At 40.0% G+C, this 142130-nt stretch overlaps 2 protein-coding genes and 1 pseudogene across 3 annotated transcripts; 1 reads left to right on the top strand and 2 right to left on the bottom strand.

Annotated features, from left to right (window-relative positions):
- The first annotated feature begins 27677 nt into the window (after window positions 1–27677).
- LOC120861160 (protein AMN1 homolog) lies at window positions 27678–103842 on the top strand. Of its 2 annotated transcripts, none has more exons than XM_040236808.1 (7): window positions 27678–28747; window positions 65787–65919; window positions 67400–67544; window positions 69979–70196; window positions 70508–70564; window positions 80996–81107; window positions 102512–103842. In XM_040236808.1, the coding sequence occupies exons 2-7, from the start codon at window positions 65803–65805 to the stop codon at window positions 102583–102585; spliced, it is 723 nt and encodes a 240-aa protein (XP_040092742.1). In that variant the 5' UTR covers window positions 27678–28747; window positions 65787–65802; the 3' UTR covers window positions 102586–103842. The 2 variants fall into 2 exon arrangements, with proteins under 2 accessions (XP_040092742.1, XP_040092741.1); XM_040236807.1 differs by having other exon boundaries at window positions 28630–28767.
- A 10490-nt stretch (window positions 103843–114332) lies between these two features.
- Window positions 114333–123770, bottom strand: LOC120861159 (electron transfer flavoprotein beta subunit lysine methyltransferase-like). Its single transcript, XM_040236806.1, has 4 exons — window positions 123594–123770; window positions 121112–121546; window positions 118786–118916; window positions 114333–114864 (listed from the first exon to the last, which is right to left on the bottom strand). Exons 2-4 carry the CDS (start codon window positions 121435–121437, stop codon window positions 114521–114523), a joined length of 801 nt encoding a protein of 266 aa, XP_040092740.1. The 5' UTR covers window positions 121438–121546; window positions 123594–123770; the 3' UTR covers window positions 114333–114520.
- Window positions 123771–140298: 16528 nt separating this feature from the next.
- LOC120861153 lies at window positions 140299–141146 on the bottom strand (annotated as a pseudogene).
- Window positions 141147–142130: the final 984 nt, after the last annotated feature.

Here is a 142130-nt window from a genome sequence, read left to right as displayed (position 1 = left end):
AATTCCATCACCTCCACTAGCTTTGTTCATAGTGATGCTTTCTAAGGTCCACTTGACTCCACATTCCAGGATGTCTGGCTCTAGATGAGTGATCACACCATCGTGATTATCCGGGTTGTGAAGATCTTTTTTGTACAGTTCTTCTGTGTATTCTTGCCACCTCTTCTTAATATCTTCTGCTTCTGTTAGGTCCAGACCATTTCTGTCCTTTATTGAGCCCATCTTTGCATGAAATGTTCCCTTGGTATCTCTAATTGTCTTGAAGAGACCTCTAGTCTTTCTCATTCTGTTCTTTTCCTCTATTTCTTTGCATTGATCGCTGAAGAAGGCTTTTTTTATCTCTTCTTGCTATTCATTGGAACTCTGCAAATTCAGATGCTTATATCTTTCCTTTCTCCTTTGCTTTTCCCCTCTCTTCTTTTCACAGCTATTTGTAAGGCCTCCCCAGACAGCCATTTTGCTTTTTTGCATTTCTTTTCCATAGGGATGGTCTTGATCTCTGTCTCCTGTACAATGTCACGAACCTTATTCCATAGTTCATCAGGCACTCTATCTATCAGATATAGTCCCTTAAATCTATTTCTCACTTCCACTGTATAATCATAAGGGGTTTGATTTAGGTCATACCTGAGTGGTCTAGTGGTTTTCCCTACTTTCTTCAATTTGAGTCTGAATTTGGTAATAAGGAATTCATGATCTGAAGCACAGTCAGCTCCTGGTCTGGTTTTTGTTGACTATATAGAGCTTCTCCATCTTTGGCTGCAAAGAATATAATCAATCTGATTTTGGTGTTGACCATCTGGTGATGTCCATGTGTAGAGTCTTCTCTTGTGTTGTTGGAAGAGGGTGTTTGCTATGACCAGTGTGTTTTCTTGGCAAAACTCTATTGGTCTTTGCCCTGCTTCATTCCGCATTCCAAGGCCAAATTTGCCTGTTACTCCAGGGGTTTATTGACTTTCTACTTTTGCATTCCAGTCCCCTATAATGAAAAGGACATCTTTCTTGGGTGTTAGTTCTAAAAGGTCTTGTAAGTCTTCATAGAACAGTTCACCTTCAACTTCTTCAGCATTACTGGTTGGGGTATAGACTTGGATAACTGTGATATTGAATCGTTTGCCTTGGAGACGAACAGAGATCATTCTGTCATTTTTGAGATTGCATCCAAGTACTGCATTTCGGACTCTTTTGTTGACCATGATGGCTACTCCATTTCTTCTATGAGATTCCTGCCCGCAGTAGTAAATACAATGGTCATCTGAGTTAAATTCACCCATTCCAGTCCATTTTAGTTCGCTGATTCCTAGAATGTTGACATTCACTCTTGCCATCTCTTGTCTGACCACTTCCAATTTACCTTGATTCATGGACCTGACATTCCAGGTTCCTATGCAGTATTGCTCTTTACAGCATCGGACCTTGCTTCTATCACCAGTCACATCCACAGCTGGGTATTGTTTTTGCTTTGGCTTCATCCCTTCATTCTTTCTAGAATTATTTCTCCACTGATTTCCAGTAGCATATTGGGCACCTACTGACCTGGGGAGTTCCTCTTTCAGTATCCTATCATTTTGCCTTTTGATACTGTTCATGGGGTTCTCAAGGCAAGAATACTGAAGTGGTTTGCCATTCCCTTCTCCAGTGGACCACATTCGGTCAGACCTCTCCACCATGACCCGCCCGCCCTGGGTTGCCCCACGGGCATTGCTTAGTTTCATTGAGTTAGACAAAGCTGTAGTCCTAGTGTGATTGGATTGATTAGTTTTCTGTGAATATGGTTTCAGTGTGTCTGGCCTCTGATGCCCTCTTGCAACACCTGCCATCTTACTTTAGTTTCTCTTACCTTAGACGTGGGGTATCTCTTCACAGCTGCTCCAGCAAAGCGCAGCCACTGCTCCTTACCTTGGACGAGGGGTATCTCCTCACCGCTGCCCTTCCTGACCTTCAAGGTGGAATGGCTCCTCCAGGCCCTCCTACGCCCACGCAGCCACCACTCCTTGGACATGGGGTTGCTCCTCCCGGCCTCTGCCCCTAGCCTCAGGCGTGAGTTTGCTCCTCCCAGCCGCCACCCCTGACCTCGGACGCAGTGTAGCTCCTCTCGGCTGTTCCTGCACCATCACAGCCTGGCACTCTAGGCCTTTGCCCTTGACATTGGACGTGGGGTAACTCCTCTTGGCCACAGCCCTTCAGGCATGGGGTCCTCCCGGCTTCTGCCCCTGACCTCAGACGTGGGGTAGCTCCTCTTGGCCGCACTTAGTGCGCTGACGGCAGCTCCCTGCCGCAGCTAAATGTTAGTGATATTAGTTACTTTATCTAAAAATCAGTGGTTTATTTATGAATTGGATATTTTCCACTCTGTCCTGTGGGAACTTCCTTGGTAGTCTAGTGAGGTGATAATCAAAACCATACTCAAGAAAAAGAAATGCAAAAAGCAAAATGTTTGTCTGAAGAGGCCTTACAAATAGCTAAGAAAAGAAGAGGAGCTAAAGGGAAAAAAGGAAAGGAAAGATATACCCATCTGAATGCAGAGTCCCAAAGAATATCAAGGAGAGATAAGAAAGCCTTCCTCAGTGATCAATGCAGAGAAATAGAGGAAAACAATAGAATGGGAAGAACTAGAGGTCTCTTCAAGAAAATTAAAGATACCAAGGGAAAATTTCAAGCAAAGATGAGCAGAATAAAGGACAGATACAGTATGGACCTAACAGTAAAAGAAGATATTAAGAAAAGGTGGCAAAAATACACAGAAGAACTATACAATAAAAATCTTCCTGACCCAGAAAACCATGATGGTATGATCGCTCACCTACAGAGCCAGACATCCAGGAGTGTGAAGTCAAGTGGGCCTTAGGAAACATCACTACAAACAAAGTTAGAGGGGGTGATAGAATTCCAGCTGAGCTGTTTCAAATCCTAAAAGATGATGCTGTGAACTTGCTGTACTCAATATGCCAGCAAATTTGGAAAACAGCAGGGTCCACAAGCCTGGAAAAAGTCAGTTTTCATTCAAATCCTAAAAATGGCAATAACCAAAGAATGTTCAAACTACTACAGATTGCACTCATTTCACATGAGAGCAAAATAATGCTCAAAATTCTCCAAGCTAGGCTTCAACAGTATGTAAACTGAGAATTTCCAGATGTTCAAGCTGGATTTAGAAAAGACTTTTCAGTAGAGATCAAATTGCCAACATCTGTTGGATCATAGAAAAAGCAAGAGAATTATAGAAAAACATGTACTTCTGCTTCATTGACTACACTAAAGCCTTTGTGGATCACAACAAACTGGAAAATTCTTTAAGAGATGGGAATACCAGACCACCTTTCTTGCCTCTTGAGAAATGGGAATACCAGACCATATTACCTACCTCCTAAGAAACATGTATGCAGGTCAAGAAGCAACAGGTAGAACCAAAGGTAGAGAAACGACTAGATCAAAACTGGGAAAGAAGTACATTGAGGCTGTATATTGTCGCCCTGCTTATTTAACTTATATGCAGAGTACATCATGCAAAATGCTGGGCTGAATGGAGCACAAGGTGGAATTAAGATTGCTGGGAGAAATATCAATAACCTCAGATATGCAGATGATTTCACCCTAATGGCAGAAAGCAAAGAGGAACTAAAGAGCCTCTTGATGAAAGTGAAAGAGGAGAGTGAAAAAGCTGGCTTAAAACTCAGTATTCAAAAAACTAAGATCATAGCATCTGGTCTCATCACCTTATGGCAAATAGATGGGGAAACAATGGAAACAGTGACAGACTTTATTGTCTTGGACTCCAAAATCATGAAGATGGTGACTGCAGCTGTGAAACTAAAAGATGCTTGCTTTTTGGAAGAAAAGCTATGAGAAACCTAGACTCCTTATTAAAAAGCAGAGACATTACTTTGTCAACAAATGTTCAAATAATCAAAGCTATGGTTTTTCCAGTAGTCATGTATGGATGAGAGAGTTGAACCATAAAGAAGGCTGAGCACTGAAGAACTGATGCTTTTGAACTGTGGTGTTGGAGAAGACTCTTGAGAATCCCTTGGACTGCAAGGAGATCAAACCAATCAATTCTAAAGGAAATCAGTCCTGAATATTCATTGGAAGGACTGATGCTGAAGCTCCAATATTTGGCCATCTGATTCAAAGAGCTGACTCGTTTGAAAAGACCCTGACTGGGAAAGATTGAAGACAGAAGGAGAAGGGGATGACAGAAGATGAGATGCTTGGATGATATCACCAACTCAATGGACATGAGTTTGAGCAAACTCAGTTCAGTCACTCAGTCGTGTCCGACTCTTTTCAACCCCATGGGCCGCAGCACACCAGGCCTCCCTGGCCATCACCAAATCCAGAAGTCCACCCAAACCCATGTTTGCTCAGGAGATGGTGAAAGACAGGGAAGCCTGGCGTGCTGCAGTCCATGGGGTTGCAGAGTTGGACATGACTGAGTGACTGACAACAATCCTTCTGTACTCTGGGCTCTAACAAGCTGACCTTTATAGATTGTGTAAACTGGGATCCCTTGACCTCTAACCCCTGGTTGGGTTGAAGGCATGATGGCACCAGCAGATCAAAAGAGAAGATAGAGAATGAGTTAGACTGTTTATTCTTCCAGTTCCCTCCTGTCTGGGTTGCACTTGTTGACTGTGTTCCCTTACTGACCCAAAGGCCATAGCTCCTTTTTGGTGGCCTCACCTACGTGAGGTGACTTCCCTGGTAACTCAGATGGTAAAGCGTCTGCCTGCAATGCGGAAGACCCAGGTTCCATCCCTAGGTTGGGAAGATTCTCTGGAGAAGGAAATGACAACCCACTCCAGTACTCTTCCCTGGAAAATCCCATGGATGGAGGAGCATGGTAGGCTACAGTCCATGGGGTCGCAAAGAGTTGGACATGACTGAGTGACGTCACTCACACCTATGTTAATTCTCTCCAGATTTTGGTAATTGCTCCCTCCCTATCCGTTCAGGGCTAGGAGAGGTAAGGGCTTCCTGCTATTGCTAGTCCTAAGGTATTGAAACATTATTACTCCTGTACCCAAAACTTTGTAAACAGTCTCTTTATTAAGGTTTTGCTTTTCTTGTTTGAGTTTGCCCAGCTGTTTCCTGGCTTAGATCCAGAATCATACACTGTATGCCTCAAATCCATGAGAATTAGACATGGATCTATAGTCTAGAAACAAGTTAAATCAAGAATCAAGCTAATGGAAAATTTTAACAATGCAGAACTTATGATCATGAGCACTATTGTTTCCAACTTGGAGTAAGACATGAGTGAAATAAAGTGAAAGTCACTCAGTTGTGTCCAACTCTTTGGGATCCCATGGACTATACAGTCCATGGAATTCTCGAGGCCAGAATACTGGAGTGGGTAGACTTGCCCTTCTCTAGAAGATCTTCCCAACCCAGGGATTGAATCCAGGTCTCCCACATTGAAGGCAGATTCTTTACCAGCTGAGCCACCAGGGAAGCCCTCTTTCCCAGAAATCCCCAGAAAATTTTCCTGCTTCTTATTGGCCATGAATGAATCTTATGCCCATGTGACCATTCTTGAATCTATTTGAAAGGCTGAGGGAATATTGTAATTTCTTGATTACTCTAAGCCTGTTAATCCTTGAATCAATAATTACAGTAATCACTGATTAGCCTTAATCTAGACCCATCTCTGAATATAGGGTCAGTCCACAAACCACATTGCTGGTATAAAATAAGGAAGGAATGGGATGAGTATGTTAAGGCAATTATAATAGACATCAGGTCTATCTTAATCAGGAGCAAGAGATTCATATTCTTGGTATAGATGTGGTAAGTATCTGAGAGGCTAGTTTGTAAATTGTAGGCCCTAAAATCTATAGGAAATCATTGTAAAATACATTCTAGTTCTAAGAATTGTGATATCATGAGGATTTATACATCTTTGACATTTAAAATAATTGGCTAGAAATAATTAGAACTTTGTTATCCCATCTTTTTATATAATTCACATTTCCTTAAAAAAAAAGTTGTGACATCTTGTTTGACTATTCAGAAGATTATAGATAATCTTGAAGATTAACTATAGTCAATATAATCTTGAAGAATGCAGGCATCAACCGTTGAATACCTCATAAGACTGGAGCAGTGACTTGCATTTTTCTCATATTGAAGAACGAAGTAATCAATGGAAAGACCTAGATGGACTGCTGTGTAGCACTCAACTGGGGATCTCTCAACAGGCAGACAGGAAGGACCATGAAGTCTGCTCTTATCTGATCTGTCAAGGTCTTCTGAGGTCTAAAGGATCAGAGCAGCAGAGGATTCTTTCCCCAGATTACTGAATTCTTAAGTAAATACATGTACTATTGCTAGTATTCAATATTTCCGCTAAAAGCAAACCAGCATAATTTCCAGATCTATAGCTGCAAGCCTATATTTTCCTTAGCCTTACAAAATTCAGAAATGGAATGGACCTAACAGAAGCAGAACATATTAAGAAAAGATGGCAAGAATAAAGAGAACTGTACAAAGAAGATCTTAATGACCCAGATAACCATGATAGTGTGATCACTCACCCTGAGTCAGACACCATGGAGTGCAAAGTCAAGCAGGCCTTAGAAAGCATGACTACAAACAAAGCTAGTGGAAGTGATGGAATTCCAGCTGAGCTATTTCAAATCCTAAAAGATGATGGTGTGAAAGTGCTACACTCAATATGCCAACAAATTTGGACAACTCATCAGTGGTCATGAGGCTGGAAAAAGTCAGTTTTCATTCCAGTCCCAAAGAAAGAATGTCCAAAGAATGTCTGTACTACTGCACCATTGCACTCATTTCATGTGCTAGCAAGGTCATGCTCAAAATCCTTCAACAGTACATGAACTGAGAACTTCCAGATCTTTAAGCTGGGTTTAGAAAAGGCAGAGGAACCAGAGATCAAACTGCCAACACCCACTGGATCATAGAAAAAGCAAGAGAATTTAAGAAAAACATCTACATCTGCTTCATTGACTACACCAAAGTCTTTGACTGTGTGGATCATAACAAACCATGGAAAATTCTTAAAGAGGTGGGAATACCAGACCACCTTAGCTGTCTCCTGAGAAATCTGTATGTGGTCAAGAAGCAACAGTTAAAACCAGATATGGAACAACAGACTGGTTCCAAATTGGGAAAGGAGTACATCAAGGCTGTATATTGTCACCCTGCTTAGTTAACTTCTATGCAGAGTATATCATGCAAAATGCTGGGTTGGATGAAGCACAAGCTGGAATCAAGATTGCCGGGAGAAATATCAATAACCTCTCACATGCAGATGACACCACCCTTACGGCAGAAAGGGAAGAGGAATTAAAGAGTCTCTTGATTAATGTGAAAGAGAAGAGTGAAAAAGCTGGCTTAAAACTCGACGTTCAAAAAATGAAGATCATGGCTCTGGTCCCATCAGTTCATGGCAAATAGATAGGGAAGCAATAGAAACAGTGACAGTCTTTATTTTCTTGGGCTCCAAAATCACTGTGGATGGTGACTGCAGCCATGAAATTAAAAGATGGTCGCTCCTTGGAAGAAAAGCTATGACCAGCCTAGACAGCATATTAAAAACCAGAGACATTACTTTTCTGACAAAGGTCCATCTTGTCAAAGCTGTGGTTTTTCCAGCACTCATGTACAGATGTGAGATTTGGACCATAAAGAAAGCTGAGTGCCAAAGAATTGATGCTTTCAAACTGTGGTGTTCAAGAAGACTCTTTAGAGTCTGTTGGACTGCATGGATATCAAACCAGTCCATCCTAAAGGAAATCAACCCTGAAGATTTATTTGAAGGACTAATGCTGAAGTTTAAGCTCCAATACTTTGGCCACCAGATGGGAAGAGCTGACTCATTAGGAAAAACCCTGAACTGGGAAAGATTGAAGACAGGAAGAGAAGGGGACAGCAGAGGATGAGATGTTTGGATGGCATCACCAACTCGATGGACATAAGTTTAAGCCAACTCCAAGAGATGGCAAAGGACATGAAAACCTGGCGTGCTGCAGTCCATGGGGTTGCAAAGAGCTGGACATGACCGAGCGACTGAACAACAAAATTCACATGTCCAAAATTTAACATCACTGTCTTTTCAAAAAACCTCTCTAATCCTCTCAGCTCATTAAATGCACCACCATATGTCACTCAGTTCTCCAAACCTAAATTCAGAAATTAGCCTTGACTCAAATCTTTCCTCTCCACTCCAACCAATTGCTCCTGCTGCTGCTAAGTCACTTCAGTCGTGTCCGACTCTGTGTGACCCCATAGACGGCAGCCCACCAGGCTCCCCTGTCCCTGGGATTCTCCAGGCAAGAACATTGGAGTGGGTTGCCATTTCCTTCTCCAAAGCATGAAAGTGAAAAGTGAAAGGGAAGTCGCTCAGTTGTGTCCGACTCTTCGCGACTCCATGGACCGCAGCCTACCAGGCTCCTCTGTCCATGGGATTTTCCAGGCAAGAGTACTGGAGTTGGGTGCCATCACCTTCTCCACAACCAATTGCTAGTGAAATTCAAAAAGAAGAAGTATTGTTCAGCTTTCAGAAGCAGAAGGGCAGGCCTCTGACCTGTCTGGACACTGCCCACATACTACGCCTGTTTACAATCGCAGCAAGTCAGGTAGTTCTTTAGATAAAAAAGGGAGTGTGTCTTGGAATTCTTCATACTCTGGAGGCCTGGCCAACCTCCTGGGATCTAAGAAGTCTATGACTCACAAGTGAAACAAACAGCATTGTAAAAGTTTGAGTAAAACCATAGCTGCATGTTTTTATGTAAACTGATGATAACATCAGTTTGTAATCTGGGATTATAAATGGGAGCCCCCAAACTGCAATTTGACATCTCACCCATGGAGTAGATACACTATTTGGACCCTTTCTCAATTAAGACTCCAGATTGCTCTTAATGTGGAACTTCCCAGTGCTGTTCAGGTCTGGATGTAGGTGTTGACTCAATTTGGTGATGAATATGCTGTTCAGTTCAGTTCAGTCGCTCAGTCGTGTCCAACTCTTTGTGACCTCATGAACTGCAGCACACCAGGCCTCCCTGTCCATCACCAGCTCCCGGAGTTTACCCAAACTCATGTCCATTGAGTCGGTGATGCTTTCTAACCAATCATCCTCTGTTTTCCCCTTCTCCTGCCCTCAATCTTTCCCAGCATCAGAGTCTTTTCAAATGAGTCAGCTCTTCGCATCAGGTGGCCAAAATACTGGAGTTTTAGCTTCAACATCAGTCCTTCCAATGAACATCCAGACTGATCTCTGTTAGGATGGATTGGTTGGATCTCCTTGCACTCCAAGGCACTCTCAAGAGTCTTCTCCAACACCACAGTTCAAAAATATCAATTCTTTGGCGCTCAGCTTTCTTTATAGTCCAACTCTCACATCTATACATGACTACTGGAAAAACCATAGCCTTGACTAGATGGACCTTTGTTGACAAAGTAATGTCTCTGTTTTTTAATATGCTCTCTAGGTTGGTGATAACTTTCCTTCCAAGCAGTAACCATCTTTTAATTTCATGGCTGCAGTCACCATCTGCAGTGATTTTGGAGCCCCCCAGAATAAAGCCAGCCACTGTTTCCACTGTTTCCCCATCTATTTGCCATGAAGTCATAGGACTAGATGCCATGATCTTCGTTTTCTGAATGTTGACCTTTAAGCCAACTTTTTCACTGTCCTCTTTCACTTTCATCAAGAGGCTCTTTAGTTCTTCTTCATTTTCTGCCATAAGGGTGATATCATCTGCATATCTGAGGTTATTGATATTTCTCCTGGTAAATTGATTCCAGCTTGTGCTTCTTCCAGCCCAGTGTTGCTCATGATATACTCTGCATAAAAGTTAAATAAGCAGGGTGACAATATACAGCCTTGCTGCTGCTGCTAAGTCATTTCAGTCATGTCCGACTCTGCGACCCCATAGACGTCAGCCCACCAGGCTCCCCCATCCCTGGGATTCTCTAGGCAAGAACATGGGAACAGGTTGTCATTTCCTTCTCTAATGCAAGAAAGTGAAAAGTGAAAGTGAAGTTGCTCAGTCGTATCCAACTCTTAGCAACCCCATGGACCGCAGCCTACCAGGCTCCTCTGTCCATGGGATTTTCCAGGCAAGAGTACTGGAGTGGGGTGCCATTGCCTTCTCTGAATATACTGCCTTAACGTACTCCTTTTCCTATTTGGAAGCAGTCTGTTCTATATCCAGTTCTAACTGTTGCTTACTGACCTGCATACAAGTTTCTCAAGAGGCAGGTCAGGTGGTCTGGTATTCCCATCTCTTTCAGAATTTTCCACAGTTTATTGTGATCCACATAGTCAAAGGATTTGGCATAGTCAATAAAGCAGAAATAGATGTTTTTCTGGAACTCTCTTGCTTTTTCAATGATCCAGCGGATGTTGGCAATTTGATCTCTGGTTCCTCTGCCTTTTCTAAAACCAGCTTGAACATCTGGAAATTCACAGTTCACATATTGCTGAAGCCTGGCTTGGAGAATCTTGAGCATTACTTTACTAGCATGTGAGATGAGTGCAACTGTGTGGTAGTTTGAGCATTCTTTGGCATTGCCTTTCTTTGGGATTGGAATGAAAACTGACCTCTTCCAGTCCTGTGACCACTGCTGAGTTTTCCAAATTTGCTGGCATATTGAGTGCAGCATGTTCACAGCTGTTCAAATCTTTCAGGATTTGAAATAGCTCAACTGGAATTCCATCACCTCCATTAGCTTTGTGCATACTGATGCTTCCTAAGGCCCACTTGCCTTCACATTCCAGGATGTCTGGCTCTAGGTGAGTGATCACACCATCATGATTATCTGGGTCATGAAGATACTTTTTTGTACAGTTCTTCTGTGTATTCTTGCCACCTCTTCTTAATATCTTCTGCTTCTGTTAGGTCCAGATCATTTCTGTCCTTTATCGAGCCCATCTTTGCATGAAATGTTCCCTTGGTATCTCTAATTTTCTTGAAGAGATCTCTAGTCTTTCCCTTTCTGTTGTTTTCCTCTATTTCTTTGCACTGATCACTGAGGAAGACTTTCTTATCTCTCCTTGCTATTCTTTGGAACTTGGCATTCAAATGGGTATATCTTTCCTTTTCTCCTTTGCTTTTTGCTTCTCTTTTTTTCACAGCTATTTTTAAGGCCTACTCAGACAGCCATTTTGCTTTTTTGCATTTCTTTTTCTTGAGGATGGTCTTGCTCCCTGTCTCCTGAACAATGTCATGAACCTCTGTCCATCGTTCATCAGGCACTCTATCAGATCTAGTCCATTAAATCTATTTCTCACTTCTACTGTATAATCATAAGGGGTTTGATTTAGGTCATACCTGAATGGTCTAGTGGTTTTCCCTACTTTCTTCAATTTAAGTCTGAATTTGGCAATAAGGAGTTCATGATCTGAGCCACAGTCAGCTCCCAGTCTTGTTTTTCCTGACTGTATAGAGTTTCTCCATCTTTGGCTGCAAAGAATATAATCAATCTAATTTAGGTATTGACCATCTGGTGATGTCCATGTGTAGAGTCTTCTCTTGTGTTGTTGGAAGAGCGTGTTTGCTATGACCAGTGCATTTTCTCTGCAAAACTCTATTAGCCTTTGCCCTGGTTCATTCTGTACTCCAAGGCCAAATTTGCCTGTTACCCCAGGTGTTTCTTGACTTCCCACTTATGCATTCCAGTCCTCTATAATGAAAAGGACATCTTTTTTGGGTGTTAGTTCTAAAAGGTCTTGTAGGTCTTCATAAAACAGTTCAACTTCAGCTTCTTCAGCATTACTGGCCGGGGCATAGATTTGGGTTACCATGATATAAAGGTTTGCCTTGGAAACAAACAGAGATCATGCTGTCATTTTTGAGATTGCATCCAAGTACTGCATTTCAGACTCTTTTGTTGACCATGATGGCTACTCCATTTCTTCTAAGGGATTCCTGTGCACATTAGTAGACGTAATGGTCATTTGAGTTAAATTCACCCATTCCTGTCCATTTTAGTCACTGATTCCTAGAATGTTGACGTTTACTCTTGCCATCTCCTATTTGAGCTCTTCCAATTTGCCTTGATTCATGGACCTAACATTCCAAGTTTCTATGCAATATTGGTCTTTATAGCATCAGACTTTGCTTCTATCACCAGTCACATCCACAGCTGGGTGTTGTTTCTGCTTTGACTCCATCTCTTCATTCTTTCTGGAGTTATTTCTCCACTAATTTCCAGTAGCATATTGGGCACCTACCGACCTGGGGAGTTCATCTTTCAGTGTCCTATCTTTTTGCTTTTTGATACTGTTCATGGGGTTCTCAAGGTAAGAATACTGAAGTGGTTTGCCATTCCCTTCTCCAGTGGACCACATTCTGTCAGACCTTTCCACCATGACCTGTTACTTCTCTCTATTGTTTCTATTTCTTTTTTTCTTCTAAGGACCATGTATTGAAATTAAGTTAAATAATCTTTTATTGAAAGTTGAAATCATTTATTTTTGTGTAATGAGTGGTTTCCTTTGTTAAGGAACCCTTTAAACCTAAAATAAAGTAAAACTTTTGGCAAAATTAAATTGTTTTGAGCAGGATTCATGAAACCAAATGCTACTCTTTAAAAAAAGGAAAAAATAAATAAGAGGTTAAGTTTTTACTCCCAGATGGGATGATTTGCTTACTGCTTAGGACCCCAAATTAAAGCAGGCTAAATCTTTGGAAGTTTTTGAATGTTTGCAGCTTGTGCCAATTGAGAAAGGAAAAAAATGTAGCATTCTGGGTTGGAGAGGCCCGATCCTCCTCCCTGCCTGCCATGAGGTACATGATTAAAATTGGTTGAGGAAAAATTAAAATTGGAGAAAGAGTCATCTGATTTGCAGGTATGATTGTTTATCTTAGAATGTCAAAATTACATTTTAGCTGACCAAATCTCCACTTTCCAGTGTGTAACTGAAAAAAGTTGCTGTAAAGTTTGCACAAGGTAAGTGGTCGAAAGTAGTGTGGTAAGGTTAACAAAAGAAAGTTCATTCTTGGAAAATGATGGGAGAAAAAGCAAAGAGACTAAGAGATATTTTAAATCTCAAACAGAAACTATGAAATCTCTGTTTGTCTGGATATATGTATATGTGTATGTCTCAGTATGTAGTTTTATCTTTGGAAATATTGCTAAGGGTAATTTGTAAATAAACTATTTAATTCCTTAAATAAAAGTAAGTGCTTACAAATCAAACAATTATAAATACAAAAGAACTAAGCTAAATGAATGTCAGTTTCACTGGGAAATATTTAGTCTTAAATTAACAGCTGATATTATGATTGTTAATCTAATTAACGTAGACATGCTGTGAACGTGCTGTACTCATTATGCCATCAAATTTGGAAAACTCAGCAGCGGCCACAGGACTGGAAAGGTCAGTTTTCATCACAATCCCAAAGAAAGGCAATGCCAAAGAATGTTCGAACTACCACACAATTGCACTCATCTCACACACCAGAAAAATAATGCTCAAAATTCTCTATGCTAGGCTTCAACAGTACATGAACTGAGAACTTCCAGATGTTCAAGCTAGATTTAGAAAAGGCAAAGGAATCAGAGATCAAATTGCCAACATCTGTTGGGTCATAGAAAAAGCAAGAGAGTTCCAGAAAAACACCTATTTCTGTTTTATTGACTATGCCAAAACCTTTGACTGTGTGGATCAAAACAAACTGGAAAATTCTTCAAGAGATGGGAAGACCAGACCACCTTACTTGCCTCCTGAGATATTTGTATGCAGGTCAAGAAGCAATAGTTGGGACCACAGATGGAATAATGGACTGGTTCCAAACTGGGAAAGGAGTACGTCAAGGCTGTACCTTGTCACCTTGCTTATTTAAATTCTATGCAGAGTACATCATGTGAAATGCCAGGCTAGATGAATCACAAGCTGGAATCAAGATTGTTGGGAGAAAGATCAATAACCTCAGATATGTAGATGACATCCTCCTTATGGCAGAAAGTAAAGAGGAACTAAAGAATCTCTTGATGAGGTGAACAGGAGAGTGAAAAAGTTGGCTTAAAAGTCAATATTCAAAAAATTAAGATCAAGGCATCCAGTCTCATCACTGCATGGTGAATAGATGGAGAAACTATGAAGACAGTGACAGACTTTATTTTCTTGGGCTCCAAAATCACTGTGGATGGTGACGGCAGCCATGAAATTAAAAGATGCTTGGTCCTTTGAAGAAAAGCTATGACCAACCTAGACAGGAAATTAAAAAGCAGAGACATTACTTTTGACAAAAGTCCATGTAGTCAAAGCTATGGTTTTTCCAGTAGTCATGTATGGATGTGAGAGTTGGACCATAAAGAAAGCTGAGTGCCAAAGAATTGATGTTTTTGAAATGTGGTATGGAAGAAGACTCTTGAGAATCTTTAGGACAGCAAGGAGATCAAACCAGTCAATCCTAAAGGAGATCAGTCCTGAGTATTCATTGGAGGGACTGACACTGTAGCTGCAGCTCCAACACTTTGCCCACCTGACGTGAAGAACTGATTCATTATAAAAGACCCTGATGATGGGAAAGATTGAAGGCAGGAGGAGAAGAGGACAAGAGAGGATGAGATGGTTGGATGGCATCACTGACTCAATGGACATGAGTTTGAGTAAGCTCCGAGAGTTGGTGATGAACAGGGAAGCCTGGTGTGCTGCAGTTCATGGGGTCAAAGAGTCGGACAGGACTGAGTGACTGAACTGAACTGAGACATGTCTTCGTTCAGTTCAGTTCAGTCGCTCAGTTGTGTCCGACTCTTTGCGACCCCATGAATCGCAGCACGCCAGGCCTCCCTGTCACAGAGTCAGATGTGACTGAGCCGCTGAACTGAACTGAACTGTTTCCATTTTTTCCCCATCTATTTGCCATGAAGTGATGGGGCTAGATGCCATGATCTTAGTTTTTTGAATGCTGAGTTTAAGTTAGCTTTTTCACTCTCCACTTTCACCTTCATCAAGAGTCTCTTTAGTTCCTCTTCCTTTTCTTCCATAAGGGTGGTGTCATTTCCATATCTGAGATTATTGATATTTCTCCATGCAATTTTGATTCCAGCTTGTGGTTCATCCAGCCGGGCATTTTGCATGGTGTACTCTGCGTATAAGTTAAATAAGCAGGATGACAATATACAGCCTTGACGTACTTCTTTCCCAATTTTGAACCAGTTGTTGTTCCATGTCCAGTTCTAACTGTTGCTTCTTGACCTGCATACAGATTTCTCAGGAAACAGGTAAGGTGGTCTGGTATTCCCATCTCTTTAAGAGTTTTCTACAGTTTGTTGTGATCCACAGAGTTAAAGGCTTTAGCATAGTCAGTGAAGCAGAAGGGGATGTTTTCCTGGAATTCTCTTGCTTTTTCTATGATCCAACAGATGTTGGCAATTGGATCTCTGATTCCTCTGCCTTTTCTAAATCTAACTTGTACATCTGGAAGTTCTTGGTTCACATACTGTTGAAGCCTGGCTTGAAGGATTTTGAGCATGATCTTGCTAGCATTTGAAATGAGTGCAATTGTATAGTAGTTTGTACATTTTTGCCATTGCCCTTCTTTGGGATTGAAATGAAAACTGACCTTTTCCAGTCCTGTGGCCATTGCTGAGTTTTCCAAATTTGCTGGCATATTGAATGCAGCCCTCTCACAGCATCATATTTTAGGATTTGGAATAGCTCAGCTGGAATTCTATCACCTCCACTAGCTCTGTTCATAGTGATGCTTCTTAAGGCCCACTTGACTTTGCACCCCAGGATGTCTGGCTCTAGCTGAGTGATCACACCATCATGGTTATCTGCATCATGAAGATCTTTTTTGTATAGTTCTGTGTATTCTTGCCACCTTTTCTTAATATGTTCTGCTTCTGTTAGGTTCATACCGTTTCTGTCCTTTATTGTGCCCATCTTTGCAGAAATGTTCCCTTGGTAATTGGAATTATTTAGCTTTATTTTACAGATGAGAACACTACATGACTGTAAAAAACTCAGTAAGAATTTCATCATAGAGGGGGCTTGTGTTCAAATCAGAAAGAATTCTAAAGAAGGGGAAATTTTCACCTGGTGGAATTCTATCTACTTGGTATACTGCAGAGTACTTGCTACTTTTCAATTCTTCTTTGTAAATTATTTGTCATTTATATGTCTTCCTTTTGCAGACTTTTGAAAGTTGGAAGACAGTATTGTTCATTTCTTCAAGATGCTGGCCACACTTACAAGTGCTGAAGGAGGGCAAGAATTGTGCTGGGTGCTAAGGATTCAGTGGTGAACACTTGAACCAGACAAATAAAAGGGCAATCAAAATAACTGTTAAATGCTAAAATGGAGTTAGTTTTATTGAAACACCCTGGAGGGGTGGGGAGGAGAGCAGATCAGAGAGAAAAACATAGTCTGTTAGGGACTGCAAATAGTTTGGGGTTGCTACAATGGAGAGTGGTGAGAGGCAAGTATAAAAGAAGAAATAGGCAAACTTTTTCTATGAAGGGTAACATATTAATAGTATACATATTTTTGTTTTTGTGGGACATACTTTCTCACTGAATTGAACTGGGCTCTTGCTCATCCTACCTGAAGCCAAGCCGATCTACCCACAGTGGACTGTGGTGAGAGAAAGTGCAAGGCGCCAAGCAAGAAAAACAGGCAGCTGATTTGCCAAACATCAGAATTTCCCTCATGGCTTTCAGGCAAGAGTTCTTAAAGACAACCCTGAGGGTGAGGGTGGGCTTCCCAGGTGGCTCAGTGATAAAGAATCTGCCGGCCGATGCCAAAGACATGAATTTGATCCCTGGGTTGAAGAGATCCCCTAGAGAAGGAAATGGCAACCCATTCCAGTATTCTTGCCTGGGAAATCCCATGGACAGAGTAGCCTAGTGGGCTACAGTCCATGGGGTCGCAAAAGAGACACAACTTGGCAACTAAACAACAATAAAGGATGAGGGCAGCAGGTGTGTGATCAGCTTGAGGACATTTTTTCTGATTAGTCAGTGGTGAGGTAACAGGATGACTGATGTTTGCTGCTGCTAAGTCGCTTCAGTCATGTCCGACTCTGTGCGACCCCAGAGACGGCAGCCCACCAGGCTCCCCCATCCTTGGGATTCTCCAGGCAAGAATACTGGAGTGGGTTGCCATTTCCTTCTCCAATGCATGAAAGTTAAAAGTGAAAGTGAAGTCGCTCAGTTGTGTCTGACTCTTCCCTGTGGACTGTGGCCCACCAGGCTCCTCCGTCCATGGAATTTTCCAGGCAAGAGTACTGGAGTGGGTTGCCATTGCCTTCTCCGAACTGATGTTTGGGGAATCTTAATTATCAGCCTTCTGGCTTCTTCCCATTGTAGGGGAGGGATTGATTTTACTTTATTTAAACAACATTATAATGTTATTTGTTTGACCTTGTAAGTTATAAAACTTAGACCCTGTAGTGTTGGCCAGACCTCCAGGGACTCAAGAGTTCCCAGACCTACTCCCTTTCTTATCTAAAATGCCTTCTGACTTGCTGAGCTTGCAGGCAGGCACAGAATCCCAGCAGTGTCCAGACAGGTCAGAGGCCTGCTCTCCTACTTCTGAAGCCTGAACACAACTTCCTCCATTTTAATTTCCTAACAGTCAGCCTCAAGATTGTTTAGGCTGTAGAGTACAGGAATGAAGCAAAATAAAATGAGCAGTCTTCTTAATTCTATAAATCAAATATTAAGAGCAGTTCTAGATAGTCAATAGAAACAAAGTGATCAAAGAAACATGTATGGGTTAAACAATGCAGAAAACAATTTTTGAGCAATAGGGGATTTAGTAAAGAAAAAATCCCATGAAAGAGAAATTTGTTTTTGTATATCAGCTCCTACATCTATTAACTTATTTGCAGCAATAGTAGTAATAACAGAATGTTCTATCAAGGTACAATTATGTTTATCAATAAGTTTTGTGACTCTTTGATTCCTTGCAAAATCTTACTGAAGGAGAAGCTAATATGGGGAACAGAAAGAGTAGGGAATAACATTTGAGTTCACAATACCGGAGTTCTCATGGGGTAGTAAGAGAAAATAAATAGGTGATACCCTTCCAATATAAGGGCTTCCCTGGTAGCTCAGATGGTAAAGAATCCACCTGCAATGCATGAGACCTGGGTTTGATCCCTGACTCAGGAAGATTCCCTGGAGAAGGGAATGGCTACCCACTCCAGTATTCTTACCTGAGAAATTTCAGACAGAGGAGTGTGGAGAGCTATAGTCTATGAGGGGTCATGACTGAGCGACTAACACTTTCACACTACTATCACTTCCAGTATAAATGATCAACGTGTGTTAGGCATCTGAGAAAAGGGGTTCCTAAACTAACAGAATGATCTCTGTTTATTTGCAAGGCAAACCATTCAGAATCACAGTAATCCAAGTCTATGCCCCAACAAGTAACACTGAAGAAGCTGAAGTTGAATGGTTCTATGAAGACCTACAAGGCCTTTTAGAACTAACACCCAAAAAAGATGTCCTTTTCATTATAGGGGACTGGAATGCAAAAGTAGGAAGTCAAGAAACACCTGGGGTAACAGGCAAATTTGGCCTTGGAGTACAGAATGAACCAGGGCAAAGGCTAACAGAGTTTTGCAGAGAAAATGCACTGGTCATAGCAAACACCCTCTTCCAACAACACAAGAGAAGACTCTACACATGGACATCACCAGATGGTCAATATCTAAATCAGATTGATTATATTCTTTGCAGCCAAAGATGGAGAAACTCTATACAGTCAACAAAAACAAGACTGGGAGCTGACTGTGACTCAGATCATGAACTCCTTATTGCCAAATTCAGACTTAAATTGAAGAAAATAGGGGAAACTACTAGACCATTCAGGTATGACCTAAATCAAACCCCTTATGATTATACAGTGGAAGTGAGAAATAGATTTAATGGACTAGATCTGATAGAGTGCCTGATGAACTATGGACAGAGGTTCATGACATTGTATAGGAGACAGGGATCAAGAATATCCCCAAGGAAAAGAAATGCAAAAAAGCAAAACGGCTGTCTGAGTAGGCCTTACAAATAGTTGTGAAAAGAAGAGAAGCAAAAAGGAAAGGAGAAAGGAAAGATATAAGCATCTGAATGCAGAGTTCCAAAAAATAGGAAGGAGAGATAAGAAAGCCTTCCTCAGTGATCAATGCAAAGAAATAGATGAAAACAAGAGAATGGAAAAGACTAGAGATCTCTTCAAGAAAATTAGAGATACCAAGGGAACATTTCATGCAAAGATGGGCTCGATAAAGGACAGAAATGATCTGGACCTAACAGAAGCAGAAGATATTAAAAAGGGGTGGCAAGAATACAAGAAGAACTGTACAAAAAAGAACTTCATGACCAATATAATCATGATGGTGTGATCACTCACCTAGACAGACATCCTGGAATGTGAAGTCAAGTGGGCCTTAGAAAGCATCACTATGAATAAAGCAAGTGGAGGTGATGGAATTCCAGTTGAGCTGTTTCAAATCCTGAAAGCTGATGCTATGAAAGTGCTGCACTCAACATGCCAGCAAATTTGGAAAACTCAACAGTGGCCACAGGACTGGAAAAGGTCAGTTTTCATTCCAATCCCAAAAAAGGCAATGCCAAAAAATGCTCAAACTACTGCACAATTGCACTCATCTCACACGCTAGTAAAGTAATGCTCAAAATTCTCCAAGCCAGGCTTTAGCAATACATGAACCATGAAATTCCCGATGTTCAAGCTGGTTTTAGAAAAGGCAGAGGAACCAGAGATCAAATTGCCAACATCCGCTGGATCATGGAAATAGGAAGAGAATTCCAGAAAAACATCTATTTCTGCTTTATTGACTATGCCAAAACCTTGGACTGTATGGATCACAAGAAACTGTGGAAAATTCTGAAAGAGATGGGAATACCAGACCACCTGACCTGCCTCTTGAGAAACCTATATGCAGGTCAGGAAGCAACAGTTAGAACAGGACATGGTACAACAGACTGGTTCCAAATAGGAAAAGGAGTACATCAAGGTTGTATATTGTCATCCTGCTTATTTAACTTCTATGCAGAGTACATCATAAGAAACACTGGACTGGAAGAAGCACAAGCTGGAATCCAGATTTCTGGGAGAAATATCAATAACCTCAGATATGCAGATGACACCACCCTTATGGCAGAAAGTGAAGAGGAGCTAAAAAGCCTCTTGATGAAAGTGAAAGAGGAGAGTGAAAAAGTTGGCTAAAAGCTCAACATTCAGAAAACGAAGATCATGGCATCCGGTCCCATCACTTCATGGGAAATAGATGGGGAAACAATGGAAAGAGTGTCAGACTTTATTTTGGGAGGGGCTCCAAAATCACTGCAGATGGTGACTGCAGCCATGAAATTAAAAGACGCTTACTCCTTGGAAGACAAGTTATGACCAACCTAGAGAGTATATTCAAAAGCAGAGACATTGGCGACTAAGGTCCGTCTAGTCAAGGTTATTGTTTTTCCAGTGATCATGTATGGATATGAAAGTTGGACTGTGAAGAAAGCTGAGCACCGAAGAACTGATCCTTTTGAACTGTGGTGTTGGAGAAAACTCTTGAGAGTCCCTTGGACTGCAAGCAGATACAACCAGTCCATTCTGAAGGAGATCAGCCCTGGGTGTTCTTTGGAAGGGCTGATGCTGAGGCTGAAACTCCAGTACTTTGCCACCTCATGCAAAGAGTTGACTCATTGGAAAAGACTCTGATGCTGGGAGGGATTGGGGGCAGGAGGAGAAGGGAATGACAGAGGATGAGATGGCTGGATGGCATCACTGACTCGATAGACATGAGTTTGGGTGAACTCCGGGAGTTGGTGATGGACAAGGAGGCCTGGTGTGCTGCAGTTCATGGGGTCACAAAGAGTCAGACACGACTGAGTGACTGAACTGAACTAATATGTAAAAGTAATTTCTACGTCATTGGTTACAATACACACAAATTGAGGGGTTATTTCAAAAACATAGAATTTAGGGAAGATAGCCCATTCACAGTTGTTGATGAAGTTCACCAATAAGCAGGGATCCCAAACGTGAAGTTTGTCCACATAAGAGTCCCTCAGTAGCCTTGTTACAGTCTATCAGTAAGTGAGTGCAATTGCTACTGTTACTGCTAAGGCGCTTCAGTCGTGTCCAACTCTGTGCGACCCCAGAGACGGCAGCTCACCAGGCTCCCCCGTCCCTGGGATTCTCCAGGGAAGAACATTGGAGTAGGTTGCCATTTCCTTCTCCAATGCATGAAAGTGAAAAGTGAAAGTGAAGTCGCTCAGTCGTGTCTGACTTTTCTCGACCCCGTGGACTGTGGCCCACCAGGCTCCTCCGTCCATGGGATTTTCCAGGCAAGAGTGCTGGAGTGGGGTGCTACTGCCTTCTCCAAATTATTAACATCCAAATAATTTCCAGTGAAATGAGGTAGCCAGTATTCTCCAAAAACAATAGGTAAAATTGGCACATTAAACTCATATCAACTATACCATAATGGTATAGAGTTCCTTGGCACCAGGTGTCAGTGCACTTGGTAATGCTTCAGAAATAAATACCCAGTGTTTTTAGGAAACATTCTCTAAACAATTTTTCCACTCATATGCATTCAGTTCAGTTCAGTTCAGTTCAGTTGCTCAGTCGTGTCCGACTCTTTGAGACCCCATGAATTGCAGCACGCCAGGCCTCCCTGTCCATCACCAACTCCCGGAGTTCACTCAGACTCATGTCCATCGAGTCAGTGATGCCATTCAGCCATCTCATTCTCTGTCATCCCCTTCTCCTCCTGCCCCCAATCCCTCCCAGCATCACAGTCTTTTCCAATGAGTCAACTCTTCTCATGAGGTGGCCAAAGCACTGGAGTTTCAGCTTTAGCATCATTCCTTCCAAAGAAATCCCAGGGCTGATCTCCTTCAGAATGGACTGGTTGTATCTGCTTGCAGTCCAAGGGACTCTCAAGAGTTTTCTCCAACACCACAGTTCAAAAGCATCAATTCTTCAGTGCTCAGCCTTCTTCACAGTCCAACTCTCACATCCATACATGACCACTGGAAAAACCATAGCCTTGACTAGACAGGCCTTAGTTGGCAAAGTAATGTCTCTGCTTTTGAATATTCTATCTAGGCTGGTCATAACTTTTCTTCCAAGGAGAAGCGTCTTTTAATTTCATGGCTGCAGTCACCATCTGCAGTGATTTTGGAGCCCCCCAAAATAAATCTGACACTGTTTCCTCTATTTCCCATGAAGTGATGGGACCAGATGCCATGATCTTTGTTTTCTGAATGTTGAGCTTTAAGCCAACCTTTTCACTCTCCTCTTTCACTTTCATCAAGAGGCTTTTTAGCTCCTCTTCACTTTCTGCCATAAGGGTGGTGTCATCTGCATATCTGAGGTTATTGATATTTCTCCCAGAAATCTGGATTCCAGCTTGTGCTTCTTCCAGTCCAGTGTTTCTTATGATATACTCTGCATAGAAGTTAAATAAGCAGGATGACAATATACAGCCTTGACGTACTCCTTTTCCTATTTGGAACCAGTCTGTTGTTCCATATCCAGTTCTAACTGTTGCTTCCTGACCTGCATATAGGTTTCTCAAGAGGCAGGTCAGGTGGTCTGGTATTCCCATCTCTTTCAGAATTTTCCACAGTTTCTTGTGATCCACACAGTCCAAGGCTTTGGCATAGTCAATAAAGCAGAAATAGATGTTTTTCTGGAACTCTCTTGCTTTTTCGATGATCCAGCGAATGTGCATTAGTAGACATTAAAATTCCTTGGGCCTTATCCTTTTGAGCAAGGTAATATAACAGCTGCATAGAACAATCCAATCAAACATGTCAGTTAAGGATTTAGTTTGGTATAGCTGAAATATTACTGAGTCATTAAAACAACTGTAAAAAGTCTTTGAAGTGAAGTCACTCAGTCATGTTCGACTCTTTGTGACCCCATGGACTGTAGCCTACCAGGCTCCTCCCTCCATGGGATTCTCCAGGCAAGAATACTTGAGTAGGTTGCCATTTCCTTCTCCAGGGGGTCTTCCTGACCCAGGGATCAAACCCAGGTCTCCCACATTCCAGGCAGACGCTTTAACCTCTGAGCCACCAGGGAAGCCCATAAAAAGTCTTTATGGTACGTTAAAACTAAGTTCATGGGGTTTTAATATTGTAGGCATCCACTTAGCATTAATGGTCAAGGCTTGAGCTATGTCTTTACCAATGCTGTGTAATCTAGCAAACAGATAAATTTTGTCCTTAGAAAGTCAAAATTAAGAAAAGACAATCTTATTTGCTGGGCAGGAAAAATTATCTTGAGTTCATGTCCAGCTCATGTTTCTCCAGCTAAAGATCCTTGAAGGTTGAGGCTTGAATGACAATCTGCATTACAGTCAGGCTTCTAAGAATAATCTATTTGTGAGAATTAACAGTGGGTTAATGTCCCATATTTCCAGGGATGTCCAGGGATCATCACTAATACAATGTTATCGTTTCCCTGTGTAATCACATCAGCAGGTATGGGAGGACTGTTAGGCTGCTTCACCCAGACTTTAGCTCCAATTGCATATATTTCTTTTGTGGACCCAAACCCTCTATCATCTCTGTTAGTACGGTGGGAGAGTCTCTTTTTTGTACTTTTCCAATTACATTAGAAAAATCAGCAATTGGGCAATTTGATTATGTTTATTAACAGATAGATCATCTTTTCCTTCATTTTGTAAAATTACTAAGATTTCTCCTTGGTAGTCTGGATCTGTAACTCCCCCATGGACACAGATCCCTCTTAACGCTACACTGGAACATTCTTTGATTAATCCAAAGTGTCTGAAAGGCATTTTAATTACAAGACCAGTTGAAATAGCACGTCAATCTTTCAGTAAGTATGTATTCAGATATAAAGTACAAATCCTGTCCAGTGGCCTCAGGAGTAGCTCGGAAAGGAGCTAATGCTCTTGGGCTAATTTTCCAATCTGTTATTGTTGTTTAGTCTCTCAGTTTTAGTGTCTGGCTCCTTTGCAACCCTGGGGACTGTAGCCTGCCAGGTTCCTCTGTTCATAGGATTTCTCAGACAAGAATACTGAAGTGGGTTGCCATTTCCTTTTCCAGATTTCCCAATATTTAGTTGTTCCAGGAAAGAAGCATATTTTATGAATTTGTAAATTTGGAATAATCATCCTCATCAAAGGAGTTTCTGATTCTCCTCATGCTCATGCTCAAATGCTAAGTCATGTCTGACTCTTTTGCAACCTCATGGACTGTAGCCTTCCAGGCTCCTCCTGTCCATGGGAGTTCTGGAGTGGGTAAGAATACTGGAGTGGGCTGCCATTTCCTTCTCCAGGGGATCTTCTCGACCCAGGGACTGAACTCGTGTCTTCTGCATTAGTAGGCAGGTTCTTTACCAATGAGCCACCTGTCTTCCAGTTTTTATAAAAGCCCTCTCCAAGTTTAATTAAAAGATGTTCAAGCAGACCATTCCTTCTTTAAATCAAACCAGGAGATAGTAAGGAATATGAAAAATCCATTGTATGTTATGTTCCTGGGGAAACTCTTGCAATAACTTACCTTTAAAATGTTACCCATTGTCACTCTCAGTTTGAAATGGAACACCGTGATATAAATTATCTCCAATGTTTTAATAGTTTTAGCCTAATTGACTTTCCTGAAGAGAATGACCACTAAATATCCAGTATAGGTGTCCACAGCAGTACACGTGTTGACATCCTTTATCTCAAATTAATGGATCCAATATAATCAATTTGCCATATTTGCCCACATGCCAATTGTCCTTTGACTAGGTGTGGCAAGCTTCTATGCTTAATACATTGACAAATTGGACATTTAAATCTGCATTGTAAAATGCAGATTTATTTTTTTTTTTTAAATGCAGATTTAAAAAGATTGATAGTTAAAGAAATACCTTGATCCTGAGCCCACCTGTATCTTGCTTTTTCCCCCAGATGGCCACATTTTTTGGCGTGCCCATAAAGTCAAACCTTTTAAGTCGCCAGAGTTTGAGTCAAATTCTACTGTTTGGATTTGGGTTTATTAATTTGTAATAGAGTTATACCATTGTTCCATAGATTTGGAACACTGTGAGCTTTCACAATGAAGACTGAAACGTTGGCGATTTGAACAGGTTCCCAAATGTCGGACCTTAATTCCTTTCCCCATAATTCCTTGGAATGAATTTACATTATTCTTTACCCACATGGAAAGCTAAGTGGCCAATCCATTGGCTACTGAATAAGAATCTGTATAAATTTGACATTCTGTTAAATTTTCTTGTTTTAGAACCTGATATATTACATATAATTCAGCAAATTGACTCCTCTTAGTATAACTCTTTTCAGCTCTGGAAATTTCCCTGTCCCAGAGATGCAAGGGCTCTCTTTTGTCTTGTTTTTGCCATAAGTTCCAATTAGCATATAATTTATTGATAGATACATATAATTTTATGTCCCTTGGTTGTAGTTCATGGGGTATCTGATTTCCATCCAAAGATAGGTTACTGAGTTAAGCTTTAGAATAGTTCAATTAAACTTTTTAGCAATAAAATATAACAGCAAGTAACTATCAGTTAGTGAGTCTTTGTCAACATAGATCTCAATGAACAAAACTAGAATTTACTATTCAATGAAACAAAAATTTTTGTGAGGGCATTAACCCGGCAGCCAGGGAAGGTTTTATCCCATCAAATTAAAAAAAAAAAAAAAAATGAGGTTTGTCAGAGAGCCAGAAAAAGCCAAGCGGCCATCTTAGATTTCCCACAGCCCTGACTGTTGATCTATAGCTATTGCTTATCCATTTTAAATTCCTTGTTTTAGGAGTAGACTGTTGCCATGTCCTAAGGGCATGAAACCGAAAATGAAAATGTTAGTTGTTCAGTCATGTCCGACTCTTTGCAACCCCATGGACTGTAGCCTGCCAGGCTCCTCTGTCCATAGAATTCTCTAGGCAAGAATTCTGGAGTGGGTAGGCATTCCCTTCTCCAGGGGATCTTTCTGACCCAGGGATCAAACTCAGGTCTTCTGCATTGCAGGGGGATTCTTTACCATCTGAGCCACCAGGGAAAGTCTGAAAATGAGGTGTTAATTTTTTGTAGAAACACAATGAGCTTTATTTATGTGTGCTACAAACGTCATAGATAATTGTGAAATAATATTTATTTAAGAAAGTAACAAAAGCTTTTAAAAACACATAAAAATTATTTAAAGACAAAGAAATTCATCTAATGTGTTATCAAATGCCGCATGCCAAGAAAACTGTTGCCTTAACAGAGAAAACCAAATTCCAGTCTGATAGCAGGTTACTGATAATAACAAAATTTGTTTATCTGGTTAATTTTAATTTAATCTTAGAAAGTCTTTTCTATAAATCTTGAAGAGGCAGTATTTTTCCAAGGCATCAGGGTGAAATCATAACTCTCTATAATAACAAAAAGCTTAAAAAGGCACATTTAAAATGTTATTACAATGCAACTGACAAAGTAACTTGGTTACTACTGTGACATGTAACACTTTAATATAGTAACTAGAATTATGACAGATAAAATTTTACCAGGTTATATAAAATCTTTATGATTTCTATATACTAATATAGAATATCTATATTAATAATATTTACCATATAATATAACCTGAGAAAATTTATTAGTTATTTGATAATACTTCCCATATACTTTAACATACCTAATAAAACTAATTGTTTAGTATCTTTCTTTGGGATGCCTCAGGAACACTCTGAAGCACCCCAAAGTGGTTAGAAGTCAAAAGAATTTCATTACAATTTGATTTTAGGAAGGTCTGACAAAAATATCAAAGGGTTAAGAACACTCAGTCAGATAAGATTACAAGTCACTATGAAACAATAGTTATTCACTCAGCCAAAGTAACAATAAAAGTTTTCAAAGCAAATACAGAACAGATCACTTAAGAGGTAAAGAAACAGAATCTGTTATCAAAGGAAGCTCAACATCCCAAGAAAACTTGCACCATGAATAAAACTCTTTTCCCAGGTCCACTTTCCACAAACCTTTCTTTTACTTTCTGTATCTGTAACTTTATCTTCCCACTGAAAAACGGACACCTGTAAGTCAGACCTACTTCGGTTTCCCTTAACATAATGCAGTTCCAGTCATCATAACTTCTTTTCTAAAAACACATATCTTATTTTCCTTAAGTAACCATAAACTGTCCTTTATATTAGCACTCAGAAGATTGGTGAACATAAATGTTGGTAGTAATTTCTAAAAATATTTACTTTCTTATAGAGAACAACTCAGGATGATCCCAAACATACTCACTATTAATTCTAAACTTTTTGTTTCTCCATAAAAGGAAGCCAGTGTTTATTAATTAATATTTTAGCATCTTATTTTATTTGCAAGTGGCCTAATTATTTAATAAGCTTGCATCATTTAACTTAATTTACCACAACCCTAGGATTTCAATTTACCAAAATCTGGAAAAACAATTTTAGGTAGATATTCCTAAAGCTTAATTATTCTTAGTAGAGTTTAATCTAAAAGCTCTTATCTCATTTACATTTTCTTTCCTTAAAAGTTTCTTCACGTTGAGTTGCTTTCCTTTCTGACAAATTTGTAACAGATATAACAATATTTGATTTCAGTTATATTAAACATAGGCACAATGAAAGTATTATACTTAATATCAGTGACTACGAAGACATGTCAAAAGCAGAGACATTACTTTGCTGAGCCGCCTTATGCAAAGAGCCAACTCATTGGAAAAGACCTTGATGCTGGGAAAGATAAAAGGCAGGAGAAGAAGGGGGTGAGAGAGGATGAGATGATTGGATGGCATCACTGATTCAATGGACATGAGTTTGAGCAAGCTCCGGGAGATGGTGAAGGACAGGGAAGCCTGGCGAGCTGCAGTCCATGGGGTCGCAAAGAGTTGGACACAACTTGACTAACAACAACAAATTCCGATTTCATAGGATTAAAAGAATATGGTTAATTTTTTATTATTTTTGGTTATGCTGGGTCTTTGTTGCTGCATTCAGGCTTTCACTAGTTGCAGTAGAGGGTAGGAGGCTACTCTTCCTTGTAGTGGCTTCTCTTCTTCTGGAGCACAGGCTCTAGTAAAATGGGCTTCAGTAGTTGTGGCTCTCGGGCTTAGTTACTCTGACGCCTGTGGAATCCTCCCCGACCAAGGATTAAACCCATGCCCCCTGCATTGGCAGGCTGGTTCTTGTCCACGGTACCATCAGGGAAGACCAGAATATGGTTAACTATTGAAAACAAGCAGTTCAGTGCTCACTTTCTTATAGGAAGCGCTCGATAAACGTCACTCTCCAGTCCTCTAAAACACGCCCTTTGACGATCATGGTTTCTGTATCTAAGAGGGTCTCCGGTGTGCATCCACTAACGCTGGGCCCAGCATGGAATGCACCCCTGTAGTAACAGCGGCCACGCGCAGAGCCGCGAGGTTCCAGGAGGTACTAGGAGAGGTCCGGCGCCGGGCTAGCCCACCAGGGATACCGCCCGAGCCGCGCCGGAGGGACTGCAGAATGACAGCTCACGCAGTCCTTCTCAGAGCCCAAGACTTCCCTCTGGTTTATCACACTGTCTCTCCGGCGCAGCGTCCAGGGTTCCGCCCCGAGGGGGCTACGCTATCCCTCTGTAGTCGCGAGCGCGCCGGCGCCAGGTCACCGGAAGAGGCGGGTGACGTCACGAGGGACTACGCGTTGCGCTGGAGGCGGGAGTTGACAGACGGTCTCTGGCTGAATCTCCGCGGCCCCGGGACCGTGGAAGAGGCTCCGAAGGGCGGCCGCGATGCCCAGCCCCCAGCGGGTCAGTCAGCTCCTGGATCTGTGAGTCCGCCCCGGCCCGCCTTCCTCTCGCCCCGCCCCGGCACAGCCCGCGCCCGCCACCCATCACCGCACCCCATCCCCGCCCCCTTCCTGCCTCCCATCGAGGAGGTCCACAGGCTGTTTCTGCTCCTGGGTCCGTGATTTGTCCTATCTTGACTGAGAAAAATCGTGCCAAGTGGGCAGCCCGGCAGGCTTGCCCCTCTGTCCCCCGATAGGTGTCCGAACTCAGCCTTGACAGCTTCTCGTCCAGGAGATTCCTGGCAGTGGCCTGTCTCTGGCGGGAGCGAAAAGCCTTAGTAAAATAAAACAAAACACTGGATGGGGTTCTCAAAAGCCTTCAGCAGAGTTACACCCAGTTACTGTAATGGGGATAATTATTGATTCTTTGACGCAGCGCTTAAATCCCTGATTGCGCTTGCTGGGTTCAGCTCCCGGGTCTACCATTCTCCAGCTGTATGACTATGGGAAAGTAGCTTAACCTTACAAAGTTAGTATAATAACAGCTACCTATCTCATGGCGTTACGTGCTGTGCTTAGTCGCTCAGTCGTGTCTGACTCTAGGACCACATGGACTGTAGCCAGCCAGGCTCCTCTGTCCATGGGGATTTTCTATGTCTGTAAAATATTGGTATCAAGCTCTCTGAAATTTCTTTTAATACTAGGCAGTCTTCTAAGGATTTAAGTATGTTAAATTACTCCTCCCTGTAACGCTATGGCCTGTAACTGCCTAGTATTAAGAGAAATCTCAGAGAGCTTAACTTGATATGAATATTTTATAGACATGTCATTATAGGATGGCTTATAAAGTGAGCATAAGGAAGTTCTTTAACCTTTGCAATGGTTTATGACATTAGGAGTTTACAGATGGTAGGAGATTGCTTAAAACTTTATTTTTAAACCAGTTATGCTGTTAACAATCATTTTAAGAAGACGATTTAAGTTGATTGTCAGAGGCATTTACAAGAAATAAGTTTCACTTATGTTCATGATATAAACTAAATTTGGTTTTGCGTATGTGACTTAACTGGTTTGGTCACCTTGATGGATTTTTCAAGCCTGGTCTCGATTTATTTAAAAAAATCCCCACCTTTCAGTCATTCTCTCAGCAAGCTAAGGGTGAACCAATATAGTGTTACTCTCACTGCTCCTTCAATGTAGGCATTGGGATGGATGGTTTTGTAATTGCCCTTATTGGCAGTTGCATAGTCACCCTGACTCTGGCAGCAGGATCTTTGTGTTCTTCCAGTTGTCTAACACTAATGGATAACATTTGATGTGTGAGTAGCCACTGAAGACATTTAGAACTCCAGAGAGGATACAATGCATTAAGGAGGCTAAGATGATGACTATCGGGAGAATAATAGCCAAGTATTGAAAAGGATTCTCCAGAGCAGAGATTTCCAACTAAATAATCAAGAGAAGTGTGTGTGTGTTAAGTCACCTATGTCTGACTCTTTGCAACCCTATGGACTGTAGCCTGCCAGGATCCACTGTACATGGGATTCTCCAGGCAAGAATACTGGAGTGGGTTGGCATTTCCTTTTTCAGGAGATCTTCCTGATCCAGGGATTGAACCCGTATTTCATAAGTGTTGCCTATTTGTTGAAAGATTGGCATCTAGTCTTTCAGATCTTTTTGTTATATTAACATAGAAACTTTTTTTTTTTAAACCAGTTATGCTGTTAACAAATCACAAGTCCGTGTGCCCAGTGAGGCCCATCAATACTAAAACATCAGAGTTTGAAACAGAGATTTATTACAGATTCGTACAAGGAGATGGGTGGTTCATGTCCTAAGAACCCCAAAATTACTGAAAGCTTTCAGCAAGCCCCTTTATAAGTAAAAGGTGAGGGGGGGGCGTGGTTAGTTGTTACAAACTTCTTGTGTAAGATCCTTTGCTCTTGAGGTCAGGTCATGGTCAGGTAACAACATTCCTGTAAATCTCCACCAAATGAATGTTATTCTGTGTCTTGACAAGAAAGGGCAAGATCCCAAAGCACAGCTTTCACCCTCCAAGAGCCCAGTCCTGGCTAATAGGAGGCAGATCTCAGTTGGCAGTTCTCTCAGGGCCAGGTTCCCACATCATGCCCAGATGTCATCTCTGAGGGAGCCAGGCACTCAACCCAACTGACCCTCAGTCTCCTCAAGCCCCCTAGATGGGGAGACTAGGTTCAAGGCCTGGGCCAAGGCTAGTTGAGGGCCTTAGTAAGGGCTCTGGAGCCCTATAGAAGAACACAGTCCTTAGTGTGTTCCCTGGGCGCTCCAGCTCACCTGCTGGCCAAGGCTAAGTGAGCTGGAGGGCCTCCCTCCAGGAGAAGGCCTGAATCTGCCTCTTACCTCACTTTCCACCTAATGACCACCACACCAATGACCTTTGGGTAAATCACTTCCCTAATGGTCCCTCATTGACAGTTACTTGTGGACTGGGCCCACTGGGGCACTGAGCAATGACTGATCAAGATCTGTTGCCTGGTAACAGAGTGCAGAGTAGTGAGGCACAGCAATGGCTGCCTGTTAAGGGCTGTGCTCATCTTGCTCTCTTACAATAGTACATGTACCTCCATCTTGGGTAGTTAGGGTGTCTAAGGCTAAGCAGTTGTCTAAAACAACTCTGGCTAAAGAATTTCTAGATTCTTGCTGTGATTATAGTTTTTCAGAGGATAAGGTCTCTCTTAGTGAGATTTAAGTGCAATTTTTTGTTGGTGTCTTTTCCAATAAACTGAGTCTCTAGGTTTTAATATATGAGGCATTGTCTTGTTTAAGAAGCAGACCACAGAAAGCTTTATGGACATGGTGGAAATAAGCTTTTCAGTATTACATTAGTGTCTTATAGTACTGAACTATGTCATGGTTCCTTAGGATGGGATTAACATGAAGATGCCTTATTTTAGGAAGTGGTATGATAGGTAAGCTTCCATGTAAGTAAACTTCTATATGGTATAAGCAATCAGTTATTTAATAAGTATTACTGTGGAAACAAAAGAAAGGCAAAGATTAAAGATTAGTTGGAACAAAGTATAAATGTAGTTGTTGAGTCTAGAGAGCAGCCAGTCAAGAAAATTTTTGGAGCTGAACTTAGATTTTTAGATGGTGGAATGAAGATGGCAGTTTTAAACTGATAGATTTTCCTGGTTTGCAGTTTGAATGTCAGTGATGATGTCATCAGGTGTTCTGAAGTAAGTATGAAGGTTGTTTTTTTGTCTATGCATGATCCATTGTGATGAATTCTCTGAAGTCTATATCAAGACCTATAGCTTTATCTTGTAGGGTTTGAGGAAAAGAACAGTTTTAGTTTTAATTTCAAGTCAGAAGGGTGGGAGAAAGTTGAAAATATTAGTTTGGAGAGTTGTAGCCAGATTTTAGAGAAAACCGTAAGAGTTCAGGATCCAGTCCAGTTTACAGTTAGAAACAAAAACCCAAAGAAAATAACCAGGACTAGAATTTGATTATGGGTATGCCAAAGTTTTCTGTTTAAACATAATTTTTCTTTCTATAGTCACTTTTACCAAAGTAATTTGTTTGTAAAATAAATCTAGTCTCTTTAAACCTGACTTGTTATTTACATAAATACAGCAAGAATAGATTTTATGTGCACTCTCAAATATGATATTCCAATCAAAGCTTTGGTAATATCCAAGGGCTTTTATTGACTCTATAGAGTCAATTTTAGGAACTTCTCTGGTGGTCCAGTGGTTAAGAATCCACCTTCCAAAACAGTGGACCCAGATCCAATCCCTGGTAAGGAAGTAAGATCCCATAGGCCCTAGGGCAGATAAGCCCCCATGTACCACAACTGTGGAGCCTGCTATCTCTGGAGCCCGTGTGGCAACAAAAGATCCCTCATGCCAACAAAAGATCCCTCGTGCCAACAAAAGATCCCTCGTGCCAACAAAAGATCCCTCGTGCGACAATGAAGACCCGTCACAGCCCCAAACAAACAAATATATATATATATATTTTAAAGTCAACTTTAGATACTTAAAACCGACTTAACAAGGAAACTCAGGTTACATCTTTAAAAGCCTCTTTTTGCTAAGAAGCCAAGCAAAGGACTTAGCAGTTTTGTCCTATTACAGGGAAAACAAATTCTTATTGAATTTATGCAAATATCTATTGCCATGAAAATAGGAATAGTCAATAACAGGGTTTTTAAAATTTGTTTTAATTCTGAAGGAATCAGATAAGGAGAGAAAGAAAAATGTTTCATTTTTGTTTATAGAAGTATACCAAATTGTTGTAGGTTTAGATAATTTAGAAGGAGAGGGAAAAAAAGATTTTTAAATCTGGAAAACAAGCACTAAAGAACAACAATGTTTCAAGAAAAGTCATAAAAGTTAGTTGTTTTCATCAGTTCATTTGGGCCTTTGGCATTAATCTTTATTTTCCCTAATCTTGGGTTAGCAGTTTTATGAATTAAGCAGTTTCTCCATTAGAGTTCTAGAAATTTACTCAGTTTACTGGTATGATCTTAAAGTTATCAGAAAGCTATATTCTAGAGTACTTATCAGGGTCCTTTCTGTGCCTCTCCACAAAGACAAAGCATTCTGGCCTATCAGTTCAGTTCAGTCGCTCAGTCGTGTCCGACTGTTTGTGACCTCATGAATCGCAGCACGCCAGGCCTCCCTGTCCATCACCAACTCCCGGAGTTCACCCAAACTCATGTGCATCAAGTCGGTGATGCCATTCAGCCATCTCATCCTCTGTCCTCCCCTTCTCCTCCTGCCCCCAATCCCTCCCAGCATCAGGGTCTTTTCCAGTGAGTCAACTCTTCGCATGAGGTGGCCAATGTACTGGAGTTTCAGCCTCAGCATCAGGCCTTCCAATGAACACCCACAACTGATCTCCTTTAGGATGGACTGGTTAGACTTCCTTGCAGTCCAAGGGACTCTCAAGAATCTTCTCCAACACAGTTCAAAAGCATCAATTCTTCGGTGCTCAGCTTTCTTCACAGTCCAACTCTCACATCCATACATGGCCACTGGAAAAACCATAGTCTTGACTAGATGGACCTTTGTTGGCAAAGTAATATCTCTGCTTTTGAATATGCTATCTAGGTTGGTCATAACTTTCCTTCCAAGGAGTAAGTGTCTTTTAATTTCATGGCTGCAGTCACCATCTGCAGTGATTTTGGAGCCCCCCAAAATAAAGTGTGACACTCTTTCCACTGTTTCCCCATCTATTTCCCATGAAGTGATAGGACCAGATGCCATGATCTTAGTTTTCTGAATGTTGAGCTTTAAGCCAACTTTTTCACTCTCCTCTTTTACTTTCATCAAGAGGCTTTTTAGTTCCTCTTTACTTTCTGCCCTAAGAGTGGTGTCATCTACATAACAGGTTATTGATGTTTCTGCTGGAAATCTTGATTCCAGCTTGTGCTTCATCCAGCCCAGTGTTTCTCATGATGTATTCTGCATAGAAGTTAAATAAGCAGGGTGACAATATACAGCCTTGACGTACTCCTTTCCCTATTTGGAACCAGTCTGTTGTTCTGGCCTATAGTTGATTGTAAATGCTTTCCAAGAAGAATTAAGAGGAGAACAATAACTCTCTGTGAATGACAAAAGACTTAAAAATAGCCATGGTTAAAGATCTGATGAGAGTTCCCTATTTTAAAAAATGATAAAATTGTCAGATAAATTCAGTTATTTCTATGACATACAATATTTTAAGATGACTGATAACATTATACTAGGATGGGTCAGATTTCTAAGAATTTCATGTAATTTCTGGAACACATATTAATAACATTTTGCTGTTGTTCAGTCACTCAGTTGTGTCTGACTCTTTGCAACCCATGGTCTGTAGCACACCAGGCTTCCCTGTCCATCAGCCATTCCCGGAGCTTGCTCAAACTCTTGTCCATCGAGTCAGTGATGGCATCCAACCATCTCATCCTCTGTTGTCCCCTTCTCCTCCCACCTTCAATCTTTCCCAGCATCAGGGTCTTTTCCAATGGGTTGACTCTTTGCATCAGGTGGCCAAACTATTGGAGCTACAGCTTCAGCATCAGTCCTTACAATGAATAATCAGGTTTCCCTTAGGATTGACTGGTTTGATCTCCTTGCAGTCCGAGGGATTCTCAAGAGTCTTCTCCAACCCCACAGTTCAAAAGCATCAGTTCTTCTGTGCTCAGCCTTCTTTATGGTCCAACTCTCACATCCCATACATGACTACTGGAAAAACCATAGTTTTCGTTAGACGGACCTTTGTCGGCAAAGTAATGTCTCTGCTTTTGAGTATGCTGTTTAGGTTGGTCATAGCTTTTCTTCCAAGGAGCAAGTGTCTTTTAATTTTATGGTGGGAGTCATCATGTGCAGTGATTTTGGATCCCAAAAAAATAAAGTCTCACTGTTTCCATTGTTTCCCCATCTACTTGCCATGAAGTGATGGGATCAGATGCCATGATCTTAGTTTTTTGAATGTTGAGTTTTAAGCCAAGTTTTTCACACTCCTCTTTTATTTTCATCAAGAGGCTCTTTAGAGAACCCCATGAACCCCATAAACAGTATGAAAATTCAGACAAAAATTAGTGTAAAATAAATAATTTTTTTCTTTATAAAACCAAAAAGCCTTACCTTTTGTAATGTTGCAAAGGTTCAGTTTTCCTAACTAATTACAGACCTGATAAAAATAACATGAAGCATAGGAAATTATTTTGCTAAGACACAGAATCTTTATTTTTTTATCATAAATTTATTTATTTTAATTGGAGGCTAATTACTTTACAATATTATATTGGTTTTGCCATACATTGACATGAATCCACCACAGGTATACATATGTTCCCCATCCTGAACCCCCCTCCCACCTCCCTCCCCGTACCATCCCTCTGGGTCATCCCGGTGCACCAGCCCCAAGCATCCTGTATCATGCATTGAACCTGGACTGGTGATTCGTTTCACATATGATATTATACATGTTTTAATGCCATTCTCCCATATCATCCCACCCTTGCTCTCTCCCACAGAATCCAAAAGACTGTTCTATACATCTGTGTCTCTTTTGCTGTCTCGCATACAGGGTTATCTTTACCATCTTTCTAAATTCCATATATATGCGTTAGTATACTATATTGGTGTTTTTCTTTCTGGCTTACTTCACTCTGTATAATAGGCTCCAGTTTCATCCACCTCATTAGAACTGATTCAAATGTATTCTTTATAATAGCTGAGTAATATTCCATTGTGTATATGTAACGCAGCTTTCTTATCCATTCATCTGCTGATAGACATCTAGGTTGCTTCCATGTCCTGGCTATTATAAACAGTGCTGCAATGAACATTGGGGTACACGTTTCTTTTTCAATTCTGGTTTCCTTGGTGTGTATGCCTAGCAGTGGGATTGCTGGGTCATAAGGCAGTTCTATTTCCAGTTTTTTAAGGAATCTTCACACTGTTCTCCATATTGGCTGTACTAGTTTGCATTCCCACCAACAGTGTAATAGGGTTCCCTTTTCTCCACACTCTCTCCAGCATTTATTGCTTGTAGACTTTTGGTTCAGCCGTTTTGACTGGTGTGAAATGGTACCTCATTGTGATTTTGATTTGCATTTCTCTGATAATGAGTGATGTTGAGCATCTTTTCATGTGTTTGTTAGCCATCTGTATGTCTTCTTTGGAGAAATGTCTGTTTAGTTCGTTGGCCCATTTTTTGATTGGGTCGTTTATTTTTCTGGAATTGAGCTACAGGAGTTGTTTGTACATTTTTGAGATTAGTTATCAGTTTCTTCATTTGCTATTATTTTCTCCCATTCTGAAGGCTGTCTTTTCACCTTGCTTATAGTTTCCTTTGTTGTGCAGAAGCTTTTAATTTTAATTAGGTTCCATTTGTTTATTTTTGCTTTTATTTCCAGTATTCTGGGAGGTGGGTCATAGAGGATCCTGCTGTGGTTTATGTCAGAGAGTGTTTTGCCTATGTTCTCCTCTAGTTTTATAGTTTCTGGTCTTACATTTAGATCTTTAATCCATTTTGAGTTTTTGTGTATGGTGTTAGGTAGTGTTCTAGTTTCATTCTTTTACAAGTGGTTGACCAGTTTTCCCAGCACCACTTGTTAAAGAGATTGTCTTTTCTCCATTGTATATTCTTGCCTCTTTTGTCAAAGATAACATGTTCATAGGTGCGTGGATTTATCTCTGGGCTTTCTATTTTGTTCCATTGATCTATATTTCTGACTTTGTGCCAGTACCATACTGTCTTGATGACTGTGGCTTTGTAGTAGAGCCTGAAGTCAGGCAGGTTGATTCCTCCAGTTCCATTCTTCTTTCTCAAGATTGCTTTGGCTATTCGAGGTTTTTTTTTTTTATTTCCATACAGATTGTGGAATTATTTGTTCTAGCTCTGTGAAAAATACCATTGAATCTATAGATTGCTTTGGGTAGTATACTCATTTTCACTATATTGATTCTTCCGATCCATGAACATGGTATATTTCTTCATCTATTAGTGTCCTCTTTGATTTCTTTCACCAGTGTTTTATAGTTTCCTATATATAGGTCTTTAGTTTCTTTAGGTCGATATATTCCTAAGTGTTTTATTCTTTTCATTGCAATGGTAAATGGAATTTTTCCATAATTTCTCTTTCTATTTTCTCATTGTTAGTGTATAGGAATGCAAGGGATTTCTGTGTGTTGATTTTATATCCTGCAACTTTACTATATTCATTGATTAGTTCTAGTAATTTTCTGGTGGAGTCTTTAGGGTTTTCTATGTAGAGGATCATTACATCTGCAAATAGTGAGAGTTTTACTTCTTCTTTTCCAGTTTGGATTCCTTTTATTCATTTTTCTGCTCTGATTGCTGTGGCCAAAACTTCCAAAACTATGTTGAATAGTAGTGGTGAAAGTGGGCACCCTTGTCTTGTTCCTGACTTTAGGGAAAATGCTTTCAATTTTTCACCATTGAGGATAATGTTTGCTGTGGGTTTGTCATATATAGCTTTTATTATGTTGAGGTATGTTCCTTCTATTCCTGCTTTCTGGAGAGTTTTTATCATAAATGAATGTTGAATTCTGTCAAAGGCTTTCTCTGCATCTATTGAGATAATCATATGGCTTTTATTTTTCAGTTTGTTAATGTGGTGTATTACATTGATTGATTTGCGGATATTGAAGAATCCTTGCATCCCTGGGATAAAGCCCACTTTGTCATGGTGTATGATGTTTTTAATGTGTTGTTGGATTCTGATTGCTAGAATTTTGTTAAGGATTTTTGCATCTATGTTCATCAGTGATATTGGCCTGTAGTTTTCTTTTTTTGTGGCATCTTTGTCAGGTTTTGGTATTAGGGTGATGGTGGCCTCATAGAATGTGTTTGGAAGTTTATCTTCCTCTGCAATTTTCTGGAAGAGTTTGAGTAGGATAGGTGTTAGCTCTTCTTGAAATTTTTGGTAGAATTCAGCTGTCAAGCCATCTGGACCTGGGCTTTTGTTTGCTGGAAGATTTCTGATTACAGTCTCAATTTCCGTGCTTGTGATGGGTCTTTTAAGATTTTCTATTTCTTCCTGGTTCAGTTTTGGAAAGTTGTACTTTTCTAAGAATTTGTCCATTTCTTCCACGTTGTCCATTTTATTGGCATATAATTGCTGATAGTAGTCTCTTACAATCCTTTGTATTTCTGTGTTGTCTGTTGTGATCTCTCCATTTTCATTTCTAATTTTATTGATTTGATTTTTATCCCTTTGTTTCTTGATGAGTCTGGCGAATGGTTTGTCAATTTTATTTATCCTTTCAAAGAACCAGCTTTTGGCTTTGTTGATTTTTGCTATGGTCTTTTTTGTTTCTTTTGCATTTATTTCTGCACTAATTTTTAAGATTTCTTTCCTTCTACTAACTCTGGGGTTCTCCATTTCTTTTTTTTTCCTAGTTGCTTTAGGTGTAGAATTAGGTTATTTATTTGACTTTTTTTCTTGTTTCTTGATGTATGCCTGTATTGCTATGAACCTTCCCTTAGCACTGCTTTTACAGTGTCCCACAGGTTTTGGGTTGTTGTGTTTTCATTTTCATTCGTTTCTATGCATATTTTGATTTCTTCTGTGATTTGTTGGTTATTCAGTAGCATGTTGTTCAGCCTCCATATATTGGAATTTTTAATGGTTTTTCTCCTGTAATTGAAATCTAATCTTACTGCATCACGGTCAGAAAAGATGCTTGGAATGATTTCAGTTTTTTTGAATTTACCAAGGCTAGATTTATGGCCCAGGATGTGATCTATCCTGGAGAAGGTTCTGTGTGTGCTTGAGAAAAAGGTGAAATTCATTGTTTTGGGGGTGAAATGGCCTATAGATATCAATTGTATCATTTAAAGTTTGTGTTTCCTTGTTAATTTTCTGTTTAATTGATCTATCCATAGGTGTGAGTGGGGTTATTAAAGTCTCCCACTATTATTGTGTTATTGTTAATTTCCCCTTTCATACTTGTTAGCATTTGTCTTACATATTGTGGTGCTTCTATGTTGGGTGCATATATATTTATAACTGTTATATCTTCTTTTTGGATTGATGCTTTGACCATTATGTAGTGTCCTTCTTTGTCTCTTTTCACAGCCTTTGTTTTAAAGTCTATTTTCTCTGATATGAGTATTTCTACTCCTGTTTTCTTTTGGTCTCTATTTACGTGGAATATGTTTTTCCAGCCCTTCACTTTCAGTCTGTATGTGTCCCCTGTTTTGAGGTGGGTCTCTTGTAGACAACATATATAGGGGTCTTGTTTTTGTATCCATTCAGCCAGTCTTTGTCTTTTGGTTGGGGCTCAACCCATTTAAGTTTAAGGTAATTATTGATAAGTATGATCCTGTTGCCATTTACTTTATTGTTTTGGGTTTGAGTTTATACACGCTTTTTGGGTTTCCTGTCTAGAGAAGATCCTTTAGCATTTGTTGGAGAGCTGGTTTGGTGGTGCTGATGAATTCTCTCAGTTTTTGCTTGTCTGTAAAGCTTTTGATTTCTCCTTCTTATTTGAATGAGATCCTTGCTGGGTACAGTAATCTGGGCTGTAGTTTATTTTCTTTCATCACTTTAAATATGTCCTTCCATTGCCTCCTGGCCTGAAGAGTTTCTATTGAAAGATCAGCTCTTATCCTTATGGGAATCCCCTGTGTGTTTTTTGTTGTTTTTCCCTTGCTGCATTTAATATTTGTTCTTTGTGTTTGATCTTTGTTAATTTGATTAATATGTGTCTTGGGGTGTTTCACCTTGGGTTTATCCTGTTTGGAACTCTCTGGGTTTCTTGGACTTGGGTGATTATTTCCTTCCCTATTTTAGGGAAGTTTTCAACTATTATCTCCTCAAGTATTTTCTCGTGGTCTTTCTTTTTGTCTTCTTCTGGGACTCCTATGATTTGAATGTTGGGGTATTTAACATTGTGCCAGAGGCCTCTGAAATTGTCCTCATTTCTTTTAATTCATTTTTCCTTTTTCCTCTCTGATTCATTTATTTCTACTATTCTATCTTCTTCTTCACTAATCCTATCTTCTGCCTCTGTTATTCTACTGTTTGTTCCCTCCAGAGTGTTTTTGATCTCATTTATTACATTATTTATTATATACTGACTCTTTTTTATTTCTTCCAGGTCCTTGTTAAACCTTTCTTGCATCTTCTCAATCCTTGTCTCCAGACTATTTATCTGTGATTCTATTTTGGTTTCAAGATTTTGGATCATTTTCACTATCATTATTCAGAATTCTTTATCAGGTAGATTCCCTATCTTTTCCTCTTTTGTTTGGTTTGGTGGGCATTTATCCTGTTCCTTTACCTGCTCGGTATTCCTTTGTCTCTTCATCCTGTTTATATTGCTGTTTATGGGGCGGTCTTTCTGTATTCTGGCAGTGTGTGGAGTTCTCTTTACTGTGGAGTTTCCTCACTGTGGGCGGGGTTGTACAGGTGGCTTGTCAAGGTTTCCTGGTTAGGGAAGCTTGTGTCGGTGTTCTGGTGAGTGGAGCTGGATTTCTTCTCTCTGGAGTGCAATGAAGTGTCCAGTAATGAATTATGAGATGTCAATGGGTTTGGAGTGACTTTGGGCAGCCTGTATATTGAAGCTCAGGGCTGTGTTCCTGTGTTGCTGGAGAATTTGCATGGTATGTCTTGCTCTGGAACTTGTTGGCCCTTGGGTGGTACTTGGTTTCAGTGTAGGTGTGGAGGCGTTTGATGAGCTCCTGTCAATTTATGTTCCCTGGAGTCTGGAGTTCTCTGGTGTTTTCAGGGTTTGGACTTAAGCCTCCTGCTTCTGGTTTTCAGTCTTATTTTTACAGTAACCTCAAGACTTCTCCATCTATACAGCACCGTTGATAAAACATCTAGGTTAAAGATGAAAAGTTTCTCCACAGTGAAGGCCACCCAGAGAGCTTCCCAGAGTTACATGGAGAAGAGAAGAGGGAGGAGGGAGTTAGAGGTGACCCGAATGAGATGAGGTGGAATCCAAAGTTGAGAGAGCAAGCTAGCCAGTAATCACTTCCTTATGTGTGCTCCACAGTCTGGACCACTCAGAGATGTTCATGGAGTTATACAGAGAAGAGAAGAGGGAGGAAGGAGACAGAGGTGACCAGGAGGATAAAGGAGGGAATCAAAAGGAGAGAGACAGATCTAGCCAGTAATCAGTTCCCTAAGTGTTCTCCACCGTCTGGAACACACAAAGAGATTCACAGAGTTGGGTAGAGAAGAGAAGGGGGAGGGAGGAGATAGAGGTGACCTGGTGGAGAAAAAGGAGAGTCCAAAGGGGGAGAGAGCAGTCAAGCCAGTATTCTCGCTCCCAAGTAAAAATGGGTACTGAAGATTGGGTTCTTAAGGTACAAAATTGATAACAAATACCAAAAAGCAAAGATTAAAAATCTAGAGTAGAGGTTGGATTTTCAAAAATACAATATTAAAAAAAAGAAAAAAAAGTCACAAAAATTATTTTAAAAAAATATATATATATGAAGTTTGCTTTAAAAAATAGGGTCTCTCTTTTTGTGTGTGAAGTAATAGTAGAGTATAAAAATGAAAATTAAAGGAGTAATAGAGGACTTAAAAATTAAAAAAAAAGATAGTAAAAATATATCTAGGACTTTCTCTGGTGGTGTTGTGGGCATTGTGGGGTCAGTTCATTTTTGTCTATTTCTTGATCCGGCTTATATTTCTCAAGATCTATAGGCCCCTTCCTATGTAGTCGGTACTAACTACAGGGTTGTAATCTATTGCACCTGTTACTTCCAAGACAGTTCCCTCTGTTTTAGCTTCTTCTGTTTGCTGGTCTCTTCAGTGTCTGATTTCCGCCCTGACACAGGGGGCCGTGGTGGACACTTTTTTAGGCTCACTTGTTCAGTCACAATGTGGGGAGGGAGGGACGCTGCAAACAAATAACACTGGTGTGTACTCGCAATGTCTCAGCCACACTGGGCCTGTCCCCGCTCACGGCGCATGTGCCCTCCCTGCCCACACTGTTCAGGCTCTAGGTTGCTCCACTGGGAACCGTTCAAGGCCAGCCCTGGGCTGCATGCACCTCCCAGGTCTAAGCTTCTCAGGTTCACGTGCTGGGGTAGTCCTCAGAGGCACAGACTTGGTTGGGCTTGCGTTTTGTGCCCTTCCCAGGTCCGAGCAGCTCAGGTGATGAGGTGTTTGGCGAGCGCTGTCGCTGTGACTTATCACCTCCCCCATCCCTGCCGCTGGGTTTTCTAGAGGTACAACCAGCACACCTTCTAGGTGGATGTTGAAATCCAGAACCCCAAGAAGTCTTAGTTAGCAAAGAAGCCTGCTTGCAGTTTTGTAGATAATGTCTCTCTGGGGCTGCGATTGCCCCCTTCCAGCTCTGACTGCCGGTCACCAAAGGTGGGTGGTCTGCAGCTGGCTGTCTCTGTTCAGTCCTTTGTTCTGTGAGTGGGCCTGACGGTGTGTTAGGTTAGGGCTTTCGCATGGTAGGTATCCCACAGTCTGGTTTGCTAGCCCAAGTTAGTTCCCTCAGATTGCCCTCAGGGCATTCAGGCCCGGTCCTTACTCTAAGCAATGCAGCCCGCACCTCCCTGCCCAGCCCCTGCTTGCTAGTGGCGGTTGCAGGCGTCTGCGCTGCTTCTCTACTGGGGGAGTTACCGTTGGGCACGTGATCTGTGGGTTTTAATTATTTGTTTATTTTTCCTCCCAGATATGTTGCCCTCTGTGGTTCTAAGGTTCGCCACAGACTCGGCAGTGAGAGTGTTTCCTGGTGTTTGGAAACTTCTCTCTTTTTAAGACTCACTTCCCGGGATGGAGCTCCTATCCCTACCTCTTTTGTCTCTCTTTTTGTCTTTTATATTTTTTCCTACCTCCTTTCAAAGACAATAGGTGCCTGATATCCTCTGCTGGCGTTCAGAAGTTGTTTTGTGGAATTTACTCAGCGTTTAAATATCCTTTTGATGAATTTGTTGGGGAGAAAGTGGTCTCCCCATCCTATTCCTCCACCATCTTAGGACTGCCCCCCAGAATCTTTAGTTTCTAGATAGATTACACAAAAGGTAAAGGAAAACCTTTTATAATACTAAGAGTAGATCAGTAATCTACTTTTTAACACAGGGGGGGCAGGGTTCCTCCAATTTGTATCAGTTTATTACTGAGCTCATTTTTAAAACTCTTATAAATAAATCTATTTAAGTTTAGCTAAATTCCACTTTTCAACATAAAATTTATAAACAAGCAACTTTCTATATTCATTTAGACTTTGTATTAGTCCTTTTGCTCATTTTGGAGTAATCAGTAATTTTACTTTACAGAGTTACTGTATAAAATTACTCCCTTTCTTTCCATAACAAAAACACAACCTATATTCTTTACATATTCTTCCCTGATAGCTCAGTTGGTAAAGAATCCACCTGTGATGGGGAGACCCCAGTTCAATTCCCGGGTCAGGAAGATCCGCTGGAGAAGGGATAGGCTACCTACTGCAGTCTTTTGGGGCTTCCCTGGTGGCTCCATTGGTAAAGAATCCACCAGCAGCACAGGAGACCTGGGTTCGATTTCTTGGTCAGGAAGATCCCCTGGAGAAGGAAGCAGCTACCCACTCCAGTCTAGCCTGGAGAATTCCATGGACAGAGGAGCCTGGCGGGCCACCATCGGTGGGGCCTCAAAGAGTTGGACACAACTGATCAACTTTCATTTTCATATAGAAATACATCCCATTTCTCTCTCATACCTTGTATACAAAGTTGTTTTCTTTCATTTTTGTTTCTAGTATTTATTTTTATATATGATTATTAAATTTAACTTTTATTAACAATTATTTTCCAGTGGAAACTCAGAAGCATGCAGTTGTTGAACTGTCTGTCATATAGCAGCATCCTGTAGTAGATTAGCAAATTCATGAATACATAATTACAAAACATATTTTTTAGAGAGGTTTTTTTTACAGTACAACTTTTTCTCACAGTTTCATTGAGAAATAATTGACATGCAGCACTGTGTAAGTTTGAAATATACTGCATAATGACTTGACTGACAGTTCAGTGAACATCTGTCATCTTATATAGATTCAAAATAAAATAGAAAAAAAATTTTTTTCTCATGATGAGAACTCTTAGGACTTATTCTCATAACAACTTTTATATGTGACATACAGTGTTAATTGTATTTGCCATGTTGTACATTCCATCCCTAGCACCTATTTGTCCTATAACTGCAAGTTTGTACCTTAAAGATTAATGCCTTCATTCAATTCCCCCTGCTTCTGGTAATCACAAATCTGATATCTTTGTATAAATTTGTTTTTTGTTTTTAAAGTATACTTGTCCTGACCAAAATGTTTATTTCTAGACTTTGTATTCTGCTCCATTTAACCTAATGTGTCTGTTTTTGTGCCAGTACAATACTGTTTTGATTTCTGTAGCTTTGTAGTACAATGTGAAAGGAAGCATGATACTTCCATCTGTGTCCTTCTTACTCAAGGTTGTTTTGGCTGTTGAGGAGTCTTTTGTGTTTCCATACAGATTGTCAGATTATTTTTTCTAGTTCTCTGAAAAATGTCAGTGGTGTTTTGATAGGAATTGCATAGAATCTGTAGATGGCCTTGAGTAGTATGATCATTGCAACAATATTAATTCTTTCAATTCATGAAAACAGTATATCTTTTCATCTGTTTGTATCATCTTCAGTTTCTTTCATCAGTGCTTTATTGTTTTCTAAGTACAGATCTTTTACCTCCTTAGTTATATTTATTCCTAGGTATTTTATTCTTTTTGATGTAGTTGAACATGGGATTTTTTTTTTAATTCCTCTGTCTGATAGTTCACTGTTAATATACAGAAATGCAACAGATTTCTGTATATTGTATCCTGCAAGTTTACTGAAGTCACTGATCAAATATGGTGTTTTAGATGGTGGCTTTGGGATTTTCTATGTGTAGTATCATGTCATCTGCAAACAGTGATGGTTTTAATTCTTCCTTTCTTATGTCGATTCCTTTTATTTCTTTTTCTTTTCTGATTGCTGTGGCTTGGTACAATACTACATTGAATAGAATTGGTGAGAGTGGTATCTTTGTCTTGTTCCTTATCTTAGAGGAATTGCCCTCAACTTTTCACTGTTGAATATGATGTTAGATGTGGGCTTGTCATATATGGCCTTTATTATGTTATGGTACATTACTTCTATACCAACTTTGTTGAGAGTTTTTATCACAACTAGATGTTGAATTTTGTCAAAAGTTTTTATACATTTATTGAGATGATGATATTTTTCTTCAGTATGTTAATATGGTATAACACATTGATTTCTTTGTGGATATTGAACTATTCAGGGATGAGATTGATTCATCCCATCCCTGATGACTCTTTTAATGTACTATTGAATTCAGCTTGCTAATATTTTGATGAGGATTTTCACATTTATGTTCATCAGTTATGTTGGCCTATAATTTTCTTTTCTGTGATATTTTTGTCTGGTTTGGGTATCAGATTGATGATATTCACTTAAAGAATGAGTTTGGAAGTGTTCCTTGGTCTGCAATTTTTTGGATTTATTTGGGAGGAACAAATAAACTTGTTAACTTTTTTCCTAAATTGCTGGTAGAATTCACTTATAAAGCCATTTGGTCCTGAAGTTTTGTTTGTTGGGGGATTTTTTAATTACTGATTCAATTTAATTCAAATTCATAACTGGCCTGTTCATATTTTCTATTTTGTAATTTTTTTAATCTGCAAGAGGCATGTTTATTACTCAGCCTCAGTAGGGACTTCTCCAGTTGTCCAGTGGTTAGTTCAATCTCTGGTTCGGAAACTAAGATTCCACGTGCTGCAGAGAAATTAATCTTGCACACCACAACTAGAGAGAAGCCCTCACACTGCAATGAAGAGCCTTTGTCCACAAGCAAGATCCCAAGTATTGCAACTAAGATCCAACATAACTAAAAATAAAATAATAATAATAAATATTTTTTAAAAAATTAAAAAATAAACAATTGTAAAAATTAAAAAGCCAAAAGTATGTAAAAATTAATGTTTCAGTATATTATCATGTTTAGAAGCAGTCTAGAAAAGCTATGATAGGTAATGAATATCCATCATTTAATTTAACTTAGTATAAACTTTTATCTTACATCTATTTAATCTACTTGTTTTTAAGAAATATGCTTGGCCTTAAACATTAAACAGCTAATAATCATCTTATATTGTTTTTCTTGCTGACAAATTTTGTAGCATAGGAATAGCACAAACTTCTTTGACTATTAAACCTGGGTAGAAATGGTTGTGTGTTCACATTATATTTAATATTGACAACCCTGAGGACAAGCCTGTTTTATTAAACTGACACATTTAAGTTGGCTTTTATTAGCAAAGTTTATTCCAGATAATACAAACTTGAAAAACATGTGGGTTAGTCTCTATAATTTATATAAGTGCTTATTTTCCTTTAAATAGATTAAATAGAGCTCTCTAAAAATTTTCACATAGCATACATGAATTTGTGTATCCATGCATCTATATGCATAAATAGGCACAGATCATATAACTTTCACTTTAAAAATTTAGCCATGCATCAGGTACAATAATATAAAGCTTAAAAAAAATAAAATAGCTGAATCCAAATTGTTTCTGACAGATGGAATAAATTAAGGTTACCTGCTTATGGCCAGAGTTTGTTTTACCAAAATTTTTCTGTCTGTGTGCTATAAGGATTCTTTCAGGCAAGCTATTTTTGGTGTCATTTTGTCTTTTAGAAGTTTTTGCCTACCATTGTCTCTGAGAAGTTTGGGATATTCTTTTTTTAAGAGTATCACTGAGATGGACTATCATATCTAAATTAAAGATTCCCCAAAGTGGCTACTGCAAATCTAGTTATCCTTCATAAAGTTCACCCATTTTTTCAAAAAGTCTCAAGATCTTGGTCTGTGATTACCAGGTAGAACCCATCTTCACCTTAGATTCTCTAGAATAAATTAACTCTGAAGGGTCCGGTTTTTTAACAACTGTTCTGAAACCAGAGGATTACTCCTCCCAACCCCCCACTTTTTGAACAGAGTTGGGTACTTACCACAAAGTTTCAGTAACAGTTCTTAGTAAAATTGGAGAGCTCAACACAAAAGGTAGTGATTCTTGGATCCAAGAGAGATTTACCATGAAACTCCATGGTCAGTGAGAAAATAGTGAGCATAATGAACTCTATTAGTACTGGTTCTTGTTTACTCACCAGGCCCTTGACTAATCAGGGGTTGTCTATAGGTCCCACTTCTGACACCAAAAACTGTCAGAAGAAAATAAAGAGAGATTTATTTGTTATGAATATTTTTTTGAATGAGGAAGAAGCTATTCATGAACAGAGACTTCAACTGAAAGTTGTTAGAAGTTCAGAGTTATGTAGTTACAGGATGGTTTATAAAGTGAGAATGAGGAAGTCATTTAACATTTACAGTGATTGGCTATTACAGTGGAAGTTTACGAATGACAGGAATTTGGTTAAAAATGTTTATCTTATACTATTTTGGAAGATGATTTAAGTTTTACCTATTGTTATCAGAAGCATATATAAGAAATAGTCTAAGTTAACTTTTGCTTAAGTTCATGAAATAATCTAGAGTTTCACTTATGTAGCCTAACTGGTTTTGTTTTCTTGGAGGATTTTCAAGCTTAGTTTCCATTTTATTTTAACACTAGCAAGCAATATGTTGGAGAAGGCGATGGCACCCCACTCCAGTACTCTTGCCTGGAAAATCCCATGGGCGGAGGAGCCTGGTAGGCTGCAGTCCATGGGGTCACTAAGAATCAGACAGGACTGAGCGACTTCACTTTCACTTTTCACTTTCATGCATTGGAGAAGGAAATGACAATCCACTCCAGTGTTCTTGCCTGGAGAATCCCAGGGACGGGGGAGCCTGGTGGGCTGCCGTCTCTGGGGTCGCACAGAGTCGGACATGAATGAACCGACTTAAGCAGCAGTAGCAGCAGCAAGTAGTATATACTAAATGCTAGTTATTGTTATTATTAATTATTTCCCACCAGAAATTGTGCTGGAAATTGCAGTTATAAAGGAAATTGTTTATCTCCAGGAGCTTTCAGTCTATTAATATTGCCACAGAAAAAGTTAAGAATGAGAAGAAAAATTGCTTTAATCTACCAAATGCCTTCTAAAAGAGTAGGATTTGACGTTTATGTTATATCTCATTAACTTCTGGCCCTCAGTCCACAGTCACTTTTCATAAAAGAAAAATCTATTGATTCTCCTTTATGTAGACTCAGACTTGCATAGAGTCCTGAATAAAGTATCTTGTTTTAGTTCTTGGCATAGTTTTTATACTTTATCCAAACAGAATATCTTTTCTGTCAGTAAAGACAGAGTGGTTTGGCATCTGAGAAAGCTGAGCAGCCATGGCACATCAAAGGGTTCTTGGGGCACTTCATAGGTTTCCCAAGGCCCATGGAGGCGGCAGAGGTCTCCTCCACCCACCAACGCCTCAGCCTTCGTCCATGGCATCAGCCTCAGGCTTCACAAAAGTGAAAACAAGCCAGGAGTAAGACAAAACCAGTACAAATAAATCCACAAGTCAAAACAGCTACAGTCAAATTCAAGGAAAGCAAAGAACTTGATAAGCAAAAGTTACCAGAAAGATGGCAGAGTAAAAGGACAAGCACTCATCTTCTCCTACGAGAACTCCAAAGTTGCAACTAATAGCTGAACAACCATTGACAGAAGAATGTTGGATCCCACCAAAAAAAAGATGCCGCCTATCCAGGGGCAAAGGAGAAGCCCCAACAAGACAGTAGGAGGGGCAAAATCATGTTTTGAATCAAACCCCATACCCACCAGAGAGCTCAGAGGGCTCAAACAAAACATTCGCACCAGGACCCAGGGACCCCACAAGAGACTGAGCCAGACCTGCCTTTGAGTGTTTGTCTCCTGTGGGGGCATGGGTCAGCAGTGGCCTGCTGCGAGGACAGCCCCACCATAGAATCACTGAGCGGATAATCCACAAACAGGAGAACAGTTATACCAAAGAATTTCTCACACTGTTGCAAAAGTTCTAGGGCCATAACATATTTCCCAACCTGGGATCCAGTAAAGGGACTGAGAACCCCCAGGGAATTTGACTTTGAAGGCCAGTGGGATTTGATTACAGAACTTCCACAGGACTGGGGCAACACTCTTGGAGGGCACAAACCAAACCTAGTGTGCACCAGGACCCAGAAGAAAGGAGCAGTGACCCAAATAGAGACTGAGCCAAACTTGCCTGTGAGTGTCCAGGAGTCCCTGGGGGAGACGTGGATCGACAGTGGCCGGCCATGGGGTAAGGAGCACTAAATACAACAGTCCTGGCATAAGCCCTTTTGAAGAAGGTCACCATCCCCATACCATAGTTTGGCCTAAGACCAAACTACAGGGAGGAAACAGCCCCACCCATCAACAGAAAATCGGATTAAAGATTTATTGAGCATAGCCCATCAGAGCAAGACCCACATTCCCCCACAGCCAGGCCTTCCCATCAGGAAGCTTCACAAGCCTCCTATCTTTATCCTTCAGAGGGCAGACAGAATGGAAACCACAATTACAGAAAACTAACCAAACTGATCACTTGGATCATAGTCCTGTCTAACTCAGTGAAACTGAGCCATGATGTGTAGGGCCACCCAAGACGGATGGGTTATGGGGGAGAATTCTGACAAGACGTCGTCCACTGGAGAAAGGAGTGGCAAACTACTTCAGTATTCTTGCCTTGAGAACCCCATGAACAGTATGAAAAGGCAAAAAGATATGACATGGAAAGATGAGCTCCCCAGGTCAGTAGATGCCCAATATTCTACTGGAGAACAGTGGAGAAATAGCTCCAGAAAGAATGAAGAGACTGAGGCAAAGTGAAAACAATGCCCAGTTTATACAATTATAATTATATGTGGAAGTGGCAAATAGATTCAGGAGATTAGATCTGCTACATAGAGTGCCTGAAGAACTATGGATGGAAGTTTGTATCCTTGTACCAGAGGCTATGATCAAAATCATCCCCAAGAAAAAGAAATGCAAAAAGGCAAAATGGTAGTCTGGGAAGGCCTTACAAATAGCTTGGAAAAGAAGAGAATCGAAAGACAAAGGAGAAGAGGAAAGATATATCCATCTGAATGCAGAATTTCAAAGAATAGCAAGGAGATTAAGAAAGCCTTCTTAAGTGATCAATAAGAAGAAATAGAGGAAAACAATAGAATGGGAAAGACTAGAGATCTCTTCAAGAAAATTAGAGATACCAAGGGAACATTGCATGCAAAGATGGGCTCAATAAAGGAGAAAAAGAGCAACATATTAACAGAAGCAGAACATATTAGAAAGAGGTGGCAAAAATACACAGAACTATACAAAAAAAGATCTTCATGACTCAGATAATCATGATGGTGTGGTCGCTAACCTAGAGCCAGACATCCTGGAGTGCAAAGTCAAAAGGGCCTTAGGAAGCATTACTATGAACAAAGCTAGTCTAGGTGATGAAATTCCAGCTGAACTATTTCAAATCCTAAAAGATGATACTGTGAAAGTACTGCACTCAATATGCCAGCCAACTTGGAAAACTCAGCAATGGCCATAGGACTGGAAAAGGTCAGTTTTCATTCTAAGCCCAAAGGAAAGCAATGCCAAAGAATGTTCAAAATACTGCACAATTGCACTCATCTCACACACTAGCTAAGTAATGCTCAAAATTCTCCATTCTAGGCTTCAGCAGTATGTGAACTGAGAACTTCCAGATGTTCAAGCTAGATTTAGGAAAGTCAGAGGAACCAGAGGTCAAATTGCCAACATCCATTGCATCATAGAAAAAGCAGGAGATTTCTAGAATATCTACTTCTGCTTCATTGACTACACTAAAGCCTTTGACTGTTTGGATCACAGCAAACTGTGGAAACTTCTTCAAGTGATAGGAATATCGAACCACCTTATCTGCCTCCTGAGAAATCTGTGTGCAGGTCAGTTCAGTTCAGTCACTCAGTCGTGTCCGACTCTTTGCGACCCAATGAATCGCAGCACACCAGGCCTCCCTGTCCATCACCATCTCCCGGAGTTCACTCAGACTCACGTCCATTGAGTCAGTGATGCCATCCAGCCATCTCATCCTTGGTCGTCCTCTTCTCCTCCTGCCCCCAATCCCTCCCAGCATCAGAGTCTTTTTCAGTGAGTCAACTCTTCTCATGAGGTGGCCAAAGTACTGGAGTTTCAGCTTTAGCATCATTCCTTACAAAGAAATCCCAGAGTTGATCTCCTTTAGAATGTACTGGTTGGATCTCCTTGCTGTCCAAGGGACTCTCAAGAGTCTTCTCCAACACCACAGTACAAAAGCATCAATTCTTCAGCGCTCAGCCTTCTTCACAGTCCAACTCTCACATCCATACATGACCACAGGAAAAACCATAGCCTTGACTAGACAGACCTTAGTCGGCAAAGTAATGTCTCTGGTTTTCAATATGCTATCTGGGTTGGTCATAACTTTTCTTCCAAGGAATAAATGTCTTTTAATTTCATGGCTGTAGTAACCATCTGCAGTGATTTTGGAGCCCCCAAAATTAAAGTCTGACATTGTTTCCACTGTTTCACCATCTATTTCCCATGGAGTGATGGGACTGGATGTCATGATCTTCGTTTTCTGAATGTTGAGCTTTAAGCCAACTTTTTCACTCTCCTCTTTCACTTTCATCAAGAGGCTTTTTAGCTCCTCTTCACTTTCTGCCATAAGGGTGGTATCATCTGCATATCTGAGGTTACTGATATTTCTCCCAGCAATCTTGATTCCAGCTTGTGCTTCTTCCAGTCCAGCGTTTCTCATGATGTACTCTGCATAGAAGTTAAATAATCAGGGTGACAATATACAGCCTTGATGTACTCCTTTTCCTATTTGGAACCAGTCTGTTGTTCCATGTCCAGTTCTAACTGTTGCTTCCTGGCCTGCATACAGATTTCTCAAGAGGCAGGTCAGGTGGTCTGGTATTCCCATCTCTTTCAGAATTTTCCACAGTTTATTGTGATCCACACAGTCAAAGGCTTTGACATAGTCAATAAAGCAGAAATAGATGTTTTTCTGGAACTCTCTTGCTTTTTCCATGATCCAGTGGATGTTGGCAATTTGATCTCTGGTTCCTCTGCCTTTTGTAAAACCAGCTTGAACATCAGGGAGTTCACAGTTCATGTATTGCTGAAGCCTGGCTTGGAGAATTTTGAGCATTACTTTACTAGCATGTGAGATGAGTGCAATTGTGCAGTAGTTTGAGCATTCTTTGGCATTGCCTTTCTTTGGGATTGGAATGAAAACTGACCTTTTCCAGTCCTGTGGCCACTGCTGAGTTTTCCAAGTTGGCTGGCATATTGAGTGCAGCACTTTCACAGCATCATCTTTCAGGATTTGAAATAGCTGTACTGGAATTCCATCACCTCCACTACCTTTGTTCGTAGTGATGCTTTCTAAGGCCCATTTGACTTCACATTCCAGGATGTCTGGCTCTAGATGAGTGATCACATTATCATGATTATCTGGGTCGTGAAGATCTATTTTGTACAGTTCTTCTGTGTATTCTTGCCACCTCTTCTTAATATCTTCTGCTTCTGTTAGGTCCAGATCATTTCTGTCCTTCATCGAGCCCATCTTTGCATGAAATGTTCCCTTGGTGTCTCTAATTTTCTTGAAGAGATCTCTAGTCTTTCCCATTCTGTTGTTTTCCTCTATTTCTTTGCATTGATCACTGAAGAAGGCTTTCTTATCTCTTCTTGCTATTCTTTGGAACTCTGCATTCAGATGCTTATATCTTTCCTTTTGTCCTTTGCTTTTCGCCTCTCTTCACAGCTATTTGTAAGGCCTCCCCAGACAGCCGTTTTGCTTTTTTGCATTTCTTTTCCATGGGGATGGTCTTGATCCCTGTCTCCTGTACAATGTCACGAACCTCATTCCATAGTTCATCAGGCACTCTATCAGATCTAGGCCCTTAAGAAGCAACAATTAGAATCAGACATGGAACAATGGACTGTTTCCAGTTGGGAAAGGAGTACATCAAGGCTGTATATTTTCACTTTGCTTATTTAACTTCTGTGCAGAGTGTATCATGTGAAATGCTAGACTGGATGAAACACAAGCTAAAATCAGGATTGTTGGGAGAAATATCAATAACCTCAGATATGCAGATGATATCACCCTTATGGCAGAAAGCGAAGAGGAACTTAAAAGCCTCTTGATGAAAGTGAAAGAAGAGAGTGAAAACACTGGCTTAAAACTCAACATTCAGAAAACTAAGATCATGGTATCTGGTCCTATCACTTTATGGCTAATAGATAGGGAAACAATGGAAACAATGACAGACTTTATTGTCTTGGGCTCCAAAATCACTACAGATGGTGACTGCAGCCATGAAATGAAAAGACACTTGCTCCTTGGAAGAAAAGCTGTGACCAACCTAGACAGCATATTGAAAAGTGGAGACATTCCCTTTACTGACAAAGGTCAGTGTACTCTAAACTATGGTTTTTCCAGTAGTCATGTATGGACGTGAAAGAAAGCTGAGCACTGAAGAATTGATGCTTTTGAACTGTAGTGTTGGAGAAGACTCTTGAGAGTCCCTTGGACAACAGAGATCAAACCAGTCAATCCTAAAGGAAATCAGGCCTGAATATTCATTGGAAGGACTGGTGCTGAAGCTGAAACTCCAATACTTTGGCCACCTGATTCAAAGAACAATGAGCCTTCATTGGGAAAGACCCTGATGCTCGGAAAGATTAAAGGCAGGACGAGAGAGGATGTGATGATTGGATGGCATCACTGACTCGATGGACGTGAGTTTGAGCAAGCTCCGGGAGTTGGTGAAGGACAGGGAAGCCTGGCATGCTGCAGTCTACGGGGTCGTTAATAGTTGTATTCAACTTAGTGACTGAACTAAACTGAACTGAAAGACACAGTAGGTTAAGAGTAGAAATTAGGCAAACAGACTACCTGGGTTCTATACATACACTTAACATTTGCTATTTATACAGTCTTATGCAAATGATATAACTTGTCTGAATTTCAGTTTTCTCATCTGTAAATGAAAGATCATGGTAATATTACCTGCCTTATTGAACTGCTATGAAGATTAAAAGCCAGTACATGTAAATTCCATGAAATAGTGGTTGGCACATAGTAAGTATTCATTTATATTAGTTATTAATTTTATTTCATACCTACCATGGAAAGCAGTGTAACAAGGGCTTTGTTACCTAAGGCCTGACCTTTTTTCCCTAAGATGTGACTTAATTCCTATCTCTTAGTTCTGAACTCTATTCTAAGGTCCCTTGAGGGTTCCATGCAAATGATCCTCTGAACTTCTGTGGGCAGATTCAAGTCTTCCATCTCTTTGTACCCATCGTTTCTTATTTTTAGGAGTTACTATTCAGGTAAGTACCCTCTTCCAACAACACAAGAGATGACTCTACACATGGCCAATGTGTAGATGGTCACCAGATGATCAATAACAAAATCAGATTGATTATATTCTTTGTAGTCAAAGATGGAGAAGCTATATACAGTTAGCAAAAACAAGACCAGGAGCTGACTATGGATCAGATCATGAGCTCCTTATTGCAAAATTCAGACTTAAATTGAAGAAAGTAGGGAAAACCACTAGACCATTCAGGTATGACCTAAATAAATCCCTTAAGATTATACAGTGGAAGTGACTAACAGATTCAAGGGATTAGATCTGATAGACAGAGTGCCTGAAGAACAATGGATGGAGGTTCCTAACATTGTACAGGAGGTGGCTACCAGAACCACCACCACCCCCACCAAAAAAGAAAAAAGAAATGCAAAAAGGCAAAGTGGTTGTCTGAGGAGGTCTTAGAAATAGCTGAGGAAAGAAGAGAAGTGAAAGGAAAAGGAAAAAGGGAAAGATATACCCAACTGAATGCAGGGTTCCAGAGAATAGCAAGGATAGATAAGAAAGCCTTCTTAAGTGAACATTGAATGCAAAGAAATAGAGGAAAACACTAGAATGGGAAAGACTAGAGATCTCTTCAAGAAAACCAGAGATACCAAGGGAACCTTTCATGCAAAGATGGGCACAGTAAAGGAGAGAAACAGCAATGACCTCACAGAAGCAGAAAAGATTAAGAAGAGGTGCAAGAATACACAGAAGAGCTATACAAAAAAGGTCTTAATGACATGGATAACCAGAATGTTGTGGTCACTACCTACAGCCAGACATCCTGGAGTATGAAGTCAAGTGGGTTTTAGGAAGCATTACTACAAACAAAGCTAGTGGGGATGATGGAATTCCAGCTGAGATATTCAGTTCCTAAAAGAGGATGCTGTGAAAGTGCTGCACTCAATATGCCAGCAAATTTGGGAAAAACTCAGCAGTCACCACAGGACTGGAATAGGTCAGTTTTCATTCCAATCTCAAAGAAAGGCAATGCCAAAGAATGTTCAAACTATGCCACAATTACGCTCATTTCACATGCTAGCAAGGTAATGCTCAAAATCCTTCAAACTAGGCTTCAACAGCATGTGAACTGAGAACTTCCAGATGTACAAGTTATATTTAGAAAAGGCAGAGGAACTAGAGATCAAATTGCCAAACATCTGCTGGATCATAGAAAAAGCAAGAGCGTTCCAGAAAAACATTTACTTCTGCTTCACTGACTACACCAAAACCTTTGACTCTGTGGATCACAACAAACTGTGGAAAATTCTTAAAGAGATAGAAATACCAGACCACCTTACCTGCCTCCAAGAAACTTGTATGCAGGACAAGAAGCAACAGCTAGAACTGAACATGGAACAACAGACTGTTTCAAAATTGGCAAATGAGTATGTCAAGGCTGTAGTCACTGTGCTCATTTAACTGATGTGGATTGTGCATCATTGAAATGCCAAGCTGGATGAAGCACAAGCTGGAATCACGATTATGGGAAGAAATATCAGTAACCTCAGATATGCAGATGACACCATCCTAATGGCAGAAAGTGAAGAACTAAAGAATCTCTTGATGAAGGTGAAAGAGGAGAGTGAAAAAGCTGGCTTAAAACTCAACATTCAAAAAACTAAGATCATGGCATCCAATCCCATTGTGCATACAGCTAAGTTGCTTCAGTCATATCTGACTCTTTGTGACCCTATGGACTGTAGCCTATCAGGGTCTTTTGTCCCCCAGATTCTCCAGGCAAGAATACTGGAGTAGGTTGCTGTACCCTCCTCCAGGGGATTGAACCCAGCCAAGGATCGAACCCACATCTCTTGCAGCTCCTGCACTGCAAGTGGATTCTTTACCACTGAGCCACCAGGGAAGCCCCCAGTCACGTCACTTCATGGTAGGTAGATGGGAAAACAGTGGAAGCAGTGACCGACTATACTTTCTTGGGTTCCAAAATCACTGCGGACAGTGACTGCAGCCATGAAATTAAAAGATGCTTGCTCCTTGGAAGAAAAGCTATGACAAACATAGACAGCATATTAAGAAGCAGAGACACCACTTTGCTGACAAATGTCTATATAGTCAAAGCTATGGTTTTTCCCATGTTCATATATGGATGTGAGAGTTGGACCATAAAGAAGGCTGAGCACCAGAGAATTGATGCTTTAGAACTGTGGTGCTGGGGAAGACCCTTGAGAGTGCCTTTGACAAAAAGGTCATCAAACCAGTCACTCCTAAAGGAAATCAACCCTAAGTATTCAGTGGAGATAGTGAAGGACAGGGAAGCCTGGCATGCTGCATTCCATGGGGTTGCAAAGAATCAGACACAACTGAATGACTGAACAGCAACAGATTCAGTTAACCATGCGTTTAGAAACACATGGGGCATATGAACCACTATGCCAAAGATAGTTGGAAATAACTAGCATGAAAGAGGTATAGTCTTATGGGACTAGCACAAGTATATAAATAACTATAATATAGGTGGAGTAATGACAAAAAGAGGGATTAACAAATGGAAGTACATTCAAGAGAAAGTAAAAAGAACAAAGTCTGACAAACAGGAAAGTTAGAAATATGTGAGAAGACAGTACGTAGTATTTCTTTCTGGCTGGAAAATACAATAGTGGAATAGTAAGACATAAAGCCAGGTGATTAGGAGCAGAATGTTGGCCACGAGAATGAAATGAGTGTTTAATTTATGTAGCAATGGGAAGTTATTGAAGGTTCTGGAACTATGCTGGGAGCAGAGAGAGAGTCGAATTAGGGAGCAGCTAAGAATAAGGGGACAGGAAACTGTTTTAAAATTTTGGAAAGGGGTAGGAAGAGCCCAAACCGGGAGAAATATGTGATGATGGTCATTGCAAAATTCATTCTGGTAAAAGAGAATTGGAATGTCCATCACTGGGAGAGGTGCCAGTATGCAGTTGCTAGGAGAGTAAAGAATAGATGTGTATGTGTTCACTTGGATGGAACTTGAAAACATAGTGCTTAGTGAAAAAAGATGAAAAGAGAACATATGAAGAAAAATTATCCAAAACATGGAATTAAAACAAAAAGACTGACTACATGACCTTCATTGTCATATTGGAGTATTGTTTCCCATGTTAAGGCCCATATTTTCGGATAATACTTTCTAACCTTTTGGGGTCAAAATATGTTCAGCTTAGTTGTTCAGCAAGCTATTTCTGGAGTTACCTTGGTTTTTGTTACCTTCTAACAAGGTAAGGAACTTGATCCAGAAAAGCAGTCAGCTGTTACTAAGTGCGCTGTTTAGTCCAGAGGAATGGGACTTCTCCATGATGTAAACTGCTTGGTTTACATCCTTACCTAAGTTCATAATCTCTTCACTGGGCCAGCATTTTAACAGCACTGCCTCTGGCTCTGAGATATGGTGAACAGTTTTGAATAAAGGGAACAAAGAAAGACAGAAGTTAAAAATAACTCTGAAGTTTTTAACTTTGTTGACCAGGAATATCGTGATATCGTTAGATAATTATGGAGGAGTGTCTTATCAGGAAAATTAATCAGAACATCCAGTTGAAATAACAAATAGGCAGTTAGAAATATAATTTTTTAAAATTTTAATTCAATTTATTTAAACTAAAAAAAAACCAAACGGTTCAGCTATTTCTCCCCAACCCCTACCCCCAGCTTCTACCTCCAAGAACCACCAGTCTGTTTTCTGCATCCATGAACTTTTGTTTAGGTTTTCTGTTTTGTTTTGTTTTTATACTCCACAAATAAGAGAAGTCATATGGTATCTGGCTTTCTCTGTCTGACATCTCACTTAGCATAATGCTCTCTAGGTCTATCCATGTTGCTGCAAATGGCAGGATATAATTCTTTTTTATGGCTGAGTGATATTTATTGTATATATGCCACATATTTCTTTATACATTTATTCATTGATGGACACTTAGGTTATTTCCATATCTTAATATTGTAAATAAAGTTGCAATGAACATGGTAGTGGAGATACCTTTTCAAATTATTATTTTCATTTTCTTTTCGTCAGTTCAGTTCAGTCACTCAGTCGTGTTCAACTCTTTGCGACCCCATGGACTGCAGCACACCAGGCTTCCCTGTCCATCACCAACTCCCAGAGCTTGCTCAAAATCATATCCATCGAGACAGTGATGCCATCCAATCATCTCATCCTCTGTCGTCCCCTTCTCCTGATTTCAGTCTTTCCAAGCATCAGGGTCTTTTCCAGCCTGATGGGCTGCCGTATGGGGTCGTACAGAGTCGGATACGACTAAAGCGACAGCAGCAGTAGATGGATGCACAACTCTGCAGACTCACTAAAAACCACTGTTATGTCAGTTATATCTTAATAAAGCAGTTACTCCCCAAATGATCCTTTTTTCTAAGCTTTTAACTTTTAGAATAAATGACATAAATTTCTGTTAATGGTAGAACATCTGATTTCAACATCATAACAGAGTTGAAGAGAATGAGAGATGAGAATGTCTAAACTTGTCACCTTTCTTATTCCTTCAGTTCAGTCGCTCAGTCATGTCCTACTCTTTGCGACCCCATGAATCACAGTACGCCAGGCCTCCCTGTCCATCACCAACTCCTGGAGTTCACTCAAACTCACGTCCATCGAGTCGGTGATGCCATCCAAGCCATCTCATCCTCTGTCGTCCCCTTCTCCTCCTGCCCTCAATCCCTCCCAGCATCAGAGTCTTTTCCAATGAGTCTTATTCCTTGCAGTCTATTAAATATGAATTACTTAAAATGTACAAACATAATGATACATAGTTTTGGTAAGTGAGAGTGATATCCATGGAGATGTGTTACCCAGATCACCCTTCAAGGAAGGACTTTCTGCCCACCTTCAGAATCTATCTCTGCTGACTCTGCAGTCACCTCACTTCAAGTCATACTCTTCCCAGAGCAGCCCACATCGATGGCAAGGATATAAAATCCCAGTCAAAACTAGAATTCCTGTTTAAAACCTAGTGTCTCATGCCTTTATTATGCACAGGTATATGGTCTGAATTTTCACTGTTAATATCCTCAGATGGAAAAATACCATTTAACTATGCTTTGGAATTTGTGAATATTCATAAGGCCCTATTATGGTCTAAATGTTTTTGTATCATATGTTGCAATCCTACCCATAAAGGTGATGCCTTTAGTAACTGGAGCCTTTGGGAGGTGTTTAACTCATGAGGGTGGAGCTGTTACCAAAAAGTGTGGGGTCTGGCTGCTCACCACCCAAAATCCAGTAAACATGCTGGGTTGGTGGAAAGGAACATTTGCTTTATTTCACATGCTGGCAACTGGTAGGGAGGTTGAACATATGTCCAAAGGCCAACTCCCCACCCCAAGAAGCAGAGAGTAAGAGCTTTTATACACAGAGTCAGGAGTGGGGGATGCTACACGGAGAAACAGAAGTCATCTCTGACAGTCATCCTCAAATTGGTCATTAGTGGTCTGACCAGTGTCCTCTTGGTTGTTTTCAGTTCAGTTCAGTCCAGTCGCTCAGTCATGTCTGACTCTTTGTGACCCCATGGACTGCAGCATGCTAGGCTTCCCTGTCCATCACCAACTCCCGAAGCTTGCTCAAATTCATGTCCATCGAGTCAGTGATGCCATCTAATCATCTCATCCTCTGTCGTCCCCTTCTCCTCCTGCCTTCAATCTTTCCCAGCATCAGGGTCTTTTCCAATGAGTCAACTCTTTACATCCAGTGGTCAAAATATCAGAGTTTCAGCTTCAGCATCAGTCCTTCCAATGAATATTCAGGACTGATTTCCTTTTGGATAGACTGGTTGGATCCCCTTGTAGCCCAAGGGACTTTCAAGAGTCTTCTCCAGCACCACAGTTCAAAAGCATCAATTCTTTGGCACTCAGCTTGGTGGCTCAGACGGTAAAGCGTCTGTCTACAATGCAGGAGACCCCTGTTCGATCCCTGGGTCGGGAAGATCCCCTGGAGAAGGAAATGGCAATCCACTCCAGTACTATTGCCTGGAAAATCCTAGGGACAGAGGAGCCTGGTAGGCTACAGTCCATGGGCCACTAAGAGTCGGACACGACTGAGCAATTTCACTTTCACTTTTCACTTTCATGCATTGGAGAAGGAAATGGCACCCACTCCAGTATTCTTGCCTGGAGAATCCCAGGGATGGGGGAGCATGGTGGGCTGCTGTCTATGGGGTCACATAGAGTAGGACACGACTAAAGCGACTTAACAGCAGCAGCAGCAGGTTTGTCATAGCTTTTCTTCCAGGGAGCAAGTGTCTTTTAATTGGTTTTAATTGGTTGTTTTAGGTACAATTAATCTTCAGTTCCAAAGTCCATTTGTTACCATTTCTTTGAGGCCAGTTCTAGGAATTGTGACAGCTCATTTCATGGGTACAGTCTGATCATTATGTAGTTAACTTCTTCACCCCTATGTTTTAATATCTATAAAACAGTTCACAGGATATGGCTCAGAATATTATCTGTAGCCTTGAGAAAGAACTAAAGGTCCTTGACCATGCTTAATGCCTACATTATTATTTGGTCTCTTTTTTTCTTTGTTTTCCACATTTCTTACTTCTCTGATTAAACTTTCTCTTTGACTAAAGTTTTCCACAGACAAAAGGCAGACAGAGGACATGGAGTAGGGGTAAGGACGATAGGGTCCTGCTCCATTTCAAAATCTTACAAACTGGATTAGTGTCTTTACAAAGAAGCTCCAGAGAAATCCCTAGCCCCTTCTACCATAAGAGGACACATAGAGAAGGTGCCAGCTGTGAGTCAGGAAGAGAGCCCTAACTCAACCAGCTGGCACTTTGATCTTAGCCTTCTAGCATCCAGAACTGTGAAAATTAAAGTTCTTTTGTTTAACAAATCTATCCAATCTGTGGCATTTTGTTATTGCAATTCAACCAGACAAAGACAGTGTCCTTAAGTGGAGGAAAACTCAGACTTTCACCATGAGGTTTGCTTTCACAACACCAAGAACACAGGATTCTCACGCAAAACTACTTCTGCCAAAGAAGTGTTAACAGTCAAAATTTACAAAGTACCTAAAGAACAAACTAGCATGAAAGAGACTCAACAGAAAATAGGACAATTGACACTTTATTAACTTCAGACAGTAGAATAACTTGAAAGATATTTTAAAACAAATATATTGGAAATGTTCAAAAACAAAGGAACAGTTATTCTTAAGAGATGAATATAGATAAAATAACAGATAAATTTAAAAAAATTAAAAGCCCTAAAAAAGAAAAATGTAGTCATTGAAATAACCACCTAAATTCCCTTGTATCTTTCATAAGAGGTGATAGACTGGACTTTGACCACATCCTGTGTGTTGAAAATAACACCTACTGGTTACCTTCCCCCACGCCACACTTTTTCACAGTTAGCTGAATCTGGGGCCCAGCAGTTACTTTTGAGGTTGTTACTGCAGGTTGGCCTTATCCTGCTACTTGGAGTACTACTGATATGTCAGGGGACATTCAACTTTAAGGAATCAACTTAAAGGAATTGTTTTCTTCCTTTGTGTGCTGTTTCTCAAGGGCCCTCTGTTCCTTATCAGTTCCTGGAAAACAAATGAACAGAGCTGCACGCAGTCCTTAGGACTGAGGTCATGAGACAGAGCACATACATGGATTCCCTTCAGTGACCTTTTACTTTAAACTATTCAGTCACATCCCTATTACTCAGATATGGATTGTCTTTTGGCCCTGTGATGATTGTTATTCACCCGGTTCTGTTTTTGCTCAACTTTATTTTTGCTGCCTAAAGCTTCCTGTATGGGGATATATAAGCACACTCTGCCACAAATAAAGCACCCTTGTTTCACTTGAGACTTGAGTCCCCTGCGTCCCTCTTTTCGTGGTCTCCAGTCCCCAGGTCCCAGTCTATAAAGACCATGACATTGATAGTTGTTCACTCAGTAAGTCATATATCCAACTCTTTGTGACCCTGTGGACTGTAGCACACCAGGCTCCTCTGTCCTCCATTATCTCTGACAGTTTGCTCAGTTTCATATCCATTGAGTCAGTGATGCTATTTAACTACCTCATCCTCTGCCACCCCTTTCTCCTTTGCTTTCAGTATTTCCTTGGATCAGGGTCTTTTCCAATGAGTTGGCTATTGATAATAGCTTTAATTAAGTGCTTTAAGAGACAAATTGAACAGATTAGGTTTTAGCCTCTGTTGGTCAAATTAAAGTAGCTGATAGAGTGGCATACTTCCATGAATATTTGAATTAAGCCAAGAAGTTACTGGGGTGGATTGTTGGAAGAGGTAACACCATGGACCTGCACATTCTTGCACAAGAATGCAGGGCCTTGATTACCTAGGCCATTTCTCAAGGTTGTATTTGTAGTAAACAGCCTTGAGAGATGAAGTATTTTCTCCTTCCAAAAAGAGCAGTCTTGCTTCCAGTTGCTATAAAAATGGTGAACCCCCTCAAGTTCAGTGTTTCTGTCTTGTAATACAACCCACTACATGAGTAAACATCTATCTGGACCGACTTTCCTACATTATACTGTAGGACCTGGGGCATGGATAACCAACACAAACATGAAGCTCCAGCTGCTACTCTTTTTCTTTTTTTCAATTTATTTATTTTTGACTGAGCTGGGTCTTTATTGCTGCCCATGGGCTTTCTCTAGTTGCAGCGACCAGGGGTTACTATGCTCATTGCTGTGGCTTCTCTTGTTATGGAGCACAAGCTCTAGGGTGCACAGGCTCGTGGTTGTGAAGTATAGGGTTAAGTTGCTTAGCAGCATGTGGGTTCTTAATTCTTGGACCAGGGTTCAAACCCCAGTCCCCTGCATTGGCAGGCAGATTCTTAACCACGGAAGAATCCTGGGAAGTTCCCTGGCTACTGCTCTTATCCTGAGCAATAAAGTCATTTTTCACTGACCCAGCATTCTTCTGCCAGCATTCATAAAATGATAATAAAGCTAACTCATAAACTGGTAAGTAGGATCAACTCTCAGATTCTGCGCAACTCTTGACAGTTATAAAAATCAATTACAAGAGAATTTTTAAGTAAAAAATGAAAGGTAAGGGACTTCCCTGTGGTTCAGTGGTTAAGACTCCATTTTCTTACTGCAAGCGGCAAGGCTTCCATCCCTGGTCAGGGAACTAAGATCCCACATGATGCAACTAAGACCCAGCACAGCCAAATAAATAACTATTTTTTTAAAAAATACAAGTATTGCAAACTAAGAATTCTACAGATTTAGTAGAAAGAATAAGAACATAGAAGAATTAAATGATACTAATCAATGAATAATCACCTACACAGTGGCTCAGATGGTAAAGAACCTGTCTGCAATACCAGAGGCCTGGGTTCCCATGGGGGTTGGGAAGATCCCTTGGAGAAGGAAATGTATTCTTGCTTGAAAAATCCCATGGACAGAAGAGTCTGGTAGGCTACAGTCCATGGGGTTGCAAAGTGTTGGACACGACTGAGAGATTAACATCAGCACACATAATATATATATGTGCACATACATGTACATACATGGAGAGAGATATTTAGACACACGTATATAAAACACAGAAAGAGAACATTACAACTCTCAGATAGAAAATACACATTTTCCGAATATTTATAGAGCACATACAAAATCAGTCATGTATTTGACCACAAAAATAGCTCATAAATTTAAGTAAAAAACATAGCAAAATAGATAAAAGATATGAATAGATTATTTTGAGGAAAGAATATCTAGATAGCCAGCAACTTTATAAAAAGATGTTAAACTTACTAGCAATTAGAGAAATAAGAATTAAATTAGTAATGAGATACTAGTTTTCACCCATGATATCTGTCAACATTTAAGAGTAAGCAGGTTGTAAAAATAGTGCTCAGTGAAAAACTAAACAAATCTATGATGAATACCACACACATAAATTAGAAATACGTCCATAGAACAATCATGTTAAAAAGATACGTACAACAAAAGGATACACATTAGGCATTAGAATAATTTCCTAGAGCCGGGGAATGAGATCGGGAAATGGACATAATGAAAATAAATGGAAAAATAAATAAATAAAATAAACATAACATATATTGCTTAGCGATGAAGAGGAAAAGGAACTCTCCAACACTGCTGATGGAAATATGAAGAAAATAATCTGCCAACATATGTTATATCCTAGAAACAGTGGAATGCTCCTCAATAGGGGATGACTAAGTCATCTACACTATGAAATACAATATTTAGCCACTAAAGGAGAATTAAAACTATACATAATGCTTTAAAGAATTATTATTAAATGAAAGAGTTTGTAGAAAAGTGAGTATACACTGATGCCATTCTAAGAAACAGTAATCTCTCCCCACCCCCACCCTAACTTTTAAAAGTATGTGTGAGAACATAGATACATGTGTGAGTGAATGTGTGTGTGTTTGTGTGTGTACAAGCACGGAGGAAAAATAAGAATATACAAGGAATAGCATGAGGAACTAAACTAATGGAAGGGGGAAAGATAGGAGAAAGAAAGGCAGAAGCAACCAAAAGAAGAAAAGAAAAAGACTGCACTAAAAAAAATTCAAGTGTGTATATGTGAAAATATTTGTAGGCAGAAACTAAGAAAGATTTGTATTTATTTAACATACAAGTATCTCAGATAGTTGGACTTTCAGGCCACATATCAATATGAAGCATGTTGGTTGTATGGGTCTTCGTTGTTGCCTGCCTTAATGACTCTGTGATATATAATACTGGCACTAAGTTTATTCTCTCTGATTTGTACTATTTGTGGAATCTTTGTGGTTACAGTTCTTTCTTGGTTCTTATACCTATACAGTTTTTAGGAAAAATAGTGAAAGCAAGTTTGTTGTATTAACACATAATATTTGTCAATTAATAGGCCCTAGTTTAATGTTTACTTAGGAATGTATGTGACTAAAAGCTTGGTAGTAACTGTGTATCTTAGGAATTGGAGAAGACTGACTTAAGAAAAATCCTTTGTCATTCAGAATGCATTTTAGTAAGTGATGGATGCTGAGCAAAAGTTGTAGAGGAAAAGGGCAACTTGTTCATAACTGAGGCTTTTGAATCTTACCAAGCTTAAGTTGTAAATATTCATATAAAATGTGCACCCATTTTTTCTTTCTTGTTTATGAAAGAACTAAGTGCTAACAAATGCATTAAACAAATATTAGGAGTCAATACCTGTATAGTGTAATTTACCATATTGTATTTGTATTTCAGATGCCTTTGGTGCTTCATGAAGAATATTTCTAGATATATCACAGACATTAAGCCTTTGCCACCCAACATAAAAGATAGACTCATCAAAATTATGAGCGTGCAGGGGCAGATAACAGATTCAAACATAAGTGAGGTAAGAAAATATACAACTGTAAAGCAAGCTTATTATATTTTACTGTTGAGCTATGGTTTCAGATTTTTGGAACAATGTTTTATATTAGGATGAGTAATTTTAGAATATACTAAAGTTCTTTTTTTCTCCAGATAACCATAATGTCCTTGTGTAATAGCTTCTAAAATAATCTCCCATTGACTTCCCTGGGGGTCCAGAGGTTAAGACTCAATGCTTCCGATGCAGGGGGTGCAGATTTCATTCCTGGTTGGAGAACTAAGATCCCACATGCTGAGCAGCCAAAAAACAAAATAAAAATTAAAAATCTTCTCCCACTGTTCCAGTTATTCCCCTTGTCTTCATGGTACCAACATCCATGAACTACCTATTTTCAAGAAATGTTAAACTTTTTGGTTAAGTATACCTTAGTAAATCTGGAAAAAATTAAAATGCAGAGCGAAAAAATGAATGGAAAAAAAAGACCCACAAGAAGAAATATGAATGTTACATTGTGACTCTAGGACACAAACCACACCTACATGTAACAGTACAGTGTGCAGTACACTTGGATATTTTCTATTTTATTCTAGTATATCTTATTTCAATTAAAAAATGTTGATCATAGCCTACTAGATTGATTTTATCCATTCAAGGATAACAGTCAGTTAAAAATCATTCTTCTAAACTCTTTTCATTCTTCTTCTGGCCACCTCACTCCATCTAACTTATACTTACTCCCTTTCCCTTTATATATGTTAGTTGCTCAGTCGTGTCTGACTCTTTGCAACCCCCATGGACTGTAGCCCACTAGACTCCTCTGTCCATGGGATTCTCCAGGCAAGAATACTGAGTGGGTTGCCATGCCCTTCTCCAGGGGATCTTCCATATCCAGGGACTGAACCCAGGTCTCCCACATTATAGGCAGATTCTTTACCAACTGAGCTTCCTAGGAAGCCCTTTTCCCTAATTAAGCTAAAATTAACAATTCTGTAAGGGAGAATGTATAGTAAAGCTTCTGGCCTGAATAAAAATACCAGCCTTGCCACTCTTTCTGACACTGAACCTCAGTTCTCTTAATTGTAAAATGGGTTTGCAACTATCATCACTCACTGCCTACAGAGATTAAAGACTTGTACCTGCTGAGCAAAGAGGCACATAGCTAGACTCTCTCATGATAGTCAGAAACTACTGGAAGAGGATAAGCACCCCATTACCTTGGTTCTGCTTCCATATCTAATGGGTTCTTATTCTGTACCAACTGTCTCAGTAGAGCTCTGTGTCCCAACAAGACTTTGGGGACACTATAAGCTGCACCCTCAGTTGGAAGTGGACTTGGTTTTTTCTGCTTTTTGTATCTGTCTTCACGCAAATGCATTTCTGTATTCTTTGCTATAGTTTTTACCTGCCATTTCTCTGTTATGACCATCAAAACACTGAATATGGAATAAATATTTATGTCTGTAGGAAATTTTAATTTTTCAAAATAATGTATGTATTATAGATTTTACATCCTGAAGTCCAAACTCTAGATCTACGAAGCTGTGATATTTCAGATACTGCTCTCCTGCACCTATGTAACTGCAGAAAACTGAAGAAATTAAATTTAAATTCCTCAAAAGAAAACAGAATTTCCATAACTTCAAAAGGTATGTTTATTAACACTACCAATTACGAACAAATTGGTAGAGAACTATTCACCATAGTTTTGGAGCAGAGAAGGGGAGGATATGTTAAAAGATAGTATGAAGATGTCAGTCAGTCAGTTTAGTCACTCAGTCGTGTCCAACTCTTTGCTGCCCCATGGACTACAGCACTCCAGGCTTCCCTGTCCATCACCAACTCCCAGAGCTTGCTCAAACTCATGTCCATTGAGTCTGTGATGCCATCCAACCATCTCATCCTCGGTCATCCTCTTCTCTTCCCGCCTTCAATCTTTCCCAGCATCAGGGTCTTTTCCAATGAGTCAGTTCTGAGAACCTCATGAACAGTATGAAGGTGTCAAAGAAATAGAAACTATATTTATCAATAAAAATATTCAAAATAAGCTAGAGAATCCTAATTAGAACTCTTGCTTATAATCAGTGCTGAAAAGTTAGGAAATACATTGTCACTATTTAAATTTTAAACATATTTAAAATAAACATGGCTAGATAAATATTTTAAATATTTGCCTAGTATAGTGAAATAAGAAATGACCAGTTCATAACTTTGTTAAGACTTTTTTGTTGTAATATTACAACAGAAAGTTAAATCATTAGCAAATATTTACTAGGTTCTCTCCTATCAGCCTGTATAACACATAGTTTTGTAGCCAGAACTGCCTCATTTTGAACTGCACAAAACTTGAAACATGTATTTTCCACTCCTGCTAACCTAAGCATGCCTCAAAACAGTGTTAGACAATGACTAATTGACTAAGAAAGAACTAATCTTGCTTGCTTAATTCCAGATACCAACTTCAAGGACATTGGCAGGGAAGCTGAAACAATTTAGACTATAAGCCAGTCACATAGCAAAATCACCAAACGCCCAGTTCTCTGAAAGCTGTAAAGATCTAACACACACTCCTAAGTTGTTTTCACAGGAAGCAGACCAGATGAAAACTGCTGACTGCAAGCATGTAGACCCCAGACCAGTTGAAACCAGAAGACTGGTGATGTTTGAAACTTCACCTTGATGCCAACCAATCTGAGAACTGTGTATGAACTGCTTGTGTACCTTGCAGCCCCCTCCCTCACATATGCTTTAGAACCTTTATCTCCCAACTGGCAGCTTGGAGATGCTCTTAAGGACGTCAGTCTACCATCTTCCCAGTTTGCCGGCTTCCTGACTAAAGCAACTTTAAGATTTCCACCAACTCTTGTCTCCTGAGTGTTGACCTTCTGAGTGGCAGGAAGCCGAAATTGGGTTTGGTACCGACTTTGTCCAGTTACAGTGTTTTATAACCAGGCAGACTGCATGTATCAGTGTGACTGTTACATGAATTAATGGATTTTTACCATTTTTTAAAAATATAAAATTTTTATTCTTTTCAATATAAGAAAGAGGGAGTTATTTGGCTACCTAGGTTTCTGGAAAATTTTGTAGGTAGTTGGCTCTATTTTACCATTAGCTTGGTTAGCAAGTTAGAATATTCATAATATTGCAAGGAAGCATAAGTTTTAAAATGTTTACACAAATACTGACTCTCTAAAAGAACTTTCATGCTGAATACTAATGAATAAAGTAAGAGTTCTTTCAGTTCAGTTCAGTTCAGTTCAGTCGCTCAGTCGTGTCCAACTCTTTGCGACCCCATGAATCGCAGCAAGACATAGTAAACAATAAAAATGACCTACACATGAATTTACCATCTTCCATTTTGTGTATTTTGCCCATAAAGTTGTCTTTTAACAGTGCTGTAATGTTTGTCCATGACTGAAGGGCCCAGGATTCCTTCAGTACTCTTTTTATTTATATGGCACGTCATCACATACCTGTCACCAAAGTGCTTTTACATCAGTTTAATTGGATTTAAGGGCCTCTCTTCTCTTGACCCTCGGTAAAATTTAAGATTCATCCAGACTAACAGAAGGAGCATGGTGGTAGGAAAGGGTAGAACCAAGGAGGGGAAAACACATAAACATGGGTATGATTTCTAAGGATAAGCATGAAAGCTATTACTTAAGACATTTGCGGCATTTAACTTTTGATTTCTTTTCAGAGTCTACAAGAAAATTAACTTTATTACTTTAAAACTTTTAACGAAAAGGAGATTCATTACTATTTAATTACCTAATTTGGTTCTGAATGATATTTGGTCATTTCTTAAAAGCAAATCTAATCATAAAAAGGCATGTCATTAATTGCAGATATTCTGAAGACTGTACTACAGAGAATATAGAGAATTCTTGAAACATTCTAAAAGAGTTTTAAATAATGACAGACAGCATCACTGGAAAAATAGTTTGTTCCCCATATGAACTACTTTGGAAAAGGCTAATGGGATGTATCAGTACTGGTGATTACTAAAATAAAAATCAGTCACGTTTCTCATATATAAACATCTATAGCTCGTTGATATGGAATTATATTTTCCCTCAGGAATAAAAGCTGTGGCTTCATCTTGTTCTTACCTGCATGAAGCTTCTTTGAAAAGATGCTGCAATCTCACTGATGAAGGAGTCCTTGCTCTTGCACTCAATTGCCGGCTGTTAAAGATCATTGATTTAGGAGGCTGCTTAGGTATTACTGATGTGTCCTTGCAGGCATTAGGAGAAAACTGCGCATTTTTGCAGTGTGTTGATTTTTCAGCTACTCAGGTAAATGAAATAAAACTTGAAATGTAGAGACTGTATGTATTTATTTGCCCAGTATATTTCCATAACTTATCAGAACACAATTTTGTTGTTGTTGCTGAAATTATTGACTTCATATTTTGATAGTTAAATAATTGCAATATAATTTGGCACCCTCTCCTCAATTGTTTTAAGTAAGGGTAGAAGGTATGTGGTGGCTAAAACACATGTTTGCTAAATGGGAGGAAATAAAACAATATCTAAATAATAATTTTTAGAAAAATATGCTTCCATCATCTCCATTTATGTGCTGTGTTCTTTTTCCCTTTGCTTAGGTATCTGACCATGGTGTGGTTGCACTTGTTAGTGGACCTTGTGCCAAGAAATTAGAGGTAATTTAAAAATATTTATAAAGATGATGATAACTGAATTTATATTATCCTCAGAAATTCTTTATTAAACCTAGAAGACAACCAGTGCCTTATTCTCAATTAGGTATTTCCGAGGACTTTTTTCCCTCCACCTCTTTATTCCAGAGTGAAAAAAAAAACTGGTAAAGTTAGGAGATAAAGTCTGCTTTATAAAAACCCATTTTACTTCCAATAAATGTTCTTATCTTCCAGAGGTTTTAACTTCTAATACATTTAAGGATAGTCTTATTATGGATAAAGATAATGAAAATTCATCAATGTAAAATGACATCCTTTAGAGTTTTCATGTCTGACTGATATTTTTACCAGGACTACTTATGCTCTTGCCAGTGTATTTTTCTTGACATCATATTTATTCTTGATCATCTTTTTCTGAATCTATGAAGGCATCCAGAGTATACCACTGTGGCATAAAGATTATTTTGAGCTGAAGATGTCTAAGAAACCACAGAGGTTAAAAAAAAAGACTTTGTCTGAACCGCCTCCCATCCCCCCTCTCTGCCTAAAAGCAGACACTTCCAAAAGAATTCAAATGCCTCAAATCCTTTTTAAGGGAGATTTTCAGATGAGAAATTGCATTAAACAGGCATTGTCAAAAGATTATCATAACTCCCATCTATTTTCCTAAAGGTCCATTTGTCTTCCCTAAAAGTCATTTGTATGACTGTTAAGTATCCTTTCTCCCCCTCCTCTTCCCCTATTAAGATGACAGCATAAACTAAATTCTAGCCATTTCTTTGAACCACGACCTTTGTGAGCTTGTGAATAAATTTTGCCTTTCCTCTTGTTAATCTTATTGTCAGTTTAATTTAAATGCTTCCAAAGACAAATATAAGCAGAGAGAGAAAAAGTTTTTCCTCCCCCAGAAGCCACATTGTGCAGCTGTTTAAAAAGATCTTAAATTAGTGTTCCTCCTTTGTATTCAATGACAGATGTGGCACCTATAACCTGTTTCTAAATATTAAGAAGTCTTTTGTCCCAAGATTTTTATTTTTTTCCTTTCCTAGTTTACAGTGTTTTAGTTTGTTTTTACTCTTAATTAAAAGCTGTGCTTTTCAACAAAAAGTCCCATCAAATCCTTTTTGGAAGTAAGCAACCTGTAAATGAATTATACATGTTAGTAACCACTATTAGAATGGTGATGCCATGTTTTTGCCAAAATATTTCTGCTTGATTTATTGCCCAAAGAATTTTTTTTGTGATGTTTATATGTCTGCATCCTGCTTATATGTATATATATGTGTTTGCATATATAAAATAGCATATATATTTTTATGAATTTTTTCATTAAGAAATTTTGTTTTTAATGAAGTTTCAAATTCCAAATTGCATCCTAACTGTAGGGGCAATAAACTGCCAAAACTTTTACTGTTTTAAATACAAACATTTGTTGAGCACTTAATATGCTATCCTCCATGCTACTGCCTTATATTCATTAGGTTATTTTATTTTTACAACATTATCCTATAATTACCATCAGTTTTATCAAAGCTATCCAACATTTAACCTAGTTTATCACTTCCTAATAAAACCACCAGGAAATTAGTTGTTGTGCAGTGGTAGGGAATATACCTACATATTTACTTTAGCTTTATAAAATAAAGAGTACCTAGGCAGACTGAGGAGAAAATCCAACAACCAGTGCATTGGTCATTGTAATGTTATTGAATTTGTCATTTTTTCAGTTTTCCAAAGCTTATTTCTGTAAGTATCAAAATATTTTAATGAAAATCTTTCTAAAATTTGTTAGAACTTAATTCCTTCCTTAAACAAAGGAACATATTTTAACATTTGACTCATTGCATCTTTGTGACCACAATTTCTGACAAATAGAAGTGCAAACACCTTTATTTTTTTTTAACTGATTCTTCTCTTTTGGGTAATATATATACCTACATTTTTCAGATACCCCATTTTTAACCTGTTGCTTCTAATTTGTTCAGTTCCCGAAAGTTAGGGGCTTCCCTCATAGCTCAAGTGGTAAAGAATCCACCTGCAATGCAGGAGACCTAGGTTCAATTCTTGGGTCAGGAAGATCCCCTGGAGAAGCAATAGGCTACCCACTCCAATATTCTTGGGCTTCTCTTGTGGCTCAGCTGGTTAAGAATCCACCTGCAATGCTGGAGACCTGGGTTTGGTCCCTGGATTAGGAATATCCCCTGGAAAAGGAAAAGGTTACCCACTCCAGCATTCTGGCCTGGAGAATTCCACGGACTGCATAGTCCATGGGGTCTCAAAGAGTTGAACACGACTGAGTGACTTTCACTTTCATTTTCTGGGAAGTTAAATATCAAGGTTGCTAAATAGTTTATAATTTGAAAATATATTTGATTAAAAGTCTAAGAACCTCTCCTAAAGATTGCCATTTAGTAAAAACATATGTTACAGCATTTATGGGCTTCTCTGGTGGCTCAGATGGTAAAGAATCTGCCTGCAATGTGGGAGACCTGGGTTTGATCCGTGGGTTGGGAGGATCCCCTGGCAAAGGAAATGGCTACCCACTCCAGTATTCTTTCCTGGAGAATTCCATGGACAGAGGAGCCTGGCAGTCTACAGCCCATGGGGTCACAAACAGTTGGACACAACTAAGCACCTTTCACACACACACAGCATTAATTGAATGTCAGTATTGACTCTGAAATCTTTATTGGTCTGAGTTCTCAGTGAGAGCAGATCATTTTGTTCATCACTCGGTCATCATTCTATACCTAGGTTTTACTACAGTTCCAGTCACACAGTAGTACCTCAATAAATGCTGTCATATTTTAAACTTTATATCACAGTCATTTTATAGCTTTCTACAATCTTAATGGTTAAACTTTAATTTGCTGTGAAAGAATTATTCATTTATTAAACAAATATTTATTGAGTATCTGCTAAGTTCTAAGCACTGTCAGAGAACAAAATCTGTCCTTGTATCACTTTTCCTTAATTGTTTTTCTGATGTTGGTACTTCAGCTTATTTACAGCTTTTATCTATTGGAAATATCATGTGTTGGGACATATCACTTTTTCTTCCTTTACTATAATTAAGTCCCTAAAACAACACAAGTGGATCAATTCTGCGTCATTGTCTATTGTTGTTCTTCAGTCTCTTAAGTCATGTCCCACTCTTTGTGACCCCATACCATAGCACAGCAGGCTCCTCTGTCCTCCACCATCCCCTACAGTTTGTTCAAATTCATGTCCATTGGTTTGGTGATGCTACCTAACCATCTTGTCCTCTGCTAGCCCCTTCTCCTTTTGCCTTCAATCTTTCCCAGCACCAAAGTCTTTTCCAATGAGTCAACTCTTCATATCAGGTGGCCAAAGTATTGGGGCTTCAGCTTCAGCATTTGTCCTTCCAAAGAATATTCAGGGTTGATTTCCTTTAGGAATGACTGGTTTGATCTTGCAGTTCAAGGGACTGTCATGAGTCATCTCCAACACCACAATTTGAAAGCATCGATTCTTCAGCACTCAGCCTTTCTTGTGAGGACAGAAAAGCCTGGTGTGCTACAGAATGGGGTCGCAAAGTGTGGGACACGACTTAGCAACTGAACAACAATAACATACAATGAGAACAACAGATGGAAGAACAGTGTTCACCTCAGGTTTCATTTAAAGTACATTAAGGGCTTCCCTGGTGACTTAGAGGTTAAAGCATCTGCTTCCAATGTGGGAGACCTGGGTTCGATCCCTGGGTCGGGAAGATCCCCTGGAGAAGGGAATGGCAACCCACTCCAGTATTGCCTGGAGAATCCCATGGATAGAGAAGCCTGGTAGGCTACAGTCCACGGAGTCACAAAGAGTGGGACACAGCTGAGCGACTTCACTTTCACTTTCACTTGCAAGGCATTTAAAAAAAGAAAATATTCAATTCTGGCAAATACAGGTCCTAGGAAAAATTTCAAATTCACAATATAAACTTCATGGGAAACAATATAGCAATGTGAGTTTAGGACCTTTTAACAAACTCTCACATCTGTACATGACTACTGGAAAAACCATAGCTTTGACTATAAGAACCTTTGTCAGCAAAGTGAAGTCTCTGCTTTTTAATATACTATCTAGGTTTGTCATCACTTTCCTTCCAAGCAGCAAGCATCTTTTCATTACATGGCTGCAGTCACCATTCACAGTGATTTTGGAGCCCAAGAAAATATAACCTGTCACTTCTCCTACTTTTTGCCTCCTGTCACTGCTTCCACTTTTTGCCATTAAGTGATGGCATCAGATGCCATGATGTTGTGTTTTTTGAATGTTGAATTTCAAGGCAGCTTTTTCACTCTCCTCTTTCACCTTCATTAAGAGGCTCTTCAGTTCCTCTTCATTTTCTGCCATTAGAGTGGTATCATCTACATATCTGAGGTTGCTGATATTTCTCCCAGCAGTCTTGTATTCCAGCTTGTGCTTCATCCAGCCTGGCACTTTGCATGATGTACTCTACATATAAGTGAAATAAGCAAGGTGAAAATATACAGCCTTGTTGTCCTCCTTTCCTATTTTGGACTGACCCATTATTCCATGTCTGTTTCCGATTGTTGTTTCTGACCTGCACACAGGTTTCTCAGGAGGCAGGTCAGGTGGTCTGCTACTCTCATCTCTTTAATAATTTTCTGCAGTTCCACACAGTCAAAGGCTTTAGCATAGTTGATGAGGCAGAAGTACATGTTTTTTTTGAACTCCCTTGCCTTCTCCATGATCCAAAGAATGTTGCCAATTTGATCTCTGGTTCCTCTGCCTTTTCTAAACCCAGCCTGTACATCTGAAGTTTCTTTGTTCACGTACTGCTGAAGCCTAGCTTGAAGAATTTTGAACACTGCCTTGATAGTATGTGAAATGAGTGCAATTGTATGGTAGTTGGAATATTCTTTAGCATTGCCCTTCTGTGGGATTGAAATGAAAACTGAACTTTTCCAGGCCTGTGGCCACTACTGAGTTTTCCAAATTTGCCGGCATATTGAGTGCAGCACTTTCACAGCATCATCTTTTAGACTTTGAAATAGCTCAGCTAGAATTCCATCACTTCAACTTGCTTTGTTCATAATATGCTTCCTAAGGCCCACTTGACTTCTCACTCTAGGATGTCCACTAGGTGAGTGACCGCACCATCACTGTTATCTGGGTCATTAAGGCCTTTCTTGTGTAGTTCTGTGTATTTTTGCACCTCTTCTTAATATCTTCTGCTTCTGTTAGGTCCTTACCATTTCTGTCCTTTATCATGCCCATCCTTGACTGAAACGTTCCCTTGATGTCTCCCATTTTCTTGAAGAGATCTCTAGCCTTTCTCATTCCATTGTTTTCCTCTGTTTCTCTGTATTGTTCATTTAAGAAAGCTTTCTTATCTCTCTTTGCTATTCTCTGGAACTCTGCATCCAGTGCATATATTTTCTCCCTTGCCTTTTGTTTCTCTTCTGTCCTCAGCTATTTGTAAAGCCTCTTCAAATAACCACTTTGCCTTCTTGCATTTCTTTTTCTTTGGGATAGATTTTGGTCACTGCCTCCTGTACAATGTTATAAACCTCATTTAATAATAATCTCATATAAATGTCCATATCTCTCGAGGCACTCTGTCAGATCTAATCTCTTGAATCTATTCATCACCTCTACAGTTTAACCATAAGGGATTTTATTTAGGTCATACCTGTATGGCCTAGTTGATTTCTGTTTCTTTCAGTTTAAGCCTGAATTTTGCAATAAGGAGCTCATGATCTGAGCCACACTCAGCTCTGGCTCTAGGTATAGAGCTTCTCCATCCTCAGCTTAAAGAATATAATCAATCTGGCTTTGGTATTGACCATCTGGTTATGTCCATGTGTAGAGTCATCTCTTGTGTTTTTGGAAAAGGGTGTTTGCTATGACCAGTGTGTTCTCTTGACAAAACTCTGCTAGCCTTTGCCCTACTTTATTTGGTACACCAAGGCCAAACTTGCCTGTTATTCCTGGAATCTCTTGACTTATCTACTTTTGTATTCCAATCCCCAAGGATGAAAAGGACATCTTTTTTGGTGTTAGCTCCAGAAGGTGTTGTAGGTCTTCATAAAATTGGTCAGCTTCAGTTTCTTCAGCATCAGCGTTTGGGCATAGACTTGGATTACTCTGATGTTGAATGGTTTGCCTTGGAAATGAACCAAGATCTTTCTGTCATTTTTGAGGATGCACCCAAGTACTGCATTGTGGACTCTTTCATTGACTGTGAGAGCTACTCTACTTCTTCTAAGGGAATCTTGCCCACAGCAGTAGATATTACAGTTATCTGAATTAAATTTGCCCATTCCCATCCATTTTATTTCACTGATTCCTGTCAATGTTCACTCTTGCCATCTTCTTCTTGTCCATATCTAATTTACCTTGGTTCACGGACTTTACATTCCAGGTTCTTATGCAACGTTGTTTTTTACATTGTCAGACTTTATTTTCACCACCAGATACATCCACAGGTGAGTGTTGTTCTCCCTTTGACCCAGCCACTTCATTCTTTCTGGAGCTATTCGTAATTGCCCTCCACTCTTCCCCAGTAGCATATTGGACACCTTCCTACCTGGGGGGGGCGGGGGGGGCTCATCTTCTGGTGTCATATCTTTTTGCCTTTTCATACTGTCCATTGGGTTCTCCAGGCAAGAATATTGGAGTGAGTTGCCAACCCCTCCTCCTGTGGACCACATTTTGTCAGAACTCTTCAGTATGACCCCTCTGTCTTGAGTGGCCCTGCATGGTGTGGCTCATAGATTCAATGAATTATGCAAGCCCCTGCCCCACAACAAGGCTGTGATCCATGAAGGGGTTCATTGTCTGTCACCTTGCCAATTCATATCATAAGATGGCTTTTCCATGTAGAATATGATGCTTTCTCCTCAGTTTTCAAGAATTTTCAATATATTCAAGTTTCCTTTAAGACATGATTAATTATAATAATATATACACCAACATACTATCAGCTTTTCAATAGAAAAGAAAAACTACTACCATAAGTATACATATCAATTATTAGTTGAATCTTACTTTCAGAATTGTTAAAAAGTTCTTGATATTGGCAAATATACATAAAATTTACTATTTTAACCATTTTTAGGGTACAATTCAGTGGATTTAAGTACATTCACATCATTGTGCAGCAAATAGAAATTCTTTACCCTTTAAAAAATAACTCCCCGTTATCCTTTCCCCCAGCCTCTGACAACCTCTGTTCTATCTTCTGTCTTTATGAATTTACCATTATAGTGACATTTTTAAAAACCATTCATCCACTGATATGGTTCCACCTTTTGCCTGCTGTGAATATCTCTACTATGAACATAGCTGTATAGACATCTGTTTACATCCCTGCATGCAGTTCTTTGGAGTATATCCCTAGAAGTGAAATAGCTAGATAATATTCTAATTCTATATATAATTTTTTGAGAAACTGCCATACTGTTTCCATAGCAACCATACCCTTTTACATTTTCACTAGCAATGAGAAAGTATTTCAAATTAGAACATTAAACAAAAGATAGATAATATTTCAAATATATGAAAATATATGGAAATTTTTATAACAGAGACCTGTGAGCCAACCACTTGAATTGTCCGCATTTATTCCAGCCAGTGATTTTTTTAAAAAATTATTAAATGTGATATCTAAAGCTCCCTCCCCTCATTTATTCCCCTTCTTCTGTCAGAGGTAACCGCTCTTCTGAAGATGCTTGTGTATCTTTCCTTCCATGTTTGACTATTTCATCTGTCTTTCTACATATGTGTGTGTATATCTGTGACTGTTGTTGTTCAGTTACTCAGTTATGTCTGACCCTGCAGTCCCATGGGACTGCAGCACGCCAGGCTTCCCTGTCCTTCACCATCTCCCAGAGCTTGATCAAACTCATGTCCATTGAGTCAGTGATGCCATCCAACCATCTCATCCTCTGTTGTCCCCTTCTCCTCCTGCCCTCAATCTTTCCCAGCATCAGGGTCTTATCTAACGAGTCAGCCCTTCACATCTGGTAGCCAAAGTATTGGAGCTTCAGCTTCAACATAAGTCCTTCTGGTGAATATTCAGGACTGATTTCCTTTAGAATCAACTGGTTTGATCTCCTTGCAGTCCAGGGGACTCTCAAGAGTCTTCTCCAACACCATAGTTCAAAAGCATCAGTTCTTTGGCGTTCAGCTTTCTTTATGCTCCAACTCTCACATCCATACGTGACTACTGGAAAAATATGCTTTGACTATACAGACCTTCGTTGGCAAAGTAATGTATCTGGTCTTTAATATGCTGTTTCGGTTTGTCATAGTTTTTCTTCCAAGGAGCAAGTGTCCTTTAATTTTGTGGCTGCAGTCACCATCTGCAGTGATTTTGGAGCCCAAGAAAATAAAGTCTCTCACTGTTTCTGTTGTTTCCCCATCTACTTGCCATAAAGTGATGGGACCGGATGCCACGATCTTCTTTTTTGAATGTTGAGGTTTAAGCCAGCTTTTTAACTCTCCTCTTTCACCTTCATCACGAGGCTTTTTAGTTCCTCTTTGCTTTCTGCCCTAAAGGTGGTGTCATGTGCATATCTGAGGTTATTAATATTTCTCCCAGCAATCTTGATTTCAGCTCATGCTTCATCATTTGTGATCAGTTCAGTCGCTCAGTCGTGTCCAACTCTTTGCAACCCCATGGACTGCAGCACACTAGGCCTCCCTGTCCATCACCAACTCCCAGAGTTTACTCAGACTCATGTCCATTGAGACGGTGATACCATCCAACCATCTCATCTCTGTCATCCCCTTCTCCACTGCCTTCATTGTGATATATTCATAAATAAGACATTATATTATGTTTTTCAGTTCAGTTCAGTCACTCAGTCATGTCTGACTTTTTGCAACCCCATGGACTGCAGCACACCAGGCCTCCCTGTCCATCACCAACTCCTGGAGTTTACTCAAACTCATGTCCATTGAGTCAGTGATGCCATCCAACCATCTCATCCTCTGTCATCCCCTTCTCCTGCCTTCAATCTTTTCCAGCATCAGGGTCTTTTCAAATGAGTCATGTGTTTTTAAATAGTGCATAATAGTTTCATATCATATGTGTTGTTTTACAATTTGATTTTTTATTCAAAATCATGTTTTAAATTGTTTTTCAAGCTTTATTGGAGTTTTATTTACATACAATAAAATTCACCTATTTTAAGTGTACAGTTTGATGAATGTTAGTAATTGTTTTACAGTCTTATAACCACTACCACAGTTAGGTATAGAATATTTCCATCACCCCAAGAGGTTTTCTTTTTTTTTTTTTTTTTCTTTTTTAATTTTCTAGTTTGTTTCACTTTTACTATTTCATATTCAGTGCTCGTATTTCATTTAGTTTATGTTTTCCAATTTCTCCATCTGTTCTTTTTTTTTTTTACCTTTTTTTTTAAAATTTTATTTTTACTTTATTTTACTTTACAATACTGTATTGGTTTTGCCATACATTGACATGAATCCACCACGGGTGTATACGAGGTTTTCTCCCATCTCTTTTCAGTCAATGCTCTGCTGTAGCCTTCCCCCAAGCAACCACTCATTTGTCAATATAGTTTTGCTTTTTCTATAATATTTTATATGAACGAAATCATGCAGTATATCATCTTTTGGCTTTTTACTATTTTTTTACTTCTTTCATTTGGCATAATATTTTTGAGATTCATCCATGTTGTTAAACATGTTAATATTTCATCCCTTTTTTTTTGGCCGAGTAGTATTCCATAGTCTGGGTATAACACAGCATGCTCATATATTCACCTTTCAGGTTGTTCCAATTTTAGACTATTATAAATACTGCTGTGGACATTTGCATACAAGTCTTTGTGTAGACATATGATTTCATTTTTTGGGGTAATGACTAGAATGGAACTGCTGTGTCATACACTAAGTACATGTTTAGCTTTATAAAATGCTACAACACTGTTTTGCAAAGTGTCTGAACTAACATTATGTTTAAGATTTATGTCTATTAATACAAGTAAATATTTTTCTTTGTAACTGTTTTATCTTATTACAATATATTAATGAACCACCATTTACTTACCCAATCTCCATTTATTTACTATTACAAGTAATATTTCAGTTGACATATTTATAAGTTGTTTCCTTACACACATGTGCAAGCATTTCTCTCTATATAGTGGACATCTGCTGTTCGAATTAATTGCTGGGTTCTGGAGGATACTTATTGTCAGTTTTAATAGATACTGCCAAATTGCCTTATAAAGTGGTTGGGCATTTAACTTTTAAAGCTGCTATACCTTCCAAATTACTATAGACTTTCATTGGTCCTTCCTATAGTTTTTCTTGCAAGTAGGTATTGGGGGTTTTGTTATCAGAGTACAGTATTTCCCAAGCATTTCACACTGTTCTTATTGTCCTGTTTTTTCTTTTGATTATACTTTCTTTATTTTTAAACAGGAGATTCATATGGGGCATTGTGTGAATCTGACTGATGAGGCTGTAGAAGCTGTCCTTACTTGCTGTCCTCAGATATGTATATTACTCTTCCATGGATGCCCTCTAATAACAGGTTAGTATAAGGCTGTGTGTGTGTGTGTTAGTTGAGCAATCATGTCTGACTCTTTGCGACCCCATGGACTGTCTCTGGAATTCTCCAGGCAAGAATACTGGAGTGGGTTGCCATTCCCTTCTCCAGGTGTGTGTGTGGGCTAAGTTGCTTCAGTTGTGTCCGACTCTTTGCAACCCTATGGACTGTAGCTTGTCAGGGTCTTTCTGTCCATTTGGATTCTCCAGGCCAGAATACTGGAGTGGGTTGCCATGCCCTCCTCCAGGGGATCTTCCCAGCCCAGGGATAGAACCCGTGTCTCATGGAGTTCCTGCATTGCAGGTAGATTCTTAACTACTGAGCCACCAGGGAAGCCCCTCCTTCTTCAGGGGATCTTCCCAACCCAGGGATTGAACCCAGATCTCCTGCATTGCAGGCAGATTCTTTATACCATCTGATCCACCAAGGTAAGTATGAGGCTGCTTGGGTTCAAATCTTGGTTTCATCTTTTTTTTTTTTATGAATCCACCACAGGTTTCATCTTTTAATAACTGTGTAACTTGAGTAAATTACTTAACCCATTCCATTATTCAGTTTCCTCATCTGAAGGTGAGTATAATGACAGTACCTACCTTATAAACTTGATCACAACACATTTTTTGGTGCCTAGCACATACTGAGGGCTCAGTAAATGTTAATCATGATAGTGATGGTGATGGTGATGGTGGTGATGGCCAAGGCTCAATAAATGCTAACTGTGCTGATAAGGATGATGGGGGCAGTAGTAGTGGTCATGATGTTAAACATGATGCTTTATGTAGTCGCTCATATTATTACATCTATTAAACATGCTAAGTGACCTGTTAACTGTAATCACACCAAGCTGTAGCCATTGAGATTCAGAATCATTCAGCTAACATGGCACTTCACTTAATTAGTCACAGCTTTTGGCTTGTATAAGAGCCATGACGCCTCTCACATTATTCCTACACATGGGTCCTACCACAGTATAACCTGGTTCTCACTTGTAAGTCAGTACTTAATGCCCTGCCCTTCCAGCTTATTTTCCTAATTTTAGTTTAATAGTTACTGTCCTTTTGACAACTTCCACTTTTTCTGTTTGAACTGCCAATCTAAACTAAGCCTGTAATGGGTTATATTTGGTTATCGAAGACATCTGTAATGAAGATTAAAATCTTATTTTAGGTAGACATTTTTCAGGACACTAACGCCAAAACTTTAGTTGGAAACTATTGCCAGTGGGTACCTCTGGGGAAGGTTGTGGAGAGACAAGAGTAGGAAAAAGCCTTCATCGTATACCCTTTTGTCCTTTTGAATTTTGTACCATGTGAATGATTTTACCTGTTAAAAATTAATAATCATAATTTTAAGAAAATAATTTAGAACCAGAAAAATTCCTGTGACTGAATACAGGGATTCAGTTAATGTGACCACTATTCTGAGGGTTGTGAGAAGGCAGGCAGAGGCTCTCTAGTCATCAAACAAGGCAGAAAATTGTATTTTAACAAGAAGGCTATTATTATAAGGTGGAAGAGTCCACAATGTGTGAAATGTAATTGCAGCCATTTTTGATAATAGGTCTTTTCAGAATACCAACTAAAAGTGTGTAAATCTACTCAGTGAGGTATATGTATGTTTAATCAATACACTGAACAAGAAAGTGGTATTCATAAAGTGACTCCATTTTCCTCTCACTATATTAATTACAAATTTGCTCTATAGGAGTTAATTTTTCCCAAACCCAAATGAAAATCTCAAACATGTGCCACTGACTTTTCTTACCATTCTCATGCAATACTCCAACCGAGTTCAAATGAAAGATTTTCACTCCTCCAGTTAGCTCAGGTTTGCTGTAGGTGGAAAGGCTGCTGTGTTAAGGGAACATTGTTAGTTTCCCTGTTTTCCCTCCTGATTCTCCTCCTTTCCTAACTCACCCACCATGGTTTCTGACCTCAGCAGTGTTAGTGCAGGGTAGGACTGCGATGAGCAGGAGGGCAGGTAAGGGAAAGAAAAGTCTCACCTGAGCACTACCGCTGTGATCTAGTGGCAGCACCATGGGCTCAGTGGGTGAGCTGATCCTGATCCATACTCTCACAAAAGTGGGGGGGGCACTGTTGACCTTCTTCAGAGTCCACTTTCTGCCATTCCCCTCCTCACTGCGTGTATCTCCTATCTACAGTTCTCTTGATTCAAGCAAATGTGTCTCGTGGCTAGTAGCAAGCGTTTTCTTCCTCTGCCCTCATGCCTTTAGCAGCATACCTTCAGTTTCTTTCTGTTGAGGTTGCCTCGACCATCTAGGTTGCTTTCATGAGCAAAATACAAGGCAACCCATGCTAGCCCACATCTGTCCACAGGGAACACAATACTTTAGATGGTGAGAGTGCAGATATTTCCCCGCTTCAGTCCTCTCTTTGGCCGTATGGACTCTCAACATAGCCTGCTTTTTAGTTTTCTTAGGTCTGATGTGTACTGTTTGTGATGTGTATTGTGTTCCCCAAGCTCCAAGGGACGTATCAGATTCTCCAACTGATCCCCTTGGAGCCCTCTCTCACTAGGCTTGAAGGGAAGAGCAAGCACCTGCAGCCCTCTTTCTAGAACTCAAATCACAACTGTCTTCAAAGAAATCCTTTCTTTAATTTCCAATTTTCCATCACTTCCCATTTTTACACTTTTATATCTTTGAATGGATAAGGCACCAAAGATTCCAAAATCAGTTTTCAGCCAAGCATTTGCAAGTCATGTACAGGTGGTCTGGTATCTCATTTTGGAATGAGAGAGTAGCTGATACCTCTAGTCCTAGAACCTTAGCTGGAATAATTCTGGTTTAATGTTCTATTTGTCTCAGATCAGCTTGACTACCTAACATGTTATAAACTCAACATTTGTTAATTTTACCTTGATCATCTTTCTGGTTACAATTTGGAAACAGTTAATTTGGCATTTGTCTCTACTTTTTAATAGAAGTGAAAACAGACTATACACAGTCAACCAGAAAAGCTTCTCCTTAGGCAAACTGCTTAAAACAATTATCAAAGACCTTATAGGTGATGAAATATTTAGAAGATACAACCAAAAACTGAAAATTTGAGTACAAGACCAATATTAAAATGCTTAAATGTGCCTGTATTAATTTAGATATGACTAATGAATATGAATTGAAAATATGTTGTGTGATTAGTCTGATTTTTAAAGCAAAAAGACAGTTTTGAGATAAATTATATAATTACTGAGATCACTGGAAACCAAAGATATATTATCAGCTGATGAATTAAAGAGAAATGCCTATCTGGTATGATTATAACACTGGATATAGACTACTAGAGTGTGTTGCTGTTTCCTTCTCCAGGAGATCTCCTTGACCCAGGGATCAAACCCAGGTCTCCTGTATTGTAGGCAGATTTTTTACTGCTGCACCACTGGGGAAGCCCCTGACTGTAGATGCTTTTCTCATCCATATAATGACTCAAAATACTGAATTTACCAACTCTCATGTGACCTAGAAAGGAATGACAAATAACCTCCCTCCTCAGTCTCCTGGGAGTTCCCTTACCTTACTTCCTTTCCGAGACTCATACACACACCCCTTTGGAAGTTCTTCTGTTGTGTGGGACTCCCCTTCCCTGCAAACCTAGAAAAGGGCTGCCCATGTAAATCTCCTTGTATGCTACTGCTACCTTGTGGTCATATCTTTTTTCTTGTTCTACCACACAATCCCTTGCTCAAGGTATGCAGCATAAAACAAAATATGTTTATTATGTCCAAAAAGTTTAGGAAATATATCACTTTAGTGAATATTCATTTTTCAAAGGCTCTAAGAAATACTATAGCTAAGAAACTTTTTTTATCCAAGTGTCAAGGAGTTAGAAATTTTCCTCTACCCTTTTAGATTCTTCTGGCTTATCTAAGAATTAAATTGACAGGAGGCAAATAAAGAGGAGAAGATCAGAATTTACATACATGGGAGAGACCCAAGAGAACTAAGTAACTAGCCAAAGTGTCTGAAACATCTTTAGCAGCTAAAGAGGACATGCAGGGGTAGACGTTTGGAACTTCAAAGGAGATGAAGGCAATTCACATGGAGATAAAAAAGCAAATGCTTGGTAAACAAATATTTGTTGGGCCATGCAGAGACCATGGAACATAAAGGTTCTCTGAACTCTAGCCCCCTCACTGAGTTTCCCCCACCATACCTAGCCCAGATTCTTGGCAGATAATCTCTGATGGGGATAGGAGAACTTATCTGTACTTCCTTTAGGCAGTAAGGGGAAAGGGCAGAGTTTCTTCTGGAGTCTTTTGGGCCTTGATTGTTTTTGGCTTGAAATAATCCTGATGCCAGACACTTTGGGATGGCTACAAAGTTTTGGTCCCCTAAACAAGCATTTCTCAAATTTTTTTAACACAGGATAATTTATGTGTTTTTTTTTTTTTATCCCTGCTTTCCCAGAATAGGAAAGTGAGAAACTGAAATGGTACTTGCCCATTGTGACAGAGTTTTTAATAACAGTGCTAAGAATAAACAAAAATCTCAAGATGAAGTAAAATGAGCACCAATCCTCAGTGTCAGCCACACATAGGCACTTGCCATGGGAGCCTGCCATCCACCTCTACAAGGATTTAATCTTGTGCTGCTGTAGTTGCTGACCTTCAACACCCCCTGAAAGGAGTTCAGGGTGGAGAAATGAGGCACTCTGTGCTGATGGGGAGGAGTAACTGGCAAGTCAGGTCTTCAGATAGTTGGATATAAAATTTTATATCCCCAATTCTTGTATCTCCTCATCTGTAGAAAAGCGCTAAAATCCTTCATGGAGACGATTGTTTCTCGTGACCAGCAGAAAGCTTCACAAGGCTTGAGGCAACTTTCTGGGAAAATGTGTGCTTGATTGCATATATTCTCGCTTCCCCAAAATCACATATGTCCTGACCTTTACCCCTACGTCTTTGGAGCAGTTTCTCTGAGGTGCTGTCTCCTGGGCTGCAGTCCTCATTTTGCCCCCAAATAAAATTTATCTCGTAACTCTCACATTATGCATTTTTTTAAAGTCAACATTGGTCTCCTTAGTTCAGTTCAGTTCAGTCGCTCAGTCGTGTCCGACTCTTTGCGACCCCATGGACTGCAGCACGCCAGGCCTCCCTGTCCATCACCAACTCCCAGAATTTACTCAAACTCATGTCCATTGAGTTGGTGATGCCATCAAACCATCTCATCCTCTGTTGTCCCCTTCTCCCGCATTCAACCTTTCCCAGCATCAGGGTCTTTTCTAGTGAGTCAGTTCTTCGCATCAGGTGGCCAAAGTATTGGAGTTTCAGCTTCAGCATCAGTCCTTCCAGTGAACACTCAGGACTGATTTCCTTTCGGATGGACTGCTTGGATCTCCTTGCAGTCCAAGGGACTCTCAAGAGTCTTCTTCAACACCACAGTTCAATAAAAATAAAATGAGTTAATATATTCACCTTATGTTTATTAATTTCGTTTTTCTCCAAAGAAGAAAAATGCTTTTTTTTTTAACCTGATAAATGAAAGGTCTTTCTTCTTTCCTATCCTAACACTTTATATGCTTCCTCTTTTATATTCATGTGATTTGTCACATCTGACTAGATAAAAGAATATGATTTATATTCTATAAAAAGAAGGTATGTATAGGACTTCCCTGGCAGTCCAGTGGTTAAGACTTCACCTTCCAATGGAAGGGGGTGTGGGTTTGATCCCTGGTGGGGGTTTCCTTGTAGCTCAGTTGGTAAAGAATCTGCCTGCAATGCAGGAGACCTGGGTTCAATTCCTGGGTCAGGAAGATCCCCTGGAGAAGGAAATGGCAACCCACTCCAGTATTCTTGCCTGGAGAATCCCATAGACAGAGGAGCCTGGCAGGCTACAGTCCATTGGGTTGCAAGAGTCAGACATGACTTAGCAACTAAATCTCCTCCTCCTCCTCAGGGAGCTAAGATCCCACATGCCTCTAGGACAAAAAAAAAAAACATGAAACAGAAGCAATATTGTAACAAATTCAATAAAGACTTTAAAAATGGTCCACTTTAAAAAAAGAACAATTCTAGTATTATGTTATTCTCAAAGCAACCTGACCCCCAAATTGGCAGTTACTCATCTGATTCCCTGAATTAATTTTATCTTCTTCTCTGTGTTTCTAAGTTTTTATAAAATTTCTTAACATTACAATCAGACTGTAAGGAAAACCACACATTATAAATTAGGTATTGAAACTATTAACAGCACTCTGATTTTATATCTGCAGAAGAGACAAAAAATTAAGCTGCTGTTTAACATACTGTGAATCATAGACATTACAGAAAACAGGAAAAAAAATTTTTAATGTATTATTTTAAATTCAATTATGTCTGCTATGATTTTCAGTAATACCAACTCACACAGTTTTGTTAATCTCCTTAATTGGACGTGCATTTCTATTTCTAACCATTATCTAAACATGTTTCACAGTATTCACAGCCATCTAGGTTTAGATTTTAGAAGGGCAATAAAGCAATTAGCACAAACATCCTTATGTTTATATTGAAAGGCAGGAAAACCTAACAGGAAATCTGCCACTTTTGGCTGACTTGACTCAAATTTTAGTGATATCTGAGGATTTGGTTCAGCTTCATTACTTAACAAGCAAGTTCTTTAGATTCCTGTATAATAAATATGTCAAGATTTACTACATTGAGCCAAGTGGTTTGTTTCAGAGTTTCCTGTAATTAAAGCTGATTGCTTGCTTCAAGGACAACTACTTTTTAAATTTCATATATTTCATTTTCTGTATCCTATATTATTCTGTTTCTTCATCATTCTTTAGTCATCTGTTGCTAATCCAGCATGACAGAACTTCTTTATGCCACACACTGTAATGGCGTATTAGAAAAAATGTGCACAGCCTCACTTATTTACCTGTGTATTCTTTTTTAATGTGTTAATTACATTCCCCTTGATCATTTGAAAAACTTAGTTTGTTAATTTATATTCCCATAGTTTCTTCTTTTTCTTGGGGCTTCAACAGCTCCCATAGTGAATCTCTTTAAAAAAGTGGTCTCCATCTACATTAGTCATAGATTTTTAAAAAGATGGTAAAGTAAAAGATTCCTCAGAAGTCATCTACACAGTTTCTTTGTTTGAAAGATAAGGGAACAGAAATATAGTGAATTTAGGTGGCTTGTCCCAGATATTAGAAATAGGTACTAATAGAACTGGAAGTATAAAACCTAAAGCACCTAATCCACAATCTCTACTTCTTTTTCCAGTAGAGCAATTTCCTAAGCCTTTGGTGTCAAGTGGCTTAACTACTAGTAGAGAAGGGAAGGAAGTAGGAGAGTAACATCAAGCATCGGTAATGTGATTGGTATAAATGACCTTTAGAGTCTTTTTCAGTCCAGAGTCTGCTTTTGATGAGTAGCAGAATTGTTGTTATTTAGTTGCTTAGTCATGTCTGACTGCCAGGGTCCTCTGTCCATGGGATTTCCTGGCAAGAATGCTGCAGTGGGTTGCCATTTTCTTCTCTGGAGGATCTTTCAGACCCAGGGATCGAACCCAGGTCTCCTGCATTGGCAGGTGGGTTCTTGAGCCACCAGAGAAGCCCAAGTAGCAGAATAAGCCACCCCAAATATGCCTCTTTGGCATAAGGATTATTTTAAGCTATTTTTCCTGAGAATCAGCAGACACTGGAGGAGCTCTGAAAAGAGTAGAAGTTACCCTTTTGTGAAGAGAGTTTACATTTTTAAAGAAAATCTTCATTTGTAAAATGTCTCCCTCTATGTCTCCCTCTCTGTGCCAAGAGGAGAGTAAAAGTGAGAAGAGAGGGTGACTCTAAATAAGAATCATATTCAGTGGATAAGGCACTTTAAATCTTCATAGTGAATCTTACTGTTACCAAACTGAAATCGGGTCTCTTCACCTCATGTGCAGCAAAGCCAATCTTCTGACACCAAGTTATGGTGAGGGAAAGTGCAGGGTGCCAAGCAAGCAGCATGGGCAGCTGATTCTCAAAAGGCAGGAACTCCCTGGTGGCTTTCAGCCAAGGTTTTTTAAAGGCAACATAAATGATGAGGGTCACAGGGTGCATGATCAACTCATGCATGTTTTTCTGATTGGTTAGTGGTGAAATAGTAGGTTGATGTTTTGGGAATCTCAATCATCAATCTGGTTTCAGCCAGTCTGGGGTCAGCCAGAATGCTGGTGGTCATTATGTAGTCAACATCTTCTACTTGGTGAAAGGGGTGTTAGTTTCTGCAGAAAAACTCAAAGATATGCATCAGATTGTTATCTGTATCCCTTCAGGAGGAACTAGGAGTCCTGTGACTCTATTGTTCAAGCTATTATTACTTTTCTTGCTTGATTGCTTTCTTTGTTTCTGCATTTTCTATTTCTCTAATCATTAACTGTTTAAGTCTGTTCTTTGGAACTCAGGGAAGGCCTAGTAGACACAAGGCTTTTCTATAAAAAAGAAGTGGGAGACATGGAGGGGCTTGTACCTAGGAGGGCCTGGCAGAGTTTGGTTTCATTACCCTTAATTGTACTTTTACTGGTATCTTTCCATAACCAGTTTCCCAACAATCCCCACATCTCTCAATTGTCTTTAGCTGAAAATGGTGGTAACTTGGGCCATCTCAAGGAATTTACTCATTTATCCTGATTATCTCCCATATATACATGAAGTATTCTTGTTGATAAACTTCTGTTTGTTTTTCTTTTGTTAATTTGTCTTTGGTTACAAGGGGATCTCAGCCAAGAGCTCAGAAGGGTAAAGAATTTTTTTCCTCTTCCACAGTTTCTACAAAATATTCTGGCAAGAGATCATGAAATACTTAGAGACGCCACAGTTTCTCCCTATAGCATAAGAAACTTACAGGCATTAAATATTCCTACTATTGACTCACTGCCCTAAGTACTCTATATATTTATGAGGAAAAGCTGCCTGAATAGACTGAGTAATGTAAATCTGGAAAAGACTGAGGGCAGAAAGAGAGGAGGGCATCAGAGGATGAGATGGCTTGATGTCATCACAATGCAATGGACATGAACTTGGGCAGACTCCAGGAGATGGAGAGGGACAGGGAAGCCTGGCATGCTATAGTCCATGGGGTTGCAAAGAGTCAGACACAACGAGGCAACTGCCCTCTAGCATCAAAATTTGTAATTACATTAATATACACTGTATACTCAGAGCTAGAGGGAAAAGTGTTTTTCCATATATATATGTGTGTGTAATAATAGATTCCTACAGAAGAATAACACAAATATATAATCAGAAGTTAAACATTTACATATATTTGATAATAAATTCATAATTAGTAAAAATGCCAAAATAGTCTTAGAAACACCAACTAAAGTATATCAGGAAGTATATGTTTCCCATTTTGTTCTTTTTCAAAACTGTATTGACTGTTCTGATTCCCTTAAATTCCTGTGTAAATACTAGGATTGTTTTGTCAATTTCTTTTGTAAAAATTAGGTGGCATTTTGCTAAGGATGGCATTGAATCTGCAGATCAGTTTGGGGAGTAGTGCCATCTTAACGAAAACTCTTCTGTTCTATGAAAAAATGGATAACGATCCATGAATCATTTATCTGATCTTTGAATAAATGGACATCTTCCCATTTATTAGACCTACTTTCATTTTTTCAACAATCTTTTGTAGTTTTCAGAGTATAAGTTTTCACTTATTTTGTTAAACTTATTCCTAAGTATTCTTTTTGATGGGAATATAAATGAAATATTTTCTTAATTTCATTTTGTAACCAAACCCAGATTTGGCTGCTTGCCTCTCACATGCCAGTAATTCAAGAGACAAGTGTCATTAGAAAAGAAAGTGCTTTAATCAGAAAGCTTGGAGGAATTCCCTGGCATTCCAGAGGTTAGGACTCCATGCTTTCACTGCCGAGGGCCTGGGTTTGATCCCTGCTGAGAGAACTAAGATCCTGCAAGCCACCTGGTATGGCCAAAATAATATAATAATAATGAAGGAGAGTCTTCTCTTGTGTTGTTGGAAGAGGGTATTTGCTACAACCAGTGCCTTCTCTTGCAGAACTCTAGTAGCCTTTGCCCTGCTTCATTCTGTACTCCAAGACCAAATTTGCCTGTTATTCTTTTTTATCCAGCAAAAGAATCAACAGGTTAGACAAGCCACAATGTGCACTCAGGAGAGCATAAGTCAGATGTTCATTTCAATTGCTTATTTATTTCATTTCTATAATTAGTTCTTTTACGATTAGAGGGGAACAGAAATGGGCAAACACGAAAGGAGCAAAGAGCTACTTTCAATTTTTGGATTGTTCATTGCATAGAAATAAATTTATTTTTGTATATTGATCTTATGCACTGCAACGTTTCTGAACTGATTTATTAATTCTAATTTTTAGTAGATTCCTTAGAAAAGTCTATAAACTGTATTATGCAACTACAATTAAAAAAAAAAGTTTTACTTTTTCCTTTCCAACATGAATGGTTTTTCTTTTTCTTCCATAATTTCCATGGTTAGAACCTCCAGTGCACCATAGTATAGAAATGACAAAAGCAGAAATCCTTGTATTTGTTCCTGATCTTAGGGGGAAAGTAGTTAGTCTCTCACCAGGAAGGATGACATTAGTGGCAGCTTTTTCATAGATGCCCTTTATCAGGTTGAAGAAATTCCTTTCTGTTTCTAGTATGCTAAATGTTTTTTATCATGAATGTTGGATTTTATCAAATGTCTTTTCTGTGTCTTTTATAATGATCATGTCATTTTTATCCTTTATTCTATTAAGATGGTATAGCCATAAGCAAAATAATGTCCCCTCCCAAATACGTCCATGTTCTGATGGTTAGAACCTACAAATATACTGATCTTACAATAGGAAGATGATCCTGAGTTACCCACATCGGCCCAATGCAATCATTGTTGTTCAGTTGCTAAGTCATGTCCAACTCTTTGCCATGCCATCGACTGCAGCACACCAAATTCCCTGTCCTTCACTATCTCCCGGAGTTTACTCAAATTCATGTCCATTGAGTTGGTGATGACATCAAACCATCTGGTCCTCTGTCAACCCCTTCTCCTCTCGCCTTCAATCTTTCCCAACATCAGAATCTTTTCCAATGGGTCAGCTCCTCCTATCACGTGGCCAGAGTATTGGAGCTTTGGCTTCAGCCTCAATCCTTCCAATGAATATTCAGGATTGATTTCCTATTGGATTGACTGGTTTGATCTCTCTTGCTGTCCAAAGGACTCTCAGGAGTCTTCTCTAGCACCACAATTTGAAAGCAACAAATCTTCAGCAATCAGCTCTCTTTATGGTCCAACTCTCACAACCATACATGTTGTTGTTTTTCAGTCACTCAGTCATGTCCAATTCTTTGCAACCCCATGGACTGTAGCATGCCAGGCTTCCCTGTCTTTCACTGTCTCCCAGAGTTTGCTCAGATTCATGTCCATTGAGTTGGTGATGCCATCCAACCATCTCATCCTCTCTCACTCTCTTCTACTCCTGCCTTCAATCTTTCCCAGCATCAGGGTCTTTTCTAGTGAGTTGGCTTTTCCCATCAGGTGGCCAAAGTGTTGGAGCTTCAGCTTTAGCATCAGTCCTTCCCATTCAAGGTTGATTTTGTTCAGGAATGACTGGTTTGATCTCCTTACAGTCCAAGAGACTCTCAAGCGTCTTCTCCAGCACCACAGTTCGAAAGCATCAATTCTTTGGAGATCAGCCTTCTTTATGGTCCACCTCTCACATCTGTACATGACTCCTGGAAAAACCATAGCTTTGACTATATGGACCTTTGTTGGCAAGGTGAAGTCTCTGGTTTTTAATATGCTGTCTAGGTTTGTCATCGCTTTCCTTCCACAGAGCAAGTGTCTTTTAATGTCATGGCTGCAGTCACTGTCCACAGTGATTTTGGAGCCTGAGAAAGTAAAATCTGCCACTGCTTCCACTTTTCCCCTTCTATTTGCTATGAAGTGATAGGATCAGATGCCATGATCTTAGTTTTTCTCAATGTTGAGTTTCAAGCCAACTTTTTCACTCTCCTCTTTCATGTTCATCAAGAGGCACCATAGTTCCTGTTTATTTTCTGACATTAAAGTGGTATCATCTGCATATCTGAGGTTATTGATATTTCCCCCAGCAAGCTTGATTCCAGCATTTTACATGAGGTACTTTGCATAGAAGTTAAATAAGCAAGGAGACAATATACAACTTTGGCATACCACTTTCCCAATTTTTAACCAATTATTTGATGTCAGTTCTAACTGTGGCTTCTTGACTCATACAGGTTTCACAGGAGGCAGGTAAGGTGAGTTGGTATTCCAATGTCTTTAAGAATTTTCCACAGTTTGTTGTGATCCACACAACCAAAGACTTTAACATAGTCAATGAAGCAGAAGTAGATGTCTTTTCTGGAATTCCCTTGTTTTCTCCATGATCCAATGAATGTTGGCAGTTTGATCTCTGGTTCCTCTCCCTTTTCTAAACCCAGCTTGTATATCTAACAATTCTTAGTTCATGTAGTGCTGAAGCCTAGCTTGATGGATTTAGAGCATAACCTTGCTAGGATGTGAAATGATTGCAATTATATGGTAGTTTGAACATTCTTTGGCATTGCCCTTCTTTGATATTGGAATGAAAACTGACCTGTTCCAATTTCTGTGGCCCCTGCTGATTTTTCCAAACTTGCTGATATATTAAGTGCAGTGCTTTAACAGCATCATCTTTTAGGATTTTAAATAATTCAGCTGGAATTCCATCACTTCCACTATCTTTCTTCATATTAACAGTAATGCTTTCTAGTGAAAGTTGCTCAGTCATGTCTAACTCTTTGTGATCCCATGGAATTCTCCAGGCCAGAATACTGGAGTGGGCAGCCTTTCCCTTCTCTGGGGAGTCTTCCCAACCCAGGGGTTGAAGGCAGGTTTCCCACATTGCAGGTGGATTCTTTACCAGCTGAGCTACAGGGAAGCCCAAGAATACTGGAGTGGGTAGCCTATCCCTTCTCCAGCCAATTGTCCCAACCCAGGAATTGAACTGGGGTTTCCTGCATTGCAGGTGGATTCTTTACCAGGTGAGCTATCAGGGAAGCCCTCTAAAGGTTTGGCCTGCTTTAATTTAAGGTTCCAATTCTCACATAATCCAGTGAATACATCCCATTCACTAGCTAACGAGCAATAGGGTGAATCTTCCCACCTAGGGATAAAAACTTCATCAACCTTAATCTCTTTTTTTCTTAAAGAGTGGCATTTTGTCTCACAAATCCTGCTCACAGCACCAATTAATGTTTTGCCTAGAGTTTTCACTTTCATCTCAGGTTCAAAGGATTTGTTAACAAAATAAGCCACTCATTATATACAAATAAATAATAGATATTTATTAGAGAACTATCTACCTTACTTTCAATATAATAACATTAAAAGAAAAGAGAAATAAAAAGAGCAGCGAGTACATCACCAGATTGGGTTTTAACCAACATCCGGACTTAAACAGTGCTGGAAAGTCCCGTGTCACAGCACATCTGGAGTCCCAGTTGGGAAAGGGTCCCAGGCAGCACATCTGCTCCATGGGTGAGACTTCCAATGCTTCCTAATGCCCACTTGACTTCATGCTCCAGAATGTCTGGCTCTAGCTGAGTGCTCACACCACTGTGGCTATCTGGGTCTTTAAGGCCTTTCTTGTACAGTTCTTCTGTGTATCCTTGCCACCTCTTCTTAATCTCTTCTTCTTCTGTTAGGTCCTTACCATTTCTGTCCTTTATCGTGTCCATCCTTGCATGAAATATTCCCTTGATATCTCCAATTTTCTTGAAGAGATCTCTAGTCTTTCTCATTCTATTGTTTTCCTCTGTTTCTTTGCATTATTCATTTAAGAAGGCCTTCTTAATTCTTCCTTGCTATTCCCTGGAATTCTGCATTCAGTTGGGTATATTTTCCCCTTTCTTCCTTACCTTTCACTTCTCTTCTTTCCTCAGCTATTTGTAAAGCCTCCTCAAACAACCACTTTGCTTTCTTGGATTTCTTTTCCTTTGGGATGGTTTTGGTCACTGCCTCCTGTTCAGTGTTACAAACTTCTGTCCATAGTTCTTGAGGCACTCTGTCTTATCAGATCTAACCCCTTGAATCTATCTGTCACCTCACTGTATAAGGGATTCGATTTGGGTCATACCTGAATGGCCTAGTGGTTTTCCCTACTTTCTTCAATTTAAGCCTGAATTTTTCAATAAGGAGCTCATGATATGAGCCACAATCAGCTCCAGGTCTTCTTTTTACTGACTGTATAGAGCTTCTCCATCTGTGGCTGCAAAGAACATAATCAATTTGATTTCAGTATTGACCACCTGGTGATGTCCATGTATAGAGTCATCTCTTGTGTTGTTGGAAAAGGGTGTTTGCTATGATCAGTGTGTTTTCTTGACAAAACTCTGTTAGCTTCTGTCCTGCTTCATTTTGTACTCCAAAGCCAAACTTGCCTGTTACTCCAAGTATCTCTTGACTTCCTACTTTTGTATTTCAGTCCCCAAGGATAAAAAGGACATCTTTTTTGGTGTTCTAGAAGGTATTGTAGGTCTTCATAGAACCAGTCAACTTCAGTTTCTTCAGCATCAGTGTTTGGGCATAGACTTGGATTACTCTGATGTTGAATGGTTTGCCTTGGAAATGAACCAAGATCTTTCTGTCATTTTTGAGGATGCACCCAAGTACTGCATTGCGGACTCTTTTGTTGACTGTGAGAGCTACTCCACTTCTTCTAAGGGATTCTTGCCCACAGTAGTAGACATTATAGTTATCTGAATTAAATTTGCCCATTCCCATCCATTTTAGTTCACTGATTCCTAAGATGTCAGTGTTCACTCTTGCCATCTCCTTCGTGTCCACATCTAATTTACCTTGATTCATAGACCTTACGTTCCAGGTTCTCATGCAATATTGTTTTTTACATCGTCAGACTTTACTTTCACCACCAGATACATCCACAGGTGAGTGCTGCTCCTGTTTTGACCTAGCCGCTTCATTCTTTCTGGAGCTATTCGTAATTGCCCTCCACTCTTCCCCAGTAGCATATTGGACACTTTCCTACCTGGGGGGGCTTATCTTCTGGTGTCATATCTTTTTGCCTTTTCATACTGTCCATTGGGTTCTCCAGGCAAGAATATTGGAGTGGGTTGCCAACCCCTCCTCCTGTGGACCACGTTTTGTCAGAACTCTTCAGTATGACCCCTCTGTCTTGGGTGGCCCTGCAAGGCATGGCTCATAGGTTCAATGAGTTATGCAAGCCCCTGCCCCACGACAAGGCTGTGATCCATGAAGGGGTTCATTGTCTGTCACCTTGCCAATTCATATCATAGGATGCCTTGTCCAATGTAAAATATATTATGTGTTTTCACCTCAGTTTTCATGAATTTCCAATATATTCAAGTTTCCTTTAAGATATGATTAATTATAATAATATGTACACCAACATAATATCAACTTTTCGATAGAAAACTACTACCATAGGTATACATATCAATTATTAGTTGAATCTTACTTTCAGAATTGTTAAAAAAAATTGATATTGGCAAATATACATAAAATTTACTATTTTTAACCATTTTTAGGATAGAATTCAATGGATTTAAGTACATTCACATCATTGTGCAGCCATCACCATTAACTATCCCCAGAACTTCTTCCTCATCCCAAATAGAAACTTTTTACCCTTTAAACAATAACTCCGCATTATCCTTTCCCCCAGCCTCTGGCAACCTCTGTTCTATCTTCTGTCTTTATGAATTTGCCATTATAATCAGATTTTTTAATGTGACAATTAATGTGTCCTGTCACCACAATAAGACTGTCCGTGAAGGGGAAAATAGTGTACTACATTAATTAATTCCCAAATGTTAAGCTAACCTTACATTCCTAAGATAAATCCCAGCTGATCATGTCATATAATCCTTTTTCTGTGTTGCTAGATTTGGTTTGCTCTTGTCTTATTGAGGATCTTTGAATATATATTCATAAAAAATATTGACCTGTTGTTCTTTTTCTCTGTGTGTGTAATGTCTTTGTCTGGCTTTTGTGTAAAGGTAACACTGTCCTCATAGAATAAACTAGAAGGTGTTCCTCCCTCTCATATTATAGATAAGGTATAAACTTCTATACATAGTTTTGTTATAGTTGCTGTCTTTATCCATCCTTTTACTTTCAACCTATTTGAAATCTGCCATTAATCTAAATTTCCTGTAATAATAGACTTCTCTGTAATAACTAATGATACTTTTAAAACAATGAAAACTCCATTTGTTGTATTTTTAGGCACTTAACAAAATTAGCTGCCAATGTAAACCTTGATTTCACAACTATAATTTCTTGTTTCCAGACACTCTGTGGTTCTCTTTCTTGTACTAAATCTTAATGTTTGACTTATTTTTGTTTTACTTAAAATAAAATCTAGAAACTATATGTAGGGCCCTCTTTTTTTCCTTGTTGTTGCTTTTGTTTAGTCATGTCTGACTCAGCGACCCCATGGACTGCACCATGCCAGTCTTCCCTTTCCTTCACTAGCTCCCAGAATTTGCTCAAACTCATGTCCACTGAGTCGGTGATGCCATCCAACCATCTCATCCTCTGTTACCCTCTTCTCCTCCTGCCCTCAATCTTTCCCAGCATCAAGGTCTTTTCCAGTGAGTTGGCTCTTTGCATCAAATGACCAAAGTATTGGAGCTTCAGCTTCAGTATGTGTCCTTCCAATGAGTATTCAGGGTTGCTTTCCTTTAGGACTGACTGGTTTGATCTCCTTGCAGTCCAAGGGACTCACAAGAGTCTTCTTCAACACCACAGTTCAAAAGCATCAATTCTTCAGTACTCAGCCTTCTTCTTTATGATGCAACTCTCACATCCATACGTGACTACTGGAAAAACCATAGCTTTGACTACACAGACCTTTTGCGGCAAAGTGATGTCTCTGCTTTTTAATATGCTGTCTAGGTTTGTCAGCTTTTCTTCCAAGGAGCAAGTGTCTTTTCATTTCATGGCTGTAGTCATCTTCTGCAGTGATTTTGGAGCCCTCCCAAAATAAAGTCAGCCACTGTTTCCATTTCTCCCCCTTCTGTTTGCCATGAAGTGATGGGACCAGATACTATAGTCTTAGTTTTTCCAGTGTTAAGTTTCAAACCAGCTTTTTCACTCTCCTCTTTACCTTCATCAAGAGGCTCTTTAGTTCCTCTTCACTTTCTGCCATTAGGGTGGTGTCATCTGCATATCTGAGGTTATTGATATTTCTCCCAGCAATCTTGATTCCAGCTTGTGCTTCATCCAGCCCAGTTAAACAACCATGGTGACAGTATACAGCCTTGACATACTCCTTTACCAATTTTGAACCGGTCCATGTCTGGTTCTAACTGCTGCTTCTTGACCCACATACAGGTTTCCCAGGAGGCAGGTAAGGTGGTCTGGTATTCCCATCTCTTTAAGAATTTTCCACAGCTTGCTGTGATCCACACAGTCGAAGGATTTAGTATAGTCTCTTTAAGTCTGAGAACCACTAAGACTAGGTTGAAAGTGAAAGTGAAGTCGCTCAGTCGTGTCCGACTCTTTGCGACCCCATGGACTGTAGCCTACCAGGCTCCGCCGTCCATGAGACTTTCCAGGCAATAGTCCTGGAGTGGGCTGCCATTTCCTTCTCCAGAAGACTAAGTTAGAGATATGTTACACATACAACATAGATTGTTAATTGCTTTACAATGTTTTGTTGGTTTCTGCCAAACATCCAATCAACCAGCCATAGGTTTACATATGTCCCCTCCCTCTTAAGCCTCCCTCACACCTCCCACCCTATCCCACTCCTCTGGGTTGTCACAGAGCACTGCTTGAACTACCTATGTCATACAGCAAATTCCCACTGGCTATGGCAATGTATGTTTCAATGCTACTCTCTCAATTTGTCCCACCTTCTCCTTCCCCTGCTGTGTCCACAAGTCTGTTCTCTATGTCTGTGTCTCTATTGCTGCCCTGCAAATAGGTTCATCAGTGTCATTTTTCTAGATTCCATATATATGTGATAATATACAATATTTGTTTTTCTGACTTACTTACAGACTCTAGGTTCATTGACCTCACTAGAACCGACCAAATTCGTTCCTTTTTATGGCCGAAACTCCTGAATAATTTTTTAATTAATTTATTTTAATTGGAGGCTAACTATAATTTGATAGTGGTTTTTGCCATACATTGACATGAATCAGCCATGGGTGTATATGTGTCACCCATCCTGAACCCCTCTCCCACCTTCCTCCCAATCCCATCCCTCAGAGTTGTCCCAGTGCACTGGCTTTGAGTGCCGTTTCATGCATCGAACTTACTGGTCATCTATTTCACATATGGTCATATACACCTTTCAATGCTATTATCTCAAATTATCACACCCTTGCCTTCTCCCACAGAGTCCAAAAGTTTGTTCTTTACATCAGTGTATCTTTTGCTGTCTTGCTTATGGGATCATCATTACCATCTTTCTAAAATCCATATATATGCGTTAATATACTATATTGGTCTTTTCCTTTCTGACTTACTTTATTGTATAATAGGCTCCAATTTTATCCATCTCATTAGAACTGATTCAAATGCGTTCTTTTTAATAGCTGAGTAATACTCCATTGTGTATATATACCACAGCTTTCTTATCCATTCGTCTGCCAATAGACATCTAGGTTGCTTCCATGTCCTAGCTACTGTAAACAGTAGTTCAGTTCAGTTCAGTTCAGTCGCTCAGTCGTGTCTGACTCTTCGTCACACCATGAATTGCAGCACACCAGGCCTCCCTGTCCATCACCAACTCCCAGAGTTCACTCAAACTCACGTCCATCGAGTCGGTGATGCCATCCAGCCATCTCATCCTCTGTTGTCCCCTTCTCCTCCTGCCCCCAATCCCTCCCAGCATCAGAGTCTTTTCCAATGAGTTAACTCTTCGCATGGGGTGGCCAAAGTACTGGAGTTTCAGCTTTAGCATCATTCCTTCCAAAGAAATCTCAGGGCTGATCTCCTTCAGAATGGACTGGTTGGATCTCCTTGCAGTCCAAGGGACTCTCAAGAGTCTTCTCCAACACCACAATTCAAAAGCATCAATTCTTCAGCACTCAGCCTTCTTCACAGTCCAACTCACATCTATACATGACCACTGGAAAAACCATAGCCTTGACTAGGCGAACCTTAGTTGGCAAAGTAATGTCTCTGCTTTTGAATATGCTATCTAGGTTGGTCATAACTTTTCTTCCAAGGAGTAAGCGTCTTTTAACTTCATGGCTGCAGTCACCATCTGCAGTGATTTTGGAGCCCAAAAAAATAAAGTCTGACACTGTTTCCACTGTTTCCCCATCTATTTCCCATGAAGTGATGGGACCGGATGCCATTATCTTCGTTTTCTGAATGTTGAGCTTCAAGCCAACTTTTTCACTCTCCTCTTTTACTTTCATCAAGAGGCTTTTTAGTTGAGCTTTAAGCCAGCTTTTTCACTCTCCTCTTTCACTTTCATCAAGAGGCTTTTTAGCTTCTCTTCACTTTCTGCCACAAGAGTGGTATCTGCATATCTGAGGTTATTGATATTTCTCCCGGCAATCTTGATTCCAGCCTGTGCTTCTTCCAGCCCAGCGTTTTTCATGATGTACTCTGCACATAAGTTAAATAAGCAGGGTGACAATATACAGCCTTGACGTACTCCTTAAACAGTAGTGCGATGAACATTGACTCCAGTGTTCTCTTGGGGAGACCCCAATGTATCTCTTTCAATTCTGATTTCCTCATTGTGTATGCCCAGCTGTGTGATTGCTGGGTTGTATGGCAGTTCTATTTCCAGTTTTTTAAGGAATCTCCACACTATTCTCCATAGTGGCTGTACTAGTTTGCATACCCACCAACAGTGTAAGAAGGTTCCCTTTTCTTCACATCCTCTCCAGCATTTATCCTGAATAAATTTTAAAGTAATAAAATTGTAGCAGTATTTTTACATTAGAAGATATTATAAAACTGACTTTGTAAACGTAAACCATATTAAAATCACTCCTATATATTGTGATAACTGAAAACCATCTAAATGTCTATCATATACATTGGTTAAATTACAAGGAATTCATATGATAGTTATCTATTTAAAATCATGTTTTGTAAGTATATGACATGGAACATGTTCAACAGTTGGTTAAGTTGTCCTGTTCTGATAACTACTCTGGAGAAGGCAATGGCACCCCACTCCAGTACTCTTGCCTGGAAAATCCCATGGATGGAGGAGCCTGGTGGGCTGCAGTCCATGGGGTCGCTGAGAGTTGGACACGACTCAGTGACTTCACTTTCACTTTTCACTGTCATGCATTGGAGAAGGAAATGGCAACCCACTCCAGTGTTCTTGCCTGGAGAATCCTAGGGACGGCAGAGCCTGGTGAGCTGCCATCTATGGGATCGCACAGAGTTGGACACGACTGAAGTGACTTAGCAGTAACTACTCTCTCCCCTAACTTTTTTCAGCATTTTGCAGCTTCCCATGGTGTTTTACCATACCTGCTGGCTTTCTTGAATCATGCTTTCTTTAATCACTCCTTTGTAAATAGTCACTTCGTTAACCGCTGTTCAAACATGCTACTTTAGTGTGTCATCTAATTCCTGGCAGGACCCTGAGAAAGTTCAACCTTGTTACTCTCTGTTTGGTGTAGTTAAGATAAAATTACAGGACTTCCTTGGCAGTCTAGTGGATAAGAATCCAGCTGCCAAAGCAGGGGACATGGTTCAAACCCTGGTCAGGGAAGATCCCAGATGCTGCAGAGCAACTAAGCCCATGTACCACAACTACTGAGCCCATGCTCTAGGCCCTGTGAGCCGCAACTACTGAGCCCTTGTGCCTAGAGCCTGTGAGAAGCTACCACAAGGAGAAGCTCACTCACTGCAAAGAAGAGTAGCCCCCACTCACCACAATGAGAGAAAGCCTCTGAGCAACAATGAAGACCCAGCACAGCCAAAAAAAAAAAGATGAGCTTACCGAGAAAACAAGAAATGCCTGTTTTTTCCAAGTATTACTATGTTTACTGCAGCTGTGTTAGTCTCTCAGTCATGTCTGACTCTTTGCAACCCCACTGCCTATAACCCACCAGGCTTCTCTGTCCATGGAATTTTTCAGGCAGTACTGGAGTGGATTGCCATGCCCTCCTCTAGGAGATCTTCCCAGCCCAGGGATCAAACCCTGGTCTCCTACATTGCAGCCATATTCTTTACCATCTGAACTACCAGCAGAGAAGTCCAATAACAGTGATGACTACCATTAATTAAATGTATTTTTAGTTTATACTATGATTTGTATATCATCTAAGTCTTTTAACCCTATGAGGTATAATAGTCATCATCCCCAGTTTATACATGAGGATACATTCAATATCATCGATTACTGTGTATTAATATATTGTCATTGTTTTCTTTTGTAGATCATTCACGAGAAGTCTTGGAGCAATTAGTAGGCCCGAACAAACTAAAGCAAGTGACGTGGACTGTGTATTGAGGCTTACTGAAGCTTATCAAATCTATGATCTTCATACTACTTTCCCTGGAAACAACGGTCTCAGAAATTGGCTTTCCAATAGTATGATTTATGCTTTGAAGTTAACCTGGCTTTTATACATTTTAACAGTGCTTTTATTTCTATATATAAGTTCATTGATGAGTGAGTGTTCTTGAAATGCCAATTATAGCATGCCCTCTGATATATTGGGGGAGGGTATTGTTTTTTCCTTAAATAAGCATGTTTTAAGTTACCTGTTTCCCCTGGAAATTTCCTTCTCCTAACTAGATATTTGAGCTGCTATAAGAGATATTTATCACTGTGGATAAACAGGAGAATTCTAAGTTATTTGTAAAAGTATAGTTACCTTCCTAGCTGTTTTCTGGCTACTGCCTTCCAAAGTATTTAAATGTCCACTGGCCAAAAAGCAAAGCCTGAATATCAGGCCTGTATATTCTTCACAAAAAATTATTATTTCAATGAAACAAAGAAATGTAATAGTTTAATGTCATAATCTCGGATATCATACCTTAGACATTTAGTATATGAGTGATACTGAGGCCTTTGCCCAGTCACTTATTACATTGATTTTTATGGCTACTTTCCCCCAATACATGCTATTCATCTACAAACTTTCTTCCTTAAAAACTGCATTCAAGAATGTGTAAGAATGAGTAAATATGAAATAGCATCACAGAGGTTGTATCCTGAAGCTCTGCTGGTTTCACGTTGTAAAATAAACAGCAGAGGTCTTAAGTTTTCAAATGAAATGTATTACTGTCTATAATCACAAAATTCTCTGAAATATACCATGCTTAAACTACCCCCAAATTCACCATATTCCTTGTGCCGAAAGCCTTTGTCAGTGGGACCTTCTTAAAGACTTCCTATTTTTAACTGTGATACAGTGAATAACAGGGAAATTACGGTATAGTAGATTACTTGGACGTACGTAGAGGGACAGGTTTACATATTCAACTCTACTTCTTCTCCTTACTGTTAGCTACTTTATAAATGTGCTATGTTTTAGTGTATAGTGTATAATATAGTGTATTCCACTGCAGAGGTGGTACACATGTGTGTATGTATGAAATGGGTAAGGCCTGTTCCATCTAAGAAATTTCTCTAAGACAAATTCAGTAAGATTTAATATTGAACACCTAACCAAGTCACTACCCTTTTCCCCTTTTGAAGAAGCTAGTTTCAAGATCTAAAGTGTCAGATTTTGGGGGTCTATAAAGGACTTATCATCCTAAAGCAGCTTGTGGCTTGATCTTTTTTATATCACTGGTTGTATCAGCTATTTTTCAGCACCCTGCTTAAAAGTCTGGTCTCCCATCCCTATCCTACCTATAACTGTCACCCTTACCTGTCATTCTGAACTCTATTTTTCCCCTATCCATCTTTTACCATCTGACATCTTATTTTTTATTTATTATCTGTCTGTCCACCCTAGTATATAAGCTTCATGAAGACAGACATTATTTCTTTTTTCACTGCTGTATCTCCAGTACCTAGAACAGTGTCTGGTATATAATAAGCACCCAAATATTTGTTGAATAGATAGATAAGAAAATAAATAAAGGTAATACCCATACTTCAAGTTTCTGGTCTGTGACATGTACAGAGATTGGAAGTTATCACTCCTGTCCCCACAAGATAAAAGCTGAACAAACGAAAATCATGAAGCAGTACAACATTGTTTGAAAGTAGAGTTGTATTAGTTGTTGATGTACACTGCAAACTGCAAACTCAAGGGCAACCAGTAAAATAAATTTTAATAAATAATATTGATGTCCTAAGGGAGGGGAGATGAAACCATATAAAATGCTCAGTTACACCAGAAAAGGGGGCTTCCCTGGTGGCTCAGTGGTAAAGAATCCGCCTGCCAATGCAGGAGACACGAGCTTGATCTCTGGTGTGGGAAGATCTCACATGCCATGGAGCAGCTAAGCCAGTGCGCCTCAACTATTGAGTCTGTGCTCAGGAGTCCAAGAGCTGCAACTATGGAAGCTGATGCACCCTTGAGCCCATGCTCCACAAGAAGAGAAGTCATGGCAATGAGGAGCCCACACACCACAACTTGAGAAAGCCTATGCAGCAACAAAGAACCAGCACAGCCGAAAAACAAAAGAAGATAAAGGGGAATTCCCCAGTGGTCCAGTGGCTAAGGACTCTGCACTTTCACTGACAAGAGCCTGGGTTCCATTCCTGCTCCAGGAACTAAGATCCCACAAGACTTGCATTGCAGCCCCACCCCCACCCCCACCCTGCAAAAAAAGATAAAATCAGAAAAGGAAGAAAAAGTAGAACACAAAAAAGAAAGAATAAAGGCAAGGAATAGGAAACAACTATAAGGATGGTAGAAATTAATCCAACTATATCAATAATGTCTTTAAATGTTTAAATGTGAACAATCTATTTGTTATAAGGTTTTTTATTTATTTAAGGTTTTGGCTGTGGTGGGTCTTTGTTGCTGTATGCAGGCTTTTCTCTAGCTGTGATGAGTGCGGGCTACTCTGATACAGCGTTCAGGCTACTCTTGTTGCAGAGCACAGGCTCTAGTCACTTGAGCTTCAGTAGTTGCAGCAAGTGCACTCTAGAGCTCAGGCTTAGTGTTGTTGCATCACACAAATTTAGTTGCTGTGCAAAAGGTGCGTTATTCCCAGAGCACGGATCGAGCCAGTTTCTCCTGCATTGGCAGGATCTCTGAAGAAGATTTAGCTTCAGGGCCAGGAACCAGGCTTGATCACTCAAGAGCTTTTGTGCAGCACAGTTTTATTAAAGTATAAGAGGGGACAAAGAAAGCTTCTAACATGGACATCACAAGGGGAATGAACAGCACCCCACTTGCTACTCTTAGCAAGGGAGCTATATACTTTTTAATTGGGTACAACAACAAATCAAAAGAATGTCTCACGGTTACAAAGATCTTACTAGATCCACTCCCACAATTTACATTTTCAGATGACACTTCAGTTCAGTTGCTCAGTCGTGTCCGACTCTTTGCGACTCCATGCACTGCAGCACACCAGGCCTCCCTGTCCATCACCAACTCCCGGAGTTCACCCAAACTCATGTCCATTGAGTCGGTGATGCCATCCAACCATCTCATCCTCTGTTGTCCCCTTCTCCTCCTGCCTTCAATCTTTCCCAGCATCAGGGTCTTTTCAAATGAGTCTGCTCTCACATCAGGTGACACAAGTACTGGAGCTTCAGCTTTAACATCAGTCCTTCAATGAACACCCGGGACTGATCTCCTTTAGGATAGACTGGTTGGATCTCCTTGCAGTCCAGGGGACTCTCAAGAGTCTTCTCTAACACGGTTCAAGAGCATCAATTCTTTGGTGCTCAGCTTTCTTTATAGTCCCAACTCTCACAACCATACATGACTACTGGATGTATGACTACCATAGCCTTGACTAGATGGACCTTTGTTGGCAAAGTAATGTCTCTGTTTTTTAATATGCTGTCTAGGTTGGTCATAACTTTCCTTCCAAGGAGTAACCATCTTTTAATTTCATGGCTGCAGTCACCATCTGCAGTGATTTTGGAGCCCAGAAAAATAAAGTCTGACACTGTTTCCACTGTTTCCCCATCTATTTGCCATGAGGTGATGGGACTGGATGCCATGATCTTCGTTTTCTGAATGTTGTGCTTTAAGCCAACTTCTTCACTCTCCTCTTTCACTTTCATCAAGAGGCTTTTTAGTTCCTCTTCACTTTCTGCCATAAGGTGGTGTCATCTGCATATCTGAGGTTATTGATATTTCTCCCAGCAGTCTTGACTCCAGCTTGTGCTTCTTCCATCCTAGTGTTTCTCATGATGTACTCTGCATAGAAGTTAAATAAGCAGGGTGACAATATACAGCCTTCACGTACTCCTTTTCCTATTTGGAACCAGTCTGTTGTTCCATATCCAGTTCTAACTGTTGCTTTCTGACTTGCATACAGATTTCTCAGGAGGCAGGTCAGGTGGTCTAGTATTCCCATCTCTTTAAGAATTTTCCACAGTTTATTGTGATCCAACAGTCCAAGGCTTTGGCATAGTCAGTAAAGCAGAAATAGATGTTTTTCTGGAACTCTCTTGCTTTTTCCATGATCCAGTGGATGTTGGCAATTTGATCTCTGGTTCCTCTGCCTTTTCTAAAACCAGCTTGAACATCTGGAAGTTCATGGTTCATGTACTGTTGAAGCCTGGCTTGGAGAATTTTGAGCATTATTTTACTAGCATGTGAGATGAATACAATTGTATGGTAGTTTGAGCATTCTTTGGCATTGCCTTTCTTTGGGATTGGAATGAAAACTGACCTTTTCCAGTCTTTTGGCCACTGTTGAGTTTCCCAAATTTGCTGCCATCTTGAGTGCAGCATTTTCACAGCATCATCTTTCAGGATTTGAAATAGCTCAACTGGAATTCCATCACCTCCACTAGCTTTGTTCGTAGTGATGCTTCCTAAGGCCCACTTGACTTCGCATTCCAAGATATCTGGCTCTAGGTGAGTGATCATACCATCGTGATTATCTAGGTCGTGAAGATCTTTTTTGCATAGTTCTTCTGTGTATTCTTGCCACCTCTTAATACCTTCTGCTTCTGTTAGGTTCATACCATTTCTGTCCTTTATTGAGCCCATCTTTGCATGAAATGTTCCCTTGGTATCTCTGATTTTCTTGAAGAGATCTCTAGTCTTTCCCATTCTATTGTTTTCCTCTATTTCTTTGCACTGATGACTGAGGAAGGCTTTCTTATCTCTCCTTACTATTCTTTGGAACTCTGCATTCAAATGTGTATATCTTTCCTTTTCTCCTTTGTTTTTCACTTCTCTTTGTTTCACAGCTATTTGTAAAGCCTACTCAGACAGCCATTTTGCTTTTTTGCATTTTTTTTTCTTGGGGATGGTCTTGATCTCTGTTTCCTGTACGGTGTCATGAACCTCCATGCATAGTTCATCAGGCACTCTGTCAGATCCAATCCCTTAAATCTATTTCTCACTTCCACTGTATAACTGTAAGGGACTTAATTTAGGTCATACCTGAATGGTCTAGTGGTTTTCCCCACTTTCAATTTAAGTCTGAATTTGGCAATAAGGGGTTCATGATCTGAGCCACAGTCAGCTCCCAGTCTTTTTTTGCTGACTATATGGAACTTCATCTTTGGCTGCAAAGAATATAATCAGTCTGATTTCGGTATTGACCATCCAGTGATGTCCATGTGTAGAGTCTTCTCTTGTGTTATTGGAAGAGGGTGTTTGCTATGACCAGTGTGTTCTTTTGGCAAAATTCTATTAGCCTTTGCCCTGCTTTACTCTGTACTCCAAGACCAAATTTGCCTGTTACTCCAGGTGTTTCTTGACTTCCTGCTTTTGCATTGCAGTCCCCTATAATGAAAAGGACATCATTTGGGGGTGTTAGTTCTAGAAGGTCTTGTAGGTCTTCATAGAACCGTTCAACTTCAGCTTCTTCAGTGTTACTGGTCAGGGCATAGACTTCGATTACTGTGATGCTGCATGGTTTGCCTTGGAAACAAACAGATAATTCTGTCGTTTTTGAGATTGCAACTAAGTACTGCATTTCAGACTCTTTTGTTGACTATAAGCTACTCCATTTCTTCTAAGGATTATTCAGAAGGTTCTTAGGGAGGAGAAATATGTCCTTGAGCAGGATACATTGTTTATATGGTCACTGGTACAGAGTTTAAGGAAAAACATATCCTTTAGCAAGATGAGTTGTTTTGTTGTGCAATCATCAGCTCTTGATTTAAAGAAAAAAACATTTGTCCTTTTATCCTCCTTGAGAACTCCAGACTCCTATCTTCTTCTCGGGGACCCTGGACTTCTTATCAACCTGCCTAGGCATTGACTCTCAGATTCTCAACCACTGCACCACCAGGGAAGTTCATATGTGAACTGTCTTAATACAACCTGTTTGTTAGCTATTAAGTCATTTCAAGGATCACTGTTATATATATATGGGAGATTTAAAATATTTTAAGTAATATTTGAATATCTCAAATACCTTCTTGTACCCACCTCATAAATAATTAAGATAACAGAAACAGGGTTGTAGATATTTAAAGTTAAATCTACTCTTGGCCTCTTCAAGTCAATATCCAACAGTGCTCCAGAGTATAATTCCCTTTAATTTTCTCCTTCTTATCCTGCTGAGAAAGACATTACCCAGCAGAATATCCTGAATTTTCAAAGAATATGTCGTCAAAACTCTTTCTCCCCAAATACCATCCAATACCACTGTAGCCTGTAATTTCCATTAATGTTTACCAATGCAGAATCAAACTTTTGAGTTTATAATTTATCCCCAGTAGATCAATGGAAATTGAATATAAGAATTGATTTATTGGGTTATAATAATCTCTGACTGTTAAATTCAGGAATCAGAAGGTCCTCTGTTGACCCCAGCTCCAAAACTCCCATGAAATGATCCTGTTTTTCTAAGCAACAACTTGCTCCTAACTGCTTTCTCTGCATTTCTGTTGAGTGACTGTAACTGTGATCACATCTCCCTGGTATCCTAATCCCATTGGCATGTGTGTATTATTAGAAAACACATAATGCAAGTGTCATAACCAATTCCTAAGTAGTATGTAAGAACAAGAGAGTACAGTTGACCCTTGAATAACATGGGTGTGAACTGCACTTTATGTGTTTTTGTTTGGTTGGTTTTCAATAAATACTACAGTATTATGCAATCCATCCTTCGATGCAGAAACTTGGATTTGAAATGTAAAGTTATACGTAGATTTTCAGTTCTAAGGGGGTGGTTGGCGATTGTCAGCACCCTAACCCCCACGGGTGTACAAAGTTGTGTTTTATACTTCATGTGTAATATGTATTGTGGTCATGTTTTGTTTTAAATTGAAGAACAGGAAATATAGTACATAAAATCAGTACAAAATTACAAGACCCAAAAGTAAAAACTAGGTCTCCCTCCCACCCTCATCCATCAGCCATCTGGTACCCTTTCAGAACACAACCACTCTGACCAGTTTCTTACTTACCTTCCCGAAGACATAATATGTCTACTGCAAGTAAATATATATCCTTTACACATACATTCATATGTAGGTATATACACATCTTTTTTTTTTTTATAAATAGTAGTATACTGTACGGGAGAAGGCAATGGCACCCCACTCCAGTGTTCTTGCCTGGAGAATTCCAGGGACGGAGGAGCCTGGTGGGCTGCCATCTCTGGGGTTGCACAGAGTTGGACACGACTGAAGCGACTTAGCAGCAGTAGCAGTATACTGTACATATAATCCTTCACATTGTTTCTCATTTATGTCCTAACGTTCTTATAGATATATAAGATCCTGACAGCCTGGGGCACTGGTGGTATAACAAACTGTTACTGATCTTAATAAACCATAAAAATGCATCAGAAGGTATCACAGTACTGAGTATGTTGTTGTTGAGTCACTCAGTCCTGTCTGACTCTTTTTGAGACCCCATGGACTGCAGCACATCAGGTTTCCCTGTCCTTCACCAATTCCCAGAGCTTGCTCAAGCTCACGTCCACTGAGTCGGTGATGCTATCCAACCATCTTATCCTCTGTTGTTCCCTTTGCCTCCTGCCCTCAATCTTTCCCAGCATCGCGGTCTTTTCTAATGACTCACTTCTTCCCACCAGGTGACATATCGGCCCTTCCAATGAATATTCAGGGTTGATTTCTTTAGGATTGACTGGTTTGATCTCCTTGCAGTCCAAGGGGCTCTCAAGTGTCTTCTCCAACACAACTTGAAAGCATCAGTTCTTCAGCGCTCAGCTTTATGCTTGAACTCTCAAAACATCTATATTACTACTGGAAAAACCATAGCTTTGACTACATGGACGTTTGTTGGCAGAGTAATGTCTCTGCTTTTGAATATGCTGTCTAGGTTGGTCATAACTTTTCTTCCAGGAGCAACTGTCTTTTAACTTCATGGCTGCAGTCATCATCTGCAGTGATTTTGGAGCCCAAGAAAATAAAGTCTGTCACTGTTTCCATTGTTTGTCCATCTATTTGCCATGAAGTGATGGGACCAGATGCCATGATATTCATTTTTGAATGTTGAGTTTTAAGCCAGTTTTTTCACTCTCCTCTTACACCTTCATCAAGAGCCTCTTTAGTTCCTCTTTGCTTTCTGCCATTAGGGTGGTGTCATCTGCATATCTGAGGTTATTGATATTTCTCCCAGCAATCTTGATTCCAGCTTCTGATTCTTCCAGCCCAGCATTTCCCATGATGTACCCTGCATAGAAGTTAAAATAAACATGGTGATAATATACAGCTTTGGTATACTCCTTTCCCAATTTTTAACCAGTCCATTGTTTCATGTCTGGTTGTAACTTGCTTTTTGACCTGCATACAGGTTTCTCAGGAGACAGGTCAGGTGGTCTGGTATTCCCATCTTCTGAAGAATTTTCCAGTTTGTTGTGATACACACAGTCAAAGGCTTTAGCATAGTCAATAAAGCAGAAGCAGATGGTTTTCTGGAATTCTCTTGCTTTTTCTGTTATTCAGTGGATGTTGGCAATTTGATCTCTGGTTCCTCTGTCTTTTGGTTCACATACTGTTGATGCCTAGCTTGGAGAAATTTGAGCATTAGCTTCCTAGCATGTGAAATGTGTACAGTTGTGCAGTAGTCTGAACATTCTTTGGCTTGCCCTTCTTTGGGATTGGAATGAAAACTGACCTTTTCCAGTCCTCTGGCCACTGCTGAGTTTTCTAAATTTGCTGGCAGCAAATTTTCTAAATTTGAGTGCAGCACTTTAACAGCATCATCTTTTATGATTTCAAATAGCTCAGCTGCAATTTCATCACCTCCACTAGCTTTGTTCATAGTAATGCTTCCTAAGGCCCACTTGACTTCACACTCCAGGATGTCTGGCTGTAGGTGAATGTTGGCAATTTGATCTCTGGTTTCTCTGTCTTTTCTAAATCCATCTTGTACATCTGGAAGTTCTTGGTTCACATACTGTTGATGCCTATAACTACACCATAGTAGTTATCTGGGTCATGAAGATCTTTTTTGTATAGTTCTTCTGTGTATTCTTGCCACCTCTTCTTAATATTTTCTGCTTCTGTTAGGTCCATACTGTTTCTGTCCTTTAATGTGCCCATATTTGCATGAAATGTTCCCTTGGTATCTCTAATTTTCTTGAAGAGATCACTAGTCTTCCCCATTCTATTGTTTTCCTCTTTTACTTTACACTGTTCACTTAGGAAGGCTTTCTCATCTCTCTCTGCTATCCTTGAGAACTCTGCTTTCAAATGGGTGTATATTTCCTTTTCTACTTTGCCTTTTTCTCTTCTGTTCTTGGCTATTTGTCAGGCCTCCTCAGAAAACCATTTTGCCTTTTTGCATTTCTTTTTCTTGGGGATGGTTTTGATCACTGTCTCTTGTACAATGTTACAAACCTTCTAAACTCTTTATTTTTATCTATGTTTCTTAATTGATGCCCTATTATGTACTAACCTATACTAGGCACTTTATATTTTCATTTAATACAATAACCTTTTGAAGTAGTAGAGCTATTTCAAATCCTGAAACAAGATGCTGTGAAAGTGCTTCACTCAATATGCCAGCAAATTTGGAAAACTCAGCAGTGGCCACAGGACTGGAAAAGGTCAGTTTTCATTCCAATCCCAAAGAAAGGCAATGCCAAAGAATGCTCAAACTACCGCACAATTGCACTCATCTCACACACTAGTAAAGTCATGCTTAAAATTCTCTAAGCCAGGCTTCAGCAATACGTGAACCATGAACTTCCTGATGTTCAAGCTGGTTTTAGAAAAGGCAGAGGAACCAGAGATCAAATTGCCAACATCCGCTGGGTCATGGAAAAAGCAAGAGAGTTCCAGAAAAACATCTATTTCTGCTTTATTGACTATGCCAAAGCCTTTGACTGTTCAAATCCTGAAAGATGATGCTGTGAAAGTGCTGCATTCAATATGCCAGCAAATTTGGAAAACTCAACAGTGGCCACAGGACTGGAAAAGGTCAGTTTTCATTCCAATTCCAAAGAAAGGAAATGCAAAAGAATGCTCAAACTACCACACAATTGCACTCATCTCACATGCTAGTAAAGTAATGCTCAAAATTCTCCAAGCCAGACTTCAGCAATACGTGAACCGTAAATTCCCTGATGTTCAAGCTGGTTTTAGAAAAGGCAGAGGAACCAGAGATCAAATTGCCAACATCTGCTGGATCATGGAAAAAGCAAGAGAGTTCCAGAAAAACATCTATTTCTGCTTTATTGACTATGCCAAAGCCTTTGACTGTGTGGATCACAATAAACTGTGGAAAATTCTGAAAGAGATGGGAATACCAGACCACCTAACCTGCCTCTTGAGAAATCTGTATGCAGGTCAGGAAGCAACAGTTAGAACTGGACGTGGAACAACAGACTGCTTCCAAACAGGAAAAGGAGTACGTGAGGGCTGTATATTGTCACCCTGCTTATTTAACTTCTATGCAGAGTACATCATGAGAAACGCTGGACTGGAAGAAGCACAAGCTGGAATCAAGATTGCCAGGAGAAATATCAGTAACCTCAGATATGCAGATGATACCACCCTTATGGCAGAAAGTGAAGAGGAGCTAAAAAGCCTCTTGATGAAAGTGAAAGAGGAGAGCGAAAAAGTTGGCTTAAAGCTCAACATTCAGAAAACCGAAGATCATGGCATCCAGTCCCATCACTTCATGGGAAATAGATGGGGAAACAGTGGAAACAGTGTCAGACTTTATTTCTGGGGGCTCCAAAATCACTGCAGATGGTGATTGCAGCCATGAAATTAAAAGACACTTACTCCTTGGAGGAAAAGTTATGACCAACCTAGATAGTATATTCAAAAGCAGAGACATTACTTTGCCGACTAAGGTCCATCTAGTCAAGGCTATGGTTTTTCCTGTGGTCATGTATGGATATGAGAGTTGCACTGTGAAGAAGGCTGAGCGCCGAAGAATTGATGCTTTTGAACTGTGGTGTTGGAGAAGACTCTTGAGAGTCCCTTGGACTGCAAGGAGATCCAACCAGTCCATTCTGAAGATCAACCCTGGGATTTCTTTGGAAGGAATGATGCTAAAGCTGAAACTCCAATACTTTGGCCACCTCATGCGAAGAGTTGACTCATTGGAAAAGACTTTGATTCTGGGAGGGATTGGGGGCAGGAGAAGAAGGGGACGACAGAGGATGAGATGGCTGGATGGCATCACTGACTCAATGGACACAAGTCTGAGTGAACTCTGGGAGTTGGTGATGGACAGGGAGGCCTGGCGTGTTGCAATTCATGGTGTGACGAAGAGTCGGACACGACTGAGCTACTGAACTGAACTGAACAAATTTATTACTATTAACATGAGCCCATGTACTTGATCCCATACTAACTGCATCTCTGATATTTACAGGTAATTTTTTTTAATATAGTATTCTTCTGTATTTTTTATTTTAATTTAAAGATACACTGTAGTTGTTCTCAACGATAGAAACAGACTCTGTGAAAGCATCTAATTCCAAAAAACTTTAAAAAATCGAATTCCTCTCTGCTACTTAAATTACATGTGGTTACTATTGGATACTGCCTTGTATAATTATATATCTATAGCAGGATGAAGGCATGGCAACCTGCTCCAATATTCTTGCCTGGAGAATCCCTATGGACAGAAGAGCCTGTTGGGCTACAGTCCATGGACTGCAAAGAGTTTGACATAACAGAACAACTAAGCATAGGAGTAAAACTAGAAAAAAAAATTAGAGATAGAAATTTCTGCATTTGGCTTACTGTAGAACAAGTTATATGACAAAGGCTGACAAAATTTTAACCTTCATATTTTCAAAGCAAATTTACCATTTAACACAAATCACCTTCTTTGAACCAGTCTTTTCAGGTTAAACCCAAACATAGCTATATTCCCTGTTGGAGGAACTTCAACAGCTCAAGGCTGAAACTGCCACACTGTACTTGTTGTCAGTCCATTGTTATCCTGCCTTGTAGGCTCTGGAAGTGAATATTCTGCTACTTTGTGCAGTTGATGCTGAATGCTATGTCCACTGAATTGGGGTCGCCCAGGGTCACCAATCAGTACTTGAGTTCTGTGGGTCTCAAAGCAGTTCTTCAGCCATTGAAGCAGACTGTCTGCAAGGTCTTCATCATAAAACATATCTCCAAGCACAACAAGGTCCCACTTATCTTGTTCCAAATCCAAAATGTTTTTGATTAAAATGGGAAAAGGATTCAGGTGGTTCAACTCACAATTTACTGTAATAGCCATTCCTGCAACTTTAAAAAAAGGACATGGTGAATTGGTATATGCTAGGTTATTTTAATTTCCTACTGATTAATTTAAATAATTTAGAGAATCTCCAAAAGGTTTTTTTCCCCTTTCTGTTGAAAGCTGTTTTTTTAGGTAAAGAAGCCTAAACTACATGCCAATATAAGCTATTTCCTACAATGCTCAAATATATGACTATTCTGAAAACAAAGCAAACAATACCACATACCTGGAAAAGGAGAAGTTTTAAGGAATATTTGCTTATCTCAACAAGACCATTTAGAACTAACACCAAAGAAAAAGATGTCCTTGTCAACCTAGTGGGGTGGAATATAAAACTAGAAGTCCAGAGATACTTGGAGTAACAGGTAAGTGTGGCCTTGGAGTACAAAATGAAGCAAGGCAAAGGCTAACAGAGTTTTGTCAAGAGAACACACTGGTCATAACAAACACCCTTTTCCAACAACACAAGAGACAACTCTACACATGGATGTCACCAGATCATCATCATCACCAATATCAAAATTAGATTGATTATATTCTTTGCAGCTGAAGACTGAGAAGCTCTATACAGTCAGTAAAATCAAGACCTGGATCTGACTGTGGCTCAGATCATGAGCTCCTTATTGCAAAATTCAGGCTTAAATTGAAGAAAATAGGGAAAACCACTGGGTCATTCAGGTATGACCTAAGTCAAATCCCTTATAATTATATAGTGGAGGTGATGAATAGATTCAAGAGATTAGATCTGGTAGACAGAGTGCCTGAAGAACTACAGACAGAAGTTTGAAACACTGTACAGGAGGTAGTGACGAAAAGCAAAAGAAATGCAAGAAAACAATGTGGTTGTCTGAGAAGGTCTTACAAAAGGTTGAGGAAAGAAGAGAAGCAAAAGGCAAGGGAGAAAGGGAATGATAAACCCAACTGAACGCAGTGTTCCAGAGAATAGCCAAGAGAGATAGGAAGGTCTTCTTAAATGAACAATGCAAATAGAGGGAAACAACAGAATAGAAAGACTGTAGATCTCAAGAAAAATTTGAGATATTAAGGGAACATTTCATGCAAGGATGGGCATGATAAAGGACAGAAATGGTAAGGACCTAACAAAAGCAGAAAAGATTAAGAAGAGGTGGCAATAATACACCAAAGAACTATACAAAATAGGTCCGAATGACTCGGACAATTATGATGGTGTGGTCCCTCACCTAGAGCCAGACATCTTAGAGTGTGAAGTCAAGTGGGCCTTAGGTAACATCACTATGAACAAAGCTAGTAGAGGTGATAGAATTCCAGCTGACCTATTTCAAATCCTAAAAGATGATGCTGTTAAAGTGCTGCATTCAGTGTGTCAGCAAATTTAGAAAACTCAGCAGTAGTCACAGGACTGGAAAGGGTCAGTTTTCATTCCAATCCCAAAGAAGGGCAATGTCAAAGAACGTTCAAACTGCTGTAGAATTGCACTCATTTCACATGCTAATAAGATTATGTTCAAAATCCTTCAAGCTAGGCTTCAGCAGTCACTGAATGGAAAACTTCTAGATGAACAAGCTGGATTTAGAAAAGGCAGAGGAACCAGAGATCAACTTTACAACATCCGTTGGGTCATAGAGAAAGCAAGGGAATTCCAGAAAAACATTTACTTCTGCTTTATTGTCTATACTAAAGCTTTAAACTCTGGATCACAACAAACTGTGGAAAATTCTTAAAGAAACGGGAATACCAAACCATCTTCCCTGTCTCCTGAGAAACCTGTATGTGGGTCAAGAAGCAGTAGTTAAAACTGGACATGCAACAATGGACTGGTTCAAAATTGGGAAAGGAGTATACCAAAGCTGTATATTATCACCTTGCTCATTTAACTTCTCTGCAGGATACATCTTGTGAAATGCTGGGCTGGATGAAGCACAAGCTGGAATCAAGATTACTGGGGGAAATATCAATAACCTCAGAACAAAACTAGTGGAGGTGATAGAATTCCAGTTGAGCTATTTCAAATCCTGAAAGATAAGGCTATGAAAGTGCTGCACTCAATATGCCAGCAAATTTGGAAAACTCAACAGTGGCCACAGGACTGGAAAAGGTCAGTTTGCATTCCAATCCCAAAGAAAGGCAATGCCAAAGAATGCTCAAACTACTGCACAATTGCACTCATCTCACATGCTAGTAAAGTAATGCTCAAAATTCTCCAAGCCAGTCTTCAACAGTACATGAACCATGAACTTCCAGATGTTCAAGCTGGTTTTAGAAAAGGCAGAGGAACCAGAGATCAAATTGCCAACATCCGCTGGATCATGGAAAAAGCAAGAGAGTTCCAGAAAAACATCTATTTCTGCTTTACTGACTATGCCAAAGCCTTTGATTGTGTGGATCACAATAAACTGTGGAAAATTCTGAAAGAGATGGGAATACCAGACCACCTGACCTGCCTCTTGAGAAACCTATATGCAGGTCAGGAAGCAACAGTTAGAACTGGATATGGAACAACAGACTGCTTCCAAATAGGAAAAGGAGTAGTCGAGGCTGTATATTGTCACCCTGCTTATTTAACTTCTATGCAGAGTACATCATGAGAAACGCTGGACTGGAAGAAGCACAAGCTGGAATCAAGATTGCCGGGAGAAAGATCAATAACCTCAGATATGCAGATGACACCACCCTTGTGGCAGAAAGTGAAGAGGAACTAAAAAGCCTCTTGATGAACGTGAAAGAGGAGAGTGAAAAAGTTGGGTTAAAGCTCAACGTTCAAAAAACGAAGATCATGGCATCTGGTCCCATCACTTCATGGCAACAGATGGGGAAACAGTGGAAACAGTGTCAAACTTTATTTTGGGGGGCTCCAAAATCACTGCAGATGGTGATTGCAGCCATGAAATTAAAAGACGCTTACTCCCTGGAAGAAAAGTTATGACCAACCTAGACAGCATATTCAAAAGCAGAGACATTATTTTGCCAACAAAGGTCCATCTAGTCAAGGCTACGGTTTTTCCTTTGGTCATGTATGGATGTGAGAGTTGGACTGTGAAGAAGGCTGAGCGCTGAAGAATTGATGCTTTTGAACTGTGGTGTTAGAGAAGACTCTTGAGAGTCCCTTGGACTGCAAGAAGATCAAACCAGTCAATCCTAAAGGAAATCAACCCTGAATATTCATTGGAAGGACTGATGCTGAAGCCCCAATATTTTGGCCACCTGATAGGAAGAGCCAACTCATTGGAAAAGACCCTGGTGCTGAGAAAGATTGAAGGCAAAAGGAGAAGGGGCAGCAGAGGATGAGATGGTTAGACAGCATCAGTGACTCAATGACCATAAATTTGAGCAAACTCTGGGAGACAGTGAAGGACAGGGGAGCCTGGCAGGCTGCAGTCCATTGGGTCACAAAGAGTTGGATAACAATGAAGACTTTTGGTTTGTCATGGCTGTACAAGAGACAGGGAAACAAGGCTTATGTTTGAGCAGGATGACAACTTGAAACTGAGAGTCCTATATATAAGGCTCCTCAAGGGCTAGATCCTCAATGAAAGGGAAGACTAGAGAAAATCAGGTAAAATTAACACTTACCTGTCTCAACTTGGGTTTGAATGGAATAAAACCTCCCTCAAATGCCCAGGTCTATCTTCACTTGGGTTTTGGTCAAATAAACACTACCTACATATTTCAGGAAATCCCTAGCCCAGAGATGACCAACAATAACTTTTCCCAGGTTGGTATCACTTTCGGATATCTGCCAGACACAAATAGAAGTCCTCCTGTCAAAAATGCACCATCAACTCAGGCCTTACAGGGTTCCCACAGACAATGTCACACTGAGTTCACCATATTAGATTATGAAATACAACATGGAAATGGCTTATGGTGTTGGAGCAACTGTAGATATTTATCCTGGAGGAAAAAAATAGATGAGCTCAAAATATTCAAAAACATGACAGTCTTACTAGGGTCTATGTCATTGGCCAAGATCCTTAATGCTCCACTCATCTTAGCAGCGATGGCTGTAGCTCCACATCCACTCCCAATATCTAACACAGATTTTCCTCTGACAACATCAGGATTATCCAAAAGATACCTAAATTAGAAAAGGGAAAATATAATCTGAGACAGATGGGAGGTCAGTAAGAGGTGTCCAATAGTTTTTCTTTGGATTGATTGGACAAGGAAATAGTGAAACTTAGCAGAAGAATTCAGTCTGACATTGGCAAGTTTGGCCTGAATAGAGTGAGAAAAAAATGTCAGTTTTAAGAGCTGGGCAGAGATGGCAGAGAGAGGACTAGTCATTTTAGTCTGTTACTTTACCAAGTGTGAAGAGCAGTTCCATACAACTGACTAATCATGCCTTTAAAGCCAACTTTTTAAAGTAGTAACCATTTACTATGAATCAGAAAGGACCAACCACCAAAAATACAGACTGACAAAATACTGTTATAATCAGGACTCAGTAAGTTAGATCCAAAATTCACTGTCTCCTTTTCATTGTTCACCAGAAAGTGGTTTTACCTACAGCTTGAACGGTATAAAAATGACCTCTCTGGAAAAGTACCATCCAAGTCCAGTTCAACCAAAGAATGTGGACCTGGGCTAAGCAGTTACCAAACAAGTGAAGATGAATGGGCAAACACTGAAATAATAAATGTCAACTGACACTTGGCCTCAGTACTGGAAAAATAAAGAGCAGAGGAAATTCCCTGGTGGTCCAGTGGTTAGGACTCCACATTTTCACTGCCAAGGGCCTATCCCTGAGATCCTGCGATCCAAAAACAGACTAAGGAACGATAGTAAGGCAGGGGTGTAGTGCCCCATCTAAAGGGACAGCTGTTACCCATCTTGAGGTAACAGTTGCCACAACAGAAATTAGGTGTAAGCAGAGATTTAAATCTGATGTTAGCAGAGAGTTTTTGTTTTTGTTTTTGTTTTTTTTGGCCATGTGTTTTGGCTTGCAGATCTTAGTTCCCTGAATAGGGATTGAAATTGGACCAGGCAGTGAAAGTGCCAAGTAACTTCCCAGAGATTCTTATTTTTCAATTGAAGTAAATTTTTACATGCTTCAAGTTTTAAATGATAGCAACTGATTGTTTTAAAGTTTATAAGTAAAACAAGTTTAAAAGTTTACAAAAACATATCCATTTTTTTTTAAACAGAAAACACATCTGTGGATCACCAATTTGTGACCTCTGATTCAGTCTCAAGGAATCTGATTGCCCTTATATTTGGAGTTGATACATAACAATTTGCATAGGTATCACTTGCAAAGTTATCACTTATTTTTTTAAATGATACAAGTAAATATAGGAAAATTTGGCAACACAACAGCCAGAAAATTGGAATTGATACCACCTGGAAAGTTTTCCAGAACTCAGGATTTTCCAAAAAGCTCTATGTTTGCATTTATTTATTTTGCATTTAAAACTGTGTACAAACTGGACTTCCCTGGCAGTCCAGTGGTTAAAACTCCATGCTTCCAATACAGGGGATGCAGGTTCAATCCCTGGTCAGGGAACTAAGACCCCACACACCACATAGTGTGGCCAAAGAAATAAATTTTAAAAACTAAATACAATCTGAGTTCTACTAGACCATACCATTCCTGTGAAAGAGAAATTCTTATACATTTCCTTTCACAGTTTTGTAACATCAAGGCATTAAAAAATTAAATCATTTACCAATCTAAGAGCAAAGATTAGATTAAAATACTGAAAGTTCTTGCATTTGTTTCAGCAACTGTTTTAATAACATTGTGTGTATATGTGAGAAAATGTCCTAAAGAAGACCTTTGCAGTATGGGGAGTTGAAAGGGGGGACCTTAAAAATGCAGATTCAAGTCCACCTGAGTGATGTCCCAATCACTCATATCCCTCATTCTTTGGGTGCTTGGGAAAAGGCAGTGGTAGAGGGAGCAACATTTACAGAATTAAACCAGGAGAAGGAGTGGGGGGCTTTAAGTTCCACCAAGGATCTGCATGGGCATCACAAACCATGAACCTGAGAACAGTGTGAGATTTCTGGATCATTACCAGTTCCCTAGGGTCTTGACAGCTGACCTAGGATTTCTCTCGGGGAGAGAACTATATGTGGGGAAACACCTTGGTAAGCTTGGAATAGAAGGGAAAACCATGCAACAAAGCAACCCAAAACTGTTCCTAAACTCTAATAAAAGAATTTGGGGTTTTTATGAGGAGCAGGGAGAATGTGGAGTTGGAAGGGACAGAAAAGAGAGAGGTGGTGAGGAGCTGTAAAGGTTCCCACTTCACGTAAGCCCATACGTACCTAGACAGGGCTTGGCCCCCTGGCCAGTAGATTGCCCAGTAAGGATCCCTGAGGGGCCACAGGTCAGCTCTCTCCCACCAGAACTTGCATCTGGGGGTCAAAAGCCGCAACTGGATTTCAGGGGTGAGGCTGCCACTGCTGGTGACTTCAGTGTTCTCTTCCAGGAAAGCTTTCATCTTAGGGTCCAAAAGGCTTCCAGTTCCTCTCCAGGGGCAGTGACCCCAGGGAAACAAGAGGAAGCCACTGCTTCTCACAGCCTTCCAGAGGACAACATAGTGGTTCATGGGAAATGATGCAAACACTCGCCAGCCTGGGCTCAAAGCCATCAGTCCGGTCCCAAAGCACAGGTATGCTGGTGTTGCTCTTGATAAGAGCTGCTTCTCCTGGGGAAAGAGTCTGGTTGCCAAACTGATCCCAACTGGAGTCACTGGACCTCTAAAAACATAATAATGAAAACTCTAACATTTCCAAATCCTATCACATAGTAAGAAAATATTAGTGTTACCTCTGTAGCAGATGATGCACAAGTGCAAGTTCACTTTAGATGAAAAGTTTTTGGTAATTTAGGAAAATCCAATCTTCTAAAACATGCCTTTTCATTCTTTGTGAACAACAGAATCCTTTTAATAATTTAGAAAACCAAATGTACAAGCATTTGATTTTGATAGAATCCTCAGGAACATTCTTGTTACATAAAATAAGGTATACACTTAACATTCTTTCATTCATTTAATAAATCATTCTCCTTTAAGCAGACACTGTGCTTGATAACCGTGAACAAAATAAACAAAAAGTCCCCATCTTCAGGAAACTTAGATTCTAGTGATAGAATAGAGCAGGTAATCAGGGCAAACACAGTTCTTGCCTTTATGGAGTCTAGCCAAGAGTTGTGCAGATTATCAAACTAGCTGTGGTTAGAGATATATAAATTATACTGACTGGTCAATAAAGATAACCCTAGCATATGGGGACTTTCCTGGTGGTCCAGTGGTTAAGAATCCATCTTTCAATGCAACAGATTCAATCCCTGGTCTGGGACTAAGACGGCTTGTCACAACTACTGAGTCCTCATGTTCTACAGTCAGTGCACCACAGCTAGAGAAGCCTGTCCACTACAACAAAGACCCAGCCCAACCAAAAACAAATAGCCCTAGCATAAAACAGCAATGTAATTAAGATTGTTTTTCCTAAAACAAAAAATACTATGGATTTAATTGTAATAAAAGAATATTAAATCACTTTCTGTAAATACCTCTGATGAGTCATCTTCATGAAACCTAGACTTAATAGACATTTTGATTAAGTAGGAATGACGAAGAGAAGTTTAAACAAATTATACACCAAGTTGTTTGGAACCTTTGGTCTGTTCTGCATAAATATTTTAAATAGTCTTAAATTCACCCAAATATTTAAGAGTTGTTCAGTTGCTAAGTCAAGTCCGGCTCTTGCAACACCATGAACTGCAGCGCTTCCAGGCTTCCCTGTCCTCCAGAGTTTGCTCAAACTCATTACCCTTGAGTCAGTGATGCCATCCAACCATCTCATCCTCTGTCACCCCCTTCTCCTCCTGCCCTCAATCTTTCCCAGCATCAGGGTTTTTCCCAATAAGTCAGCTCTCCCCATCAGGTGGCCAAAGTACTGAAACTTCAGCTTCAGCATCAGTATGAGTCCTTCCAATGAATATTCAGGTTTGATTTCCTTCAGGATTGACTGGTTTGATCTCCTTGCTGTCCAAGGGTAGGGGCCCCAAACTCAAATGCCTACCTGGGGCTAGACTGGTGATAAATGAGTGATGCAGTCTGGTTGCTGATAACAGAGAGGCTGTGGCAAACTAGAAAGTGTTTCAAAACAGTCCAATGGAGCCAGCAAGCTGAAGCCTGTCCTGGGACATATGGCCAGATCTTTCCATTTTTCGAGATAATCCACAGACTTCCCCCGCAGTCCAGTGGCTAAGACTCCCAATGAAGGGGGCACAATCCCCGCTCCTGGAACTAAGATCCCATCTGCTGCAAGTCCCCACCAGAAAAATAACAATAAAATTCCCACTTTTAAACGCGGGAAACTAGTCAAAATGCCTGTCAGGCCACTAGTCTGTGAACTCGGGATAGATTTTAAGTGGGTGTCAGTTCACATTTATGCCCTTGTAATCACATGCTCTTTTAACAGCCTGACCTCACTGGACTAATTGTGTAGGAAGAATTGGGTCAGCCCTTGAGTCTAAGGTTTAAAAAGAAAGCAGAGCAAATACGAGACGATTTTGGACATAGTGTCACCCAAGCCGATGCCGCTCCCTCCCACGCCAAGCACCAAGGAAGCATCTGTTATGAATATGTGATTAAGCGGGGGACACGGGTATTTGGATTAATTAATAAGAAGACAGGTTTAAAAGTGCAAGCTCCAAAAGCGTTAGCACGTTATTTTCCTCCGAGGAGGACGGGAGTCAGCCTTAAAGGGGCAGGCACAGTCTTCCTTTTCTCCTTACCTGTCTGTGCTAACACCACCCTGGGGAGCAAAGCACAGGGCAAGTCAGTCACTTTGCCTTTGCGCCTCTTTTGGCGCTTTCTTTACAACTGCACTCGGGATCCAGAGTTCCCGGCGTAGCCTGCTACCAGCACCCCTGTCCCCGCCCCTGCCCCGACCTCCCGCTCCGCCTTCCTTCCCGGCAACGCTCTCTCCCTTCACCCGAGCTTCTTAAAGGGACAGAATGTGAAACCAGAGGGTGCCCTGACCTCGCTTGGAAAATAAGGGAATGTCAAATAGTGATTTCTAAAATATATGCTCTGAAGCCGTGGAGCATCTGCTTTGTGCCAATCACACTTCTAGGTACTGGGCATAGGGTGGTGAGGCAAATAGACACAGTAGAAACCCTTAATGACACATTCAACTGAGATTAAATCATAATATGTCCTCCCTATTATAATAATTTTCATACAAGTACAATCTTTTTTGTTTCTTTAATTGTAACTTGTCATTTCAATTAATGCTCACTGATTCTATTGTTAGTCATAATTCCTAATAGATGTTCAAGATCTAGAGACTTCCCTGGCAGTCCAGTGGTTAAGACTCTCATTATCCCAATGCAGGGGGCATGATCCCTTGTCTGAAAACTAAGATCCCTCATGCCACACTGTGTGGCAAAAAAAAAAAAAAAAAAAAAATCCAGATCGGTTTGTCTCAGGATTTTAGTTTGTAACCAGCTAATGTATTCTATCACAGAGACAGTTTTCAAATTGATCTTCTTTCCATTGCTCTTGCCTTGCCCTTAGTTCTGCCTTCTGATTGCTCGCCTGAATTTCTGCAACTGGTCTCTCTGCAATCCTGCCTTTTCTATCCCATTCACTATTGTGCAATTTAAATGTTTTTTTCCTGAAACTTTCATTCCATAGTCCAAAAAAAAAGGATTCCTACAAGATAAGCTAAGCAGATAAGCCTAAGCCCTGAGAAGCAAACCTGGACTTTCTTCTCTATTGTTTGCTGTTGATTTTTTATTTTTATTTATTTATTTATTTTTGTCAAGGGGCAAAATCTTAGTTCCTTGATCAGGGATTGAACCTGTGCTCTTTGCAGTGGAAGCCTGGAGTCTTTACCACAGGACAGCCAGGGAAGTCTCTTGTTCTTTTTAATTGAGAGAAAGAATTGTCTCTCTTTTATCAACATTGACCCAAATGCAACCAAGCAGACCTGTCAGTTGTTTGGTAACAACTGAGCTATCATCTGACCTTGTGATTTTTGCCTTTAAATATCTGCCTGCATCTTTGTACACATTCCAATTCCCTAATAACTGGACACTCTTGCAAGTTAAAAAAAATATATCTCATACTCAAATTTGTCTTTAAAGGTTTTTTTGAACAAGTTATTTAAGTATACTTATTAGCTGTGTGACCTTGGGCACATTATTAAACTTTCCTAATGAATCGGGATCAGGATATGCCACTGTAGCACAGGAATTGTTTTGAGTGAAAGAGATTTGAGTTTCTGAAATCTCTTACCTGCCTAAAGCAGACTGTCCCCAAAGAACTCAATTGTCATAAAACCCCTCCTTGAGAACACCCTTAATCTTCTTGGACTTGAAAAGTAGACACCACACCCAAACAGACATTGTCTCAAGATTATCACATCTCTTATCTATTCTCCTAGAAAAACACTTCTCTTTCCGAAATGTCATTCCTATAAGCTCTCTTTCCCTATCACCTATGATGGAATAAAATGTATGTGTTTTAAGGCAGGACAAGAAAACTTAAGAATAACACATGCCCTCCCAGACAGGGAGCAATGTGCAATGTGCTTCTTCATTATACATTAACCAGACCTCTTCAAACACAGAAATGTCTGCTCAACCATAAAGTTCGTTTTTCCCTTCTTCTGACGCCAGCAATGTGACTCCTTAGAAGATAACATTCCTTTCCTAATCCTGTAAGGGGTCATGGTGACCTGCTGCTCCCTTCCTACAGTAGGTCTGGACTTCATGTCTCTGCTGAACTGTAAAATGTCAGTGTATCGGTTTGATGAATGATCCTTTGTCTCAAAAATGTATAAATGTGCTTTTGACTTCTAACCAAGGGGAACAATCTGTAGAGTTATCTGACCTGTCTCTAGTGTTATAGCCTTCAGGTTGGCTATGTCAGTATCTCATTTCCAAATTTTATTTTTAACAGCTTTTTTGAGGTAGAACTGACATACAATAAATTTCACAAATTTCAAGTGTACACTTTGATGTGTTGCTATGAAATTGTCCCCAAAATTAAGAGACTGAACATCTTCAGTGCCCTCTGTTATCCCTCCCTCTTGCCCTTCCCTACATCCTCTCTATCCCCAGGTAGACTGATCTGCTTTCTGTCAGTATAGCTTAGTTTGCATTTTCTAGATATTTATATAAATGCAGTTTTACAGTATGTACTCTTTTTTTTGGTCTTTTTTTCCCACTCATCATAATTATTTTGAGATTCATCTATGCTATTTCATGCATCAGTTATTCATTCCTTTTCACTGCAAAGTAATTTTCCATTGCATGTATGTATTGTTTTTGCTGTGTTGTTCAATTGCTAAGTTGTATTCAACTCTTTTCATCCCCATGGACTACAGCACACCGAGCTTCCCTGTCCTTGACTATCTCCCAGAGTTTGCTCAGACTCATGTCCATTGAGTTGGTGATGCCATTCAACCATCTCATCCTCTGTCTCCCCCTTATCCTCCTGCCCTCAATCTTTCCCAGCATCAGGGTCTTTTCCAATGAGTCAGTTATTCCCATCAGGTGGCCAAAGTATTGGAGCTTCAGCTTCAGCATCCATCCTTCTAATGACGATTCAGGGTTGATTTCCTTTAGGATTGACTAAATTCAAGGAATTCTCAAGAGTCTTCTCCAGCACAATTCAAAGCATCAATACTTCAGTGCTCAGCATTCTTTATGGTCCAACTCTCACATCCTACATGACTACTGGAAAAGCCAGTATGTATGTATAATATGTGTTTATTCCTTTATCTGTTGAAGAATATCTGGGGGGGGGGTTGTTTGTTTACTATTACAAACAAAACTGCTGCTAACTCTTGTGCACTAGTCTTTGTATGTGCTCAATCACTTCAGTCATGTCTGACTTCATGCAACCCCATAGAATCCATGGGATTATCCAGGCAAGAATACTGGAGTGGGTTGCCATTACCTTCTCCAGGGGATCTTCCTGACCCAGGGATTGAACTTGCATCTCTTACATCTTCTGCACTGGCAGCCAGGTTCTTTACCACTAGCATCACCTTCCGAGCCCCAAGTCTTTTATAGACATATGCTCTTTTTTTCACTGGGCAAATACTTAGGAGTGAAATGGCTAAGTCACACGGTGGTGTGATTAACTGCAAACCTTTTCCAAAAGGGTTGTCATTTTACATTTCAATCATTCAGTGAATGAAAACCCCAGTCTTTCAAAGAGATGAGAAAAATAATTTCATTTTTCTGGGTTGCTTCAGTTCAGTCGCTCAGTCATATCCGACTCTTTGTGACCCCATGGACTGCAGCACTCCAGGCCTCCCTGTCCATCACCAATTCCCGGAGTTTACTCAAACTCATGTCCATTGAGTCAGTGATACCATCCAACCATCTCATCCTCTGTTGTCCCCTTCTCTTGCCTTCAATCTTTCCCAGCATCAGGGTCTTTTCAAATGAGTCAGCTCTTCGCATCAGGTAGCCAAAGTGTTGCTACCTATTCGTTTTACAATATGAAAACACCACTCACACCAAGAGTCTGAACATTTAGAAAAAACTTGAGTTGATGATACCCACAGTAAGTTCCTACTTTGCTTTCTGCAGGGCACCTTTTAACATAACAACTTAGGGGAAAGCCTGATGAAAGTTAGCAACCTCTGCCCAACCACCTTGAGTAAAATGTGCTTGCTACCCTGCTCTCCACTTCCTGCTTACCTAGCTCTCCTTTCCTGCAGCTCAGTGTACCCACCTTGCTTTTGGGATCTGTAAGTAATAATAAATCTTGTGATTCTACTTCTTTTGTGTGGGTATATTGAAACTACATCTTCACTTAACATGACCCATGGGCTTCACTTCCCCAAAGTGGGAGCTTATTTGCTGAGGGAGTTACATGCTGATCCTCAGTGACTTTTGCCCCTTCATTGTTCAGGTCATAATCTACATATTCTTATATATGTGCATGTGTGCTTAGTCACTCACTCATGTCCAACTCTTTGTGACCCAATGGACTGCAGCCCACCAGGCTCCTCTGTCCATGGGGATTCTCCAGGCAAGAATACTGCAGCGGGTTGCCATGCCCTCCTCCAGGGGATCTTCCCAACCCAGGGATCAAGCCTAGGTCTCACGCATTGCAGGTGGATTCTTTACTGACTGAGCCACCACAGAAGCCCATTCTTATACATATGTATAATTTATTTTTAGCTGCACTTGGCCTTTGTTGCTGCATGGACTTTTCTCTATTTGCTGCAAGTGGGCACTATTCTCTAGTTTTGGTGCATAGGCTTCTCATAGTGGTGGCTTCTCTTATTGCAGAGTACGGGCTCTAGGGCAAACAGGCTCAGTAGTTGTGGCTCCCAGGCAATAGTGTACACACTTAATAATTGTGATGCACAGACCCAGTTGCTCTGTAGCGTGTGAAATCTTCCTGGATCAGGGACCAAACCTGTGTCTCCTATACTGGCACCAGATTCTTTACTACTGGGCCAACAGGGAAGCCCGCTACATATGCTTAACTCAGTACACAAGCTCTGGCTTCTCAACACATTCCACACCCTCATCCACACTTCTTTCTTTCTGATTATAGACGTCCTAGGAGGCATGAAGTGCTAGTTCATCATGGTTTTAATTTGCATTTCCTCAAAGACTAACAATGTCTCAGCATCCAAACTGTTGCTTTATTTTTCTGATCTTTCATTATTTGGGCACATTAAAAATAGGCATTTTTTATCTATGTTTTTCCTCAGTGCTGGAAGAATAGTTCAATAAAGCTAGTGGAATTATCTGGAATTATGAGAGAAAAATAACCTTTTTTAGAGAATTTATTTATAAATATAACACAATTGGCAGATGTTTATAAATACTAATTCTAAATAAATTTGTAAATATAGCTATTTTAAAATTATTTTATTTATTTATTTATTTTTGGCTGCATTTGGTCTTTGTTGCTGTGCGTGGGCTTTCTCTAGATGTTGTGAGGTGGGGTTTGCAGTGCACGGGCTTCTCATTGCTGTGGCTTCTCTTGTTGTGGAGCACAGGCTCTTGAGTGCAGGCTCAGTATTTAGTTACTCCCCAGTGTGTGGGATCTTCCCTGACCAGGAATCAAAGCTGTGTCCCCTGTATTGGCAGGTAAAATGCTTGTAAATATATTTCTAATAAAATATTTACTTTAATCGGCCTTGAGATGTGAACAACAGATAAATTGTACTCAGGAAAGTGTGATTTGCCTCTGCCATCCCAGAATGTGTTTCTTGGCATACTTTTAAATGAAGTTTGAGGTTTTGGATTTTCTAGAGCTTTGGCTTCCTCTTTTCTCCCTCAAACTGCCCTTGCAAAAAGTCTATAGCACCATGTCTTTTTTAGGCTTCCTTTTCTCAGTTCCTTATCTGCATTTGCAGTCTTTAGTTGGTCACTTGGCAAGCTTTTATTTTATTTATTTATTTATTTATTTATTTTTGGGGGGGCTGCACCTAACAGTGCATGAGATCTTATTTCCTTGATCAAGGATCAAACCCACACCCCTTGCAGTAGAGGCACAGAGTCTTAACCACTGGACCACCAGGGCAATCTCTAGACAAACTTTGAACACCTGTCACTAAATCTTGCCTAAAAATCCTGACATCTGGCCCTTTAAGACCAGTCTGTTATTAAAAAAAAGATTGTGGGCCCACAGATGTGAAATCCTCAACCAACTAAATCCATAGTGCCATCTGGTGGTAATTTAGGTGTCTCTGAGCAAAAATGGTAAAAACTTAAAAATAATACACAAGATTCTCACCCACAATTTGACCACACACTGGTATACATGTTTAGTTGTAAGATGCAGCAGAAATACTTATCACTGATTAAACTGAAGGCCTAAAATTTATGAAAGAATTGGTATCACTCATGATTCTATCTCTGTCTCACACAAACACACACACACACAACTAATCCATCAGGAAATCCGTAGGCTTTACCTTCAAAATTTACTAGAATCTGAGCTCTCTTCACCACCTGCAGTGCCTCCCTCCAGTACAGCCACTGGCAGGGGATTATTGTGATGGTCTCTGAACCAACCCCTAGATTTCTGCCCTTCTCCCAGTGGTCTATTAACAACAAAAAGCTAAAGTGATCCTTTGAGAAGGAAGTGAAGTTATCAGCACTTCACTGGAGCCCGCTGACAATGCCCTATTGCTCCTTCCTGGCATGGCCAGCCCAGCACTTTCTCTGACTTCCACTCCGACCGCTTTCCCCCGTTTTGACGACCTTTCATACACACTCGACCAACTTCTACTGAGTTTTGTTTTTTGTTTGGCCGTGGTGTGTGCCTTGTGAAATCTTTTCTTTTCAATTACTTTTAAAATTTGTTTTTGGCTATCCTGAGTCTTCGTTGCTGTATGAGCTACTCTTGAGTTGCAGTGCGCTGGCTTCTCATTGCGGTAACTTCTCCTGTTGCGGACCATGGGCTCTGGGGCATGTGGGCTTCAGAAGTTGCGGCTCCCCTACTCTAAAGCACAGGCTCAGCTGATGTGGCACAGGGGCTTAGTTGCTCCACGGCATGTGGGATCTTCCCAGATTGAACCCATGTCTCCTGCATTGGCAGGCAGATTCCTTACTACTGAAGCCTGGCTTGTAAGATCTTAGTTCCCCAACCAGGGATTGAACCCCATCCCTTGGCAGTGAAAGCATGCAATCCTAACCACTGGATGGTCAGGGAGTTCCTTCAACAATTGCTTAAGTGTTTTGTTTTGGTTTTGGCTGTGCTCGGTGTTCACTGCTGCAGGCGGGCTTTTCTCTGGTTGTGGTGTGCGGACTTCTCTTTCCTGTGGCTTCTCTTGTAACACAGCATGCGCTCTAGAGCTCTCAGGCTTCAGTAGTTGTGTCATGCGGGCTCTAGAGCAAGGGCTCAATAGTCAGGGCACATGGGCTTAGTTGCCCCGAGGCATGTGGAATCTTCCCAGACCAGGGATCGAACCTGTGTTCCCTGCATTGGCAAGCGAATTCTTAACCACTAGACCACCAGGGAAGTCTAGATTAACTTTACCTGTTCTAGAGTTTTACATAAATGAAATTACACAGGTTTTTGTATCTGGGCTTCTTTTGCTCGGCATAATGTTTTTTAAATTCAGCTGCACTGTTGTTTGTATTGTTGTATCAATCCTTCACTCCTTTTTCTTGTTCAGTAGCATTCCACTATGTGAACATACTGCAGTTTGTTTACTTCTTTTTCTGATTATTGACAATTGTATCATTTCCAGTTTGAGGCCATTATTAATAAAGTATCTATGAATATTCTTCTAGATTCTTCTTGTGGGCATATGTTTTCATTTCTCTTGGGTAAATATCTAGAAGGGGAATTACTGGACTATAGGATAGGTATATGTTTAACTTTATAAGAAACTACCAAACAGTTTTCCAAAATGGTTATAACATTTTAAGATTCTCACCAGCTGTAAGAGGTCTATCATGGGCTGTGGTCCATTTCAATTTTAGCCATTCTACTGGCAGTAGGGTAGTATTTCATTGTGGTTTTTAACTTGTGTTTTTCTGTAACTGAATTTCCACATGCTTATTGAAGGCTGGGATTTTGTCCATTTTATTTATTGCTTTATTATCTGTCCATTAGTGCAAGCAGAGAAGGCAATGGCACCCCACTTCAGTACTCTTGCCTGGAAAATCCCATGGATGGAGAAGCCTAGTGGGCTGCGGTCCATGGGGTCGCCAAGAGTTGGACACGACTGAGTGACTTCACTTTCACTTTTCACTTTCATGCATTGGAGAAGGAAATGGCACCCACTCCAATGTTCTTGCCTGGAGAATCCCAGGGACAGGGGAGCCTGGTGGGCTGCTGTCTATGGGGTCGCACAGAGTCAGATACGACTGAAGCGACTTAGCAGCAGCAACAGTAGCAGCATTAGTGCAGGGTGGAACTCACATTAGGAGACAAATAAATATCTACCACAGTGCTTTAGTTCCCTAAATTTGTTTAAATTTTAAAAAATTATTTTATGCCTATGGTGGTGGGAAATGTGAGAACTATTAATAAAATTTAGGTAACTGATTGAAAGGGCTTCCCCCATGGCTCAGTGGTGAAGAATTCACCTGCAATGTAAGAGATGTAGGAGACCTGGGTGTGATCCCTGGGTTGAGAAAGATCCCCTGGAGGAGGGCATGGCAACCCACTTTAGTATTCTCTCCTGGAGAATCTCATGAACAGAAGAGCCTAGTGGGCTACAGCCCAATGAGTCACAGAGTTGGACATGACTGAAGCAGCTGAGCACACACACACAACTGATTGAAAATTATCCTTGGATTTTTAACTGATACGCTCAGAATTCTTAAAGTCGTGTTGTTCTTCAGTTGCTAAGTCATGTCCTACACTCTGCAACCCCATGGACTACAGCATGCCAGGATTACCTGTCCTTCACTGTCTCCCAGAGTTTGCTCAGATTCATGTCCATTGAATAGATGATGCCATCAAACCATCTCATCCTCTGCCATCCCTTCTCCTTTTACTTTCAATCTTCTCAGCATCAGGGTCTTTTCCAATGAGTCAGCTCTTGACATCAGGTGACCAAAGTATTGGAGCTTCAGCTTTAGTATCAGCCCTTCCAATGCATATTCAGGGATGATTTCCTTTAGGATTGACTGGTTTGATCTTGCTGTCCAAGGGACTCTCCAGAGTCTTCTCCAGCATCACAGTTAGAAAGCATCAATTCTTCAGCGCTCAGTCTTCTTTTTGGTCCAACTCTTGTATCTGTACATATTACTGGAAAAACCATAGCTTTGATTATCCTGACCTTTGTTGGTAAAGTGATCTTTGTTTTTTAATATGCTGTCTAGGTTTGTCATAGCTTTCCTTCCAAGGAGTAAGTGTCTTTTAATTTCATAGCTGCAGTCATCATCGGCAGTATTTTGGAGCTCAAGAAAGTAAAATCTGTCTCTGCTTCCACTGCTTCCCCTTCTACTTGCCATGAAATGATGGGACTGGATGCCACAGTCATAGTTAATATAGAATTGTAAGCCAGATTTTTTTTTAAGATTTGAGAAAAGTCCTTTAATCAATAGTATTCCATCTATAGCTTGTTTTTACTATGTTTTCATTGATTACATTTTAAACTTCTCAAAATCCAACTATAAAAATGGATCATAGCAAAATAAAAAGTATCACTAAATCATTAATTCATAATGTTGTAATCAATAATGTAACCTTGAAATGATTAAAATATGCTTTGCTATACTTAGAGCTTTTGAAGAAAGTAATCCTTTTTAAAATTTTTTAAAATTTATCTTTAATTGGAGGATAATTACTTTACAATATATGATGGTTTCTGCCATACATCAGCCTGAATGAGCCACAGGTATACATATGTCCCCTCACTCTTAAATCTCCCTCACAACTCCCTCCCCAGCGCACCCCTCTAGGTTGTCATGGAGCACCGGTTTTGGGTTCCCTGTGTCATACAGCAAATTCCTATTGGCTCTCTAATTTACATATGATAATATATTTGTTTCATTGCTACTCTTTCAAACAATCCCACCTTCTCTCTCCCCCACTGTGTCCAAAAATCTGTTCTCTATGTCTGCATCTCTATTGCTGCCCTATAGATAGGTTCATTAGTACCATCTTTCTAGATTCCATGTATATGCATTAATATATGATATTTGTCTTTCTCTTTCTGACTTACTTCATTTTGTATAATAGACTTTATATTTGTCCACTTCATTAGAACCTTTTTTAATTCCTTTTAATAGCTGAGTAATATTCCATTGTGTGTATGTACCACAACTTCTTTATCCATTCATCTGTCGATGGACATCTTAAGTTGCTTCCATGTCCTGGCTATTGTAAGTAGTTCTGCAATGAACACTTGGGTACATGTGTCTTTTTCAGTTATGATTTCCTCAGAGTGTTTGCCCAGTAGTGGGATTTCTGGCTCATATAGTAGCTTTATTCCTAGTTTTTTTCTTAAGGACTCTCCATACTGTTCTCCATAGTGGGTGTACCAATTTGCATTCCCACCAACAGTGGAAGAGGTTTCCCTTTTCTCCACGTTCTCTTCAGCATTTATTGTTTGTAGACTTTTTGATGATGGCCATTCTGACCAGTGTGAGATGATACCTCATTGTAATTTTGACTTGCTTTTCTCTAATTGATGTTGAGTATCTTTTCATACATTTATTAACCATCTGTAGGGAGAAATGTCTCATCCTTGGAGAAATGTCTGCTTAAATCTTCTGCCCACTTTTTGATAGGGTTGTTTGTTTCTCTGGTACTGACCTGAACAAACTGGTTATATATTATAGGGATGTTTCTTTTCCTATTATTTCCTCCGATTCTGAGGGCTGTCTCTTTTTTATTTATTTATTTTTAATTGAAGAATAATTGCCTTACAGTATTTGCGGGTTTCTGCCAAACGTCAACATGAATCAGCAATAGGTATACATATGTCCTCTCCCTGAAGGTTGTCTTTTATTCTTATTTATTGTTTCCTTTGCTGTGCATAAGTTTTTAAGTTTAATTAGATCCATTTGTTTATTTTTGTTTTTATTTCCATTACTTTAGGAGGTGGGTCAGAGAGGATCAAGCAATAGTCTATGCCAAAGAGTGTTCTATGTTTCCCTCTAAGAGTTTTATAGTTCTTGGTCTTACATTTACATCTTTAGTTCATTTTGAGACTTTTTTGTGTATGGTATTAGTATGTCCTTTTCATCCTAGGGGACTGAAATGCAAAAGTAAGAGTGAAGGGATATGTAGGGTAAAAGGCAAGTTTGGCATTGGAGTAAAAAATGAAGCAGGGCAAAGGCTAACAGAGTTTTGCCAAGAGAACTTGCTGGTCATAGCAAACACCCTCTTCCAACAAACCAAGAGACAACTCTAAACATGGACAAGAGTTCAGTTCAGTTCAGTCACTCAGTTGTGTCCGACTCTTTGCGACCCCATGAATAGCAGCACACCAGGCCTCCCTGTCCATCACCAACTCCCGGAGTTCACTCAGACTCACATCCATCGAGTCAGTGATGCCATCCAGCCATCTCATCCTCTGTCGTCCTCTTCTCCTCCTGCCCCCAATCCCTCCCAGCATCACAGTATTTTCCAATGAGTCAACTCTTTGCATGAGGTGGCCTAAGTACTGGAGTTTCAGCTTTAGAATCATTCCTTCCAAAGAAATCCCAGGACTGATCTCCTTCAGAATGGACTGGTTGGATCTCCTTGCAGTCCAAGGGACTCTCAAGAGTCTTCTCCAACACCACAGTTCAAAAGCATCAATTCTTCAGTGCTCAGCCTTCTTCACAGTCCAACTCTCACATCCATACATGACCACTGGAAAAAACATAGCCTTGACTAGACAGACATTAGTCGGCAAAGTAATGTCTCTGCTTTTGAATATGCTATCTAGGTTGGTCATAACTTTTTAAGTGTCTTTTAGTTTCATGGCTGCAGTCACCATCTGCAGTGATTTTGGAGCCCCCAAAAATAAAGTCTGACACTGTTTCCACTGTTTCCCCATCTATTTGCCATGAAGTGATGGGACCAGATGCCATGATCTTCGTTTTCTGAATGTTGAGCTTTAGGCCAACTTTTTCACTCTCCTCTTTCACTTTCATCAAGAAGCTTTTTAGTTCCTCTTTACTTTCTGCCATAAGGGTGGTATCATCTGCATATCTGAGGTTACTGATATTTCTCCTGGCAATCTTGATTCCAGCTTGTGCTTCTTCCAGTCCAGCGTTTCTCATGATGCACTCTGCATATAAGTTAAATAAGCAGGGTGACAATATACAGCCTTGATGTACTCCTTTTCCTATTAGGAACCAGTCTGTTGTTCCATGTCCAGTTCTAACTGTAGCTTCCTGACCTGCATACAGATTTCTCAAGAGGCACGTCAGGTGGTCTGGAATTCCCATCTCTTTCAGAATTTTCCACAGTTTATTGTGATCTACACAGTCAAAGGCTTTGGCATAGTCAATAAAGCAGAAACAGATGTTTTTCTGGAACTCTCTTGCTTTACCATGATCCAGCAGATGTTGGCAATTTGATCTCTGGTTCCTCTGCCTTTTCTAAATCCAGCTTGAACATATGGAAGTTCACGGTTCACATATTGCTGAAGCCTGGCTTGGAGAATTTTGAGCATTACTTTGCTAGTGTGTGTGAGATGAGTGCAATTGTACGACAGTTTGAGCATTCTTTGGCATTGCCTTTCTTTGGAATTGCAGTGAAAACTGACCTTTTCCAGTCCTGTGGCCACTGGTGAGTTTTCCAAATTTGTTGGCATATTGAGTGCAGCACTTTCACAGCATCATCTTTCAGGATTTGAAACAGCTCTACTGGAATTCCATCACCTCCACTAGCTTTGTTCGTAACAATGCTTTCCACGGCCCACTTGACTTCACATTCCAGGATGTCTGGCTCTAGATTAGTGATCACATCATCATGATTATCCGGGTCATGAAGATCTTTTTTGTACAGTTCTTCTGTGTATTCTTGCCACCTCTTCTTAATATCTTATGCTTCTGTTAGGTCCAGACCATTTCTGTCCTTTATCGAGCCCATCTTTGCATGAAATGTTCCCTTGGTATCTCTAATTTTCTTGAAGAGATCTCTAGTCTTTCCCATTCTGTTCTTTTCCTCTATTTCTTTGCACTGATTGCTGAAGAAGGCTTTCTTATCTCTTCTTGCTATTCTTTGGAACTCTGCATTCCGATGCTTATATCTTTCCTTTTCTCCTTTGCTTTTAACTTCTCCTCTTTTCACAGCTATTTGTAAGGCCTCCCCAGACAACCATTTTGCTTTTTTGCATTTCTTTTCCATGGGGATGGTCTTGATCCCTGTCTCCTGACAATGTCTCGAACCTCATTCCCTAGTTCATCAGGCACTCTATCTATCAGATCTAGGCCCTTAAATGTATTTCTCACTTCCACTGTATAATCATAAGGGATTTGCTTTAGGTCATAACTGAATAGTCTAGCGGTTTTCCCTACTTTCTTCAATTTGAGTCTGAATTTGGTAATAAGGAGTTCATGAACTGAGCCACAGTCAGCTCCTGGTCTTGTTTTTGTTGACTGTTTAGAGCTTCTCCATCTTTGGCTGCAAAGAATAGAATCAATCTGATTTTGGTGTTGACCATCTGGTGATGTCCATGTGTAGAGTCTTCTCTTGTGTTGTTGGAAGAGGGTGTTTGCTATGACAAGTGCATTTTCTTTGCAAAACTCGGTTAGTCTTTGCCCTGCTTCATTCCGCATTCCGAGGCCAAATTTGCTTGTTACTCCAGGTTTCTTGACTTCCTACTTTTGCATTCCAGTCCCCTATAATGAAAAGGACATCTTTTTGGGGTGTTAGTTCTATAAGGTCTTGTAGGTCTTCATAAAACCGATCAACTTCAGCTTCTTCAGCATTACTGGTTGGGGCATAGACTTGGATAACTGTGATATTGAATGGTTTGCCTTGGAGACGAACAGAGATCATTCTGTTGTTTTTGAGATTGCATCCAAGTACTGCATTTTGGACCCTTTTGTTGACCATGATGGCTACTCCATTTCTTCTGAGGGATTCCTGCCCACAATAGTAGATATAATGGTCATCTGAGTTAAATTCACCCATTCCAGTCCATTTTAGTTCGCTGATTCCTAGAATGTCGACATTCACTCTTGCCATCTCTTGTTTGACCACTTCCAATTTGCCTTGATTCATGGACCTGACATTCCAGGTTCCTATGCAATATTGCTCTTTACAGCATCGGACCTTGCTTCTATCACCAGTCACATCCACATCTAGGTATTGTTTTTGCTTTGGCTTCATCCCTTCATTCTTTCTGGAGTTATTTCTCCATTGATCTCCAGTAGCATATTGGGCACTTAATGACCTGGGGAGTTCCTCTTTTGGTATCCTATCATTTTGCCTTTTCATACTGTTCATGGGGTTCTCAAGGCAAGAATACTGAAGTGGTTTGCCATTCCCTTCTCCAGTGGACCACATTCTGTCAGACCTCTCCACCATGACCTGCCCATCTTGGGTTGCCCTGTGGGCATGGCTTGGTTTCACTGAGTTTGACAAGGCTGTGGTCCTAGTGATAGTAAATAGCAAAATCAGATTGATCATATTCTTTGAAGCTGAAGATGGAGACACTCTATACAGTCAGCAAAAACAAGACTGGGAGCTGACTGTGGCTCTGATCATTAATTCCTTATTGCAAAATTCAGACTTAAATTGAAGAAAGTAGGGAAAATCACTAGACCATTCAGGTATGACCTAAATCAAATCTCTTATGATTATACAGTGGAAGTGGCAAATAGATTAAAGGGATTCAATCTGATAGAGTGTCTGAAGAACTATGGGCAGAGATTTGTAACACTGGACTAGAGGCCATGATCAAAACCATTCCCGAGAAAAATAAATGCAAAAAGGAAAATTGTTGTTTGAGGAGGACTTACAAATAACTGAGAAAACAAGAGAAGCAAAAGGCAAAGGAGAAAATGAAAGATATATCCATTTGAATGCAGAGTTCCAAAGAATAGCAAGAAGAGATGAGAAAGCCATTCTCAGTGATCAGTGCAAAGAAATAGAAGAAAACAATAAAATGGAAAAGGCTAGAGATCTCTTCAAGAAAATTAGAGATACCAAGGAAACATTTCATGCAAAGATGGGCTCAATAAAGGACAGAATGGTATGGACCTAACAGAAAAGAAGGTATTAAGAAGAGGTGGCAAGAATACACAGAAGAACTATATGAAAAAATCTAATGACCCAAGAAACTACAATGGTGTGATCACTCACCTAGAGCCAGACATCCTGGAGTATGAAGTCAAGTGGGCCTTAGGAAGCAATACTACGAACAAAGCTAGTGGAGGTGATGAAATTCCAGTTGAGCTATTTCAAATCCTTAAAGATGATGCTGTGAAAGTGCTGCACTCAATATGCCAGAAAATTTGGAAAACTCAGCAGTGGCCAAAGGACTGGAATAAATCAGTTTTCATTGTAATCCCAAAAAAAGGTAATACCAAAGAATGTTCAAACTACTGCACAATTGTACTCATCTCACACACACTAGCAAAGTAATGCTCAAAATTTTCCAAGCCAGACTTCAACAGTACTTGAACCATGAACTTCCATATGTTCAAGCTGGATTTAGAAAAGGCAGAGGAACCAGAGATCAAACTGCCAACATCCATTGGACCATCAAAAAAAGCAAGAGAATTCCAGAAAAACATCTACTTCTTCTTTATTGACTACACCAAAGCCTGTGACTATGTGGATCAAAACAAACTGTGGAAAATTCTTAAAGAGATGGAAATACCAGACCACCTGACCTGCCTCTTGAGAAACCTGTATGCAGGTCAAGAAACAACTGTTAGAACTGGACATGGAACAACAGACTGGTTCCAAATTGGGAAAGGAGTACGTCAAGGCTGTATATTGTCACCTTGCTTACTTTACTTATATGCAGAGTACATCATTCAAAATGCTGGGCTGGATGAATCACAAACTGGAATCAAGATTGCCGGGAGAAATATCAATAACCTCAGATATGCAGATGACACCACCTTATGGCAAAAAGTGAAGAGGAACTAAAAAGCCTCTTGAACGTGAAAGAAGAAAGTGAAAAAGTTGGCTTAAAGCTCAACATTCAGAAAACGAAGATCTTGGCATCTGGTCCCATCACTTTATGGGAAATAGATGGGGAAACAGTGGAAACAGGGTCAGACTTTATTTCTGGGCTTCCAAATCACTGCAGATGGTGTTTGCTGCTATGAAATTAAAAGACACTTACTCCTTGAAAGGAAAGTTATGACCAACCTAGATAGCATATTCGAAAGCAGAGACATTACTTTGCCAACTAAGGTCCGTCTAGTCAAGGCTGTGGTTTTTCCAGTGGTCATGTATGGATGTGAGAGTTGGACTGTGAAGAAAGCTGAGCGCCAAAGAATTGATGCTTTTGAACTGTGGTGTTGGAGAAGACTCTTGAGAGTCCCTTGGACTGCAAGGAGATCCAACCAGTCCATTCTGAAGGAGATCAGCCCTGGGTGTTCTTTGGAAGGACTGATGCTAATGCTGAAACTCCAGTACTTAGGCCACCTCATGCAAAGAGTTGATTCATTGGGAAAGACTTTGATGCTGGGAGGGATTGCGGGCAGGAGGAGAAGGGGACAACAGAGGATGAGATGGCTGGATGCATCACTGACTCGATGGATGTGAGTCTGAGTGAACTCCGAGAGTTGGTGATGGACAGGGAGGCCTGGCGTGCTGCAATTCACGCGGTCGCAAAGAGTCGGAGACAACTGAGTGACTGAACTGGAACTGTATCTGCCTAGTTTTCCCAGCACGACTTTTTTTTTTTTGGCACAAGGATACACATGCTTTATTGCTTGCACTGCACGTTCAAGTGGATACAGTAAACCCCCTTTAAAAAATAAGGCACGTGAGTGGCCCTCTGTGCAAGTTCCATATTATTTAAAGTTCCTATTGGCTAATAAAGTATTTCTACTCCAGAACTAGAGCTATCTGAAAAAGCACATAAGCTTTTTGCAAGCAGAATACCTGAAACATTATTATATGTTACCTCATGGCACAATTAAACAGCCTCGTATCAAATGTCTGTATCTGAGGAAAGATGTAACTATTGTTACAACTGGGAAACGTTAACCAGCTTATCCACATATATGCAGTTGGGTCCCCAAATAGTAGTTATACAAAATCTAAAGAAAGAGCAGTGTCTAACTGCACTGGTGCTTGTTTCATTAAAGGTAAGAGATTTGGCATTTTCAGTCTTTTTTTCCGTAAGTCATGCTGGTATTTGGAGAAAGGCAGGATCATACGATGCTGACGACCATGGACAGATACTGTTCATATGACACTTGGATCCAGCCGTCCTGGTCTGTATCGTAGTGTCTGAATATATCTGTCAACCTCTGCAGCACGGTGCAGCCCTGGATGAAGTCGTCGAAGGCTGATCTGCCCCCGGCCTTGTCGGTTGAACTTCCGAATGAGGATGTCGTGAAACTGATCAGAGAGCCGGTACCCGAAACCTGAGAGGGCTTGCTTGAGCTCGTTCTTGTCGATCATGCCTGAGTTGTCCTTGTCGTATATGCGGAAGACGTTCTGCCAGTCCATGATGTACTTCCAGACGCCAGTGAACTCACTGAAGTTCACGCCGGCCTTGTTCTCTCTGTCAAACATGGATATGATCGATCGGACAGTCACTGGGTTAAACGGAGTCCAGGTGCCATTGGACAGTGCTTGCTGAAACTCGTTGTCAGATATCACACCGCTCCTGTCCTTATCAACCCTCTGGTAGACGTTCCACAGGAAGCTCTGGTCCGGCAGCGCGGGGCCAGCGCCAGGCCCAGGCGGTACGGGTAGGTGGCCATGGGTCGAGGCGCAGTGCGATTGAGGGGCCCCCAGCACCACTTCTTGAAGAGACTGTCTTTTTTCCATTGTACATTTTTGCCTACTTTGTCAAAGATAAATTACCCATATGTGGGTGGATTTGTCTCCAGGCTTTCTATTTTGTTCCATTTTTCTATGTTTCTATTTTTGTGCCTGGTGAAGGCAATGGCACCCCACTCCAGTACTCTTGCCTGGAAAATCCCATGGACTGAGGAGCCTGGTAGGCTGCAGTCCATGGGGTCAGGAAGAGTCAGACATGACTGAGTGACTTCACTTTCACACATTGGAGAAGGAAATGGCAACTCACTCCAGTGTTCTTGCCTGGAGAATCCCAGGGATGGGGGAGCCTGGTGGGCTACCATCTATGGGGTTGCACAGAGTTGGACACGACTGAAGCAACTTAGCAGCAGCAGCAGCATTTTTGTGCCAGAACCATACTGTCTTGATGACTGTAGCTTTACAGTAAAGCCTGAAGTCAGGGAGGTTGATTCTTCCAGCTCTTCTTCCTTCTCAAGATTGCTTTGGCTATTCAGGGTCTTCTGTGTTTCCATACAAATTGTGGAATTATTTGTTCTACTTCTGTGAAAAATACCATTGGTAGTTTGATAGGGATTGCACTGAATCTATAGATTGCTTTGAGTAGTATAATCATTTTCACAATATTGATTCTTCCAATCCAAGAACAATTTATATCTCTCCATCTGTTAATTAATTTCTTTCATAAGGATCTTACAGTTTTCTGCAAACAGGTCTTTTGTCTCTTTAGATAAGTTACTCCTAAGTATTTTATTCATTTTGCTGCAATGGTGAATGGGATTGTTTCCTTAATTTCTCTTTCTAATTTTTCATTGTTAGTGTATAGGAATACAAAGGAGTTCTGTGTATTGATTTTATATCCTGTGACTTTACTATTTTCATTGGTTAGCACTAGTAATTTTCTGGTGGAATCTTTAGGGTTTCTATAT

This window comes from Oryx dammah, unplaced genomic scaffold, assembly GCF_014754425.2.
Source record: "Oryx dammah isolate SB20612 unplaced genomic scaffold, SCBI_Odam_1.1 HiC_scaffold_11229, whole genome shotgun sequence".
Lineage (NCBI taxonomy): Eukaryota > Metazoa > Chordata > Mammalia > Artiodactyla > Bovidae > Oryx > Oryx dammah.
This window is presented reverse-complemented; position numbering and strand designations above follow the sequence as displayed.

What these genes read in the sequence shown, in the direction of transcription:
- LOC120861160 (XM_040236807.1), top strand. Translation starts at nt 28,730, where the DNA reads ATGCCCAGCCCCCAGCGGGTCAGTCAGCTCCTGGATCT. An exon ending in GTCAGTCAGCTCCTGGATCT is followed by an intron (nt 28,768 to 65,786) that starts GTGAGTCCGCCC and finishes TTTGTATTTCAG; the next exon opens with ATGCCTTTGGTGCTTCATGA. An exon ending in TGGATGCCCTCTAATAACAG is followed by an intron (nt 81,108 to 102,511) that starts GTTAGTATAAGG and finishes TTTCTTTTGTAG; the next exon opens with ATCATTCACGAGAAGTCTTG.
- LOC120861159 (XM_040236806.1), bottom strand. Translation starts at nt 121,437, where the DNA reads ATGGCTTTGAGCCCAGGCTGGCGAGTGTTTGCATCATTTCCCATGAAC. An exon ending in GGGGGCCAAGCCCTGTCTAG is followed by an intron (nt 118,917 to 121,111) that starts GTACGTATGGGC and finishes TTTCTAATTTAG; the next exon opens with GTATCTTTTGGATAATCCTG. An exon ending in GGCCAATGACATAGACCCTA is followed by an intron (nt 114,865 to 118,785) that starts GTAAGACTGTCA and finishes CTTTTTTTAAAG; the next exon opens with TTGCAGGAATGGCTATTACA.